General features: G+C 51.6%; 4 protein-coding genes and 3 long non-coding RNA genes across 10 annotated transcripts; 2 read left to right on the forward strand and 5 right to left on the reverse strand.

The window, feature by feature from the left end:
* Positions 1 to 988: 988 nt before the first annotated feature.
* TMEM120B (transmembrane protein 120B) lies at positions 989 to 42,804 on the forward strand. 2 transcript variants are annotated; one of them, XM_020882612.2, is made up of 12 exons: positions 990 to 1,186; positions 19,734 to 19,852; positions 21,826 to 21,942; positions 25,424 to 25,483; positions 26,072 to 26,167; positions 29,197 to 29,286; positions 37,633 to 37,698; positions 38,206 to 38,267; positions 39,313 to 39,405; positions 40,195 to 40,259; positions 40,601 to 40,669; positions 41,187 to 42,804. In XM_020882612.2, exons 1-12 carry the CDS (start codon positions 1,118 to 1,120, stop codon positions 41,298 to 41,300), a joined length of 1,020 nt encoding a protein of 339 aa, XP_020738271.1. In that variant the 5' UTR covers positions 990 to 1,117; the 3' UTR covers positions 41,301 to 42,804. The 2 variants fall into 2 exon arrangements, with proteins under 2 accessions (XP_070331345.1, XP_020738271.1); XM_070475244.1 differs by lacking the exon at positions 29,197 to 29,286 and having other exon boundaries at positions 989 to 1,186.
* On the reverse strand, positions 4,231 to 10,763 carry LOC139037713 (uncharacterized). The gene is made up of 2 exons (XR_011490551.1): positions 10,518 to 10,763; positions 4,231 to 6,185 (listed from the first exon to the last, which is right to left on the reverse strand). It is a non-coding gene; the product is annotated as an uncharacterized lncRNA (long non-coding RNA).
* A 541-nt stretch (positions 42,805 to 43,345) lies between the features above and the next one.
* On the reverse strand, positions 43,346 to 56,893 carry RHOF (ras homolog family member F, filopodia associated). The gene is made up of 5 exons (XM_020882616.2): positions 56,583 to 56,893; positions 56,188 to 56,275; positions 45,806 to 45,915; positions 45,583 to 45,717; positions 43,346 to 44,311 (listed from the first exon to the last, which is right to left on the reverse strand). The coding sequence occupies exons 1-5, from the start codon at positions 56,706 to 56,708 to the stop codon at positions 44,147 to 44,149; spliced, it is 624 nt and encodes a 207-aa protein (XP_020738275.2). The 5' UTR covers positions 56,709 to 56,893; the 3' UTR covers positions 43,346 to 44,146.
* Positions 47,336 to 55,953, reverse strand: LOC139037784 (uncharacterized). Its single transcript, XR_011490684.1, has 2 exons — positions 50,882 to 55,953; positions 47,336 to 50,482 (listed from the first exon to the last, which is right to left on the reverse strand). It is a non-coding gene; the product is annotated as an uncharacterized lncRNA (long non-coding RNA).
* Positions 56,894 to 58,210: 1,317 nt separating the features above from the next.
* On the reverse strand, positions 58,211 to 65,943 carry LOC139037783 (uncharacterized). 2 transcript variants are annotated; one of them, XR_011490683.1, is made up of 4 exons: positions 65,078 to 65,943; positions 64,934 to 64,970; positions 63,020 to 63,119; positions 58,211 to 59,353 (listed from the first exon to the last, which is right to left on the reverse strand). It is a non-coding gene; the product is annotated as an uncharacterized lncRNA (long non-coding RNA). The 2 variants fall into 2 exon arrangements; XR_011490682.1 differs by having other exon boundaries at positions 58,211 to 63,119.
* A 1,433-nt stretch (positions 65,944 to 67,376) lies between these two features.
* Positions 67,377 to 90,724, forward strand: SETD1B (SET domain containing 1B, histone lysine methyltransferase). 2 transcript variants are annotated; one of them, XM_070475237.1, is made up of 17 exons: positions 67,377 to 67,620; positions 68,115 to 68,302; positions 68,550 to 68,648; positions 69,316 to 69,586; positions 71,610 to 71,722; positions 72,692 to 73,930; positions 77,624 to 78,451; positions 78,913 to 79,174; positions 79,251 to 79,579; positions 79,666 to 79,771; positions 80,445 to 80,930; positions 82,174 to 83,436; positions 84,302 to 84,468; positions 85,968 to 86,099; positions 86,186 to 86,305; positions 86,390 to 86,527; positions 88,122 to 90,724. In XM_070475237.1, exons 2-17 carry the CDS (start codon positions 68,129 to 68,131, stop codon positions 88,293 to 88,295), a joined length of 5,901 nt encoding a protein of 1,966 aa, XP_070331338.1. In that variant the 5' UTR covers positions 67,377 to 67,620; positions 68,115 to 68,128; the 3' UTR covers positions 88,296 to 90,724. The 2 variants fall into 2 exon arrangements, with proteins under 2 accessions (XP_070331338.1, XP_020738215.2); XM_020882556.2 differs by lacking the exon at positions 67,377 to 67,620 and adding an exon at positions 67,753 to 68,002.
* Positions 90,725 to 93,838: 3,114 nt separating this feature from the next.
* Positions 93,839 to 105,811, reverse strand: HPD (4-hydroxyphenylpyruvate dioxygenase). Its single transcript, XM_020882517.2, has 14 exons — positions 105,735 to 105,811; positions 105,379 to 105,405; positions 104,782 to 104,844; positions 104,341 to 104,445; positions 103,551 to 103,593; positions 103,276 to 103,358; positions 101,823 to 101,912; positions 100,349 to 100,452; positions 99,645 to 99,722; positions 98,270 to 98,432; positions 98,068 to 98,139; positions 96,545 to 96,667; positions 94,583 to 94,699; positions 93,839 to 94,507 (listed from the first exon to the last, which is right to left on the reverse strand). The coding sequence occupies exons 1-14, from the start codon at positions 105,735 to 105,737 to the stop codon at positions 94,397 to 94,399; spliced, it is 1,182 nt and encodes a 393-aa protein (XP_020738176.1). The 5' UTR covers positions 105,738 to 105,811; the 3' UTR covers positions 93,839 to 94,396.
* Between the last annotated feature and the right edge of the window lie 5,600 nt (positions 105,812 to 111,411).

A 111,411-nucleotide genomic window follows, 5' to 3' on the forward strand; every position in this document is an offset into this window, starting at 1 on the left:
GGAAGGAGAACCATGTAACAACAGAACGCAGAGGCTGGAAGGGGTGAAGCTGCAAGCCAAGGAATGCTGAGGTTGGTGACCACCACCATAAGCTATGAAGAAGCAAGATTCCAAGGAGTGTGAATTTGTTGTCTCCTTGATTTCTCACGTCTAGCCTCCAGAACCATGAGATAACACATTTCTGTTGTTTAAGTCACCCAGTTTGTGGTATTTAACCCAGTGTGTAGTTAGGGCAGCCCTAGGGAACCAATACAGGTGTCATTTGAGCTAAGAAGAGAATGATGAGAAAAAGAAAACCAAGTGAAGAGCTACAGGGAAGAATATTTCATGCAAAAGCAGGAACTAAAAAACAGCGGCTGAAGAGGGGTGAGATAGGAGATATGTCTGGAAAGCTAGGCAGGGATAGAGCTTGTAGGACCAGGCGGGAGAGGGGATTCAATTAGCGATGAGGTGGCTGAGTCATTTGAATGACAGAAACAGCTGTCAGGCAAGTCACTCAGAGCCTTAGAGGGCAGGATCTAGGATGTATTAGTTGCAATAAATAATGACAATATGAGATGACAGGGCCCTCTCTGCGCTTCCCCGCCCCGACCGGCGACCTTGCTGGATGGTCAATGTCAGTTTTAGCATTTCAGGCCGTGGCTGGCTTCGGCTCCGTTAAGGCAACGCTCCCTCCCAGCAAACTCCTTCTTCCCTCCGACCCCAGACACCCCAAATACACACAATCTAGGTAAAATAAGCTCTACAAACGCGGTTTGCGGACAACTTCCCCATCCCAGCTAGGCATGAGAGATTCCGTAAGGGCCGAAGCATTTCTAAAGAGACACAGAGAGACCCAGCCAAGTCCCGCAAAGGTACAACAATTCCCCCCGCGGGCGCCTGGCGCGCGGGGGCGGGACCGGGGAGGCGCGTGCGCATGCGCAGGGGGCTGCCTCCCGGCGAGGGGGTGGGGCGGGCGCCGGGGCCGGGGCTGTGACGTCAGGTGCGCGCGTGGCTCGGGCTGCGCAGGAACAGCTGGTGCCTGGGAAGGCGGCCGGCCGGCGGACACGCGTGGGGTGCGGGCGGCTTGCCGCGCCACGCTGCGGGAGCAGCCGCCGCCGCCTCGCACCACTGCACCATGTCCGGCCAGCTGGAGCGTTGCGAGCGCGAGTGGCACGAGCTGGAGGGAGAATTTCAGGAACTGCAGGTAGGACCGGGCCACCTGGTCCCGAAACTCGAATGCCTGAAGTGCCGGGTATTCCCTTTCCTGCTTCCCCCAGCCCCGGCCGCGGGAACCATCAAGGCCCAGAGGTTGCCCCGGGCCAGGCCCTGCGGCGGAGGCGGGGCGGGGCGGATTGCCGGTGGTCTGCGTGGGCCAGCCCCCTCCCATCTTCCAGGACTTCAGTTTTTCATGCACTTGGGGCGCCGGGTGGAAGCCCCCCCATCCCCCTCGCCCTCTCACCGGCTCTTTGCCGCGCGCGCTTCCTTCGCTGCAGAAAGTTGATCTGTGACCTCTGAGGGGAAGTTCCAGGCATGTCCATGTGGGGGAGGCCGGAGGGACCAGGTATGTTCTGGGACTCAAAAGAGAAAGCCCAGCCCCTACCTCCTCAGAGGTCTCCCCTAACCCCACCGCCGCCCACCGGGTTTTGGCGGCTCCACTCCCCCTTTGCTGTGACGGGTCAGCCCTCTCCTCTGACGCTCCATTTTGGGAGATGTGCTTGGGAGCCATTCACCTTGAACCCGCAGGCTTTGCTTAGGGGTTAGAGACCCCTGACCTCAGCCTTTGGGGCTCCTGTATCCCGCCTCTGACGTTGCTGCAGGCCGAGTTTGGCGTCGTGGATGACATCTGTCACTTCTGACATCTGGGTTGCCTCCCAGTGATAGAGGCTGCTCCCAGCCCTCACCCTTGGCCCAGAGCCTTATGCTGGGTGGGGTGAGGTCGGGTGTAAGAGAGGCCCCTTGAAAGAACAGCATTGGCATTGCTGCTGCAGGGTCCCTGGCAGGAGGAGTTGTTCCTAATAGGAGGTTCACAGAGGCCTCAGCTGCCTATCCTGATGACTAGAGAGGTCTCTGGAAATCTTGGGGTTGGCTAAAAGAGATGCCTGGATCTTTTTATGGGAGATGGGGCTTTTCCCTCCCAGGCTACCGGATTGTGTTTGTTTTCCCCCAGAGTTGGGCTCTGTTTGCCTGAAATGACATGGAACACCCCCAGCCCACTTCTGCCTAATCTCAGCTGGGAGCAGTGACATTTTGCTTGTCCATGGAGCTCTTGTCTGCAGTTTGGTTAGCTTCTTACTGTGTCCAGAGTAGGGGAGGGAGGGGAGATGCGGAAGGGTGTCTGTGATGGGTCTTTCCAGAGCCATCTAGAGGGAAGATGGGTCATAGGCCCGGAAGAATAGAGAAGGGGTGCTGGGGAGACCAGGCAGGGAGAGGGGTGCTGTTTTAGGTGTGAGCAGAGAGTAAGGTACCAGAACTGGTTCCCAGGGGACCCTTCTGGCTCTCCTGCCATGGAGAAGAGTCAGCTACTTCTTTTTTTTTTTCCTCAGTATTTATCTTTATTTTGGCTGTGCCAAGTCTTAATTGCAGCACTCAGGATCTTCAGTCTTCGTTGCAGTATGTGGGGGATCTTTAGTTGTGGCTCGTGGGACCTAGTTCCCCGATCAGGGACTGAACCCAGGCCCCCTGCGTTGGGAGCGAGGAGTCTTAACCATTGGACCACCAGGGAAGTCCCCACTCAGCTGCTTCTCACCACTTTGTCCTGCTGGGCTCTCGGTTATGTCCAACTGTGGAGCCATGGAGGGTGTTAGGGTCGGGCGTGAGAGAAGAGTTTTGCTGTGTGGAGCTTTTGTTGTTCATAATTCCTTTCCTCGACCCTGCTTTCAGCTAGAAGGAAGAGTCTTAACTCTTCAGAGCTATACAATTAATGCAATTAACAGCAATTAGATAGCTAGTCTTGGCAGGCAGAGGTTGCAAAGGAGACGTTTGATTTGTTGTTATGTTCTCACTTGGTGTCTCTGGGGCTCAAGTGTGTGGGGGACAGAGAGGAATTGGAAATGAATCCTGGATTGTGTCCCCTGGTACACAGCAAGGGTTGTAGAAGAACTGACTGGGGGTAGAAACCGTGATGTCCCGCGCTCAGGTCTTCAGCATTGGGGCAAGTGGAATGGACTAGGTTCGACTTCTTATCCCTCCCCTCACCCCCCATAATACACGTGAGAACTCCAAACTCCTGAGATGAACATCTCTGGAAATAGGCATGTAATAAGTAGAGTGTACATTGTCGTTGTGTGTGTGTTATGTGAACTTTCAAATATAAGACATTTGTCGGGGAGCAAGGAGGTCACAACAGGTATACAGGGTGGGGGGTCGGTGCTGACTGGAACTAAAAAGGTTAATGATAGGAAGGGTCTTTTTCTCCCATCAGAAAATCCCAGTCTATCTTACTTCACCTATATCTGCTTCAGAATCTGGGATTTGTGGGTTTTATGTTCGTATCTCTCTGATTGTCTTTCTTGGGATGATGTATAATATCTCTGTGTTTTACCTCTCCTTCCCTTTTGCCAGTGGAAGGAGGAAAGAGGAAATCTAATTTCAGACCCAATAGGATTTGAAAGATTTCTGGAATCCCCCACCAATCCCTAAAATGTCAAAATATCTGGGACTTTCTAGGGGAAAGGATCTTTGTTCTTTTGTCTGTGATTTACATCTGCCAGGGCCTCCCTGGACTCAGGGGCAAGGCTGAGTTGCTATGAGGACTTTGGTTTTGGCTAGTTGGGGTTTCGGGTGTGCTGGCTCATTGAGCATTAGTCTGAGACTGGCGCATGTTTGGCCCTGTGGCCTGTGGTGTGACCACAGAAGGTCACTTACAGACATGGTGGCAGGTGATTTAATGAGCCTTTCTTGTCTTAGCTCTTTGGAAACCTGACCTCATCCCTCTGCACCCAGGAAGGGGGTAACCCGAAAAGGCCTTTCCCTTACCCTGACCTCTCGGAAATACAGGGGCCTGGTAGGACATTACAGAGATTTTTGGGTTTTATTACCAATGAAAAGGGCATTCCTTTGGCTGCTGTGTATAGAATAGACATGAGGGGGACAGGCTGGAAGCAGGAAGATCAGTATTATTTAATTAAAACCATCTGAAATAGAGCCTGTTATACCCATCTTACAGAGTGAAAAATACACCCCGAAATATAAGTACTAGAGTCAGGTTTCAAATCCAGGCAGGTGAACATCAACGTTTATACTCTTCAAAAAATTTTTTTATTTATTTAGGCCATGCCTTGTGTCACACAGGATTGTAGTTCCCACACTAGGTATTGAACTGGTGCCCCCTGCATTGGGAGTGTGGCGTCTTAACCACTGGACTGCTGGGGAAGTCCCCAGAGTCTGTACTTTTAACCACTGCCCAAGGCAGGTCTGTGCCCTGGGTACTTTTGGTTCTCTCCCATCTTGCCTTACTTTCTAGGCCTCTTTTCCCCTAGAAGTGGGTTGTGTGGAAAGAACTCTGGACAAGGGAGTCAGAATTCTTGGGTTCAGGACTGAATTCTGCTGCTGTCTAGCATCTGACCTTTAGCAAGCTGCTTCTCTGAACTTGAGTTTCTTTATCTACCAAACAAAGGCTGACAGTAATAGCAGCAACAATAAGAACTAACTGTATGATACATGGATTATTCCATTTAATCTAAACAACAACCTGGCTTTATAGACGAGACTGAGGCTGAGAGATGTTATGTAACTTGAAATTCGTGGAGCCAGAATTTGACCCCAGGCCCGCTGTTTCCATCAGGTATTTTTGGGGTTGAGCTCCAAAAGTATCCTGAGACCCTTGACTTTAGAAGGAAACTTTTGGACTTTTGGGGACTAATTTTGTTTCTATGGTGCTTTAACATGAAGCATTAGTAAGGATTCTTAGTTGTAAGTGGCAGAAATCCAATTCAACCAGCTTTAAGCCAAAAAAATCAAAATAGTTTATTGGCTTATGGATTGGGAAGTCCAGTGGCAAATGGCTTCAGGCAGGGCTGGATCCAGGTTCTCCAATGATGTTTACGTGTGCATGTGTGTCTGTGTCCTCTCTGTCAGCTTCGTTCTCAACAGTCTCTCCCATGTTGTGGCAAAGATGAGCTTTGACAGCCCCAGGCTGACATCTACCAGCTGAGCAAACCTCAGAAACGAACATCTTTTCTCTGTAATTCTAGCTGGAGTTCCAGGGCTGACTCTCATTGGCCCTACCTGGGTCATGTGATTATCCCATAACCAGATCCTGAGTCACTGATTGGCTGGCTGGGTCTTGGTTAACATGTCTCCCCTGTTGCCCAGGACTGGGATGACTGCTGCTCAAACCACATGAAATAACAGTGGGAGAGGGGTGGTCCCATGAAGGAAAATCAAAGTACTGGTAGTAAAAAAAAAACAAAAACAGAGAAGGATGCCAGACAGCTATCTTTTTAGGAGTAATATTCTGGAAACAGTCTGTATCTGTGTTTCACCAACTGTGTTAAGTCACCTCCAAGGAGCTGCAGCAAGCTCACAGGGGCACTATGGGATAATTTAAATTTTCAAGAGAAAGACAATGACATCTGTCACGCACCACTTAAACTGCTAATGGAGTAGTTCACAGCTACACATTAGATTATGCTACATTCTTTTTGATGATGTCATATCTTTGTGAAGTTGGGTTTTTGGTGCTGATTAAAATCAAGTACTATGTGAAAATCAATTTAGAACAAGAAATGAGGGTGACAGTGTCCAATCTATTCCTCAGGTTTGAGAATTTGTGCAGAGCCTGACAGGCATCAGTTGAGTTCAGTTCAGTCGCTCAGTTGTGTCTGATTCTGACAGGCATACACATCCATAAATAATTTTGGTTACTTCAAAATGAAACAAAAATACCCTTGTCAATTTCTGCATATTCTCTTTTCTCCAAGAGGCTACTGAGTTGTTAGGACATAGATACTTTTCAATTATTTGGCTTCCTTAGTGGCTCAGAGGGTAAAGATTCTGCCTGCAATGTGGGAGACCCAGGTTCGATCCCTAGGTCAGGAAGATCCCCTGGAGAAGGAAATGGCAACCCACTCCAGTATTCTTGCCTGGAGAATCCCCATGGGCAGAGGAGCCTGGCAGGCTACAGTCCGTGGGGTCACAAAGAGTTGGACATGACCGAATGACTTCACTTTCACTTCTTCTTCCAATTATTTGGCCTAAGGACCCTGTGAAAGAGACAATAAGGGTGTGGTAAACCAACAAAGTTAGGGAACCTTTGTTTTATATCCTCATTGTGTTGGTGGTTACACAACTGTATATATTTGCCAAAATTCATTAAATTGTACACCTGAAAATTGGTGAATTGGTATGTAAATTATGCCTATAAAGCTGATTTAAAAATACCAGCACATGGCCTGGTACGTATATCTCATGCCCTAACTCTTTCACAATTGAGGAAACTAAGATGTGGCAGATTCTACCCGTGAAATCAGTCTGAGTCTCAAGCCTAATCTCTTAATTTTTATGTCACTTGCCTCCCAAATGCCTGACATGCTTGCCTATACCTACACTTTCTGTTCCTATAACAGACATTACTAATTGATCCTGGCACATGACTCAGAATCTTTCCCAGTATAGAACTGATACAGTTTAGGTGAAGTCAACTTGTCATCTTTGTAGTGTTTCCACTGGCAGTGAGTCTTAGTTCAGTATACTCAGCATTCAGAAATCTTTGTTTGAAGAAGTTCCTTAGAAATAGAGCTATATAAATGCAATCTCTTGAAAACTTAGCACCAGCCCCAACTATCAGCCACCACATTTTTGTGGTGGCCATGACTCTGTGGCAATCTACTGGGTTGTCCACCAGCTTGCAGTGCTCCTAGGCCAGAGCCGTCTGAAAATGGCACATGATTCCATTCTGGCAATTTTTTTTTTTTTTTTTGGCCATGCCATATGGGAGCTTAGTTCCCCGATCAAGTATTAAACCCATTCCCACTGTAGTGACAGTACAGAGTCTTAACCACTGGACCACCAGGGAAGTCTCATTGCCATCAATTCTTGTAATAAATATTGACTCAGGTTTTGTGACTCAGTCAAGTTATGTTAAGAGGGCATTTCCAGATGTGTCACAACCGTGCTGGGACCTGGAATCATTAACCTCATCTTCCCACTGGGGCAGAGTTTGTGGCCTCAGCGGACAGGAGAGGTGGCAGATCTCCAAATCCTTCAATGGAAACTCAACTGTTTTTGTCTCCTGTACATGGCATAAAAGGAATGGCAATCAGATATGTGGAAAAGGAGCTATGGGCATCCCAGCTAACAGGGCCAATGTTAGTGTGTGTCTGTCTCTGATCTATCGTATATTTTTATAAGTAATACGTAGCCACATAGTTAAAAAATAGGAAATAGGAAATGTGTATAAGCATTCTGTAACAGCTAAAATCTGGAAACCTAACTGTCCATCAAGATGGATAATTCCACTGAACATCCGTAGAGTGTGGTATGAAGATCAGAATGAAGAAACTAGAACCATATGTATCAACATGGGTAAATGTTTTAAAGAGAAAAGCAATATTGAGTGAAAGGTTGCTAAGTGGGTATATATAGTATGACATGTATAATAAAGTTTAAAGCATTCAAAACAACACTTATGTTCTGCTTACTGATACATGTCTATACGGTACAAATTCAGACTTTTGCACGGGGGTGATATGGGTCAGATTGAGTAGAAGGGAGATTTGGGCAGGGCCCGATCAAGAAGCAAATGACTCTTCCTGATGGGTCTCTCTGAAAAGGGTTTAAGGACGAGGCTATTTACAGAGGTGTGGCAGTTTAAAGGGGTTTCCCTGGTGGCTCAGATAGCAAAGAATCTGCCTGCAGCGCGACAGACCCAGGTTCAATGCCTGAGTCAGAAAGATCCCCTAGAAAAGGGAATGGCTTCCCACTCCAGTATTCTTGCCTGGAGAATTCCATGGACAGAGGAGCCTGGTGGGCTACAGTCCATGTGGTTGCCAAGAGTTGGACACAACAAGGCCCCTGGAGTTGGGACCATCCTAATACTTAAGGGACAGAGGGAAGGGGCAGTCACCGGAGCTTGTTGCAGGGTAAGGAGAGCTGCAGGACTGGAGCTGTAGCATCAAAAGCCTAGTAAAGTGAGGAGGAGGCAGGGGAACCAATACTCCAGTCTGCCTCTCCTCCCGCCCCCAGTCTTCTGTCCTGGCATCCCATTGGCTAAGTAGGAGGCAGGGCAAGGGAGCCCAGGAGATGCAGTCCGTAGGGGTCAACCTCTCAGGGCACAGAGGAAGACAGGATTGATCTGGGGTGGGCTTGGGGGTGGAAATAACCAGCCTAGGGGTTCCTCTCGTTGGGGGCAGAGGATGGGAATGCTATGTAGGAAGAATATGTAGGGGCTTTCAACAATTTGTGCACTATTAGTTCTTAAACTGAGGGTGAGAAATGTGGGTATTAATGTTGTTTATTTTCTATTAATTAAAGGATTTTCTGTCTTTTTCAATATGCCTGAAATATTTCATAATCAAATGAGCAGGAGACCAAAAAGCTACCTAACAGTACCAAAAGGCTTATTCATAAAAATAGGCTCAATGGGACTTCCCTGAAGTCCAGTGATTAAGACTCAGCGCTTCCACTGCAGGGGGCATGGGTCCAACATCTGGTTGGGGAACTAAGATTCCACATACTGAGAGGTGTAGCTTAAATAAAACCCCCCAAAAAGACTCAGTCATTTATGTGATTATAACCATGCAAATTTCATTTACTGAAGAACTGAGCAGTATACAATGCTTGTACTTTCTCTTGGGGATTTTTATTACATTTATATAGTCAGCATTTGATTGTTTCCTGGCAGTGTTTGCCTTGTAACTATCCTTCCCCATCCCCCACCCCAAAGCTCTATCTTTAGGTATTTTATCAAGTGAGTCTCTCTTTCCTTTGCTGGGTCTTGAGCTAGACAGCTGGGGGTTGGGACTTGCTCTGAGCAGCAGAACAGAGTCCTTTCTTTCCCAGCTGCCTGTCTGCTCGGGTGCCCCCAGCACTCCGGGTTATTTTTGGAGGTAGCAACTTGCAGTGGGAGTCAGTCATGTGCTCTGTAAGCTGGTACTCCCTGCATTGTGTGCAGACACCTGACTCCCAGCTTTTGGTGAGTGTGCTCCTTTGCTTCAGTCCACTGCTGCCAAGTTTATTTTATTTACTTTAAATTATATTTCTTATTTATTTATTTGTTTGTCTGCGCTGAGTCTTACTTGCAGCATGCACCGTCTTTCAGTTGTAGCATATGGTATCTAATTCCCCGACCAGGGATTGAACCCTGGGCCCCTTGCATTGGGAGTGCAGAGTCTTAGCCACTAGACCACCAGGAAAGTCCCACTGCTGCCAAGTTTAGAAATAAAAATAGTGGTTTGGTATTTTGGCGTTTTCTTTGAAAGTTGGCAAACATACATGTACCATATGACCCAGCAGTTTCATTCCTAGGTATCTAACCAAGAGAAGTTGAAATATATATCTACTACCAAGACTTGTGCACGAATATGCATGGCAGCCTTATTCGTAATAGCCAAAGACTGGAAATAACCTAAATATCCAACAACTGGTAGATGAATAAACAAAATGCGGTATAAATGCTGAGGTGCAATAAAAAAGTGGATACATGCTGCAACAGAAATACATCTCAAAAACACTATTCTATGTGAAAGAAGCAGACACAAAACTGCATCTTATATGATTCCATTGATATGAAATACCCAGAAAAGACAAATCTATAGTGTCAGAAGGTGGGTTAGTTGCCAGGAGTGGGGAGGAAGGAAGAGTGGGGAGTAAGTGTGGACAAACACTAGAGACCTTATTGGGTGATGGAAAATTCTGAAACTGGACGTGGTAATAGTTGCACAACTTGATAAATGTATGAAAATCACTTAATTGTACACTTAAAATGAGAATTTTTTTGACATGTAAGTTATACCCCAATAAAGTTGTTAAAAAATAATGGTTTAGGTTCTTGCTTTGGTAGAAAAACACTCAGTTTGGTTGTTCAGAGACCTGCATTTTAAAGTGCCTGTTTAGTTACTGGCTTGATGAAGGATTTATCCGTCAAGCTCTTACGTTTTTGGCACCTTTACGATGACAGTGTCCAGGGCAAGAGCTTGGTAATGAGTCCAAGATTTATGGCTTCTCTTCTTACCTGGTGTGGTTAACTTTTCCCAGAAGGGAGGCTCTGTTCTTTGGCATATTAATCTAGATTCCGACCCCTGCTTCGTTTTTAAATTAGCTAATTAATTTTGACTGTACTGGGTCTTAGTTGTGGCATGTGGGATATTGTCTTCCTTTCTGCACGTGGGATCTGTAGTTGTGCCATGCAAACTCTTAATTGCAGCAAATGGGGTCTAGTTCCCTGCCTGGGGATCGAACCTGGACCCCCTGCATTGGAAGTGCAAAGTCTTAGTTAGTGGACCACCAGGGAAGTCCCTGACACTGGCCTCTTAAATGGAGACATTCAACCCAAATTGACAAAGCCAAACAGAGTAAAGTGGCATTTGTTCACTTACATTAATTAGGACCTCAAAGGTGTACCACCTTCAGATATAAGCTGATCCAGGAGCTTAAATGAAACCATCAGGGCTCAGTTTACCCCTCCATCCTGTTTTCCTCACAGTTGGGTTCATTTCCAGGCAGCTACTGGCAGCCCCATTAGCTCTGGGCTCATATCCTGCTACCTTCAAAATGAGTGGCAAAAAAGTTTCTTTTTTTCCCCCTTTTTTTCAACAGTTCTGATAAAAAGTCCCACAACTGAGTGTGACTGGTTTTGAATGCTTGTCCCTGAATCAACCAGCTGGGTCAAGAGGGTGATGTTTTGATTGGCCAGGCCTGGGTCATTTGCCCTGGAACCTGGGGCAAGGTCCACTCTGTTCCTAGCCAGATCTCACTGTCAGGGAGGGAGGATCTCCAAAGAAATTACAGGGAATTAACCAGAAAGGGAATAGCTGCTGAGCTGGCAAAAACAACAGAAGGCTTCCATCTGGCGACTAGTTGCGTTTAAGACCATAGGGGGCTGGTTGGTTGAAAGGCAGGATTGGCTTGCCTCTGTGTGGCTCACTCCTGGATAAAGCATCTCAAAGCACAGGCCCAGTTGAGGGTTTTCTGGAGATAGCCTCAGGAGTGGAGGGCAGGGTCTCTGAGGGAAGACAGGAATTGTGTTCCTCACCCCCCCACCCCCGCCCTCTCCCAGAAACACCGCAAAGAGTCCCAAGAGACAGCTGTTGTGAAATGGTTCAGCCTCTCTGTAAAATGATATGGCAGTTCTTTAAAAAAAAAATTAAGCCATGTGATTAATTACCATATGATCCAGAAATTCTGCTTCTGAACACACACACACACACACACACACACACACATCCCAAAGAATTAAAAGCAGGGACTCGAACAAATATTTGTACATCCATGTTCATAGAATATTATTCACAATATCCAAAAGGTGGAAGCAACCCAGGTATGCATCGACAGATGGGTGGATAAACTGTGGTATACACTTACCATGGGATATTGTTTAGCCTTAAAGAGGAAGGAGCTTCAGATACGTTCTGCAGTGTGGATGGACCTTGAAGACATTATGCTGTGTTTAAATGTCAGGCACAAAAATATAAATACTGTATGAGTCAACTTATATGAGGTACTTAGAGGAGTCAAATTCATAGAAGTAGAAAGCAGAGTGGAGAGGACTTCCCTGGTGGCACAGTGGGTGAGAAGCCACTTGCCAATACAGGAGACACGGGTTTGATCTCGGTTCTGGAAAGATCCCACAGGCCTCAGAGCAACTAAGCCCTCGAGTTGTAACTCCTGAGCCCACGAGCTGCAACTACTGAAGCCCACTTGCCTAGAACCCGTGCTCCATAACAAGAGAGGCCATCGCAATGAGAAGCCTGAGCACTGCAACGAAGAGTGGCCCCTGCTTGCCACAGTTAGAGAAAGCCTGGAAAGAGTGAAGACCCAGCATAGCCAAAAATAGAGAAAGAAGAAAATAGAGTGGTGGTAGTCAGGGGCTGAGGGGAACAGGAAGCTGAGTTACTGGGTGACAGGTTCAGAGTTTTAGTTGAGATGTTGAAAAAGTTCTGGAGATGGATGGCAAATAATGTGAACATATTTGATGTCACGGAGTTGTACACATAAAATGGTTAAGGTGGTAAGTTTTATGTGTATTTTGTTGCAATTAGAAAAATGTTAATGATTAACATGGTAAGTTTTGTATATATTTCACCACAGTTGAAGAAAGACTGAGAGACAACTGTCTGGAAAAAGGACAGGATCCAAGAAATGATAATCTTCGCCGCTGCTTGTGTGACTGGCACAGGATGAAATCAGCAGAGGCGGGGCGTGGGTGAGGAGTGCCCTGGGAACAGAGAGTGTGTCTCTATAAGGGCCTGTTTCCACTTCATGTTGTCCTCGAGGCTGACAAATGCTGAGCCTGGAGCTGAGGACAGGGTGGACAGGAGGTGTGGTCTCCAGTATCAGATCTCCCCTAGGAAGTGGCTCTAGCCAATGGCAGAGAGAAAGAGTGTTAGGAGTCAGGAATGACCGTATGTGCCTGGGGACACAATTAGGAGAAGGGCCATGGACTTCAGTCTAATGTTTTAAGAGTGGGCAGAAAATACCACCAGTGGAGCATTATTGTTGTTTAGTTGCTAAGTTGTGTCTGACTCTTTGCAACCCCATGGACTGCAGTACACCAGGCTTCCCTGTCCTTCACTATCTCCCAGAGTTTGCTCAAACTCATTTTCATTGAGTCAGTGATGCCATCCAACCATGTTATCCTCTGTTGCCCCCTTCTCCTCCTGCCTTCAATCTTTCCTAGCATCAGGGTCTTTTCCAATGAGACAGCTCTTCACATCAGGTGGCCAAAGTATTGGAGCTTCAACATTGGGTGAAGTATGGAGCATTGCATGTGTGTGTGCTAAGTAGCTTCAGCCATGTCTGACTCTGTGCAACCCTATGGACTGTAGCCTGCCAGGCTCCTTTGTCCATGGGATTCTCCAGGCAAGAATCCTGGAGTGGGTTGCCATTTCCTTCTTCAGGGGATCTTCCCGACCCAGGGATCGAAGCCGCATCTCTTAGGTCTACCTGCATTGGCAGGCGGGTTCTTTTACCAGTACACCACCTGGGAAGCCCATGCAGGCATTAGGAAGCGCCTTTAAGAAAGTCAGTGGGGGTAGCACTGAGTGTTGGTGAAGTGTGGGCAGCTGTCGTATGCTGTGGGTGGGAGCATAAATTGGCACAGCCACTCTGTGGGCAGTTTGCCAAGATAGGTTAAAAGTAAAAACAAGCCTGTACCCTATGACCCAGCAATTCCGCTTCTCTTCCCCAGAGACACTTGTGTGTGTGCCCAAGGAGACTGTGCAAGGATATTAATCATTGTTGCATTGTTGGTTATTGTCAGAGACTGGAAACAACCTAAGTATCCAGTGATAGGAAAATGGCTGAATAAGCTGTTATATGTTCATAGCATGAAGTACTGAACAGGACTGAAAATGAAGCACATCTATATATTCTTCCTTTTTTCTTCTTCTTTTTAATTAATTAATTTGGCTCTGCCAGTCCTAGTTGTGGCATGCAGGATCTTTGATCTTTGTTGTGGCCTGTGAAGTCTTAGTTGTGGCATGTGGGATCTAGTTCCCTGGACCCCGGATCAAACCTGGGCCCCCTGTGTTGAGGGTGTGGAGTCTTAGCCACTGGACCACCAGGGAAGTCCCTATCTATGTATTCTTGTGTGGGTAGATCTATAAGACATATTATTGAGTGAGAAAAGAAGCTTGTGAAATCATATCTATATTCTGATACTGTTAGTATATTTTAAAAAATCAAAAGTGTGTGCTTTAGGGTAAAAGCTATGCTGCTGTAGCAAGAGACCCCCTAATAAAATGGTTTAAATGAGAGAGCTTCTTCCTTTCTCACATAGTAGTTCAGACGGGTGCTGAGTGTTCCAGTTATCCATTGGCATAAAGCAACAGTAATTGCATTTTGCTCAAGGATTCTGGGAGTCAGGAATTTAGGCAGGGCATGGTGGGGATGGCTTGACTGTGTTCCACGAGGTCAGAGGCCTTAGCTGGAAAGATGCAAATGGTTGGGGCTGGAATTATCTGGAGGTTTCTTGACCCTCATATCTGCCTGAACTGAATGACAAGAAGATTTATCTTAGTTGTGGCTGTTGATCAGACTGCCGTCATGTGGCTTCTCTGTGTGGTTAGGGTTTCCACGCAGCATGGTGGCCTCAGTCATGGAACTTTTTGTTCCAGAAGCTAGTGTTCCAGCAAATAAGGTGCAAACCCTTTGGCCCTCTGTGAGTTTTTCTCAGAAATGGTATAGTGTCAGTTCTGCCATTTTTAAAAAATTGAGATAAAGTTGACATATTATATGTGTTAGGTATATAATATAGTGATTCGCAATTTTAAAGGTTATATTTTATTTATGATAAAATGTTGGCTATATTCCCTGTGCTGTACAGTATATCCTTATAGCTTGTTTATTTTATGCAGAGTAGTTTGTATCTCAATCCCCCTACCCCTGTATTGCCCCCTCCCCTTTTTCTTCCCCCTCTGGTAACCACTAGTTTGTTTTTTGTGAGCCTTTCTTTTGTGTTATATTCACTAGTTTTTTGTATTTTTTTGTATTCCACATACAAGTGATATCATATAGCATTTCTCTTTCTCTGTCTGACATATTACTAAGCATAATGCGCTCCAAGTCCATCAATGGCAAAAATGTTATTCTTTTTTTATGGCTGCATAGAATTCCTCTGTGTGTGTGTGTGTGTGTGTGTGTGTGTGTGTGTGTGTACCACATCTTTATCCATTCATCTGCTGATGGACATTTAGGTTACTTTCGTATCTTGGCTATTATAAATAATGCTGCTATGAACATTGAGGTGCATGTATCTTTTTGAGTTAGTGTTTTCATTTCCTTCAGATACAAACCCAGGAGTGGAAGTGCTGGATCATATGGTAGGTCTATTTTTAGTTTTTTGAGGAACCTCCATACTGTTTCCACAGTGGCTGCACCAATTTACATTCCCACCAACAGTGTGCAGAAAAGGTTCCCTTTCCTCCACATCCTTGCCAGCATTTGTTATTTGAGGTCTTTTCAATGATAGCCATTCTGACAGGTGTGAGGTGATATCTCCCTGTGGTTTTGATTCGCATTTCCTTGATGATTAGTGATGTTGAGCATCTTTTCATGTGCCTGTTGGCCATCTGTATGGCTTCTTTAGAAAAATGTCTATTCAGATCTTCTGTCCATTTTTTAATTGGACTGTTTGTTTTGGGGGGGGTACTTCTGACATATTTTATTGGTCAGACCAGCCACAAGCCTACTTGCATTTAAGGAGACTGAAAAGAGATACCACTCCTCTATGTGAGGAGTGCTAAAGGACTGGTGGTCATGTTTTAACAGGTTGGTTTGGCTGAACAGGGCACTGTGGGCTTTGTCATTTGTACCATGTAGCTTCCACTTCCAGTTTCTAGGTAACTGGATCCATTGTTGCCATATGCCAGCCAGGGAAAGAAAGAGTGGAGGGCAAACCGTTACTTAGAAAAATGTGGTTGCCTTGACATGTGAAAACTGAATAGCTAGAAATAGCAGGTGTAGTGGTTAAAAAAAAAATGTAGTTCAGAGCTTACATCACTTCTGCTTGCAACCCATTGGCTAACACTTGGTTGTATTCCTACACTTAGCTGCAAAAGAGGCTGGGAAGTGTCTGTAGCTGGACAGCCATGTGCTGGCTATGTCTTGATGGGGTCCTGTTATTAAAAGGAAGCCAAGGAGGACTTCTCTGGGGGTCCAGTGGTTGACTCTCTGCTCCCAATGTAGGGGATACAGGTTTGATTCCTGAGTGGGGAACTAAGATCCTACATGCCTCATGTGCCACATGGTGTGGGGCTAAAAAACAGAAAACTGAGATGTAATAAATACTCAAAACTCATTATTTAAAAAAAGGAAACAAAGGGGAATAAGTATTAGGGACAATTAGTTTTTGCAACAGTGAACGTTTTTCTCATATATGTTAAGTGTGTGTGTATATATATATATATATATATATATATATATATATATAGGTCTATGTGGAACAAAGAAATACATAGATACATAGAATACAGTCTAGAAGAAACTGGTAACAGTGGTTACCCCTGGAGAAGGGGGAGAAGACAGGATAGGGGTTTATTCAAAGTCAACTCTAGCTGTAGCTGTAGTGTTTTAATGTTTAACAAGGATAATGTCCTTATGTTTACTTGTAAAATTAAATATTAATTCAAACTGAAGAGGGCCTGGTGAGCATCTGTCTGTTGATGTTGCAGTCTGGATCTTATCTCACTGTACGGGGGCCTGACACCAAAGAGTGCCAGGAGGTGGTGTGGTGTTTTACCTTCCATTGCTGGAGACTCCAAATCCAAAGGCTTCACTTTCTCAAAGGCTGTGTAGTTGGGGGTCTCTTTGCGCCCATCCTCTATGTCCGGTTCTGGAGAGTTGCCTTTCTTACCCACAGACACTGGTTGAACATTGAGGACTGTTTTGGCGCCGAAGCCTCTTTCTGTACAGACTATTCATTCATTACAGGTAGGAAGCTGGTCACTGTGCAGTGGAGAATGGTGGCAGATGGCCACCATTTCTCCCAAGCAATCAGAGTTAACATTACAGACTCCACGTCCCTTCTCATGGGAGACGCTGAGGACCCAATGTCACTTGAGTGGCATGTCTGTTCCAGATGCATATTCAGAATTCAATCATGAGGAAATATCAGACAAACCAAAGCAGAGGGACATTCTCCAAAACAACTGGATTGAACACTTTAGAAATGCTGATATTCCCAAGATAGAAGTTGAGGAGCTGGTCTAGATTAAAGGAGACCAAAGAGATATGAACAACAATACAACGCATAAGATGGAATTGGGCCCAGGGTCTAGGGAGAAATTGCCATCCAGAGATAGTTCGCAGGACTTCCCTGGTGGGCCAGTGGTTAAGAATCCGCCTGCCAATGCAGGGGATACAGGTTTGATCCCTGGTATGGGAAGGTCCCATACGCCAAGGAGCATCTAAGCCCGCATGCCATAACTACTGAGCCCGTGCTCTAGAACCCAGGCTCCACAACAAGAGAAGCCACCGCAATGAGAAACACGAGCATTGCAACTAGAGAGTAGCTCCTGCTTGTAGCAACTAGGGAAAGCCTTCATGCAGCAACCAAGACCCCGCACAGCCATAAATAAATAATAATAAAAATTTAAAAAAGAGAGTTCACATCCAAACTTGAATTTGGATGGTATTTGAGGTCACAGTACTGTATTGTATCAAAGTAACATTTTCTATATTTGATAGTATAAGAGAATGTCATGTCCTTAGGAAATATGCATTGATGTATTTAGGAGTAAAGAAGCCTATTGTCTACAAGTAACTCCCAAATGATTTAGAACAGAAATAGACTCTTGACAAAAAGGCCAAGTAGTGAGGATTCTGGGCTTTGCGGGCCATGTGGTCTCTGTCACAACTGCTCTTGCTCCGTTGTTGTGGTGCCACAGATGATACATAAATGAATGGGCATGGCTGTGCTCCAGTGAAATGGATATTTATTCATGGATTCCAGAGTTTCAATTTCATATATGTTTTACATGTCACAAAATATTCTTCTTTTGATCTTTTGCAACGAGACAAAAATCATTTCTAGCTTACTGCCTGTACAAAATCAGGTGGCCAGATTTGGCTGGTGGGTTTACTGATGCCTGATACAGATAAAGAACACACACAGTACACATAAACACATGCACACACACACACACACACACGAGAAGAAAGCAAATATGTCATAATGCTAATAGTTAGTGAATCTGGGCAAAAGGTGTAGGGGAGTTCTTTGCACTCTTACAATTCTTTCAGAAGTGTGAGATTATTTAAAAATTAAAAGCTAAATTTTAAAAAATGAGGCACAGTTTTCCTCTCTGGGGGCTCAGGAAGGAGAGAATGAGGAAACTGTAAATCTGGGGACTGAGCCCTCTAAACTGGGGGCCAAAGGAGATATGCTCAGAGCATTCTTCCATGTTACTCCTAAGTGTTATCTATTCACTTCATTGCCTTCATTTTTTTCTTACTTTTGGGCTTAACTTTCATATCTAGGAACCTGCTTGGCAGACATGAGAGTTTAGGCTATGGGCATCACTGCCCATCCCTTTTTCCTCTCTCTCTGCTAAAACAGTTCTCTACCACCCAAGCAAACAGCCACTTTAAATATGGCCATTGGATTATTGTTTTTAATTTTATGGTCCCTGCACCCTCATATTGTTTTCTCCAGATTGTTGGTGTTTGTCTTAGATTATCAGGACTCTGGAGGAAACTAGTTGTTTCCCTGCAAAGGGCAGTACCCAGAGGGAGGTGTGCTGTGGCAGTAATGTTGAGAAGATACTGTGTTCCATTTTCCCTGCCTTGGGGAGCTCTGTCTTGTATTTCCTTTGGTCTTGTGGTCCTGAATGGTTATTTCCAAGAGTAAGATACTGAGTGTATTGGAGTGGCTGTGCCTGGGATAAGGAGGGTTGACTTAAAGGGAGGAGGTATGTCTTTTCTTAATTGTCTTAGCAAGAGCTGTCTTCATTGCCAAGATCAGAAACCCGACCCAAACTGGACTAACCAGAAAGGAATTTATTAATTCCTATAACTAAGAGTGTTAGCATTGCATTCAGACTTGGTTAGATTCAAGTGCCGAAATGATGTTATAAGAATGCTGTCTCTTACCGTGTCCCAATTCTGTTTTCCTGTTTGGCTTCATTCTTCTTTTAAAAAAATTGTTTATTTATTTGGCTTCCTCAGGTCTTAGTTATGGCACATGGGATCTTCGATCTTCGTTGTGACATGGGGATCTTTAGTTGCGGCAGTTGCAGCATGTGGGATCTAGTTTCCTGACCAGGGATCGAACCCCAGCCCCCTGCATTGGGAGCATGGAGTCTTAGCCACTGGACCCCCGGGGAAGTTCCTGGCTTCATTCTTAGGCAGAGTCTCCACACTCAACAGCCCCAGGTTGAGTACCTTCTACCTTCTACCAGATTAACAAACCCAGGAGAAAGAGGGCATCTCTAAATTAATACTTGTAGGTGAAGTCCCAGAGCTGACTCCCATTGACTCAGTTTGAGCCATGCATCCCTGTATGAACCAATCAGTTGCTGGGGGGATTGGAGAAATACTGATTGGCCAGGCCTGGGTCACATGACCTCCCTTGACATGGGCACTGTTAGCTCTGCTCAAACCACCTGGACCAAGAATTGACAAGAGGTGGCTGGCCCCTCAAAGGCATGTTTGGTTTCTGTTCCCATCAGGAAAGACAGAACCTGCACAGAAAAAAAACAGCAGTTCCTTATTACACTAGTGCTGCCTTCCCCAAATCCAGTCCCAGTTTTATGTTAGATCTTTGATAGGTGTACTTGTATCATCTTAACTGTCAAACTGGATTCTATAGTCACAAAGAGCTGACTCATTGGAAAAGACCTTGATGCTGGGAAAGACTGAAGGCAAAAGGAGAAGGGGGCAGCAGAAGATGACACGGTAGCATCACTGAATGAATTTGAGCAAACTCTGGGATATAATGAAGGACAGGGAGGCCTGGCGTGCTGTAGTTCATGGGGTCAAAAAAAGTCAAGTCAGACATGGGACTTAGCGACTGAACAATACCATACTCCAACATAAGCAGACTGAAAAATAACCCCTTTATATTCTCCTGCACACTCTGCTTTTCTTTCCCTCAGGAAACTCACAGGATCTACAAGCAGAAGTTGGAGGAACTGAATGCACTCCAGACTTCGTGTAGCAGCTCCATCAACAAGCAGAAGACCCGACTGAAGGACCTGAAACTCACACTCCAGAGGTAGGCGGGCTGCAACTCAGAGGCCCCCCTGGCTTTTAGGGACAGAATCTGAACTCAAAACCAGCTTGAGCCGAGAATGGAAATTTTAATGGAAAAAAACCAGAAGTGACTTCAAGCATCATTGGATCCAGGGGGGGTCAAAGGGTGTTTTTAGGAATTTGGTTTTTTTCCTCTCAATTCTGCCTTCCTCTAGATTGGCTTCACTCTGTGGCTGAGAGGGTCATTGAGATAGCCACCAGCAGTGCCAGGCTGTTATCCTCTTAGCCTTTCTTCCTATTGGCTTGGCCACCCCAGCAGAATGAGAACTTGTCTTTCAGCACAAGTGCTGGGTGTGAGTCTCATCGGCTGGAACTGATCATGTGACCATCTGTGAACCAATCATCGAGACTCAGTTTATATAAGACTTGGGGGCTTCCCTGGTGACTCAAATGGTAAAGAATCTTCCTGCGGTTCAGGAGACCTGGGTTAGGAAAATCTCTTGGAGAAGGAAATGGCAACCCACTCCAGTATTCTTGTCCGGAGAATTCCATGGACAGAAGAGCCTGGCAGACTACAATCCATGGGGTTGCAAAGAGTTGGACACGACTGAGTGACTAACACTTATATAAGACTTGGTCCTATGCTCAGTTTATGGACCTGGGGGATGGGACAGCTCTACTTGAACTACTTGGGAGGGGGAAGAGGATGAGGCATAGTTCCCACAGGAAAGTTGTTATGAGAAGTCCTGTTGGGCAGGTAAATAGCAAGTATCCTTCTCTCCAGGCAAAGGGAGTTCACCCCACCAGGTCTCTGGTGTAGGGGGTGAGAGGTGTGGCATGCCTGGTGGGGATATACTTGAGCTTACAACCTAGTTCATTTCCTAAGGCCAGGATCACCTGTTCACTTCCTAGTCCCATGTCTTTATGGTTTGGAAAGTGCTGTCATTCCCTGCAAGTGAAGGAGTCCAGTGGATGCTGTGACCCCCTAGGGATACAGGAAAACAGGCTCTGAGTGCCTTGTCCCTGGTCGCTTAGCTGGGCCTCCATTCCAGTTTATGATTCCTGAGCGATTCTTCCCTTCCCCCATGGAAAATTTGGGGAATGGTTACTGATTATACTCCTAACCTTGACTGACGATTCTGGACATGGAGGTCCATTAGTCATGGTGAAGAGTGTGGATGGTTCCACATAATGACATCACCACTCTTGGAAAAACATATCTCACTGATAGGACTCCAGTCTTTTATCTGTCTAGGGTTTTTCGTTCCTGGCACTGTTGATGCTTCTTTGTTCCTGGGGGCTGTCCTATGCATTGTAGGATGTTGGGCAGTATCCCTGGCCTCTAATCACTAGATGCCAGTAGAACTCTCCACTCCTGTCTTGACAACCCAGAATGTTCCCAGGCAGTGTCTTCATGGTTTGGGAAGAACTCCCATCCCAAGTTTCCCCAGTTGAGAACCATTGGGTTGGAAGGTTGACCCATGAGTTAGGTTAGTTGACCCATGAGTTGTGACTATGACTTGTTTTTCTAGTTTTGAGATTAAATCTGACCAAAGAAAAACAGTCAGACCTTGGTTGGTCGACTGCTGATACTTCAAAGCCTTCTTCCTGCCTGCACTCTTCATAACCCTCAGGTTATTCGTATAGAATAGCGTGGAGAGTGATATTGCAGGCCGACATCCCTGGAGCTCATACTATGTGTCAGGTATTCTAAATGCTTTACACTGCATATACTCACTGTATCGTCACAATGATATCATTTACAAGGTAGGTCTGATGTTATCCCTGTTTTTGAGGTGTGGAAAATAAAGCAGAGAGGTTAAAGGATGTTTCCCAAGGCTTGCAGGGAGCCAGCATCAAACCCAGAGAGTACATCTGGAGAGCTGAGGTTGCCAGAAGCATTGAGATGGAAAGATGGGGGGCAGTGCCTAGAGCTTCTGGATTCTTCATCCAGTCTGTGTAACGCTTATCTCATGCCCACACCTCTGACCTCAGGTACAAACGCCATGCCAGTCGGGAGGAAGCGGAGCTCGTTCAGCAGATGGGTGCCAACATCAAGGAGCGGCAGAACGTCTTCTTTGACATGGAGGCCTACTTGCCCAAGAAGAATGGGTAGGAGCTGGGGACCTGCCCTCACACCCCCAACACTGTGTGCAGATGCCCAGGCCTGGAGCACCTGGTCTGCGTGCCTCTGACCTCCCTGCTGGGGCTTGAGGAGGAAACAAGGGCAGGAAAGGGAAGAAAGCTTCCTTACATGACCCTCCATGAACCCAGGAGGGCACCTCAGCCCCTCCGTGTGGCAGCGACATTCCTGGAAGGGCTTTTTCAAGGAACCAGACCAAAGATCTGGTTCCCAGCCTCTGCCATCTGCCCGATGTCACCTGGGATCAGGAGGAAATGTGTTCTCTCTCAAGAGAACAAACATCTGTTGAGGGCCCACTGTATGCCTGGCATTGTGCAGGGGGGCTGTCTTGACTTCAGTCATTTCACCGTCTACAACCTGGTGAGTGAGATCCAGGAATCCCTGTTCTAAAGGTTCAGAGAAGTGGCATTAGGAAGTATCTTGCCCTGAGGGCTCAGACTGGCTTAGGGTGAACCAGGATGTGAACACTGGACATTCTGACTCTAGAGCTTGTGTTCTTTCCATCTTCCTCCTTCAGAGAAGTCCCAACTCCTTCCTCAAGTGACATCTCTACCACCTCGTTGTAGAGAGATCCTTGCAGCGTTGTATTGTGACTTGACATGGGTGGCTAAATGCACGTCCCAGGAAGCACCCTGACTTTCTTCCCAGTTTGACCCAGCTTTGAGTCAGAGCCTTACACCAGAGGCCTTCCTCTTGTCTTCTCCTTTTTGGCTGTGTTTGGTTAAAAACTCCATGCTTTGGGTGGTGATAACTTTCTACAGAATGAAACAGCGTGACCTTCTTTTATTTTATTTTATTTTTTTCCATTTATTTTTATTAGTTGGAGGCTAATTACAACATTGCAGTGGTTTTTGTCATACATTGAAATGAATTAGCCATGGATTTACATGTATTCCCCATCCCGGTCTCCCCTCCCACCTCCCTCTCCACCCCATCCCTCTGGGTCTTCCCAGTGCACCAGGCCCAAGCACTTGTCTCATGCATCCAACCTGGGCTGGTGATCTGTTTCACCCTAGATATACATGTTTCAATGCTGTTCTCTTGAAACACTCCACCCTCGCCTTCTCCCACAGAGTCCACAAGTCTGTTCTATACATCTGAGTCTCTTTTTCTTTTTTTGCATATAGGGTTATTGTTACCATCTTTCTAAATTCCATATATATGTGTTAGTATACTGTAATGTGACCTTCTTTTAAAGTCAGATTCACTCTCCCAGCTCCAGTCTTCCTAGTCCTCTGTCCAGTTTACATTAGTTAGGAATCCTTGGAATACAAATGACAGAAAACCCAACTCAAAGTTGCTTAATTAATAATAGGGCAGTTATTGACACATGTAACTAAAAAGTCCAGGTGTAGCTCTAGGTAGGACTGGATGCTGTTAAACTGTGTCCCTATTTATTTATTTATTTATTTTTACTCTGTTTTGCAGTGTGTGAATTTTATTCTCAGGCAGGCTTCCTCCACAAGCTGGCCCCAGCAGGTCTGGGTTTGCATCCTACCTGCTTAGCAAATCCAGTACAGAAAGCCTCTTTGTTCTGTAGGAGTTCTGGGAAAAGTCCTCTTATTGATTCTCATTGGCCTAGATTGTATTCCATGATCATGATTGACCCAATCAGGAGGTTGCACTGCTTTGATTGGGGGAACCTGGGTCATGGCCTAGGGGGAAAAGTGATTCCCTGAAGGGAAATTATATTGCCCTTCCAGGAGGTAAGGAATATGTGCTAAGTGAGAAAAATAGATGGTTTTTTGACACCTCTGCTCTAGATACACAAGATTGGAAGTCCCCCTAGATTTTACCCATAGCTGGAAGAAGGCTTTTCTGCTACTTTTTCTCCTCTCAAACTTCTATGCATCCTTCAAAGCCCAGTTCACATGTTACTACCTCAGTGAAGTCTTTCTAAACCCCTCTCTCCCTCTGTGGAATTAACTTGTCTTTCCCTGAGACCTCCTAACCCTTTATTATCACCTTTATTAATTAGCATGTTAGGGGCTTCCCAGGTGGTTCAGTGGTAAAGAATCCTGCCAGTGTGGGAGCAGCAGGAGACACTGGTTTGGAAGGATCCCCTGGAGAAGGGAATGGCTGCCCACTCCAGTATTCTTGCCTGGGAAATCCCATGGGCAGAGAAGCCTTGGGGGGCCACAGTCCATGGGGTTGCAAAGAGTTGGACGTGACTGAGCATGCATGCACATAGCATGTTGGAGTACAAGCTGTTGTAACAGAAGCATCATGGCACAGTATCTTAAACATGCGAAGCTTTTGTCTCTCACACATAACAGTCCAGAGGTGAGTGGGCCAAGAATGTTGGGCTCCTGAGGTCACCTAGGAACTTGGTCCTTGCAGCTTACTTACTACTCACCACTGCTTTAGGAGTTGTTCTCATCTGCATAGCCAAAGCTGGGTCACACCATTGCAGTCTCAGCAAGCAGGAAAGAGTCAGGCTGTGGAGGGCAAGCAGATCCCTTTTTACAAAAATGTTTGCCATTTCCTAGTGAAGCCACACATACATACCATAGAACCCAGAAATTCCACTCCTGGGTGTATATACACTCAGTGGAAATGAGTGCTGAATGTACACAGCACGGAAGCCAGACATAAAAGGCCACGTATCACATGAGCCTGTTTACACAAAATGTCAAGAATAGACAAATCCATAGAAACAGAAAGTAGATTAGTGATTGCCAGGGGCTGAGGGAGTGACTGCTAGTGGGTAAGGACTTCTTCTTGGGTTGTTGAAATTTCATGTTCTGGGATTAGGTGACACTGATGTTTGTACACTGTTGTTAAGTATACTTGAAACCATTAAATTGTATAATTTGTTTTTAATGTAAACATTTTTTATAAGCTCACCTTATTATTTTATTTATTTTTTAGATTGAGGTATACATAGCAATTTTATATTTCTGTATATTACAAAATAATCACCACTAAGCTGTATACTTTATTTTTTATTTTATTTTTAAAAAATATTTAGTGGCAGAGGAGGCTGGGAAACATGGTCTGTAAGCCAGCTAAAATGGGGAGAAATGGGTTAATCGTGACGGTCCTGACAGTTGCCATGTTCTCTAGTTAATCGTTTTCATTCTCATATGATGTGAGAACTTTACCGTTGAGCTTAGCACCTCATTTTATAACATCCGGTGCTCAGTGCCATGCTTGTTGTGCATGCATGGTCAGTCATGTCTGACTCTGTGACCCCATGGACTGTAGCCCACCAGGCTCCTCTGTCCATGGGATTTCCCAGGCCAGAATACTGGAGTGGGTTGCCATTTCCTCTTCCAGGGGATCTTCCTGCCCCAGGGATTGAGCCCCCGTTTCCTGTATTGGCAGTGGGTCCTTTACCACTGGGCCACCTGGCAAGTGCTTGCCCTGCTTATTAATTTTGAATATTTTTGGTTGGGGACCACTCCTGGGGTTGTTAAAATGGTGACCCTCATAGGTTTTTCCTTTCAGGCTCTACTTGAATCTGGTTCTTGGCAATGTGAACGTGACCCTTCTCAGCAACCAGGCCAAGTGAGTATCCCAGACACCCCTCCACCTGACTTTAAGGAATCCGGGCATTTTGCTCTTTCAGCTTAAGAGAGATGGGACCAAGCTAGTGTTTTTGCATTAAAAAAAAAAAGTCATAGCTGGGACTCTGGCTTTGGTCTTTCCGACGGTCTCTTCCTTAGACCACATGGGGGAGGTTTCCTTCCTTCCTTTCACAGAGTCAGTATGTGGTATGGACTGGACCGCCAATTTCCCATGAGAAATGGCCGCTTGTCGTATTCCACGCCTTATCACACACATTCCTCCTGGGGCATAGGCAGTCCTGGCTAACCCAGATCTATCCCATTTCCAGGGAAAATGGAGCTGTGGCTTTTCCACTTCTGTAGGTGGTTGAGGAGGAGACCCTGTCGCAGCTCCCTGCCCATCACAGGCTCGAAACCTTAAACCCAGGAGTCCAGGGACAAAAGAAGCTTTGCACACTGGCCCTCTTTCCCTATTGATCATCACCATTAATTCGAAATCTCTCCCTTTGTTTGATCTAGCAGGTCAGGGATCTGGTGGGGTGATGGGTTATAGTGATGTGACCTTTCCTGGGGGTGTCTGTCACTGCAGATTTGCCTACAAGGATGAGTATGAGAAGTTCAAGCTCTACCTGACCATCATCCTGCTCCTGGGTGCTGTGGCGTGTCGATTTTTCCTTCACTACAGGTGATGGGGTGTGGTGGTGTGTGTGCAGGGGTGAGGGAGGAGGGCCATGAGAGAACGATCCAGGATTTCTCTTGCATCTCCAGCATTTGGTGTGATGAGGTATAGGGTAGAGAAGGACCATTTCTTATGGGAAATAGAGTTCTGTCTGCCTTACAGCCATCCAACAAATATCTACTAAATGGTTGCTAGAAAGGCCTTATAACGTAGTAGCTAAGAAGGAGCCCAGTGTGGTCCATCCATGCAGTGGAATATTATTTGGCCACAAAAAGGACTGAAGTACTGACACATTCTATAACATGGATGAACCCTGAAAACATGGTGCTGAGTGAAAGAGCCCAGAGGCAAAAGGTTACTTACTGTATGATCCCACTCATATGAAATGTCCAGAAAAGGCAAAGACTATAGAGACAGAAAACAGATTAGTGGTTGCCAGGGGGCGGTGGGGAGGCAAATAGGGAGTGACTGCTAAGGGCCACAGGTGTGGGTGTGTTTTTTTTTTTTGAGTGGTGAGAATGTTCTGGAATTAGTGATGATGGATGCACAACTTGGTGAATATCCTGAAAACACACTGACTTGTATCCTTGAAAAAGGTGAATTCTATGGTATGTGGATTGTATCTCAGTTACAGAAGTAAAGGTGGTAGGGGGTAGGATGGGGAGCAAAAAAGAGGAAAGAAGGAAGGAAAGAAAAAGAGATAGACCACAGACTTCCTGGGTCCGAATCCTGTCTTCGAGACCTCCTGGCTGTCGGATGGGCAGGTTGCCTCTGGGTGCTTCAGTCTCCCCCGCTGTAAAATGCGGGTGGCACCAGGCCCTGCCTCACTGGGGTGTTGTGACAGCTGAGCGCAATAACACCGCACGTGGCTGTGCCCAGCGCTTGGCACCCAGTGGCACAGTTGAGAGTGTCAGCTGCTCCATTTGAGTGGGACAAGGGAGGTGAGCCGAAGCCACGGTCCCCCAGGGGGTTTTCTTTCCCCCTGCTCTGGCCCTGGGTTTCCTGCCCTGAGGGGAGGTGGCCAAGTGTGGCTTGGGCATTTGGCCCACGTGTCAAGGGTTTATTTCCTGGCAGGCGCTTGGCTGGGAGTCCAGTTGCTGGGCTGCCCACTTGAGTGTCCAAACAAAGGTTCTTTCAGGCCCTGAGCCCGTGCCTGCCTGCTGCCTTGGGCCTGGGCCGCTTCCCTGGAGGGCAGAGGCTGCTCATGTCAGTCATGCCCACTCACGTGCCCCCGGAAAGGGGGCAGAAGTTCTTGACGTGCAACCAGATTTCCTGGTGTTGGAACCTCTGGGGCCCTCAGAAGACAAATCTGTGGTGTGCAGTTGAGTGCTCAGGCTCACTGAGGGCCTGGCATCACCGTGTCTCCCATCCCTTTCTGTATTCATTTCCTGGGGCTGTCGTAACAAGGCACCACAAGCTGGGTGGCTAAGAACAATAGAAGTGTATTTTCTCATAGTTGTGGAGGCCAGAAATCTGAAATCAAGGTTGGAATCATGGTTGGCAGGACCACGCTCACTCTAAAGACTAGAGGAGGAGCCTTCCTTGCCTCTCCCAGCTGCTGGTAGTGGCTGGCCATTCTTGGCATTCCCTTGGCTTAAGGCTGTTTCGCTCTAGTCTGTCATTATATGGCCATCTGCCCTGTGGCCCTGTATCTCTCTCCTGGCCTTCTTATAGGGACACAGCCGTGGGTTTAGGGTCCACCGTAACCCATTATCTCCTCATCTTCACTAATTATATTTACAAAGACCCTGTTTCCAAATCAAGTCATATTCTGAGGTTCTGGGTGGATTTGAATTTGAGCTGGGGGGAACACTGTTTAGCTGACTACACCTTCAATGGCTTAAAAAAGGGCAAGGGTGGGGAGCTGGATAGTCAGCACATCTCTGAACCTAATTTCCTCATCTGTAAAATGGGAAGTTGTTGTTTAGTCGCTAAGTCGTCTGACCCTTTGAGACCCCATGCACTGCAGCATGCCAGGCTTCCTTGTTCTTCCCTATCTCCTGGAGCTTGCTCAAAGTCATGTCCATTGCGTCAGTGATGCCATCCAACCATCTCATCCTCTGATGCCCCCTTCTCCTCTTGCCCTCAATCTTTCCCAGCATCAGGGTGTTTTCCAGTGAGTCAGCTCTTCACATCAGATGGCCAGAATATTGGAGCTTCAGCATCTGTCCTTCCAATTCAGGGTTGGTTTCCTTTAGGGTTGACTGGTTTGATCTCCTTACTCTCCAAGGGACTCTCAAGAGTCTTCACCAGCACCAAAATTCAAAAGCATCACTTCTTCAGCTCTCAGCCTTCTTTATGGTCCAACTCTCACATCCGAACATGACTACTAGAAAAACCATGGCTTTGACTAGATTGACCTTTGTTGGCAAAGTTACGTCTCTGCTTTTTAATAACTCTCTAGGTTTGTCATAGCTTTTCTTCCAAGGAGCATGTGTCTTTGAATTTCGGAAATGGAAAGTAATACTGTCTTTGTTTGGGTTCCCCCAGAAGAAATCCCCCAAGACAAGCATTTGACCAGTAATTTATTCAGGAGGTGATCCCAGGAAACACTGGTTGGGGAATGGAAGTGAGACAAGTAGGTTATCCTGCGGGCACCTGGAGTTCAGTGCTGCTGGGGAGTAGGGAACAGCAATGGACGGGCTTCAGTTATTCCCCCTCAGGGGGTGAGGGAATGGGCAGTATTTATCCTCCAACTGCTGTCAGTTAAGGGAGGCTTGACTCTCACAGAGTATTGCAACCTGTAGCATTTACGCTATAATTGTCTACAAAATAAAAAATGGAACAATGTAAGTGAGCATAATAGATACAATTATCCATTTCTACAGCCAAATTTAGTTATTACCAACACTCAGGAAAGCACATTTCCATATATTGAACTTTCAAGGCCCTACTCAAATGTCTTTCCTTCTATGGGGACTTGTCCTGGTTTGCTGTTCAGTTGTGCATGTGCCGGGGGTGGGGTGGGGTGGGGGGACAGCTGTCCCTGGTTTCTCATGTCTGTACCCCTCCCTTGGGCTGTTTCTCTATGCCAGGGTGACAGATGAAGTCTTTAACTTCCTGCTCGTATGGTATTACTGCACCCTGACAATTCGGGAGAGCATTCTTATCAGCAACGGCTCGAGGTAACGGGGGGGGGGGGGCCCAGCTTTGTGGGGTGGTGCAGGGGAGCCAGAGGGAAATCTGTCATGGAGGTGAGAGCTCTCAGCCTCACCTTGCACCCCCTTCCTCCTTGTGGGGTGGCGTATTCATGACTGTTGAGAACCAGGGAGGAGGAAAACGGTGTCTGCTGCTGCAACTTCACTTGCAATGGTCAGTCTCTTGCTTACAAGAAACCCTAACTCAAATAAATGAGTTTAACACAACAAGAAATTTATTTTCGCATATTAAGGAATGGGTCCATTAGCGCTGAGTTCAGGTAAGGCTTAATCCAGGCATTCAGACAGTGTCATCAGGACCCAGTTTCTTTCTATCTCTCAACCATACCTTCTACTGTGTTCTTTTAGTCTCAGGTTTCAGGGAGGAGCATCAGCAGCTCCAGGCTCACATCTTCGTTTCTAGCATTCCCAGCAAAATAAGGCATGTTCCTCTCTCCCAGGAGTCTCACTGGGTCCTGTTGGCACTCACTGATTATCTCTGAACTGATCGCTGTGGCCAGAGACTGTACTGCTCTGAGCCTTGTGTCCACCCCCAGGGCTGTCAACCAACACCTCAAAGCTGAGTGTCAGGAGAGGAAAGTTAGGTTACTGTCACCAGAAGGTTGAATGGATTCTGGTGAGAAAAGTGGAAAGTCCCTGAAAGAGAGATTAGAGTATCAGGACTGAGTTAAGACCCACGACTTGCCACTTGTAGGACCCATTTCCCATAGGTCTGATGCCTTTTGAGGGTGTCCATTTGAACCCCTGCATACCATTCTTGTCCCTGTTTTTCCTGGAACAAAAAGTAACAACCTCTTGAACCCTCCCCACTTCCTTCTTCCTGGGGGCTGGTAAGGGATGGCCAGGAGCTGTGTATTTAAGATTGGGGTGTTTGCCAAACCCCCAAATAATTTGCTACCTTCTCACTTCTCTGCCAGTGGTCTCTCATGGCATATCCCTGCCCCGCTGGGCCTTACCCTGAACATAGAGCTGAGAGGTAAGGACCAGGGGAATCAGCTATTCTTAGGTATGCAGTCCTGTTTTAGCATGCAGCCCTTTAGAAAAGATCAGTGTTTCTCAAACTGCACTCAGCCTTTACCGTGTCCAGCATCACCTGGATGATAGTTTTTTCACAATTTAAATCCACCTCTTTTTGTTTTTCTTTTTTCTTTTTAATTAAATAAATGTGAATTTATTTTAGTACATGTGCTGCCGAAGTGAGAACTAAATGTGAATTTATTTTAAAAGGAAACTTTTATTTCACCACCTTACGTGGAAAACCAGCATCAATTGCAGGAAAGAGGAAATAGTGTAAAAATAGAATTTCATTTTCATTGTCTAATTTATTGAAGTCAATGATTCCTGCTTCCTGAAGGCTCTGAGCCTGAGGCCTGCTATCTCTTTAAAGTGTGTGTACATGTGTAAAAAGGGAGATGAGCAGATCTCTATGTATGTATATATGTGTTAATTGCTCAGTTGTGTCCGACTCTTTGTGACCCCATGGACTACAGCCCACCAGGCTCCTCTGTCATGGCATTCTCCAGGCAAGAATACTGGAGTGGGTTGCCATTCCCTTCTCCAGGAAATCTTCCCAATCCAGGGATTGAACCTGGGTCTCCTGCATTGCAGGCAGATTCTTTACCATCTGAACCACCTGGGAAGCCCAAGAGCAGGGGATTTTGTATATTAAAGATGTCCTGGTATTTAACCAAGATTATCTCCTGACTTAATCAGGAGAATGGAAAGAACAGGACTGATGACTTCTCACCACGTGATTCAGTATCATCTAGCATTACACTCAGATAGCATCTAAAACTTGGTGGTACATGCCCCATGCTTTGGGAAACACTGAAGTAGAAAATCCTACCAAATCAATAACATTTGTAGTTTTCCTTAATTTTAGTGATTGTATCTTCCTGCTTTTGGGCATGGTTGGAGGGGACCCAGGGTAGTACATAGTGGGGAAATGGGCCCAGGGCAATGGGCCAAGCTTTCTTGTTACTAATTCTCTTTGTGCTCCCCTGGGCTTGGTATTGGGAGTTTCTTCCTCCTGATAGACTCATATTAAGAGTGTTCGGGGGCATGCTACATCTCTAACAGTCACTAACACTTTAATAAGAGTTACTCTTGTCCCTTTTTTCTTATATGACAAACTGTGGGTGAGGGGTTCCCCGAGAGAAGGGAACAGGTCTGAGTCGAGGTCCCTGTAAGTGTGGAGCACACCCAGAAAACAGGGAGGAGGACTAAAGGAGGAAAGTAGGGTTCCAGAGCCACCTCACTTGCCTGACACCTTAGTGGGACCTTCTCTGGGGCCTCGCTAGGGCTTGTGCTCTGATGGGACAACAGGAAGGGCTGTCACTGAGCTGGTAATGCAAAGCTTTGTGTGTGGTCCAATCTGTCCCCGACCTGCCACTTATTACATGTTTATTTTATGTATTTTACATTTTATTTTATTTTGCTATGCCACACAGCATGCAGGATCTTAGTTCCTTGACCGGGGATCAAACCTGTGCCCCCTGCAGTGGAAGTGCGGAGTCCTAACCACTGGACCACCAGGAAGTCCACATTACACTTTTATTGAGCAACTTTTAAGTACCAGACACTGAGCTAGGGACTCCAAGATAGCTCCCACGTGGAGCCTTTTGGGAGCACTCATAGTGGTTCTTTAAAAGACCATTCTTGGCAAGGATGCTTCAGGAAGGTCAAGTTGCTTCAGGAATCACACTCCCCCAGGCCTGCATCCCCAGTCTGGCCTTCAGCACAGATTTGGATGTGTTGGTAGTGGGGACCGTGGGAAGAGTGGGGTGGGCCCATACGGATGTCTTATTTTCTGGAATGACTACAGGAGTTGTGGTCAACTTGTGGGAGAGGGAGGCATGGCAGGTGGACCAAAGCTGGGTGATTAAAACTTGTGACTTGTCCTCGACATCTGTTGAATAGTTAGCCTCCAACCTCCTCCCGCTCCTTCTCAGAGCTGATTTTTCTCCTGGGGGTGGGCCCGGGAGATGCCTGTGAGGTTTCCCTTCACACTTGGCCCTTATTAGGGAATAGCTAAGAAACCAGTTCAAGAAAGCAGAGTGAAGAAGGAGGCAGGGGTCCAGTTTGGGATGAAGGCTGCCTTTCTCTCAAGTGTCCCACGGCCAGCTCTGGAGCTCACAGTGGGTACCCAGTGAATGCCCCAGGGTCTGTGTAGAAATGAACTGAACCCAAGCTCTGTAGTGAAGGAAGTTCACTGGGGTCATCTTGGTGTTGAAGAGACAGCTGAACCTGAGCCAAATAGACTTCCTGGAGGTTTGCTGCCCAGTTTTGGTCTGATTGAACCTGTTTTATCCTGTTTCCAGTTGCATCCAAGACCTGAATTAGGGTTGTGTTGGGGGGAAGCAGGCTTAGGTGGGTGTGTAGGGGGAACGCCCGCATCGTGGGATGGAGCTACCTGTGGTTTATGTCTGATGTTTCCCATGTGAGATGTAGCTCCTTAGCTCAGTTAGAGCCATAAGTAAGTCAACTTCCCTTCCAGATTTTGGAAATGATGGAAAACCACCTGATAGGAATAAACATGAAGAGGTATTTACTGGAACATATAAATAGTTCAGGGAGGTCCAGAGTGCTCAAACAATGTTAATTTAACAGCCCTCCTCCTTCTCCCTTTTCCTTTCCTGCTACCTTCTGCACTAGCTCCCAGCAGCCCAGGCCAGCACCCTATAGGGATCAGCAATCCCAGAGTAAAGAGCATCTTTCCTCTACTAGTCCAGGAGCAGTCTTGAGTCAGACTCCTAATTGGCCAGGCTCAGGTCACATGCTCATCCCTGAACCAATCACCGTGGCTGCAGTGATTTAGCATCTCCATTGGCTGACTCTGGGTCATGTGCCCAGTTATCTCAGCTCCACCACCCAGACTGACTGTGGGGGTGAGGTAGTTCCTCCAAGGAAAGACAAAGGGGAGAACCAGAACGGGAGTGGTTAACAGACAAAACAGCAGATGTCCTCTGCAGTGGTTCCGGGATAGAATGAATAATGAATCAGAAATCACGTTGGCTTTTCTGGAACGCCAGCCCACCAGTGCCCAGAACGAATTGGTTTTTGTAAGGGCCTTTCCTAGGATACAGAGGGGTAGGGGTGGCAGAGGAGAGAGGGAGCCTTGGTATAGAAGCCATTCCCGGAGCTGCCCAGATGACCTGAAGCTCAAAGCCAGAGAGAGCCAGGTGTTGACTAGTGACTGGTGCCTGGATCTTACGCTAAGGTGTCCTATAGGGAGCGCTCCAGGCACAATCCCCAGATAGCAGAACATGCTGTTCGTACTACATTCGGGCTATGCAATGTGCCGGCCTTCCTGGCGTACCTACTGTCTGCTCACTTAAAAGGCCACAAGCTCCTGCAGGCTCCGTTTCTGGGGGAAAACGGACCTTAGAGATAGACTGCTAAAGGGTGAAGGTCTCTTTCTGGAGCGGTACAAATGTCCTAAAACTGACTGTGGTCATGTTTGCAAACTCTGTGAGTACACTGACTTGTATACTTTAAATGGGTGAATTGTATGGTGTCTGACTGACATCACAATAAAACTATTATATAAACACACACATGCACACTCATACCTGTGGAGCACCAGTCCAGAGCCCTGGGGTGTGCAGACAGACAATGGGGCTGGCGAATGCACGCTGGGAAAGAGGACATTTTTAGCCTCTCCCAGTGCCGCTGAGCTGTGTTTATTGGTGGCGTCTGTCAGTGCTGGGCTGTGGGCACAGTGAACTGTGAAATTGGAAGCTTCTGCTCAGCCAGGCTTGCTGCCGGGAGCCTGTGTCTGGCTCCGGCCCCTCCTGGACAGGGAGCGGGTATTTCTCTAGGGACCATTGGTAGGTAGGACAGAGGACAGGGGGCTTGCCAGGCCTCCAGGGCTTACAGAGACTTGTTGGTTGCTCTTCAAGATGAAGGTCTAAGGATAGGGCCAGTTATCTTCTGGGTCAGAAACCAAGGTTCCTCAGAGACCCTGACAGGCAGGGCAGGGACATGGGGAAGGGAGATTGGGAACCAGCAAGTGGACAGATGTCCCATCCTGTCCTGTGAACTCACGTGGCACCTGCATCAGTCTCCTGTCTAGTCTGTCTTGGTGGCATCTATACTAGCTGCACTTCCTGGACATCACTTTTTCCATTTCAGCATTTATTGAGTACCTACTGTTTACCAGGTGCTGTTAGTGCTAGGAATAAAAAGCCTCCTAAAACCTTGTTTCTCCTCGTAGCCACTCAAGCATCCACAGGCTGTTGCCCAAACACCTAATTTATGATCAGGCATTTTTTTGTGGCTGTATCGTGCGGCACGTGGGATCTTAGTTCCTGACCAGGGATTAAACCCACAGTCCCTGCATTGGAAGTGTAGAGTCTTAACCCCTAGGCTGCCAGGGAAGTCTCTTTCATTAATTTTCTTCTTTCTTTTCCTTTTCTCCTTCCCTTCCTTCCTTCCCTCCCAGAACTATTGAAGGGCTTCCCAGATGGCTCAGTGGTAAAGAATCTGCCTGCCAGTGCAGGACACACAAGAGATGAGAATTCAATCCCTGGGTTGGGAAGACCCCCTGGAGAAGGAAATGGCAACCCACTCCAGTACTCTTGCCTGGGAAATCCCATGGACAGAGGAGCCTGGTGGGCTACAGTGCATGGGGTCGCAGAGTCAGACAGGACCAAGTGACTCAGTGCACACACACACACATTGAAGGGCTACAAAGAGAAGAGTAAGATGCTGTCCCTGCTCTTACAGTGTTTATGTCCAGGGGAAGGTTTTGAGACAAATCCACTTATTAGGACAGTGCAAACAAAAATCTCAATGACACACCAGTTTTCACATGAGATTGGGAGAAATTTTAAAATTAGGTATTCCGTATTGGTGAGGGTTTGGGGAACTCGATAGTCTCTACTGCCGATGGGAGTGTAAATTGGGAATCGCTGTTTTGGAAGGTAATTTGAGAAATAACTACACACGTGCCCTCTGAGCCAGCCGTCCTGCATACTTACTTCCTGGTAGCCGCCATGGAGAAACGGCGTCATGACACAGGGGACTTCCACAGGATGTTTTGGCAACATGAAGGATGACAGGGACAGTTCAGGAATGGCTGAGTAGACTACGGCAGAGCAGACACATCCTGAAATGTCATGTCACGTTTAAGAAGTCAGTGGCAGGTCTGTAGATACAGGCCTGGAGTCAAGACAAAGAAGCAAGTCGTAGGATGATTTTAGTTAATTTTTAGTAAAAATTTTATTTTTTAAATTTAATAAAAGGGACTTCTTGGAACTTCCCTGACCAAGATGCCATACTCCCAATGCAGGGGGCCCAGGTTTGGTCCTGGTCAGGGAACTAGAATCCCACATGCCACAGCTAAGGTCTGATGCAGTGGAATAAATAAATTTTAAAAGAGGGGACTTCCTTGTGGTCCAGTGGTTAAGACTCTGAGCATGCAGTGTAGGGGAACAGGGATTTGATCCCTGGTCGGGGAACTAAGGTCCCACGTGCTGCATGGCTCGGCCTAAAACAATTTAAAGAAAGAAAGAAAAGTATCTAATCCATCAGCTCATCCCCCGAACCAGCAGATCCTCAGGTGCCTCCATTTGGAGCCCATCTCCCCACTTGGCCCCGACTCCAGTTGTCTCCCGAGAGAGAGAGTTCTGGAAAGATGAAGATTAACTGCTTCTCCCGCATGGCTGCTTCCCATGTCGCAGTCCCTGGTGTCCCAGGGTGCATCTGGGAAAGCAGATTGCTGCCTCCTCGTGTTCTAATCACTGAACTCCTGGAGAAGGGCTAGGGAGGCCGGCAGAGTCCTCAGACACACTCTGGGACCTGCCTGTGACACGGGAGAGAGGGTGACAGCCAGGCTCCCTGCCCCTCTCTGGAGTGATAGCGCTGAGCCAGGGGAGCGCTGGGTTCTTCTTATTTATTTGGCTGCCCTGGGTCTTAGTTGCAGCACGTGCGATCTTCAGTCTTCATTTTGCCATGGGGCATCTTTAGTTGCAGCAGGCAAACTCTCAGCTGCGCCACGTGGGATCTAGTTCCCAGACCAGGGATCCAACAGGAGCCCCTGGCTTTGGGAGTGAGGAATGGGCCATGGGACCACCAGGGAAGTCCCAGAGCTGGATACTGACCACGGGGTCCCGGCAGCTTGTGGACTGGATGAGTGCTGTAGACAGAGGAGCAGATGAGCTTGGCGCCCCCAGAGAGCAGCTGTGTCTGGGATGGAGCGAGGCACTTCGTGTACAGTCTGTGGTTCCTCTGTGTAGGTTAACGTAGATAGCTACAGCTCTGTGTAAACATGTGCGAGGGTTCTGTGTTTATTCAGCATGCTTGTAAGCCAGGTGTCATGATACAGATGAACAGACAGTATCTCTGCTCTTTTGAGTGGGGACGGGGGTTCAGAAACAAATGAGGAAAGAATGATAATTTTAGATAGTGATAAGCACCGTGAAGAAAATAAAGCAGGGTAACGTGATCCAGAGCGGGGCTGTCTAGCTGTTTCAGATAAGGGGGTCAGGGAAGGCCTCTTGGAGGAGGTGACCATTGGCCCGAAAACTTGAATTTGGACCAGAAGCCAGGCTGGCCAAGATCTTGGAGCCGAGAGAACGGCAAGTTTGAAGCCCCCATTAGTCTGCTCAGGCTGCCATAACAAAATACCACAGACTAGGGGACCTAAACCACAGAAATGCATTGTCTTACAGTCTGGAGGCTATAAGTTCAAGATCAGGGTGCTGGCAGCTTTCCGCTGAGCCTGCGCCTTGGCTTGCAGACCACGCCTGCCTCCTCCCAGGGCCTTTTCTCTGTGTGCATGCACTCCGCTCCAGTCTCTTCCTCTGCTCCTAAGGACACCAAGCCTATCATATTAGGGCTCCACCCTTATGACATAATTTAACCTTCATTATCCCTTTAAAAGTCCTCTTTCCAAATATAGTCACATTTTAAGGTACTGGGGTTAGAGGTCTTCAACATAGGAATCTGAGGGGAACACCATTCAGCCACAGGCCCCGAGGCAGCCATGGGCTTCGCAGGTTCAAGGAAAAGGCTACCTGGAGCTTCTGAGGGTGGGGGTGAGGAGGGGCGGAGAGGCGGGCCTTGGAGCACTGGGGATGCTAGGGAGGTGTTCTGAGGGTACTGACTGGGGAGCTGCTGGGGGCCCGAGTGCCTCTCTGGGTCTCTGTGTGACTGTGTATCTCATAGGACAGAGGGCAAAAGTCCTGGCTTGGGTTAATTTCTTGCTCCAAGAAGCTGTCTCTGGGTTGCAGACCACCCCTCTCCCCTGACACAGGCTGGGAAGCTTGCTTTCTCTCCCCACCTGAGCTCTTTTCCTTCTCTTCTCTCAAGAATTAAAGGCTGGTGGGTGTCTCACCACTACGTGTCCACGTTCCTGTCTGGAGTGATGCTGACCTGGTGAGTGTCTCCTGCTTGAGCCCCAGGACTTCTGCTCACTCTCCGCAGGGAGCCAGTGGATGGGGACTGGCAGTGGGCCCAAGATGCAGGGGATTTGGGGGCTGACGTTTGGTCTGAGAAGTAAAAGTGTGAGCTTACAAAGGGGCTGCAGGGCCACCCCAAGCCAGCTGGGGACTTTTCCAAGGGCTGCTAACTGCGGTGACAGGGAGCAAGTGTGGACAGAACAAGCACAGGGACAAGACTGTGACTGATGGAGGGAGGAGGAATCGGTGGGCATTTGGTCTTCAAGATGCCTACCCCAGCTCCCTTGGTTCTAGAATGGATTAAAGCAATGATGGAAATTACCTGGTCCAGCCCCAGGGACATGATGATAAAGAAAGTAGAAATTTGGTTTAAAATCTTTTTTTTTTCTCTCTGTCTCTTTTGGTTGGAACAGAGATGGGATCGGGATGAACAAATGATTTCACATTGGGGCCTCACCTTTGCTTTCCCCCCACTTCTCTGCAGGCCTAACGGACTAATTTATCAGAAGTTTCGCAATCAGTTTTTAGCGTTCTCCATTTTTCAGAGTGAGTGTCTCTTGTTCGGATTCTGGGGAGGGGCATGGTGTGGCTTTCACCAGTGGAGACGGTTGTGTGAAGAGTGTGTCTTGTGTGAAACGGAGATGAGACTTGGGGAGGTCCCTGGTCAGGCAGGGAAGGGTCCCAGAAAACCAAAAGAAGCTGTCTGCCATCTCTCCCCACCACTCCATCAGCCCCATGCTGCTCTCCAGCCCCCAGCCCCTGGAGAGGAATGTTCAACCCCTGGAACTCCAATCACTACCTTTTTCTCCCCCAGTTCAGAATCTGACCAGCTGTGCCCTTCAGGAACTGGGTGGTGTTGGGAGCATCAACTCTGTTTCCCTTAAAATGGACATTTATGTTCTTTTTCTTGTTTTATTTAAGAATCGCTCCGGATTTGTACACAATGAGGGGTTACCTCTGAGGAACAGAAATTGGATGGTTAAAGACAGGGAGAGAGTTTTACTTTTCATCAAGTACCTGTTTGTTCCCCTTGAATTTTATGCTGAATACATCTTACCTATTCAAAAAAATACAACTTAATTTTAAAATAAAACCCTGCTTACAAACATAAGCCAAGAAGGAAAATTATGTATAATTCCATCCTTAAAGTGTTAATAGATATATGTCCTTCCAGATATTTTCATTCATAAACACACATACACACCTATAATGCTGTATTACATATAATCTACAAACATAGGATTCTTCTACATAGCTTTTTTTATAACCTAGTTTCTATTCTTTTAACAGTTATGATGGGTATTTTTCCATGTCGACACACAGAATTCTGCCTTCTCGTTTTTTAGGTTCAGACGTGTGTGTGTGGTGTGGCATGGCGTGGCATGGTCTGCCTTTTCATTTTTAGGTTCAGACGTGGGTGTGTGGGTGTGGTATGGTGTGGTGTGGTGTGCTACGGTGCAGTGTGTGTTGGGGGGTGAGGAGGTTGTACCCAGGCGCCCCTGGTCTCTGGGCAGTGGAGACCTGCCAGCCTGCAGTGGAGGTGTTGCTGGGTCCCCAAGTCCCTGAGCTGGGCGCTGTGCTCCCCCTGCAGGCTGTGTCCAGTTCCTGCAATATTATTACCAGAGAGGCTGCCTCTACCGACTGCGGGCCCTGGGGGAGAGGAATCACCTGGACCTCACTGTGGGTGAGTGGCCTGGCCTGGTCGGCGGGGTGATAAGCACTGACCGTCTCTGTTCCCCCAGACTCTGCCCCGCATTTGTCACAGGGACCAGGTGCCGGTAAGAAGCTGACAGGACCTGCCACATGCAAAGCCAGGACTTGCTGGCCTCATCCCAGTTGCTTTTTGTAATTCATTATGGATTCCTTTGCAGTTGACAAACCCAAGGCCAGCTGTGTGCCAGGCCCTGGAGGCTGAGCGCCTGTAGCTTTTCCTTTTTAAAGTCTATTTTTTTTTGTCTGTTTTATGACATACATAATGTTAGTCTAGTCTAGGGTTTTTACACTTGTGCAATTTATGGGTTCTTAACTTTAACTCATTGGGGTGGGTGCTCCATCAGGAAAACTCAGAGACCCTTCCTTTAAACTTTCAGGGGAACGTGTTGTTAATAAAAATCTTCTGTCTTTTGAAGTGGTCATTTCCATCGAATTATTCTGCACAGTAGGCCCTATTTTGTCAAGACTCGATTGAAATGAAGCATGCCAAAGCCAGTTATGAAATGCAAAATCCTCTGCAAATTTTGAAAAGCCTAGTGCTGGCATGTCAGTGTCCTGTAAGAGTGGTCAGCCCACTTGGGTCACACGGACATGAGGCGTGAGGGCCACCAGGCCTGGTGGCAGTTATTCCGCGTGTTCCCTGGATTATTTTCCAAGTGAGCACTCACCCACCTGGAAGAGGTGAACCTGCCTGATCGCAGTGACTGGCAGGGCCGGGCCACCTCACCTAGGCCCTCCGCTCCCTCCTTCCTCTCCACAGAAGGATTTCAGTCCTGGATGTGGCGAGGCCTCACCTTCCTTCTGCCCTTCCTGTTCTGTGGCCATGTGAGTCCCCCTGGAGTTTGTGGGTACCCCCTTCCAGGAATAGAAGGTCCTAAGTCCTCTCCCCCTCTTACCAACCATCCATGAGCTGGGGCCCTTGGGGTCCTGTGGCTGGGACAGCCCCTGGGTCCAGGAAGGCCAAAGGCAGGAGCTGGAATTGGCCCTGGGCACCCGCATGCCCCACACCAGGCTGGGTGCCCCAGTTTCGTTTGGAGGGGGTTGTCAGTATCTCAAGAGCAGTTAACAGCAGAAGCTGAGGGGGCTTGCCCCTGCCCCCCGGGCTTTCCCACCTGGGTCTCAAGGGGACTTGGGTGAGCTGAGCAGAGCCTGCTTCCCCTCTCCAGTTCTGGCAGCTCTACAATGCCGTCACATTGTTTGAGCTCTCCAGCCACGAGGAATGCAGAGAATGGCAGGTATGGTGCTCACACGTGTGTGTTGTGTGTGTGTGTCCTGGGGAAGGTTGGAGCCGCTTGGGGAGAATTCCTTCCCCGGGCCCCTCCTGCTCTGTGGGGACCTGCAGTAGACAGCTCACTGCTCTGGGCGCCTAGGAGACTAGGGCAGGAAATCTGGGTGTCCCTGGGAGCTCCTCAGAGGTCTGAGAAACACCAAGGAGGTTTGCGCTGGGGGTCGGGCGGCAAGGAGGGAGTCCCCTAGGACACTGCCTGACCCAGAGGACTTACACCTCTCACCCAGCTGGCTCAGATCCCTGCATTCTGCTGGCAAACCTCGCAGTTCTCAGGGAGCTTGTGCTTAGGGCTTCTGAGGTCCCAGGGGGCACTGGCGTGTGTGTGGGGTTGCAGGGGGCAGCTGTCATTTCAACAAGGAGAGCTGACCTGAGCGTGTGCTGGCCTCTGCCTTCTCTCCCTTCTGTTCTCTGCCTGCCTCCCCAACCCCGGGGCGCCACCTCCTATGCACCCCCCCCCCCCCCAGGTGTTCGTGTTGGCGCTGACGTTCCTCGTCCTTTTCCTCGGCAACTTCCTGACCACACTCAAAGTCGTGCACACCAAACTCCAGCAGAACAGAAGCAAGGCCAAGAAGCCGTGAGCCGCGGGGCTGGCGCTCCTCGAGACCCCGGACTTTGAGACTGCAGGGGATCCCAGGTGGCGTCCTTGCTGCCCATCTTCTCCCCAACAGCACCAGTGACCACTGGCAGCGGTGACCTCAGGGGCCAGTGCATCGCTGGGAGCAGGGCCGAGGCCCGGTCCCCAGCTGGACAAGAGGAATGTGACCCCAGCCTGTCGGCGCAGTATTAGCCGGCCCCATCCTCCCTATTTATGACATATTTAATATCGCCTGCCCCCTTCCCTAGAATCTGCTGCCCTCCTTCCCCCGCTGCTCTCTCGAGACTGGGTTAGACTTCCTGGGAGGGGGCGGGGGGAACTAAGCCTCAGGGACCCCCTCTGTTCCCCATCCTGTCACTGAGCCCCTCAGGTTTGGGCTTCAGACGTGCCTCGCTGGGGTTGGAGCCTCCCACCCTGGGCGCCGCTTCTGCTGTGGGCTCCGGCGCGCTCCGGGGTGTTTCAGCTCTCAGAGAACCACTGTCGGGTCTGTGCCTCCTGCTATTGTGCTTCCCAAGTCGCTGGCCACCAGGGCTTGGCCTGAGGCAGGGGAGTTCCCCGAGGGTCACCACCAGAGGGCACCCCTGCACTGTTTGGTTGGTTTGAGGGCGTGTTTCCCTCCCACCGCCCCCACCCCGGACAAAGTTTGGGTCCACTCTTGTGGGGGAGTTGCTTCCTGACCCCCACTCCTCAGCCCACCTTCCCAGATTCATGCAGTGAGTAACTCAGGGAGTGGGGACAAGATTCAGCTTTGGCTGGGACTTCAGCCAGCATGGAGGTCACCCGTGCTCCGGGCTTCCCCCCTTCACCTCAGAGGTTCTGGAATGTAGGGGGGGAGGAGAGGCGAGTCTGAGCAGGCTCACTTTGTGGAGGTCACCCTCTGAAGGTCGTGGCAGGCCTGCTGGTCACCTCACATTAGGTTCGCTATCTGTGAAGAAGACAAAAGGTTTGGTTGCATTTTCTGCGTCTTCTCCTCGTATGGGCTTCAGGCGCCCTTAACAACTTACCTAGAAATCTGTTGGCCAGAGTTCACAGATGGTGTCTGTAGTCATGCTCTGGCCCTCGAAGGAGTTTAAATTTTCAAAATACAGTATTTCCCCTCCCTCCAGTAAGATTCCACATGAAAAATCCAGATTTCTACTTTCCCTAGAGAGATGGAAAGATCTAGAAACATTCCCACAGAGCAGCATTTGGCTGGGCTGAGCTGCCTTGCCTAGGGTGGGGGCTTGCTTTCTAGTTTGCCCCACTACTTCCTTTCATCCCTACCCTACTTCACTCATTTGGGTCTCCCATCTGGCCCTTTAGGAACTTGGGTTTGCCCCAGCCTAGGAGTTGGCAAACTTTTTTCTGTAAAGAGCCAGATGGCAAATATTTTAGGCTTTGAGGGCCAGATGGTCTGTGTCACACGAGTCTGCTGTTGGAGGGCAAAGGCAGCCAATGCATAAATGAATGGGCGTGGCTGTGTTTCAATAAAAGTTTATTTACAAAAATAGGCAGTGGCCAGATTTGGTCCATAGACTAGTTTGTGGACCTCCTCTGTCCTAGACCATCCTTTCTTTGTCCACGAAGCTCTGGACTGAATGCTCTGTTGACTCCCCCTAGGCATGGCAGGGCCTTGGGAAACCTAGGTCGGGTAGGGTAAGTTTTGTCTCAGGCCCAGTGGAGGCCAGAGCACTAGGCAAGGGAGGGGGCAGAGGCAGAAGATACCAAGGAGGGCAGGAACCACCTGACGCCATGATCTCATAGTAGGTAAAGCTGATTCCCCAGCTTATTCAGGAACCACCAGCTCACAATCTCTGGGGCATCAGAATCACTTGGGACCCCAGACCTTTCAGGAGGTTCAGTGAAGGTGTGCTGGGGGTTAATCTCCCAGGAGGCCAGGATGGCCTTGGTGTGTGGTCTCCACACCTCAGCAGCAGGGGGGGCTGTTTGGGACAGAGGGCAGCCTGGTGACAAGCCAGTGCCATCCTTCTGCAGGTAAAGAAATCTGTAGAGAGACCTGACTTGCCCAAGATCACTCAAGAGCCGCTGTTACTTTTCATCTCGGGTTTCTGGCAAGTCGTGGCCAGGGTAGGGTCACAGACGCTGAGCAGGGATCAAATAGATGGTCCAGGGAATTCTTCTTGTATTTAGAGAGAGGTTCTCTGCCCCCCTGTGCATCCAACTCTGGAAAGATGGTGGCCAAGCTGAAGGCTAAGACTGAAGTCCTCTGTATGAAGTGGAGGAGGGAGGGCCCCCATGTCCAGGGCTGAGGCCTGTGTTCTTCTGATAGGCCCCAGGCCCACTGTGGTGCCCGAGTTCCTGGGCGGAGGAAGCGAGAAGCTAGAGGATGCGACCGTGCCTATCTCGGGGGCCCAGGGAGGCGGGTGACTTGGGAAAGCAGGCTTGGGAGCCCTGTGGAAGGCTGCCAAGTCCACATTTATCCACGTACCAGATGTTGTTTCTTGTTTCAGGCATGGGCTTGGAGGACCTGTTGGGTGTACAGAGGGGGGACACAGCTGGGGCTGGTTGTGACGAGGGCACTCCTGAGTGCCGGGGATAAGTGCTGGTTTCAGGGTACAGAGGGACCGAGTCCAGCACCCCCCACCCTCACCACCACTGTGACCACACAGGCTGGAGCGGAGCTTGTGGTCAGAGCTCCAGCTGGGAAAGGAGAGTTCCAGAATGTTCCAAGAGCCTGGCCACAGGCTCCAGACACTAGGTCCTGGAGGCGCCCGACGCCAAGTGTCCTTCGAGAGCTGGGGCAGGGGCAGGGTCTGGGCAGCAGCGGGGGCCTGGGGGCCTGGGGCCTGTCAGTTCTGTCGTGAGGGCCGCATGCCCTGCCGGGAGCTGTCAGAGCAGCAGGCAGAGCCGGTGTTGTTTCTGCCGCTGTGCTTTCTTCAGAGCGCTGAGGGCAACCTTAGCGGCCTCCCGGAAGACGTCCTCCACATTCTCCCGAAATTTGGCAGAACATTCCAGGTAGAGGGCGGCTTGGATCTGCTCGCAGGCGCTCTGGCCCTGGTGGGGGGAGGGTCAGAGATTAGACCGCGGGCCTGGGATGCCTCTTGTTGAGACCCCACTCGCGAATTTGTGGGCTTCCTGGGGCCAGGGCCCTCTCCAGGTTGTGCAGGTGGGTCATAAGGGCTGGTTTGGTGTGGCCCACGGGCTGTGGCTGCTGGGAACTCCATCCTGGCCTCCACCTCACGCTCTCCCCGAACTGAGGTGGAGACAGGGGCTGACTTCAGCCAGGAACTGGGGTGGTCTGTTGTGTCTGCCAGTCTGGTGAGAAGTGTTGAAGGCCTCAAGACATAAGGGCTTCCCACATGCCTCTCTCCCCGCTCGTCTCAGAAGCACAGTTTAGGCAACTGAGCTGGCTGTTAGAGTAGAAAGAAAAATACTTCTAACAAATTTATTAATGCCTATTCCTTTTGATTAAACTTTATTCATTTTCCTTTGTGTTCCTTTTATTCTGCCGCACCTCACCCAGAAGGCTGCAGGGTTTGGTCAGGTTCCTGAAAGGAGCCCTGCTTTCCAACACATGCCTGCCCGTCCAGGCCTCTGGGGCGATGGGACAGGATGGTGGTCAAAGGCTCAGGCTCTGGGGCCAGAGTGACTAGGGTGGGATCTTGGCTCCAATTCAGGTTAGCTGTGTGACCCTGGGCAAGCTACCTAACCTGTCTGAGTCTCAATCTTTACTCTGTAAAAAAGGTTGGGGGTGGGGGGCAGTAACAGTGCCTGCCTCAAGGTAATAAGGATTAAATAAGTAATGTGCTCAGATAAGTGGTCTATCAATATTAATATCTAAAAATTATTATTCTTAGGGAATTTCCTGGTGGTCCAGTGGTTAGAACTCAGTGCTTTCACTGCCGTGGCCCCAGGTCCAATTCCTGGTTGGGGAACTAAGATCCTGTAAGCTCTGGGATGGCAGATACACATGTGTGCATGTTCAGTCACTTCAGTCATGTCCGACTCTGCGAACCCATGGACTGCCAGGCTCCTCTGTCTATGGGATTCTCCAGGCAAGAATCCTGGAGTGGGTTGCCATTTCCTCCTCCAGGGGATCTTCCCTACCCACGGATTGAACCTGAATCTATTATGTCTCCTGCACTGGCAGGCAGGTTCTTTAGCACCAGTTGGGTATATGATTCTTAGAATCCTGCTGTCTTCAGCTCCCAAGAGGTCACTAAGGCACACCAGATGCAGAGGCCAAAAGCCTGGGAGGCTTTTCGCGATGGCTGTGGATGCGGACCCAGGATCCTTGGGGTGGGGTGGGGAGAGCCCCTGGTCACCTGTGTGTAGGTGATGGGCTCCAGCTGGGCTGCCCGGAGCTTGCGCAGCTGCTCCTTGTCCTTCCTCAGGTCTGTCTTGCAGCCGATGAGCACCATGGGGGTCCCACGACAGAAATGTGTGACCTCGGGGAACCACTGTGGAAGGGAGGGCGGGCATCAGGGCTAGAGCCCCATCTATGGCCCCACTTCCGGAGGCAGGTGGGGCTGGGAGACAGGGCCTCACCTTGATGAGAACATTGTCGTAGCTAGTGGGGTTCATGACATCATAGCAGATGAGCACAAGGTGGGTATTCTGGTAGGACAGGGGCCGCAGCCGGTCGTAATCTTCCTGCCCTGAAACCAGACAGCAGGTGGGGGTCAGGGAGGTACCCCTTACTTCTCCACCCGAGTCCCCTGCCTGGGCTCAGATGGGTTAGAGGTTGGAGGTCTCCTGGGCAATTGACTCTGTGTCTCTGGGCCTTGATTTCTTCAACTGTAAAACAGAGGAGACAGCCCACAGTCCTGGACCGTAGGGAAGATTACAAGAGAGAAAAGCGGTGGGGCTTCCCTGGTGGGTTCAGTGGTAAAGAATCCACCTGCTGATGCAGGAGACACAGGTTTGATACCTGATCTGGGGAGATCCCACATGCCTCAGAGCAACTGAACCCGTACACCGTGCACCGCAACTATTGAGCCTGTGCTCTAGAGCTTGGGCGCTGCAACTACTGAAGCCCACATGGCCTAGACCTGTGCTCCCCAACAACAGAAGCCACCACAGTGAGAAGCCCACGTGCTGGAACAAAGAGTTGCCCCTGCTAGAAAAAAAAAGCCCATGCAGCAACAAAAACACAACACAGTCAAAAATAAAAGCTGTGCGGTGCTCTTGGGGCGCTCAGAGATGGGCCTGGCTGAAGGGTCAGTGCTGGGAAGCGGCTAGCACTCATGTCGGTGATGATCACCACCCCTTGCTTCCGTCTTCATCCCCGATGCTCAGGTTTAAGGCTCAGACTCTGAAGAAACCGAACCTTTCCCCTCCCAAGGTTGTAGACCAGTGGGGTTGGGTGGGCCCGGGACACTGCAGTTAACCGTGGAGGGTGCCCCTGCTGCCGCAGGCTGAGAGGGGCATGGCCTCTGGTTACACTCCTCATGCCATTCTGGCCCATGCTAATAGGAGGGTGGGGGGACTGCTGGGGATGACAGGCCTGCCTGGGCCCACCCAGCCCTTGTTGTCAACCCTGCACCACATGAGTCACCAGGGGAACTGATGGCTTCTGCTATATCAGCCCCCTCCCAGCACCAACTGAATCAGGACCCAAGCCTGGGCTTGGGCAACAGTGGGCTTGGTTTTTTTCAAAAAAAAGACATAGTAATTTTTTGTTGACAGTTTCAAGCTTACAGAAAAATTGAAAAAGAGTGCAAAGAACTCCCTTGCTCCCTTATTCACTGGGGCCTCATGTTTTGTCCACTTGCTTTATCTGTATATAAACACTTTAAACCACGTGAGAAGTAATTGCAGACCTTTGGCTGGCTGCTGCTTCTCCCCACCCCCGCCCCAAACTCCGGAGATTTCCCGTGCGGTTTTTCTAAGAACAAGGACGTCTTCTCACTTACCTCAGTACAAATATGAAACTCAGAAACCAACACTGAGACTGTATTCTTCTAATCCAATCTACTAGCTGTGTTCGGATCTCACCAATAACGTCCTGCAGAATTTTTTTCTCTGTTTCAGAAGCAGGCCTGGGATTACAGACTGCATGTGGTCCCCATGGCTCAGTAATTTTTAAAAAAATTTTATTTATTTTTAATTGAAGGATAATGGCTTTACAGAACTGTGTTGGTTTCTGCCAGACATCAACATGAACCAGCCATAGGTGTACATATGTCCCCTCCCTCTTGAACATTCCTCCCTGGCTCAGGAATTTTTAAAAACTCCCAGAGTGAGAAGTGAGAGTCTTTCAGGCCCATGGGTGACCCCCGGCCACCTCTGCAGAAAGACTCAGGCAGTGACTTCCTTCCAGAGAACATAGAACACCGAGCCCAGGAATCTCCATCCTGCCTTCTAGCCTGTGGGTACCAGGGTGACACCAGCCTGCCCTCTGACCCCTGTCTGCCCAAGGCCTCTCAGGACAAGCGGCCTCTCTGGAGAGCACAGACAGGCCATGTCCTGCTGGTGACGGCACAGCTGCCATCTTTCCCACCGGCTCCCCGTCAACCCAGGGTCCCCTGACAGTGTGCAGTGGCCAGGAGCCAAGCTCTAACGATGCTGGTCCAGGAGGACTGTCTAAGCAGTCATTCAGCCCACGTACCCTCAGCACAGGAGAAGGGGTTAGGGACAGTCTGTGCCTACATACTTGGGTCCTCCTGCCCTCATCGCCAGAAAGCAGAAGTCCTTTTAAGATGGTGGAAAACGGGCCAACATGCTACTCTAGCCAATCTCCTCCCTTTTCCACACACGTCCCCAAACTATCCCCTCTCCTGACCTCTGTGAACATCTTTCTAGACCTGCACTGTCCGATAGGGTAGCTACTAGCCCCACCTGGCTACTTTAGTTAATTAACATTAAAAATTCAGATTCTCCGAATGTAGCATTGGCTACATTTCAAGTGATTAACTCGTCCAAGCCACCAGCAGTCTCCCGTGTCACCGCCTCTCGTGCCTCCTCCGCTCCTGCTACTCAACCCATTCTCCACCTGGCAGCTGAATGGATGGGGGTGGTGTGGTGTGTGTGTCTGTCTGTGTGTGTGCTCACGCACTGAGTTGCTCAGTTGTGTCCGACTCTTTTCGATCTCATGGACTGTAGCCTGCCAGATTCCTCTGTCCACGGAATTTTCCAGGCAAGAATACTGGAGTGGGTTGCCATTTCCTATTCTAGGGGATCTTCTCAACCCAGGGATCGAACCCAAGTCTCTTGCCACCTTCTGCATTGGCAAATGCATTCTTTACCACTGCGCCACCTGGGAAGCCCCTGAATGAGTAGTAAAAGTAAAATCGTGCCCCTCCCCTCATCTGAAACACCCTCAATGGCTCCCTATTGCTCTTTGTGGAAAATCCAAGACTCTCCTGGTTATTTTTTTTTTTTTTTTAGTGAAAGTGAAGTCGCTCGGTCGTGTCCGACTCTTTGCAATACCGCGGACTGTAGCCCACCAGTCTCCTCCGTCCATGGCATTCTCCAGGCAAGTATACTGGAGTGGGTTGCCATTTCCTTCTCCAGGGGACCTTCCCGACCCAGGGATCGAACCCAGGTCTCCTGCATTGCAGGCAGACGCTTTAACCTCTGAGCTACCAGGGAAGCCCTCTCCTGGTTATTGACACGACTTCCGCGCCTACCAACCTTGGCTTCACCCACCTCCCTCCTGTGCCCCTGCCCCCAACTCAGTACGGTCCAGTCTTGCTGTTTCTCAAACTCATCAAGCTCTCATATCACACCTGGAATGCTTTTTCCTCATTTCCCCATCATTTGCTTCCAAACATTTTAAACATTCAGACTCACCATCCAGTTATTTCCTTTATCAAGATAATCGCCTTCTCTGTACCTCTACTTACTGATAATGCCACGTTACGCATTACAGGTTTTTTTTTGTTTTTTTTTTTTTTTTTGGAAACAACCCATGGCTGTGGGATCTCAGTTCCCAGACCAGAAATTGAATCTGGGCCACGGCAGTTAAAAGCCCAGAATCCTAACCACTCAGCCACCGAGGATGTCCCCTCACACACTTCTTACAGGGCCTCTGCCTCTAAATGATTAAGAGATCTTTACAACATGGACTTCCCTGGTGGTCCAGTGGTTAAGAATCTGCCTGCCAATGCAGGGGACACAGGTTCAACCCCTGGTCCAGGAAGATTCCACGTCCCTCGGGGCTACTAAGCCCGTGTGCCACACCTACTGAGCCAGAGCGCCTAGAACCTGTGCTCCACAACGAGTCACAAGAAGCCTTGGCACCCCCACTAGAAAGTAGCCCCTGCTCGCCACAACCAGAGAAAGTCTGTGCCAGCGATGAAGACCCAGCGCAGCCAGAAAATTAAATTTAAAAATTAAAAAAAAATTAAAGAAAAAGAAATCTTTACAACAAACACCTGATGTGCTAGTCAGGGAACACCTGAATCCTCCTATTTACATATAAAGAAACATGAGCCATGAAGTGACCCCCCACCCCCACCCCCGAGGTCACCGAATCAGAGCCAGGCCTGAATCCAGGTTCATTCAGTTCCAAGGCCAGCATTCCTTCTGCTGATCCACAGCAGTGCTCTCTTCTGCTCGGTAGTACGCACAAACCGGTTCCAGGCCTAACATACACTCAGATTCCCGTTTAGAAACACGGCAGGAGAAGACAGGCAGTTGTGAGGTGGGACTACTGCGTGTTGATGTCTGTGCCGACGTCTTCCCCACCTTGCCCAGCTGACTCCTCAGAGAGGCCTTCCCTCACCAGAGTCCGTCCCCGCCCTGTCTGGCCACAGTCTGTATCACACGTTTATTCGTTTCCTACCTGTCCCCCAGGAGACTGTGAGCACCTGGAGAGCAGGGACCACATCTGTCCTTAAACATCGTTCCTGGCACTGGGTAGGTACCCAGTCACTACTGGAAGTTGTCCAACTCTTGTCAGGTGCGGCAGGGACCAGGGAGGTGAGAAGGTGCCACTGGGCTGAGCAAACTGGGGCCTGAGCTGACTGCAGCAGGCTATAGGGGGCCGAAGTCAAGCTGGTAGAAAGAGGAAGTCAGACCAAGCCTGCTCCTGGCAGGGGCCTCTCCCTTGCTGTTCCCTCTTCTAGAATGCTCTTCCCAGGTAACAGGATGGCTCACTCCCTCCTTTCCTTCAGGCTTCTGCAGAGATGTCACTTCTTCCTAGAGAACTTTCCAGACTGCTTTGAAATAAGAGCGTCCTTGCCATCTGTCCCATGACCAACTATGGCTTTAATTTTCTTCCTAGAAAGGACATCACTACCCGACATCATGATTTTTTTTGAGGAGGGAGGTGTTCCCCATGAACACATAAGACCCTGAGATGGGGGCCATCTCTGTACATGTCACTGTTACATCAGTGGGTACACACATAAGCTCAGTAAACATTTGGAGGAATGAAAGAACAAACAAATGAGTGGGTGAATAAAGTGTAATGATAATTTCTATGGCTTTCAGGCTTGCAAGGGCATTTCATGTCCATCACCTGTGTTAAAAATTTTTTTGGCTGCTCGGCTTGCAGGATCTTAGTGCCCCGACCAGGGATCAAACTACAAACTAGTGCCCCCCCACCCCCCGCCGCCCCCCACCCTGCTTCAGTGGAAGGATGTATTCTTAATCACTGGACCTTCAGGGAAGTCCCACCTGTGTTAATTTAAGCAGTCACCCCAGGAGGGAAGCTGGGTGGGGCAAATTCTTCCTGTTAGGAGCCCACGTGGCTGGGGTGATTTCAAGGTCATAGACAGGTTTCCCGTTAGCTGAAGCACCAACTCAGTCCCCAGTTCCAAGGTCAGCTGCCAGCCCAGCCACTCTAAAAACTCCAATCCTCCCAGGAAGCCTTTCAATTGGGAATTCATCTCTGGACCTCAGTTTTCTCATCTGTGAAATGGACATGTGAGGAGTAGGTGGGCCTGTGATAATAATAGTGAAAATGGCTAGTGTCAACAGTATTTATCAGCAGTGCTCACTCATCACATGACAGGCCCCATTCAAAGCCTTTTGTATGCATAGACTCATCAATCTTCACTAAGATTCCTTACTACTGGCAATTGTTTTTTTTTTTTTTTTTTTCTTTTTTTTTTTTTGGTCTCATCACATGGCTTTGTGGGATCTTGGTCCCCTAACCAGGAATCGAACTCAGGCCATTGGCAAGTGAAAGCTCAGAGTCCTAATCAATGGACCGACAGGGAATTCCCACTACTGGCTATTGTTACCCTCAATTTACAAATGCAGAAACAAGCAGAGAGAGGTGAAGTGACTTGCCCAACATCACACAGCCAAAAGGAAGGTTAGTAAAGGATAGAGGACCATAGGGAGGGCTACTGGGGTGCTTTTCTCTCAGGGCACCCCAGAGGATAGGAAGCTTTCCTTATTCTACAAGCCCCAGCCCCGACCAGGTGAGAAAAAGGCTGCCAACAAGGGAGGAACTCTGGGAGAGGACGGGTAGCCAGCCCAGATCTCAGCACCTCCTCTGGGTTGCCTTCTTGGCTTGACCATGTCTGGCTCAGCTTCCCCAGGGGTCAGTATGCAGGGACTAGGCCGGCAGAGGATGGACTTGCAGGTGCTGCCAACCTTGTTTCTTTGGGAGTGGAGTATCCTGGACACCACTCCTGTATGAGTCAGGAGAACCAAGATCCACTCTGACTCATGTTCCATTATCTTGGCACCTCCCCTGCCTGGGCCTCAGTTTCCTTATCTGGAAAAGGGGGTGATAACCCTGTCCTTGATCTTGGAAGTAAAGGACTTGTAGGCTGAGCAATGCTGGCCAAAGGTGTGGTTACTATTGAAATAGAAACTCACAAGGGACAGGGACCTGGGTAAAGGATTCTAACCCCAGATCTTTGGACCCACAAACTCTAGGGGGCCTCCCAGCCACAGGCGATACAATGACCCTTCCCATTTACCCACAGTGATTCCCAGGCTTAAAGGGGCAAGTCATCTGTTCAGAAGAGATGAACAGGGTTCCACTCTGGCCTCTGCAGATGGGCTTTCGAGGTTAAAAAAAGCCCCCGAAGGCCTTCCCTGGTGGTCCAGTAGCTAAGACTATGTGCTCCCAATGCAGGGGCCCTGGGTTTGATCCCTGGTCAGGGAACTGGATCCCACATACCACAACCAAGAGTTCTCATGCTACAACTAAGCCCCAACACAGCCATATAAATTTGAGAAACAAACAAATAAAAGGCCCCGAGTTATGTGCAACAAGATGCATTTGCTTCTGGCGAGGGAAGGTTTTCTGGGCCACAGTGCCCCTTGAAGCTGCCCGTCTTCCTGAAGCTGGTGTGCTGTGGGGCAGAGGAAGTGAGGCGAGACTCTCGCTTCACGCAAGGGTATTTCCTTTGTGGGAAGCTCTGCCATGGCAGGCATCGTGTCGGAGGCATGGTCTCTAAGGGCTGGTGCTGGATTGGGGAGAGGGTGTCCTTGGAGCCACAGCAGTCCCCAAATCTGCCAGAGGACACCCACCGGGCACACAGTTCCCAGCTCTGGCTGGGGTGTTGGTCAGGGTAGGGGTGCAGGCAGTGTGAGAAGGGGAAGCTGCCAGAAGAGGAACCCACTTCTGTACTAGTGCTGCTGGGGCCTCCCCAACCTGTGTTTCCTCCCCCAGAGAAAGGAGCGGCTGGTGCTTGGGTGGCCCGGGGCCTGGAACTCAGCCCACGCTGCTCTGACGGACCTGCAGGGTCAGCTCCCCCGCCTCTGGGGCTCCTGACTCCGAGACACCCCAGTGCTCTTAGCAACTTGCTTTGCCCCTCACTTGTCCTACCGTTCCTGCCTCAGGTTGGGAAGTGGCCCGCAGCTCCCCACTTCCCAGGGCAACTCCACCCTGCCCCACCCCTGGGCCCCACACCCCAAAGCCCAGATAACTCTGTCTCTGGTTGGTGTCTTAACATCCCACCTCACCCCACACCTCCCCTCTCTCTGCCCAGGAAACTTCAGACTTCACCGCAGTTTCCGGCCTCTGAGGCGGCAGATGAGCCGCTAGAGCGATGGGTGCTCACAACTCCCGCCCCCAACTTCACCTTTGAGCACTGGGAGCTCCGTCCCCCTCACTACCCCTCCATCTGCTACAGCGGTGTCTGTAACTGCTTCCGCCAGATGGAGGCAAGCAGCCAGACTGTCCTCCCACACAGACCCCAGTGGGCAGGGTCCCGGGTATAGAGAAATTTTGCTTCCCAGGGGCCATCCCATCCCACAGCTCTGGGTACCACTGGTTGGTTGGAAAGATGCTTTCTCCTGTCCTCCACCCCTCACCTTGGGTCTGGCCCGTCTGGTTCTAGAACCTTCTACAGCAACCTTTACTGGACTCATCTCCACCTTGGCCACTCCTTTCACCCTTGCAGTCTCTATCTTCCTCTAGTTGGTCACCTGGCCATCTTTTCTGCCACTTTCTCCTGATATCTGTCGACCCCAAAGGCAGAGACCAACCTCACCATCTTTATCACAAAGGACCTTCTCCAGAGATCTCTATGTACTCAGGATTCTTCTTCATTCATTCATTCCACAAGCCTTGCTCTGGGACAAGTGTTGTGCTGGGCACTGGCATGTGGAAGAGGAATGACCCAGCCTTTCCTTCACGTTCCTCTAGATAGTGGGGCTTTCCAAGACACAGCAGGACACTCTTGAGGGAGCAGCCACATCTCTCCCCATTAGAGTATCTCTCCTGGGCTGTCCCACTGATTGTAAGGCCAGCCTACTTCCCCAGAACACTAATGAGAGGTTCAAACCCCAGCTCTGCTTTTCTGCCACCTGGAACAGTCCTGCTGGGAAAGCATGGGTGGGGGCTGGCACAGAGCTCTGCAGGCCATGGGTTCAAAAGAACAGGCTTAGGCTCGGGCCTGGGCCTGAATGGCAGGAGGTTAAAAAACTCCCAATAACACTCAGTGAGCTCTTTGGAAGAGGCAGGCCCTGTGCTAAGCACTGTACATCACATGATTTTGACATTATCCTCACAACTATTTTAGCCCTGTTTACAGAGGAGGAAGGGGCTTCCCAGGTGGTGCAGTGGTAAAGAATTCACCTGCCAACGCAGAAGACGCAAAGACATATGTTCGATCCCTGTGTTAAGAAGATACCCTGGAGAAGGGTATGGCAACCCACTCCAGTAGTCTTGCCTGGGAAATCCCATGGACAGAGGAGCCTGGCGGGCTACAGATCATGTGGTCACCAAGAGTCAGACACGACTGAGCACACACACACACACAGGAGGAAACTGAGGCCCAAGTGTCCCCAGGGACATACAGCCATGAGAGCTGGCATCAAAGCCCAGGTCGGACTCCAGAGCATGTGGCAGGAAGTTGTGGGCAGGTCATCATTGCCCTGGGTGGTCACTGCTTCTGATGATTGAGAAAGCGCTCTCCCCACCCCTCTGGCACGAGCTCTTAGTGAAAACCCTGCCTTATACCAAGCAGAAGCTTGCCAGAACCTCTTCATGACAATGTATTCTGATAAGTCTTTTGAGCATCTTCCTCTGGGTTAAGCGAGAAAGATCAGAAGTGGTCCCTCACTGGGTCTGCTGGGGCAGGCTGCGGTGAACAGTGAGCCCCAAGGATCTGAGTGGAGGCGGCCTGAGAGGGGAGGAACGAGAAGCCGGTTGAATCCTTGCTCTGACCCTCCCTGCCCCATTAGCCCTCCACCCAGAGGGGAGTTAATGAACCTCCCCCTACCTGGGTCTTGGGCAGGAAAAGTGTGAAACTGAAAGTGCCCCAGACACACCACTGCTCTTGGGGCCACGCCTTTGGGAATTCCTCAGAGGCCTTTGGCTTTTCCAGTTCACGGGGCTGGCCCTGTCCTGGAGGCGGCCCTGCACGGTCCTCAGCCCTTTCCGGAGCCTTTCCAGGGTGGAATGACAGATGCTACTGGTGGCCTTATGAAGAGGTGCACAGTGGGGTGGGAGCTAGGGATGCGGGTGGGGGATTTTGGTCTCATCCAAGGGCAGTTGGAAGACTTCACTTTATACATAAAAGGCTTGGCTGACAGGGCACCTGATGACATGGTTCCACACAAGTCATTAAACGCAGAGTCACAGAGGCTGGGTGAGGCCCCAACTGGGGATCCTAACCTTTGCTCCCCGGTGTTGATTCAGCCCAGAAGGGAGTTGGGGCACGAGGTAAGCTCCTCAAGGGTACCACCAGCAGCAGTGTTACTGGAATCTTTCCATTGGCTGTACTCCTCCTACCATCCCCCAACAATAGAAACGCTGAAGACTGCGATGGGATCAGCATAAATACACTTGCCTTGGGAGGCTGCAGGTGGCAGAAAGAACCTTATTTTGGATCTACATCCCCTAGAGCTCTGTTCCTTCTTCAGTGCCAGGAAGAAACAGAAGTGTAGCCACAGAATCTGAGAACCACAGGCTCAGAATGACAGACCACAGAATTCCAGAGCCAGGCCACACAGTCCATGGAATCCCAGAAACACAGGACTCAATTTATAGTTACAGGGCCCTAGAGTCTCAGGATTGTCAGCCACAGATTCCTGGAGTTCACAGGCTCTGATCTGAAGCCCAGAGAATTCTACATAATAGGACCCAGAAATGCAGCCTACGAAACCTTAGCAGCAGGGGACTCAGATCAGCAGCCCACGGAATCTTAACAGACCACAGCATGTAACACACATCCTGGAACCACGGTAAACAGAAGCAAAACCCACGGTTTTCTAGAACCACAGGAGAGGAACGAAGCTGTGAGCCCTCAGAACATCAGCACTAGGAGGGCGGCCCAGAAGCTCACCTTTTCCAAACACCCTCCTTTTACAGATGGGGCGACTCTGTCGAGCTTCCAGCACCACCCAACCAGGCAGTGGTTAACGGGCTCCCAGCCAGCGCCTCTCCAGGAGTGACTGGATGTCGAGGTCCAGAGAGGCAGGAGGGCGGGCGGGGATGGCCGGGCGGGGGGATTCCCCTCAGGGGGAAACCCTGCAGGCGGACCCTAGGACCCTCGCCGCGCAGACGCACTCACCGGCGGTGTCATAGAGATTCAGGGTCACCTCCTTGCTGCCCACGGTCACACTGGCTGTGTACTTCTCGAACACGGATGGGGCGTAGTGCTGTAGGAGAAGGGGTCGTGTCGGTTCTTAAGGGGTGCAGCGGGTGCCCAGGTTCCAGCTGGACCCCCACCCCTACCTTCCATCTTCACCCCATCTGGCTCAGCCCCACACCCCACTCTGCTGGACTCCGGAATTCCCGAGGGGACGCCCCGGGGTGACGGCCGCCTCTTCGTGATCAGGATGCCAGGGACCCGGGGTCCGGGCTCGGGGCGCAGGCTGAGGTCCGTCCGTCGCCCCTAGTGGTCCCAAGTCCTTCCCCCCATCCCGCCCCCAGCCTACCTGCCTTCAGCCCCCCGGCGAGCCTCACCTCGGGGAAAGAGCCCTGGCTGTACACCATGAGCAGCGAAGTCTTGCCGCAGCCGCCGTCGCCCACGATCACAATCTTCAGCTCCTTCCGGCCTGAGCCCGGGGCCGGGGCCCCAGCAGCGTCCATAGCCCCTCGCCGGCAGCACTGGCAGCCAGCCGCTCACCGGGTAGAGCGCTGGGGTTGAGCGATCGGAGGCGGGGTGGGAACCGGCCCAGGGGCGGGGCTGAGAAGTCCCGCCCTCGGACTCAGCACCTCCTCCGCCAGGCAGCCAACCGGGCTGACCTGTCTCATTCCCAGGGAAACTGAGGCAACTGAGAAATGGAGAGCTCGGCTGCAATGGCAGCTCCCATCTCCTCCCCTGCGCGCCCCCATCGGCAAAATCCGATCGTTTCCGCCCCTTCCCATCCGGCATCCTTGATTGGCAAGCTGTCTTCGGGCAGGGACCCTCTGATTGGCCGATTGGGCCTCCCCCATCGGATCACAGCCTTTTGATTGGCAGGATGTCCCCCAACACGCCGGTTCGAAGAGCCTTGGTCTCAAGCGCCAAGAAAAGCTCCCCCACTTGCGCCTCACCCCAATTATGTGGCCTTGGGGAAGTTCACTCTGACTGCAATTTCCCCCAGAAGATAGCATCGGTGGTGCCCAATAAGATCTTAGTATGAGGGTCAAGTCTGCCCACCTGATCAGGCCGTCTGGGAGTCTGTGTGTGGGCTGGGGAATATCAGTTCCGTTTACTATCACCCCACCTCCCAAAGGTGGTGGTCTGGCGCCCTCTGCCGGGCGATGGCATCGGCGCCGCGACTCTGGGAACAGGTGAGCCGAGCCAGAATAATGCCCCTTCGAGGGTTGGTCCCAAACCACGCGGCTGGGAGCCTCTTTCTAGCAAGGCCCAGAGGCGTGAGCAGAGCCAGACTCCGTCGAGGAGGGGACAGGGAAGGCCAGGGTAGTTGCAGTTGCGATCACCTGGACCCCCTTCCGTCCACTTGAGACTGATACCCCCACCTCCACCAAGACAATTTGTATTCTCCAGACAGCAGAAATACCCATCCTTCTCAAGCTGTCTCCCTAACCCTCCTACCTACCCCATGACCAAAACGGGTATTTGCTGAGCATTTACTCTGGATGAGTACCATCAGGAAGGCTGGAGGAAACCACCCCGCCCCATCCCTCCCTGCACCTTGGGCTGTGCTTTGCACAAATTAGGCCAGTATCCGGAGTTGCAGAGGGATCCCCAGGAGCAGGCGTGTACCAGGCAGGCACCAGGGCATGGCTAGGTGAGAAAGCAGGGTCTTTCCCAGCTAGGATGGGACCTCTGATAGTTTCCTCAGAGAAGAGCTGGCAGGACTCGGGATCTTCTTGCCCCCACCCCGAAAATTCCCCATTTTTCAAGCACTCAGCAAGGATCAGGTAAACTTTATTTCTAGAGGAAGTTGCCAGCCTGGCAGTTCCATAAATGCCGGGTCAACGTTTTCGGCGGCTGCAAGGCACAATCTGACCACCAGATGGCAGCAGAGACTGCCCCTGGAAGCTTTCAAAGAGCACAGACCTGGGAAGAGAGATGCCCAGATGCAGACTGTTAAGTGGAGAGCCCTCAAGAACCCCTAGACAAATTTACAGCAATTCATTCATTTTTTTTTGCAGCACAAGTTTATTGAGAGGCAACTGTGTTCCTGCTTTTGAGGAACTCAATCTTGGGGGAAGCAGTCTAAAAGAGTCTGCAAGATGTGAACTATTTAGACACCAGAGTCCCTGTGGGATTCAGAGGTTGAGAGCTGGGTAGCACATGAACTAAGCTTGGCAATGCTGGCAGGAAGGGTCAATGGAAGTAGGATGGGCACCCAGCTTGAGTAAATGCATGGTGGCTGGAAAACCCCATCAAGTTTGGCAATGGCTGGGGCGTGAGGAGAGAGGTGAGACATGGCTGTCAAGGAAACCAAGGCTTAGACCATGGAGGCCTAGCTGCAGGCTTAAGACAGGCTCTGAACAGAAAACCCAAGCCAAAGCTCTCTCCAGTGACTAAGGAGGAGCTGTGATTGGCTGGTGAGGCCACAGCTGGGGCCATCTCTGCACTGGGGCAGCCTGGCCCTGGCAGGAGAGGAGGGGAAGAGCATCACTCAGGGAGTGGAAGGATGGAAGAAGGTTTTGGGAGAAAGGGGAGGACCACTTACCTTTGAGCCAACCGCAGGCTTGACCTTGTATCAGGGATCCTGAAGCTCAGGGAGTGACTGGGAGAGTAAGACTACCTCATCTGGGAGGGTCATTGGGAGAATTCACTTAGAAGGGTCACCCACTCTGAGCACACTGTGGTAACTGCTCCAGCCTGGAGGGGGAGGCCACTTCTTTCCTCAAAGTCCTCAGACCTCAGTTTCTACCTTTTCTACGAAATGAATTTCAACTTACAACAATGACATAACACAGAGCCAAGAGGAGGAAAAGTGGGTCTTCCCAGCCTGGCCTGGGCCCAGGCAGGACAGCGGACACTGGCCCCAGCCTGCCCACCCACCCTGCCTGGCCAAGAGGCTGGCGGAGCCCCAACCCCACCCAGCAGGGAGAGTGTTTGATTTGGACCTGGCTCCAGTGGTGGTGCAGGGGCTGGCTTTGTAGCTAAAAATACCCAGGGGCCAGGCCAGCTGCTCAGAGCTTCCCCAGAGGCGCTGGGCCAGGGCAGGCCAGCTGAGGCACTGGAAACGCCCACAGGCCCGCAGAGCCCTACTCCCTTACCTGTAAGACCATGTGAGGACCCAGGCCATTCTTCACTTCACCAGGAATTCCTGGAGAGATATGGGAGGAGAGGAAAAAAATTCTTTAACCTGGTTCTTGCCACAGAACTGTTGGGACACAGAAGCCTAGGGGAGTTGGCAGGTGACATTTGTGGGGGTGAAGTGACTTGTGTTCACACTTAGGCCTAGGGGCTCTCCCAGTGTTAAGTCATTCAGTCATGTCCAACTCTTTGTAATCCTATGGACTGTAGCCTGCTAGGCTCCTTTATCCATGGGATTCTCCAGGCAAGCATACTGGAGTGGGTAGCCATTCTCTTCTCCAGATCTTCCCAACTCAAGGACTGAAGCCAGGTCTCCTGCATTGCAGGCAGATTCGTTACTGTCTGAGCCACCTGGGAAGCCCAGGGTGTCTAGTGAGGCCAACTGACCCCAGGAGAGAAGCAGGACCAGATACACTTGTCTTGTGAGGTCAAGGTCTGGCCAGGGAAGTGAACAGCAATGCTATGGCGTCCACTTCCTAGTGCCTCGGGAACACTGTCGGAGGTCACTGCACACCTGAGGGGTCATCCACTCCTCGTGGGACAGAAGTTAATGGAGCCATCCTCTGAGGTCCCAGAGATGGGAGGTGGCCCAGGGTGGCCTGGGGGATCAAAGCTGTCTCTTCCTGTGCCAGGGCTCTCCTCCAGGCTCAACATTTGGTAACAGGGTTGAGGGAGTGACTGCCAGAGTAAAAAAGCGGCTTTCATAACGTCAAACTCAGAAAACAGCTCAAGAGATTATCCGCCAACTTCCTCCTCCTGGTACACAAGGGGAGACCACGAGTCCTGGAGGGGTGGGATCTTGTCGAGGTCACTGGGCAGAAGGAGACAGACAGCACTGGACCCAGGCGGCCTCTGAGATGGCCGGGTGCCCTCCACAGTCCAGGCAGACGCTCAGTCTCCACCCAGAGGGTCCGAAAGGTCGCACTCCACGCGGCGCCTGTTGGCTGATGGGCCGGAAGGGGCGGGGCCCTGGCGTCCAGTAGTAAGGCAGGTCCGGCCACCTCCCGGCCGCCCTTCCGCTGGCGTGGCCCTCTCCAGGCAGGCTCCACCGGCTGGGCGCCAGGAACGCCCCGCCCCGAGCTCGCTGGGTGACCGGTGGGCGGGGCCGCCATCTGAGGACTGAGGAACCACCATCTGCGGACTGATAGGCTGCCCCGCCCCTCCCTTCACCTAGGAGGTGATACCAGCATGGGGACAGAAATTCAAGAGGGAGAGAAAAAGAAGCCAGAAGGGGGTATGATCCTTCCTGGTCTCCCGGACACCCCTCCCTTTCCAAGAATCACAGCCCGACCCCAGGGGAGCGCCTCATTGTTCCCTAATTGGTCCGAGGGCGGGAGTGGAGGAACTGGAACTGACAGTAGCCCTTCAGGCTGCTGCTGAAAGGGAAGAATTTCAATTATTTAACCATCCAGTGCCCACGGGAGGTAGGTAAAGACCCCGGCTCCGCGGAGCCCCAAACACTCGATCAGAAAGGATGGAGGACAACTTCAGATGGCAGAAAGGTCACCTGAGGATCGAAGGGAGTCGAATGAACACATCAATGGCAGAGCAGAATCTAAGCCTAGGACTGGGACAAGTGTGGAACGCGGGAAGAGGCTCTTAGTATAGGATATTAATAATCTGAGCCTCACCAGCTTTTACAAAGTACTCACTCTGGGTAGGGGAAAGGGAGTCTAGTGCCGAGTGTAGTCAGCTGCACCCCCTTCACCGGAGCAAAGGACAGGATGGACCAAATCCAGCTTATCTGGGATAAGACCCTCATCCGGTCAAGACTCGGCAGCCAGAAGGAACTACAAGTACCATGCTGGCTACTTTCAACCAGACAGCTTTGCCGGCTCCCGGGCAGTGATGCCAGCAGACAGCTGGCACGGGCAGGAGACCAAAATAACCCAGACAGCTGGGGCGAGGGGGTGCCATGGACACAGGCACTGGGCTGGAAGTCAAGACACCTGGAACCTCATTCTGACTGCCCGTGGTGGCCTCCTGACCTTGAGTGAGTCACTTCTACTCTCCCAGTTGGGGGGGGGAACCCCTAAATCAGGAACCATTATAGAACAGCCTGTGGACTTGAGGAAGGGCCACCACCCCAACTCACACACTGGAGGAAAAACAGTGCTGGCTCCCAGCCGGCAGAAAGTCAGTCTTCCCCTTTGCCCAGAGGCTTGGCCACGTGCTATGGGGTGCGCTGGTGGGGGAGGAGCTTACAGATGGCCCAGCCCCCACCCCCCCAGCCACCTAGGAATGAAGGCCAACTAACGTGAAGCCAGAACGTGAGGCCGGCACCCCTTAATCGCACTTACTCTGCCCTCCACCCTTTACAGCAGGCTTCATTATCATCACTTTACACAGGAGACTCGCCCAAGGTCACCAGCACCCTGGAGAGTCAGGCCCACAGCTGTCGGACCTAGAGAATCCCTTGATGAAGCACCAACACTGCCCCAACAAAAGCTCTGGGTCAAGCCCTAAGGCTCCCCCAATCCTCAATTCAGCCCCCATACTGAGGGATGGGATAAAAGTGAAAAGCGCCGATCAGACTGGGAAGCCTGAACCCAAGAGGGGAGGCTGTGCCATCAGCAGGGACCCAAATGGTTCATCAAAGTAATCACAAACTAGAGCTCACGTGGGGGAGGGGTCAGAGATCAAGGGCCACACTATCTCCAGCTGTGGAGCGGCCTGGAGCTCAAGAGGACAGGAGACCCCTCACGATCAGCTTGTGTTAGGAAAATGGGAGTTGCCATTACTAGGAAGCCCATGATGCTGCACCAAGAAATGAGGCTGGGGCTTCAAGTGCACAAGTTCAGGTCCTTTCAACATCCCAAGGTGTTACCGGGCACAAAGGTTCTCAGAATGTCTCCACCTGGCAGCCATGAGGATCACCTGAGAATTTACTAGAAATGCGAGTTCTCAGGCCCCACCGACTGAATCAGAAACTCAAGGATGGGGTCTCGGAGTATTTTAATGAGCCACCTGTGTGATCGGATGCACACTTTGACAATCACTGACCCAGTTGTGCGGATGGGGAAACTGGGGCTGAGAGACTGCGCAGCTTATGCAAGGTCACAGCAGGTAAAACGGCTAGCCAGGTTTCAAATTTGGGTTTGTCCAAATCTAGAAACAGGGCTTTGAGGGGGAGGGGGCTGGGTGAGATGGAATCGTGGGAATTTCCTGGAAGGAGACAGTCAACAAACTTCTTTCTTAAAGAAAACTGGCCCAAATCTCAGGTCCTTCTGTTCTTCACCTCCCTAGCAGCCAGACATTAGAAAGGAAGAGGCCAGCTTCATACAATCACCCCACACACCCCCAGTGCGGGCCGGAAGGGAGGGCCAGCGCTGGGTCCGGTTTCCTGGCAGCCGACTGTGCCTTTCAGAAGAGGCATCCAGGGCCCTCCCCCACCACAAAATACACGACTGGGAAATACTCGCAAGTGCAGCCTCTCCTATGCTGCTAAATACGGCAGAGAATTGCACGCCCCAAACTCCTGACAACAAAAGCTGACAGGCGGGGATGGATGGACCAAGCAGGCCCAGCAGGCAGCCGATTTCACACAGTCCCACACATCTGTGTGGGGGAGGGGCCGCAGAACCAGACTAGCGGGTTTGGGGTGCCCGCCCTCCCTGGCCGCCAGGCCAAAGCCCCCCAAATCGCCCTCGCAGGCTGGGAAAGGGCTCACACCTACCTTAAAGCGAGGACTGGCAGAGTCAGACTAGACCTGCTTCTACTGTCCAAAGGAGGGCGGTCCACTATGGGGGTACCGGGCCCCTTCTCCGGTCACGAGCCTAAAGGGAAAAATGGGAGGGTTTTTTTAGGGCGTCGATGGCCACAAACCGGGCAGGATCTCCTTGAGGGAAGAAGAGCCTTACAAATGCCGAACCCCCTTCCCAGCTGCCAAGGCTGCCCTCACTCTAAAATGGATAGGAGTGGGGGGTGGGGGGTGGGGGTGGCGGATGAGTCACGAAGGTTCAGCCCGAGCGCCAAGCAGCGGGAGGAGACTCATCTGCATTTCCAAAGGCCCGCCCAGTCTGCATCCCCTCCCCCAGGAATGGTCGGAGGTGCGAGGGTTTACCCCACAGCCCTCCGCCTCGGGGGATCCCGGGGAAGGCCCGCTCGGCTTTCCCAGGCCCCAACCCCCCACCCTACCCTCCCGAGTGCCGGTGGCCAGCACTGTCTTCATGGCCACCTCGGGACGTCTGTGGCCTGCGTGAGGGCCTCACGCTCAAAGCAGGGGAAAAAAGGGGCCCACCCGCCCCTCGGGCTCGGCTATCAAAAAGGGCGGTTACAAAAAAAAAGGGGGGGCGGCTAGGGGGCCAAACGTGGGCGCCGAGGCTCGAGTGGGCAGCAGGGAGGGCCTGGGGTCAGAGCAGGGCCGCGGGGGGGAAACTCCGCAGCCTCTAAAGCAGCCCTTCGGGGTCAGGAGGCGGCCTCGAGCGGCCCCGTGGCCCTTTGCTACTGGCTCCCGGACGGGAGGAAAGAAGAAAGGCCCCGCCCGGGAGCGAGGCCTCGTGCCCGCGGGGGCTCCTGAGTAGGGCGCGGGGTCCAAGGAGGCTGCGGAGCCCTCTGTCTTCGTCTAAGCTTCCCCAGCCCGGGGGCATACCCCTAGGCAGCGGCCTGGAACGCGGGCGGCGGCCTCCCCTCCCCTTCCCCCCGCTCCGGCCCCGCCGCCTCCTTCCCTCCTCCCGCCTGGCGCGCGGCGGCCGCCACCGCCCGAGCCGCGGGCGGCGCGCGCGAAATGGCGCCCGTCTGGCCGCCTCGCCCCGCGGATGCGAGCGCAGGAGCCGCGGCACGCGACGCCCCCCAAGGCCCGCGGCCCCCGAAACGGCCTCGGAGACCAGTCCCCGACTCGGGGCGCTGTGCCCAGCGGACTCTCGGGGCTCGGCCCGGCCGACGGACCGCCGCCTACTCCGGGCTCCCAACGACAACCGGGGAAGGAGGGAGGAAGGAAGAGAGCGGCCGCCATTAGCCACCCCGCAGCCCGGCCCTGGCTCCGGCCCCAGCCTCGGCCCCAGCCCAGCCGGCGGCTCTGCTCTGAACCTGAAAATAAAACTCGTGTTTGCGAGGGAGGAGCGAGCGCGGACGGGAGCACGGGCAGCGCTCGGGCTGCAAAGCGGGAGAGATGCTGCGTCATGGTGCCAACATGGACGCCGGCCTTTTGTCCTTTTTTGCTTAGGAAGCGCAGGCGCGCCCAGGAGCCCCGAAAAGCCGGCTTCAGAGGGCGAGACCCCCACCATCAAAAGGAAAAGAGGCCTCAGGCCCGGAAGGAGAGGCTTCCTCAGCTTTTGTGACCCCCTTCCCCAAAGCACTTAAGTTTCTTCTCCCTATCAAGGCTCAAACCTAGAAAAGCGAGGGGGAACTAGCGCAGGCGGCTCCACAGATGCCCCAAGTCGCTGGGGAGACCTTCCTCTTGCCTCCTGGGCAAAAGGGGCAAAGGGTCTGAAGAGCCTTTCTCGTGCCCCCACCCTCCCCGATCCGGCTGCCAAACATGAAGCTCCAGAAACCTCCTTCTCCCTTCACCTCCTAAACATTTGCAGCGCTTGGCCTTCTCGAAAAAACATTTCCTCGAAGGGGCAAAAGACACTTTTTTTTTTTTACTTACCCACTCAGCCCGGTGCCAAGGAGTCTGGAAGATCAAGCTGGGCGGAGGGTTTGGAGGTGTTATTGTGGGGGAAAAAAAAATATTTTAGGGAGATTGTTTAGTTGGAAATATTTGGGGTAATGGTGGTGTCTTTTTTGTTGTTACCTTTTAAAAGTTACACTCTCATGGCATTTTCTGCTCCTTCCACTTCTGCAAACTTTCCAGGGTTGGGTTGGCAAAAGGCGGCTTCGCTGAGGACTGTTTACTGCTCTGGATATAGCAATGGTGTGACCGTCATTAAGAGACAAAAGGCGAAAATACACAGTCAAATCAAACAAAAGGCAAAAGACGCACCGGCCATCCCAACCACCATAGAAACTACCCCCGAGTTAACGATGGTGTTTGGCTCCAACCAGCTAGGACTTGTTTTCCAGTTTTAATCTAGTTTCCTGTGACGGCTTTAGTCTCTTTACACAAAGAGGTCTTCCTTTCCCTCACCGCCCCCCCTTCCCCAACAAAGACGAGAAAAACAGTCTGTTTTTCTTCTAATAGATAGATTTTCAAAGAAAGTGTACCTGTTACGGGGAAGAAAGCTGACTAGCATTTATTGCTGTAAACATTTTCAAAAGCTTAACTCTAAAACCTAGCTTTATAAAAGCAAAATCGTCTAAAAGCATTTTAACTGGCTTATGCTAGACAAGAGCGACAAAGACATACATGCAGATGAAGGTTCAGAAAATTAAGGACATCTCAGCAACATTAACATGAAAACTGCACTGCGTAAGGACAGAATGGATTGGGTACTTACAATGTAAAAGGTTTTTAAAAACTTAAGAGTAACGACTGCTTACAATTTTTTGTTGCTGCCATTTCGCTAATCCTAAAACTATACATTTAAAACATTACCTTGTTAAAGAGAGCAGAAGGAGTTAATAAGATGGCCAGTTTTAAGTGTTTAATAGAGGAAACTATATATATAAAAATTTATTGTTCAGTTAAGAGAATACAGATTAAGACAGCTCCAAGCCCCCCCCCACCCACCCAAGAAAAAAAAGAGGAAAAAAAATTAAATATGTCATTTACTTAGGTTTTTTGGAATTCAAAATTGTTAAACTGCTGACATTAATGGTGTGCTATGACCTAGTTATACAAGACAAAGATGGATTCCAAGTCATAAGGAAAAATCCAGATCTTTTTAAAGTCTTCTTCATTCTTCCAATTTTGAGTCCTTTAGCTTGTTGACAAATGTTAAACACAACACTGAGGCGTCCTGAACGGGATGTGGAGTCAAAGGAAAAACATTCCCCATTTGCAACAAAGGAAAAACCCACTTGGCCATTTAATTCCATTGCAGAAAAATGGCTCCCCTCATCTGTTGGCCTCTCCTTGGTGTCTGATGAAGGATGTTTTGAGATCAGCGTCTAATAACTCAAGCCCTATAGAAGCCGCGCGCTGATTGGCTGCCGCGCCCGGCCGCCCTGCTCCAGCCAATTACCTACCCACGGCCAAATTACAAACCCCGAAAAGAGCCCCAATATGAAATACACTACCACGAAGCCCCAGCGAGGCGGCTCCCTCTCCTCGGCCGCCAGACAGGAGAGGCAGAGGGGGCTGCAAACGCGTCCTCGCGAAGCCCGAGAGCCTCGGAGTTGAACTCACAAAATGGAAGCCGCGCGCTGATTGGCCGCCGCCACTCCCGGACCTTTAATAAAGAAAGGGGAAGGAAAGATAAATGCAAAAAAGGGGGACTTGCTCCTCTGCCGGTGGCTGGAGGAAAGGGTGGGGGGTGCGGAGGGAGAAGCATGTGTTCACGACAATTACAAGGGCACTCCTCTCCAAAAATAAAAACAGAAAGAAGCTTCTATCACTCAGGTCCAGGCCTGGGCTGCTTCCTCCCAGGAATGTAAATGCTAATTTGGTTAAAATCCTGGTTTCCCCTCCCCAGCTCAGCTCCGGGGGGAGGGGGTCGCGGGGCAGAAGAGGAAGCCGTAGCCGAGATACCTCGATTGCAACTTGTCTTGGGGCCGCCTTGCCGCCCCTCACGGCTCCAGCCGTCTAAACACACAATCATACACCCCAAAACCCAGCCCTTTCCCTTGGGCCCCCACGCGCCCACCTCCGGTCTTGGCAGTTTGAAAACAGTTTTTGAGGCCCGAGGCGCAAGCCGCGGCTCGGAGGGTAGCACCAGCAGCGGGAAGTAGAGCCCGGGGAGACCCCCCCCTCCCCCGCCGCCAAGCCCCCCACCTAAGTCCCAGCAGAATAAATAAATTAAAAGGCCTTCCCCCGGGGAGGGGGGAGGCAGTGTGGGAGCGCGCGAGTGAGGGGTGGGGGGCCGCTGGGGCCCGGGGCTTTGGCGGCGCAGCTGCCGCCGCCGGGAGAGTGCCTGGGGAAGCGGCGAGGAAGGAGAGGGGAGGAGGAAGAGGAGGAGGAGGAGGAAGAGGAGGAGGGTGAGCGCTCGGGTCGGGCTCCTTAGCGGTGTATTGTGGGATGTGCGGCTACTGGGAGCCGAGCCTCCGCCGCCAGCCGCCTCCCGGGCAGCAGCAGCAGCAGCAGCAGCGGCGGCGGCGGCAGCAGCTCCGGGCCCGGCAGCCGCGGCGGCGGCGGCGCTCCCCCCTCCCGGCCCCCCGTCCGGCCGCCCCGGCCTCGGCTCCCGCGGGGGACACCATGTACTGGCTGGCGGCGCAGGGAGGCCGGCGCCCGGCGGGGATGTAAGCGCGGCTCGGGGAGGGAGAGGCCGCGGCCGGCTGCCGGGCGTCCCGAGCCCCCAGCCCCGGCCCCTGCTCCGGCCGACCGAACGAGCGGGCGGGCGGCGCCAGGCCTGCCGCGCGAGCCCCGCGCCCGAGCCGGGCCGAGCGAGCGAGCGAGCTAGCGCCACGCCGGGCGACCGGGCGGCCGGGCGGGCACCATGGGCCGGAGCCCGCGTCCTCCGGGTGCCCCGGGCCCCGCAAGTCCGCACCAGGGGCCCCCGGGAGCCCCTCGCAGCCGCTCCGAGATGGTGGCCAAGCGGGCGGGCGCCTAATTCTCCGGAAGGGTTATTCTCTCGCTCCATTCTTATTTTTGGGGGGAGCCAGCTCCTTTTGGGGCCCGCTGGTAAGGTGGGAGGGGGTGGGGGACTGGACGATTTGATTCTTTAGCGTGTGTGTAGAAGCGGCCGCCGCCGCCGCAGCCGCGGCGGAGACGACAACAACTTGCTCGTTTTCAGGTTGGGTTAACGGCATGGAGAACAGTCACCCCCCCCACCACCACCACCAGCAGCCCCCGCCGCAGCCCGGCCCTTCGGGCGAGAGGAGGAACCACCATTGGAGAAGTTACAAGTTGATGATTGACCCAGCTTTGAAAAAGGGGCATCATAAACTGTACCGCTACGATGGGCAGCATTTCAGCCTTGCGGTGAGTAGCCGGCGCGCCTCCCTGTCGGCCCCCCCGCCCCCACCCCGAGCCTTGCCGAAGAGGGTGGGGGCTGAGTGGTCCGAGTGGCCCGGGGACCCCCCCCCCCTTCCTGACCACCCGGCCAACTGTCAGCCAGGTCCCCAGTCCTGGAGTTTGACAAGTGCCTGGAGAAGGGGGGGGGGTTCCTGTCCCTGACCCTGGGGAGTGGGACCAGCCCACCCACTCCGCCCCCCTTTCCTCTCCACAGATGTCCAGCAATCGCCCGGTGGAAATCGTGGAAGATCCCCGGGTGGTCGGCATCTGGACTAAAAACAAGGAGCTGGAGCTGTCGGTCCCCAAATTCAAGGTAGGACCCTCCCCCGTATCCCGCGCCCCTTCTCTCCACGCCCCCCCCCCCCCCCCCCGAGTTCGAAAATAACGCCAGTTCTAGCCCAGCCAGATTCTGAATTCCCGCCGTCCGAGGGCTGGGGAAGTTTTGGCGGGGAGGGGGAGGTTGCAGAGAGAGGGGTTGTCCCCTCTCGGCTACTGTAAACAGAATAACACTCGGTGGAACTGTAATCAAGGAGCTGATACAGTGTCCTGCCCGCCCAGCTGAGGGCTCCGAGTCCCCACCTGGCTCCTGCCAGCCCAGGAGCTCGGCCCTGGGACCCGCCCCCATTCCCAGCTTTGTGGCTTTAGGGGGACAGCTTTCTAGCCGGAGGGGTCTTCCCTGCCCTGGCAGCAGGGAGAAGAGGCCAAAGTTGGGGGGGGCTGGTGGGGAAAGAGAAACTGTTTCTTTTTCCCCTTTCCTTTAGAACCCAGAGAACTTCCACGTTCCAAACGATTTAATCCTCCGCTTCCCGGGCCCGCCCGCGTGCATTTTTTTCCCTAAAAAAAAAAAAAAAAAAAAAAAATTTTTTTTTAAAAAATATTTTATCCTTCATTGTTTTCAAAGAGCGGGCGAGTGGGAAATGTTTCGTTTTCCCTTCGGTTTCAATGTTCTCCAAACTCCCTTCCCCCTCGTACCCTGCCAGATCGATGAGTTCTATGTGGGTCCGGTGCCTCCGAAGCAGGTGACATTTGCCAAGCTGAATGATAACATCCGTGAAAACTTCCTGAGGGACATGTGCAAGAAGTATGGGGAGGTGGAGGAGGTGGAGATTTTGTACAACCCCAAGACCAAGAAGCACTTGGGCATTGCCAAAGTGGTCTTTGCCACGGTCAGGGGAGCCAAGGAGGCCGTTCAGCACTTGCATAGCACTTCGGTCATGGGTAATATCATCCACGTGGAGCTGGACACCAAAGGTGAGTGGAGGCCCGTTCAGGACAGCTACCGCCGAGGAGCCCCAAGACCTGTCAGTGTGACCCCCTTCTCTCCCAGGGCCCGTCTTGCAGTGTTGGGGAGCCCCTCAGTTTTCCTTGGGTACCCCCCTACAACCTTATTTTTCTTTTGCCCCCCTCTTGAGGGTAGAGTCACGTGGAGCTAAATGTGTTGTCTGTTGCTAGGAGACGGAACTGTAATTTACCAAATGTGCCGGTCCTTGGCCACTGCACCCCTAGGGACCACCTGGAGGTTTCCCCACTGCTGACACCCCCGTGGGCCCCTCTCGGAGCCCTGGTGGCCTGGGTTTAGACAGTCCCCAGTGTTGCTGTGTTAGGAGAGGAGACAGGGTTTGTTTATTAGGGTGAGGGGGGGCGCTGAGGAAGAGCCACGGAGCCGCCTTCAAATTTGCAGAGTAGGTCTCTCCACCAAAAAAGTCCTCCTAAGGGGCTGGGGAGTGCCCCTCCCCCTCCTGCCGCCCCCTCCCCCTGGAAGTGGGAACCAATCTGGGCCCGGAGTGTGGTTTCATTGATAATGTTCCCGATAGAGCTGGGCGGGCTGCTCTGGGTGTTCAAGGGTTGACACTGTGTCTTCCCTCCTCTCTCTTAAAGAGACAGTATCACCTCCCAGGCAGCGGAATCCCGCTCTGCGCTCGCTCTGAGCCTCTGAGCTGCTGGGAGAGCTGGGCTGGGAAAGCCATACCTCCCATTCTCAGGGTCCTGGGAGGCTTCTCCTCCGTGCTGGCTGGGGGGCTCCGGACCTCCAGGGCATCCCCTAAAGTGGCCTGTGGCCACTTGGAGTTCCTGTAGAATATAGAAGAAAGTGCCAGGTGCTCTAAGGTCCAACCAGAGGTGACTGGGCAGACACTGTTGGGGTCTTTCCCACTGCCCGACTCCCCCCCCCTTGGGGGGGTCCCGGGGAACCCTGCCCGGGAAGGTTTAGGTGGGTAACTTCCAGGGGTTCTGTGAGCATGGAATTTAAGGGGCAACTGGGGCATACCAAACCTAAGACCTGAAAAATCTAAATCTTTTTTACCTTAAATACTGAAAACATGTCAACTGAGTCTCTAAGTCTTTGCTGGGGCCTGTGGAAGGAGGCTGCTCCTGGTTGGGCACAGTTACCCTACAAACTCTTGCCAAACCTGTCCCAGGTCTGAGTCTCCTCAGGGCACAGGCCACAGCCCCCTTCACCTCCCCTCCTTTTGTCTCTGTCGAGGGAGACCCCTTGGGCGGTGGTAGGCTTATCTTAAGGAGCAGTCAGCCCTCACCAAAATTGCAAAAAAAAAAAAAAAGGCCCTTAGAGACTGCCACTAAGTTTGTATTTCAAGAAAGAGACCGGTAAAGAGTAGCTCAAGGAATGTGTCTCCTTTGCATATGTAAGCAGCTGCCTCAGAGGGCTCTATAAATATCGATAATCTGGCCCCCTGTTCTGTCGAGGCCTCTCTCAACTGGAGGGGGGCTGGGGATGGGGAGGAGCTAGGGTGGAGGTTTATCCTACTGGGGACTGGGGACTGGGAGGAGGCCTGTGGAGTTCACAGTAAGTCAGTCCTAGAGTGCTTTTACAAACTCTGTCAGTCACCTGAGAGGGTTCACAACAAACTGTCACTTTTGTGTCACTGGGTCTCCTTTTCACTTGCTACTGGACCCTGGCTGTTGGATGGGAAGGCAGAAGGATGGGAATTACCTGACTGTGGCAATGGCTGGCATGGCCCAGGTGACAGGAAGGGGCTTTGTGGTGGGGTGGCATGTCTGTATTTGGGGGAGTCCCAGTGTCATGAGACATAAACTCTTGAATCTCAGGATGAGAGAATCATAGTTTAGCCGCTTCATTGAACAGACTGTGCCTCCCGAATGAGGTACAGAGAGAGAAGCGGGAACTTGGTCAGGGTCACTCAGCTTCCCGAGGTGTGGGGTCCCAGGTACAAAGGGACCCACAAGGATGCCCACCTGTGGGGGTTGCCCCATCCTGGAGCCTCACTGAGGCCTCCCTCCCTTGCCTTTTCCACAGGGGAAACCCGTATGCGGTTCTACGAGCTGTTGGTCACGGGCCGATACACACCCCAAACCCTGCCAGTGGGTGAGCTGGACGCTGTCTCTCCAATCGTGAATGAGACCCTGCAGGTGGGTGTGTGACTGTCAGGCCTTCCCCCACCTCCCCACCCCATCACCAGGTCCCCAGTGTGCCCCCCACCCCACTTCACCAGCTCCAGCATGGGACACCAGGACCCAGGAGGGAAAGGAGCCTGGCTGTGCTGACCACAGCTTCCAGTGGGATGCAGGGGAGGGTCCTAAAAGCCCTGTCTCCTGAAGTGCCCCTCTGGCTTGGCCCCCCACCCTCTTCCTGAACTCACTGGGATTCCCACAGATCAGAGTCCATGTGCTTTCCACGCTGATCCTGAAACATTGCTGTGTTCAGGATCCTGTTGTCTGGCGTCCCATGGACCCCTCCGTTCCACCCACCCCCACCCCCACCAACAAAAGCCTGGTTCAGGTCTCTCCTTCCAGAGCAAGAATGACTCCTCCCTCCTTCCCCAACCACTGCCCTGCAGAACACTCGCCTGGACCACCCTCTCGCAAGTGGAACGCTCTCAGGAATAGCTTTTCCCAAGTGAAGAGTCTTTGCTTACTCGCTGATCAGCTGGGTTGTCTATCAGGCACTTTACTATGCTATACTATTTAAAGCCTAAAATATCGAGAGGCTGGGGGAACAAGGTGGCCACCCCCTCACTTCCAAAAGCATAATTGGACTCAGCTACCTGTGCCTGGAAGGTCTTTGATTTCTGACGGCCTGAGGCAGGAAGGAAATCCCAGTGCAAACCAAGATGTCAGGGTCTTATCTTTACCCTGCTTCAGGGATTAGGAAAAACCCTAAAGGTTCTCTGAGGATAATTGGCTACCCCAAGATTAGAGAAGGTGAGGCCCATCCAGATATTCTTCTTTAATCTCCCCTCCCCTCTCCGTTCACCATGCTGAGTGACCAGTTTGGCTCCGAGCTCCCAGGCAGACGGAGTGAGAGGGGAAAACCGTCCCATTCTAGTGCATGTTTTTCCCCCTAGCAATCTCAGACCTTTCTCCCTCCTCTCTTTCCAGCTGTCAGATGCCCTGAAGCGCCTCAAAGACGGTGGCCTGTCTGCAGGCTGTGGCTCCGGCTCATCCTCTGTCACTCCCAATAGTGGTGGGACACCCTTCTCCCAGGACACAGCTTATTCCAGCTGCCGCTTGGACACACCCAACTCCTACGGCCAGGGCACGCCGCTCACGCCACGCCTGGGCACCCCCTTTTCGCAGGACTCGAGCTACTCCAGCCGCCAGCCCACGCCCTCCTACCTCTTCAGCCAGGACCCCACAACGACCTTCAAGGCTCGGCGCCATGAGAGCAAGTTCACAGATGCCTACAACCGCCGCCACGAGCACCATTATGTCCACAACTCGTCTGCAGTCACTGCGGTGGCGGGGGCCGCAGCCGCCTTCCGGGGCTCAGTGGACCACCCATTCGGGGCGGTTGGCGGCAGTGGGGGCAGCAGCGGGCCCCCATTCAAGGCCCAACCACAGGATTCAGCCACGTTTGCCCACACTCCACCGCCCACCCAAGCAACCCCTGCGCCCGGAGTTGCCTTCAAGTCGGCTTTCTCTCCATATCAGACTCCTGTGCCCCCTTTCCCCCCGCCCCCCGAGGAGCCCACCACCACAGCCCCCTTTGGGGCCCGTGACAGCGGTGAGTTCCGAAGAGCACCTGCGCCTCCACCCCTCCCACCCGCCGAGCCCCTGACAAAGGAGAAGCCTGGCACACCACCGGGACCCCCGCCCCCTGAGGCCAACAGCATAGAGCTAGGTGGTCGGCCAACCTTCGGCTGGAGTCCCGAGCCCTGTGACAGCCCTGGCACGCCTACGCTGGAGTCGTCGCCTGCAGGGCCGGAGAAGCCCCATGACAGCCTGGACTCACGGATCGAGATGCTGCTGAAGGAGCAGCGCACCAAGCTGCCCTTCCTTCGGGAGCAGGACTCAGACACAGAGCTGCAGATGGAGGGCAGCCCCATCTCCTCCTCCTCCTCCCAGCTTTCCCCACTGGCCCCATTTGGCACTAACTCGCAGCCAGGCTTTCGAGGCCCTACACCACCCTCCTCGCGCCCCTCCAGCACTGGCCTGGAGGATATCAGCCCCACGCCACTGCCTGACTCAGATGAGGATGGTGAGCTTGATCTGGGCCTGGGGCCTCGGCCCCCACCTGAGCCAGGTCCGCCAGACCCTACCGGTCTTCTGGGTCAGACAAGTGAGGCGGCCTTGGACCTGGCTGGAGACAGGACCCCAACCTCAGAGAAGATGGATGAGGTACCACATTATGTCTGTCTGTCTCTGTCTGGGCTTGGTTTTGGTCTGTCTTGTGGCACCCTCTTTCCTCCCTGAGGGTAACTACGACACAGAAGCAACAGGGCTAGCACAGCCAAAACAACAGGTCAAAAATAAAAAGAATGTGCAGAAAGCATCAGGGGTCATGACTGAGCAGCTGGTTTGGCTCTGAGCTCCCTAGCAGCTTTGGCGAAAAGGGAAACTTGACCTAGATCTGTTGCTTTCCATGTTAGGTTATGGAAGTTGGGACTTTCCTGGGGGATAAAGTCTGAGTTGAGCTTCTTTGGTTGAAGTCTGCTGTGATCCCAGAGAGTGTGGACAAGTGATGGTTTTGGGTCCTCTCCTCTGTTGGGTGGCTAGGGCCTGGTCAAGACTAGTCCTGACAGTCAGTTTTGGGGAAAGGGAGCAGCCAGAGTGTTCTGCTGAGCTGCGTCAAGTGGGAGCTCTGGAGCTCTGTCTCCCAGTACCTGGTGCCCTCTGAAGAGAGGAACCATGTGGGGCAAGGAGGGCATTGAAATTTTCCTTCTCCCCTGGCTTCAAGAGTTTCAAGAGGAGAGCCACAGCCAGAAGCAGGCAAAGCTGACCACCGCGCCCCCCCCCCCCACCCCCACCCCGACCCTCTGCCTACCCACAGATCTTCATCTGGAGTCTCTGTCCAAGCTCCATCCTCAGGGGTAGCGTGAGGGATGCTGCCTGCCACATTCTCTTGCGGGGAGATTAAGTCATCTTTCTTGGCTCTGTTCCTCCCCCTTCCTGGTCCAGGCATCTGCCCTGGCCCTCCTGGAGACCTGTTTTGGAACTTGTGAGCCTGAAAGGCATGAGCAGCCAGGAGCATAGAAGGAGCTCTGTGCCCCTGTGGGTGGTGGGGAGGAGGGTCCCTCCCTCCTTCCCAGGTCCTTTGATTAGGCCGATTTGGCTGCCTCAGGGAGGAACAGAGAGGAACTTGGCTTGCCTGGGAGGGGACTGCAGGTGGCCGGGGCTCCTGGGGGCCTCTGGGCCGATCTGGCAAGTGGTTTCTGGCGCTAAGGGGTTCAGACAGGGAGAGTTGACAGGTGTGCAGAGGTGGGGGTGCTGCTGGCTCTGCCATCCTCCTTTCTTCCCTAGGATAGGGGATGTTTGTTTACCATGCTCGCTTGCTGATCCAGGGCTAGGAAGCCCAGAGTAGCTGGAGGGAACGGGCTCTCCCACCGGGTCACTGGAGGAAAGGGGAGACTGAGGCCCAGAGAGCTGTGGTCCGGGAAGCCCGGGGACATTAGTCCAGGGAAGCCCGGGAGTACGGACTACCTCCAAGGTGGCCCTCGGGAGCCCCCTGCCGGCAGTCTGGAGAACGGCTCCCGGGCCCCTCCGGACCAAACCTAAAGGATTCCCAGCCTAGGCTGACCAGGCGGGAGAGCAGCGCGAGGGGGCACTCCCTATCTTCACAGAAGCTGGTGGTTAGAAATTCCGGTTCCAGGCCTTAAGCCTTGAGCCTCGAGTCCCACCTCTGTCACTTACTGGTTATGTGACCTTAGGGAAGTCACTTTCCCTCTCTGAGTCTCAGTTTCATCATCTGTGAAATGGTGGTATAGTGAGAGTATCTGCCTCATGCCGTCTCGGCTTAAGTGAGGTGCTGCACGAGAAATTCCAGGAACTGCTCGAACTGATGACCAACGCTCAGCAGCTAGTTCCCGCCGGTTCTTGCCCCCCCCCCCCCCCCCCACGTGGGAGAGGCGGAGGGAGGGGCAGGGCCTCGAGCTGGAGCGCGGACCCAGGTCTCCTTGTGATTGGCTGGCAGCGGCCGGGGTTAACCCTCTGCGTGCTGCGCCTGCCTTGCTGGGCGCTGTCCAGGACTGATCTGGCGCTGTCCCTGAATATCAGGCTGCGAGCCTGCCAGTGCCTCCCTCTCAGCACGTATGTGGGACCCTGAGAGGCAGCGAGAGTGTGTGTGTCTGTACAGGGGACAGAGTAACAGCCCGAGCTTCCTTCTGCTGCCGGGGATTGAGTTTTCCTCTTCTCCCCGCCCCTCCATATCCCTTTGAACCCTCCCTGGCCTGTAGGTCTGACCTTTGACTTTCTAGCCTGCACGGACCCCTCACCTCCTCAACTTTCAAATGCACTCCCTGTCTCTGGCAACTGACAAAGGCCCTGTCTCCCCAGATGGCACCTGAGCCACCTTTTCGTCTCTGGTCCTGACACAGGAGCCTGGGGGCAGTCCATTCCTCCTCTCCCAACCCCTGTTCTGCCTTCTTGCTCCACCTCTACCCTGTGGACACCACGCCCTGCTCCAGTTCCAGGCCTGTGCACCCAGCTCCCCAAAGTCCCAGGTCTGAATGTAAAGAGGACCTTGCTATTTCACAGCCAAGTCACACTTGACTCCCCCATTGGCCTGGTGCCACTGCCCTGGATTCCCACGGCAGCCCCAACCCCTCACTCAGCAGGCACCCTGGGCTCCAATCTCAGCTCTGTTTCTGACCGCCTCTTGGGCCAGTGATTTACATGTGTCTCTCTGAGGGTGTTTTCTCACCTGTCAAGAGACAAATAACAAATAAAGCCCTTCCTCATGAGGTTATGGTGCAGATAAGAAACATGAGACATTGTGTGCTCACAACACTCAACCCCACCACAGCCTGTACAAAAACTATGTGAAAGGAATAATTAGGGGAAACATACAGACTTATCTCCTTTTCATGCACCCTGACTCCTGCTAAAGCTTCTCCCTCCCTTGCTTCTGTCACCTCTGCCAGGCCCTCTCTGCCACAGTGAAGACTGCAGGCCAGCTGGAAATAAAGGCTGGTGAGCCACTTCCTGGTTGGAATCCAGGCTCTGTCTCAGTGGCTGTGTAGCCTTGGGCAAGTTACTTAAGCTCTCAGTGTTCCAATTTTCTCATCAATAAAACTGGTGATAAACACCTACGTTGCAGGTTTTCTGAGGGTTAGCTGAATGAGCATACATAAAGTGCTTAGAAAGGTGCCTGCCAATAGGAAGGGCTGTGTGCTGTGATAAGTTGCTTCAGTCATGTCTGACGTTTTGCAGCCCCGTGGACTGTAGCCCTCTAGACTACTCTGTCCATGGATTCTCCCAGCAAGAATATTGGAGCAGGTTGCCATTTCCTCCTCCAGCAGGGAAGGGCTATAGTATCGAAGTGTTATTAACTTTTAGTATTATCTTCTCTGAATACAAATTGAAACAATCTTTCAAATTGAAACAGAATCTTTTTCCTCTTCATGCCTCACTGCCCCCTTCTCTGCTTTCTTTTTCTCCACAAAGGACTATGTATTTCACATTCATCCTAGTCAACCTTTGCCTTATCCCTCTAGAAGTTCAGTTCCAAGAGAACAAGTTTGTCTGACTTGTTCACCATCGTGTCCTCAGCACTTGGACAATACCTGGTATACAGCAGGTGCTGAGCAAATGTTTGTTGAATGAATGAATGAATGAAGCTTCATGATAACCCCATGAGGCAAGTACTATGATGCCCAACATGCAGATGGGGAGACTGAGGCTTAAAGGGGTTAAATGACTTGCTCAAGGCCACACGGCTGGAACAGGAAGGGACCAGGATCAGGACTGTGGAAGCCACGTTGCTCACTAGTCTTGCAGAAGGCTGCTTCTCTGACCTTCTGATGTTGGGAAGGGGAATCGGGGAGCCTGGCTTCTCGGCTCCCCCTCACTTCTCTCCCCTTGCTCTCCCTGCAGGGGCAACAGTCCTCAGGGGAGGACATGGAGATCTCAGATGACGAGATGCCCTCGGCCCCCATCACCAGCGCTGACTGCCCCAAGCCCATGGTGGTGACCCCAGGGGCCGGGGCCGTGGCAGCTCCCTCTGTGCTGGCCCCAACCTTGCCACTGCCCCCGCCCCCTGGCTTCCCACCACTGCCCCCGCCCCCACCCCCACCTCCACCCCAGCCCGGCTTCCCCATGCCCCCACCTCTGCCGCCACCACCACCCCCGCCACCCCCGGCCCATCCAGCTGTGACGGTGCCCCCACCACCCCTGCCAGCCCCACCGCCTGGTGTCCCACCCCCACCCATTCTGCCGCCACTGCCGCCCTTCCCACCAGGGCTGTTTCCTGTGATGCAGGTGGACATGAGCCACGTGCTGGGGGGCCAGTGGGGCAGCATGCCCATGTCCTTCCAGATGCAAACGCAGATGCTGAGCCGTCTGATGACGGGCCAGGGCGCTTGCCCCTACCCCCCCTTCATGGCTGCTGCAGCCGCAGCTGCCTCCGCTGGACTGCAGTTTGTCAACCTGCCGCCCTACCGGGGCCCCTTCTCCCTTGGTAGCACTGGCCCAGGCCGCGGGCAGCCCTGGCCACCCCTGCCCAAGTTTGACCCATCAGTGCCACCACCAGGCTATGTGCCCCGCCAGGAGGACCCACACAAGGCCACTGTGGACGGCGTCCTGCTGGTGGTGCTCAAAGAGCTCAAGGCCATCATGAAGCGGGACCTGAACCGCAAGATGGTGGAGGTGGTGGCCTTCAGGGCTTTCGATGAGTGGTGGGACAAGAAGGAACGGATGGCTAAGGTGAGTGGGCAGCATGTCCCCTTGGTGGGGGGCAGGCAGGCCAGAGGCAGAGACCTGGCCGGGCAGCCTCTGTCATCCCCAGGCACCTTAGCAGAAACACTACCACCCAGACCCCCAAACAGAATAGTGTGTGTTATTTTGTGAAACCGGTGTGTCAATGACACAAGTGTGTACTTACTATGTGTTTCTCTTGGATTCCAATCTCCAAAACTCCAGAGCCCCTGCCATGTGTGGGCGGCCATAGTAACAGCTTCTCAGATGAGGAAGCTGAGGGTCAGGGAAGCAGAGTATGGCGCTGGGGGCGTCCTGAGTAGTGACATGAAATGCAGTAGGTTCCAGAAAAGGAAGTGCCCAGTTTGGGCATGGCTGTCACTGTAGAAAGGATGGCAGGCTACTCGGGGGACAGGGTTGGTGGCTGTACTCTAACCACACTGACCTCCCCCTCCTCTCTTGCACCCCAGGCCTCACTGACCCCAGTGAAGTCGGGTGAGCACAAAGATGAGGATAGGCCGAAGCCCAAGGACCGCATCGCCTCCTGCCTGCTGGAGTCCTGGGGCAAGGGCGAGGGCCTGAGCTACGAGGGACTGGGCCTGGGCATCGGGCTGCGTGGGGCCATCCGCCTGCCCTCCTTCAAGGTCAAGAGGAAGGAACCTCCGGACACGGCCTCATCTGGTGACCAGAAGCGGTTGCGACCCTCCACCTCTGTGGATGAGGAGGATGAAGGTGGGGCCTTGCAGGGATCGGGGACCTCCTTGCCTGTGCGCCCCCACCCAGCCCTGACCGCCCTCCCTCCCCGCAGAGTCTGAGCGCGAGCGGGACCGGGACATGGCCGATGCCCCCTGTGAGCTCGCCAAGCGGGACCCCAAGGGCGTGGGTGTGCGGCGGCGGCCAGCCCGGCCCCTGGAGCTGGACAGCGGTGGGGAGGAGGACGAGAAGGAGTCACTGTCGGTGTCATCATCCTCATCAGCATCCTCGTCCTCGGGCTCCTCGACCACCTCACCCTCGTCCTCAGCCTCCGACAAGGAGGAGCGAGAAAGCACAGAGGAGGAGGGGGAGGGGGAGGAAGAGGGGGAGGAGGGCCCCAGGAGCCAGATCTCCTCCTCCTCAACCTCATCCATGTCAGATAAGGTATTGTTCGGGCTTGGGGAGGCCTGGGGAGCTGGGCCAGGCGAGGGAGCCCTTCGGCTCACCTGTCCAGCATCCTTCTCCCCTAGGATGATGATGATGAAGACAGCGACGACCGGGATGAGTCTGAGAATGATGACGAGGACACGGCCCTGTCAGAGGCGAGTGAGAAGGAAGAAGGGGACTCAGATGGAGGTGAGTGTGGCTTCTGACCCTGCCCAGGGTCCCTCTGCAGAAAGCAGAGCCTGCACAACAGTTAGCAGTACTGAAGGGGTAGGATCTCGTGACTATGAAGTGTGATGTCATTAAAACACAAACACAGCCTGCCGTATAATTCCTTTTTTATGAAATGTCCAGGATAGATCAGTCCACAGAGGTAGAGAATGAGATGGTTGGATGGCATCACCGACTCAATGGACATGAGTTTGAGCAGACTCCAGGAGATGGCAAAGGACAGGGAAGCCTGGTGTGCTGCAGTCCATGGGCTGAGCAACTGAACAGCGGTAGAGACAGAGAGCAGACTAGTGGTTGCCGGGGTCAGGTGATGAGGATAGAAGGGTGATAGCTGAAGGAAGCAGGCTGCTTCTTGAGCTTGTGAAAATCTTTTGGGACAAAATAGAAATGTCAGTTGTCCACATTGTGAAGGTGCTAAATACCACCGTGTCATCTACCCTAAGATGGTTAGCTTTATGTCATGTGGATTTCACCTCCGTTTAAAAAAACATGATGGTGAGTTAATACATACACACCCCTCCACCTACCCGAGGGCCACGTTCACCCCAGTGCCTCCTGTTTTGAGCCCTTTGGTGACGCCTCTGGCTGAGGCATAGCAGATAACAACAGGGCCCCTGATGTGTCCCCCGTGCAGAGGAGACGGTGAGCATCGCCACCTCTAAGCCTGGAGCTGAGTCCTCCAGTGAGAGTTCTGAGTCATCTGACTTCGCATCAAGCTCCGAGTCCTCTTCATCATCATCATCGGAAGATGAAGAAGAGCTGGCAGCTGGGGAGGAGGAAGAGGAGGAGGAGGAGGAAGAGGAGGCAGCTGCAGACGAGAGCACGGCTCCCGCTGCTCCTGACGAGGACTTTGAGAATGAAGTGGTCACAGGAGCACCCACAACGGAGTCACGGGGCCCAGAAGAGGAGGTGGACATTGAGGCTGAGGATGAGGCCCCTAAGGAGCGGACCCCAATGCTGGAAGAGCCCCCCTTGCCTGTGAGTGTCGGGGAGCTGACTGGCTGCAAGGAGCCCCCCGAGGAACCAGGCCTGAACCAGGAAGGGGCCAGGTTGCTGTCTCCAGAACCCCCTGCAGGAGAGATGGAGGCCCGGCCCCTGCCATCCCCAGAGCCCACCCCAGGTAACACTTGAAGCCCATGGGAAGGCGGTAGGAATAGAAACAAGATGTCTTTAACCATCAGAATGAACGAGGGCTCCCTTGTGCCATCACTTAAACTTACCAAATAATTTGCTTATCTGTAAAATGGGATCAATGGATGGTGCTTCCCCCATGAGGTCATATGGGAGGATGGAGTGAGGTGACTTGCCAGGAGAAGCTGGGCACCTGTTAGACCCCAAAGGGAGGTCTGCTCCTGTCACCATTCCTCACTGTATTTCCCTGGGGTCTAGTCCTTGGACTGCTAATCCCATGAGATTCTTCCAAAAGAGGAGGTGTGGATGTGTATGGTCTTTTAGTGATAGGCAGGCAGAGAAGGCCTCTGGGGCCCTGGGCACCTCTCACCAGAAGGGTGCTGGGTGGGTTAAAAAGGGCTGTGGGCACTGCCCCCTCCACCATCTTGGTGGAGCTGCACAAAGCACGTGAAAGGCTCTGGCAGTGCTGTCCAAGAGAACTTTGTACAGTGATCAGCATGTTCTCTGTGTCCTGTCCAGCCCCAAAGCCACTAGACACAGCGTCGCCTAGAGCTTGAGAAAGGGGGAGAGTGTCGCTGTGGGACAGAATTTGTAATGTTGATTAATTTTAGTTAATATAAACTACTTTAGCCACATATGGTTAGTATGTACCTCTAATAGTCCTTAAGGAGAGCAACCTGTTTGTTTTTTATTTGGCTCTAGAACCACGGGTCTTTGCAAATTGTTAAATGTATTTATAAAGCCCCTATTTTTGTCTCCTTTATGGTTTTAGAAACTGATAAAACAACAGTGGACCAAAACGGGCAAAAATATCTGCCCTCCTGGAGCTTACACTCAGGGCAGGTTGATAGATAACAGCCGATAAGTTAGAAAATATATTAGGTGACAGTAGAGAGAAGTGCTAGGAGAAAACCTTAAAGGCTCTGACAAGTCATGCAGAAGAGGGACTTGTTTAATTTTATTCAGTAGCAGAGCTCATTTTCTTGGTCCACGGGATGTTCCTTGCTCACCGGAACACCATTCTAAAGACAGTGTCAAGGGCGCCAGCCATGTCTCCTGCATTTTTTATTTACTCCCACCAACATTTCTCAAACCCTGCTGTGTATCTGGGAATCCACAGGGTACGAGTGCATACCTAAAGGGTGCCCAAGGCACAGCAGGGTGCATGAGGAGGGCTCCAAGGGCCATTTGAGTCAATAACTAAGGTCTGCTTTCTGCCCACCGCTCTGCAGAGGACAACCTGGAGGCGGAGCCTGAGCCCCCAGCGCTGCTCTCTTTACCGCTGCAGCCACCATTGCCGCCACCTCGACCGCCCCGGCCACCCAGCCCACCACCAGAGCCCGAGACCCCAGACCTCCCCCTCCCACCCGTCCCTCTGGAGCCTACCCCCCATGAGGACCAGCCTCCACGTACTCCGAGCCTCTGTGGCAGCCTGGGCAAGTCCCAGAGTGCAGAGGCGGTGCCGGCTACGCCGAGCGGGGAGCCTTTGCCGACGGTGGGCAGCGGCAGCCTGGCCCTGAGCTCCCCGCAGCTGCCCGGCAGCCCCTTCTCCTACCCATCCCCATCCCCCAGCTTGAGCAGCGGGGGCCTCCCAAGGACACCTGGCCGGGACTTTAGCTTCACGCCCACCTTCCCCGAGCCTGGGGGGCCCCTACTTCTGCCCGTCTGCCCCCTCCCAGCTGGCCGGCGTGACGATCGGTCTGGCCCCTTGGCCTCCCCGGTGCTCCTGGAAACAGGCCTGCCGCTTCCTCTGCCCTTGCCCTTGCCCCTGCCCCTGGCGTTGCCCGTACCCGTCCTGCGGGCTCAGTCGCGGGCCCCCACCCAGCTGCCACCTCTGCTGCCTGCCCCTCTGGCCCCCTGCCCACCCCCCATCAAGAGGAAGCCGGGCCGGCCCCGGCGATCCCCGCCAGCTGTGCTCACCTTGGATGGGCCTTTGGTCCGACCGCCAGGAGGGGCCACCCTGGGCAGGGACCTACTGCTTCTGCCAGGCCAGCCACAGACCCCTGTCTTCCCCAGCACCCATGATCCCCGGACCGTGACCCTGGACTTCCGGAACGCGGGGATCCCAGCCCCCCCACCACCCTTGCCCCCCCAGCCCCCTCCACCCCCACCTCCACCACCTGTTGAGCCCACCAAACTGCCCTTTAAGGAGCTAGAGAACCAGTGGCCCTCTGAGGCCATCCCTCCAGGTCCCCGTGGGCGTGATGAGATCTCCGACGAGTTTATGAACCTGGCCAAGGTGCGGGGGTCCTGGCGCCGGCCACCAAAGAAGCGCCACGAGGACCTGGTGGTCTCAGCTTCGCCCGAGCTCTCGCCACCGCAGCCTCTCTTCCGGCCCCGCTCAGAGTTTGAGGAGATGACCATCCTCTATGACATCTGGAATGGTGGCATTGACGAGGAGGACATCCGCTTCCTGTGTGTTACCTACGAGCGGCTGCTGCAGCAGGACAATGGCATGGACTGGCTCAACGACACGCTCTGGGTCTACCATCCCTATATCCTGCCAGGTGGGGCGGGGGCCACACCGCCCAGGACACGGGTCTGCCCCTACCTCTCTAGGCGGCATCTCCTAGGCGGGTGTGTATCATTACCATTTGTGGATGGTGTCTGTGTGCTGGCACCACACCAGGCTCTGTATGGAGTCATCTCTGCCTTGTGTGCCGGAATTAAGAGGTCTCGGGGCCAAACGTAACAATGTGATTGTACAACATAACAGAAGCGGGGGCTGACAGAGGGCTCACTCTTCCTGGCTTCCCCTCATCAGCTAATTTAATCTTCCCAACAGCCTAGGGAGGTGGGGGCTATTATTATTCCCATTTTATATATGAAGAAACTGGAATTCAGAGAGGTTAAGTTACCTTCCCAAAGTCACACAGCTATAAAATAACTGAGTGGAGATTTGAACCCAGTCTAATCTGGCTCCAGAATCTGAGCCGTGAGCTAATCTGAGCATGTGCGCTAATCGCAATGCCCCTATAGTCAGTTGCTAGCACATCCCAATGAAGTTGGTGCTATCTTTATCCCTGCTGTACCAAACTAGTATACTGAACATTTACTCTGTGTCAGGAACTCTGCTAAGCATCTGTAATCATTCCAGGGGGCATTGTAATTATCTCAATTTGCATATGGGGAAACTGAGGCAGAAGGTGGATAAGAAACACTCAGGACCATGCAGCTAGGTACCTGAAAGAGTTCTGACCACAGTGGTGTTGGGCAGTGGGCAGCTTCAAGGAGGTGTCCTAGGTGTGGGTTGTGGAGCTGGGTGTCATCAGCGTCTTGGAGATGGGTCTGAGGGTGAGACCAGGCCTGGTAGGATGGGGCTCTCCAAGAATGTCCATGTGGCCCTTGACCCACACCCACCCACCAGCCTCTCTTCAGCTAAGAAGAAGAAACGGGACGATGGCATCCGGGAGCACGTGACGGGCTGTGCCCGCAGCGAGGGCTTCTATACCATTGACAAGAAGGACAAGCTCAGATACCTCAACAGCAGTCGTGCCAGCACCGATGAGCCCCCCACAGACACCCAGGTAGGGCCATCAGGTGCCCGCCCACCCAGGAGCCTCCCAGGCTGGGCAGTGGGTGTGGGCCCTCCCAGAAGGGGCTCCAGGCAGCTAGAGCAGTTGTGGAAGCAGAGGGGCTGGCTCACGGTGCCACTCCCCTGGGTGCTCAGGTGTGAGAGGTGAGGTGAGGTGAGCGGCGGGCAGGGGAGAGACTGAAGGGTCTTCATCAGGGATGCAAACAGTGTTGAGTTGCATCTTCAGAAATTACCTTCATCTTTTTTTTTTTTTTTAATCTTTTTTTAAATTTAGCAAATAAATTGGGTAGGTTGGGCATGGGGGGCTGTGTGGGGAAAAGTGGATTCCTTTGAAAGACTTAGCAGGATCATTAGAACATTAGAAAGTCTAATGGATGGGACTGGGGGCTGACTGGAGGCAGAATGGCATGACGCTGCTGGGTCCGGCCTGGGTCACTGGGTAACTGGATGCCAAGCACAGAGGTGAGAGGGAAAGTGGGACCATCATGTTGGGACAGCTTCAGTTCTGGGGTTTGTGGAACATCCAGGTAGTGAGGTCTGGTAGACAGTTAGATGTATGGGTATAGTATAGAACCTGGGAGGGGGACTTCCAGTCTGAGGATTTAAATTTAGGCATCGTCAGGATGGAAGCGTTAACCAGAGCTCATAGCAGGGATGAGCTGACCCAGGGAGAGCGCCTGGAGGGGAATGAAACTTCAAGTATTCATGGCGGGGACAGGACCAAGAAAGCCAAGAGAGGGAGGGGATGCAAGGGTGTTGGGAGGAGTTGTGATTTCAAATGAAGCCACGGGTCATTAGGGTAGGTAAATACTCACCATCTTTACTTTAAAAAAAAAAGTGTTCATTTATTTATTATGTTTGGCTGTGCTGGGTCCTTGTTGCTATGAAGGCTTTTCTGTAGTTGTGGTGAGCAGGGTGAGCTCTCTAGCTGTATGCTCAGGCTTCTCATTGCGGTGGCGTCTTGTTGCAGAGCACAGGCTCTAGGGTGTGTGGGCTTCAGTAGTTGTGGCACATGAGCTCAGTAGTTGCGGGTCCTGGGCTCAGGCTCGGGAGCTGTGGCACAAGGGCTTAGTTGCTCAATAGCATGTGTGGTTGGACTGTGTCCCCTGCATTAGCAGGCGAACTCTTTACCACTGAGCCACCGGGGAAGTCCCTGATCGCCATCGTCTGTTCAAGAAGCGGACATGCTTCAAATCTCTAATTGAGAAGAGGAAAGATGACCGGAGTGAAGCGGATGCTGTTTTGTTACATTTAAGATTAGAGGAACTTGAGCATGTTCAGATTCTGACAGGAAGGACCCAGGTGGAGGAGAGGTCATGATTAGGACAGGACAGGCATAGGTGCGCCCAGAGCAAGGAAGCTGGGGCCACAGAGCTTAGGGTAGGCTCGCCAAGGACAGCGTGGGGACACAGGTACCGTGGTCTGTGAGGCCAGGTCCCCCAGGCGGCCGGGCTCCTCTTTGATCTGTCACCTGCCGCCGCACACTCACAGGGCATGAGCATTCCCGCGCAGCCGCACGCCTCCACACGGGCAGGCTCGGAGAGGCGATCCGAGCAGCGGCGCCTGTTGTCCTCCTTCACTGGCAGTTGTGACAGCGACCTGCTCAAGTTCAACCAGCTCAAGGTGAGGCCGGACCCCACCTGGGGCGGCTGGGGTAGCCTTGGGACCGGAGGCCATGACTCTTACCCCTATCTCCGTCCCTCCCCTAGTTCCGGAAGAAAAAGCTCAAATTTTGCAAGAGTCACATTCACGACTGGGGCCTGTTCGCCATGGAGCCCATCGCGGCCGACGAGATGGTCATCGAGTACGTGGGCCAGAACATCCGCCAGGTAAGCACTGCAGGGCAGGACAGGTGTGGGGGCGGGGCCGCGGCTAGCCCCGCCCCACCCAGACTGAGTCCTCTTCCTGGCCAGGTGATCGCGGACATGCGGGAGAAACGTTATGAGGACGAGGGTATCGGTAGCAGCTACATGTTCCGGGTGGACCACGACACCATCATCGACGCCACCAAGTGCGGCAACTTCGCACGTTTCATCAACCACAGCTGCAATGTGAGTGCGCGGCTCAGGGCCACGCCCCTGGGGGCGAGCGGGGAGGACCTGGAAGCCGCTGGCACAGGAACCAGCGTGGCCTCCTTCCCAAACATGGGGCCCATGACTGGGGCCTTGGGAGGGGGAGGTGGTGTAAGAGGCCTTTTCTGAGGAGCCCTTCTCTGATCTTCAGTTTTCCCATCTGTCAAATGGCCCCAGTGAGACCAGAGATGTTCCTGACACGGTCCATACAGTTGATAATTGCAGAGTTCCTTCTCCCTGCTGAGTTTTTCTGATGCCTCTGGGGTTAGTGCTGGCTAGTCGAAGTTTCTACGGTGAAGGAAGTTCTCTGCATCTTTGCTGTCCACTCCTGTACACATGTGGTACTGAGCACTAGAAATGTGGCCAGTGTGTCTGAGAAACTGAGTCTTAAATTAACTTAAAGAGACACAGGGCTAGTAACAGCTGACATGGCATGAATCTGGGGTTTTGGGGTGGACATGGATATCAAGGTTGGTCCTCTCATGGAGACGAGCACAGGGAGCTTCAGATGGGAGGTCAGGTACTGCTGACTTTGGGTTTAAGCCTTGGCATTGCCACTTAGTGAGTGACCATAGACAGGTTGCTTAATGTCTTGCTACTTCAGTTTCCCAAGCTATAAAACCGGAATGATAATCATCCCTTCTCTTAGGTTGTTGGGAGGACCAAGAGGGTTGCTGAGCACAGGCCTGTGCAGACACAGTGGGTGCTCAGTACACGCCAGCTCACAGCATGGTGACTTGGTCATTCCCTGGGGCCGGTGGGGACTTCTCTGAGAGTCTCCTGTGAAAGCCTGAGGGATGAGAGGGAATTACCCAGGTGCAGGAGTGAGTGAAGAGAAGCCTGGGGCAGGGAGGGAGGGAGAAGAGGCAGAGAATGGGAGGTTGGCAGGGTGACTGGTGGCTGAGTAACTCAGCCTTGTAGGTAGAGCTGAGAACTTTCTCTAAAAGCTGAGGCAGGCTACTGACCGGGGGTGACAGGATTTGCTGTCCCTTTGGAAAGACTTCCTGGCAGTTGGGGCAGGAGTGGAGTTATTCAGAGCAGAGACAGGCAGTGGGGACTCACTGGAGTCCAGGCCCATGGTGGCAGAAGTGAGAGGCCCTGTAGATGGAACCCGCTGAGTGTGGTAGGTCGGATCCAGCGCTGCTGGAGGGGAGGCGAGGCAGGGGAGAAATGCTTGGGAAATGTGTGCCAATAAAACTTTATTTGCAAGAGCAGGCAGCTGGGGGCCAGAGTTTGTTGATCCCTTCTCTAGAGCTCTGAAGTAGGGCCTGGGCTGGAAATATAAATTTGGGGTCACCTACGGTATAAAAGATAATTGAATATTTCCCTAGGAAATAATTCATTATTATTACAATCATCATTCTCATTTAACATCAGAAGCTAGGGGTCCTTCTCTGCCTGACGGGGGAGCCGAGGCCGAGAGCAGGTGACCAGTGGGCATTGGGGTTGTGGGGCCAGGGCGTCAGGCCTTGAGCACAGGGTTCGGTTGAGTTTCGGGGAATGCAGTCCGCTAGGGCCCGCTTGAGGGCCCAGGTAGGTCAGCTCACCTCTCCCACTTCTGTCCCGCCCACAGCCCAACTGCTATGCCAAGGTGATCACAGTGGAGTCGCAGAAAAAGATCGTCATCTATTCCAAGCAGCACATCAACGTCAATGAAGAGATCACCTATGACTACAAGTTCCCCATTGAGGACGTCAAGATCCCCTGCCTCTGTGGCTCTGAGAACTGCCGGGGGACCCTCAACTAGGCCGGCACCCGGGGTTGTCAGCCACCCCGGCTCCCAAGCGTGGACCCTGGCTCTCTGGGGCCGGGTCCCACCTCCCACCCCCATTTCAGGTGCTGTCCCTCTGCCCAGTGGCCGTGCCAGGGCCTGGCGCCCCCAACACTACCCCCAGGTCCCATCGCAGCTCCGGCCCCTCAGTGGGAAAGGGCTTCTTTGTCTCAGCCCGTGTCTCCTTCATTTTTTTTTTTTAAATGCTCCTTTTGGGACTTTGGTTTAACTCCGGTGTAAATGTCTTCCCCCACCTTTTCCCCGTCATCCGCCTCTTTCCTTCTGTGTTTTCTCGTCCTGTCCTGCCCCGTCAGCCTCTTCCCATGAATGCTGCTATGTTGTTCTGTCTTCTCCTTTTCTTTTCTTCCTCTTCACAAGAAAAGACATTTTAACCGTTGAAATGTGAAAGCAGAATCAGAGAGTGGGGTCCCCCGGCGGGGGCTGCAGAGCCTCAGTTTGATGTGCGTCGGCCCAGGCCCACGTTCTGGAACCCTCCAGGCCCGGGCGCTAGGCCAGGTGCTGCAGAGGAGGGGGTCAGGCCAGGCGGCTTTGACCTCAGAACACTACGGAAGGCCCCCTCTCTGCTGGCGGACTCAGTGAGAAGACCCCCCCTCTTTCCCATCCCCTCCTCAGTCTGTTCCTTCCCCATCAGTCTGGGGGTGCCCCCCCCAACGCCCTCCAGCAGACCGTGGTGGAGCCAAGCTGGCCCCAGGAAGGAGTTTCCCCTCCGGGGCTCTCCGTGCGGCCCCACACCCGCCATCCCCCAAATCTTGGGTTCAATGTTTACTTTCTCATTCGAATGCCAGCAACGAGGGAGCCTCCAGGAGGTCCCAGTGTGGGCAGGGGGTGCTGGAAGGGGGTGTTTACTCTCTCCGGCCCTCACCTTCACCCAGGGAGAGAGATACACCTCCCAGGGAAGGCGGGTCCCCCAGTCCCGCCACTACGGGTGTCTGACCGAATGCGTGTGGCATTTTTTTTTAATTTGCTTATAAGCTTCACCTGCTCACCCCCAGCCCATAGAGCCTGACTCACCCTGCCAGCAAGCCCTCACCCCAGGAAGTCAAGAGCATATTTATTTTCGGAGTGAGAAGATGCATTTCTCCCAGAGAAAGGAAAATCTTGGAAAAGATTTAAAAACTCACAACTAAGTCTGACAGGTTTTTTTTTTAACCCTTTACATCATCCTCTTCCAAGTTCCTTTCCATGAATTTTTTTTTTTCTTGTGCGTGTATAAAATCAAAACGAAGGGAAAAAAAATAGGTTTTTGAAGTTCAGAACCGACTTCTGTACATAGGCTGCCATAAAGGACTTTTTCTCGGGAACATTGTTTCTTGTAGAAACACGTGGGAAGACTTTTTTGCTTATTTCTTTGTACTTCCAAAAAAAACCACACACACACACACAAAGCAAGTCCCCCGCACCCCAGAAAGCAAAGCAGGCGTGTAAATAATTTATGGAAAGTGACTGCTGTGACCAAGAGTCATCCTCAGCAAGACGGGAGCGCTCCCGCTGGGGCTGCGCCACCCTGCGGATGCAGGCCCGGAGCCTCTGGTATCTCAGCTTGTGTCAAGCTTGTTATCATGTAAATTCTGTACAAAGAATTGTTATTTTTTTCTCTCTCTTTTTTTTGGTCGTTGGTGGTTTTGTTGCGTTTTTCTTTTTCTTTTTTTTCTAATTTCTTCACCCCAATGCCTCTCTGTTTGAGACTGTGCCCACTGGTTTCAAGGTCAATGAAATCGGTGGCATGAAGACACAGAGGGGGACCTGGGTACAGCGGCAACCTTCTCTTCCTTTTGCGGTTTTCTGCCTCATTGTGCAACTGAGGAAATATTTATTTTTCACATGAGGAAATGTGTAGTTTGTAGAGATGGCTGATTTAAGTTACTTCTGCAGTCCCCAAGGGGCTGGCTTCAGTCTATCCCTTCCTCCCATAAAAGAAGTGGAGGTAGGGGGTGTGAGGAAACCAGGGTCCGGGGTCCTGCCTCACCCCTCACCCTGGCCTCACCTTGCCCAACCAGCCTTCCCTAAGGGCAAGTAAGGGCCTGGGCCCTCCCTGTCCGCAGGAACCCCTGTCCCATCCCTGAAATGGCTTGTGATAGCCAGAAATGTGTCAAGTCATTTTTCTTTCAATGCCTTCATTCTTACTGAACAAACTTGCTTTTCAAGAGTTGGGGGTTTCTGCTTTTTCTTTTTCTTGTCCCTCCCTCCCTCCTTTCTCCAGCCAAGAAGAGAATCCATAAGTTTTAGGGATGTTTGTGCATATAGACTCTCATCGTATGTAACTTGTTTTGAAGAGAAGTGTTTCCGTTGTGGGTGTGTCTTGCTGTAAATATTTGTTCATATTTTTGTGAATTCAATACTATGTACCATTGTATTATAGTAACTTTTATAAAGCAAACCATAAATATACTGACTTTTCTTACAGATACGCCGTCTCTCTTGCTCTCCTCTCTACCTCTCCTCCTCATTTCTTTCTGTAGGGGGCATACCATGCTTTAAAGGAATGGGTGCTTACTGGGCTGGGGGTTGGAGTTTGATCCCTGGCCCGGGGAACCAAAGTCTTCATGTTACAACTAAGAGTCCATGTGCCAAAACTAACACCCAGCATGAAAGTCGCTTGGTCATGTCCAACTCTTTGTGACCCCGTGGTCCATGGAATTCTCCAGGCCAGAATACTGGAGTGGGTAGCCTTTCCCTTCTCCAGGGGATCTTCCCAAGCATATACCCCCAAAACAACTTCCTTAAAAAAAGAATAAATGTTATGATAAAGAAAAAATAGCTATGAGGAGGGGGTTTCAGGGGGAAGGAGATGAAATTTTCTTTCTTTTTTTTTGAGATGAAATTTTAAATAGGATCGTCAGGGAAGCCCACTTACCTGACATGTGAACAAAGCAGAAAGGAGATCAGGGAGTCAGCTCTGTGGAGATCTGGGGGAAAGGTGTTTGAGGCAGAAGGAACAGTGAGTGCAACGGTCCTGTGGCAGGAGCCTGCCTGGTATATTTGAGGACCAGCAAGGAGGCTTGTATAGCAGCAGCTGAGTGACAGGAAGGGTGAGGCAAGGAAATGAGGTCTGAAGGTACCTCATGGGGGAGGCAGATGCTGTAAGACCTTGCAGGGCAGCGCAGGAACACGCCAGGGTGTCCAGTTCAAGGCTCAACAAAAGACACTTCCAGATCTCAGTTTCCTTCATGATCCCTCTCCAACCTGCTGCTGTGTTTTCCACCTTGATCAATGTCACTTCTATTCCATGCCTCCACCCACCCACCACTGCTGCCGCTGGTTACCTAAGCTCAAAGGCTGGAAATCCTAGACTTTTTTTCCCTTGGCTCCCAAGGCTGATGGTTCTTCTTCTACCCTATTCTTCAGATTCATCCACCCCTCCCTCTTGCCCCTTAGTCCCACAGGCAGAGTCCTCTCCACTTCATCTGCTGTGGGGGCCAAAAATGGAGTCTCAACTCCATACATCTGCATGCACAGGGCACGTGGGGCTGTGCTAGAGAGGAAGGAAGCGCCAGGTAGACTCGGGCGAGAGCCCCGCACCCAGACCCCTCTCTAAAAATTACAAGAGCAGGCACATAGCACTGGTGCTGTGCCAGCCACAGTTTGAAACATCTTCGACATTAAACTCACAGTAGTGCAAGGGCTAGGAGGTAAGTATTGTCCTCATTTAACAAGTGAGGGAAACTGAGGCACTGAGGGATCAAGTAGCTTGCCCAAGTTCATGTAGCTAGCAAGCACCTGATATAGGTGTGAACCCAGGTAGTCAGGCTCCCCTAGTCTATGCTCAGTTCCTGTGGGTCTGCTCTGCCAACACCCCATCTAAAGAGGCAACAACTGCTTTGCACCAGCTGATTGTTGCTGCATAAGAAGGCAAGTTCAGAACGGCCTGACTGGATTTCACTGATGAAACAGTGAATAAGAATCCACCTACCCACCTGAAACTATCACATTATTTGTTAATTGGTCTTATTCCAATACAAAATAAAAAGTTTTAAAAACTTCAACTTAATTGGATTTTTTCAAATGGATAAATACAACTGTATTAAAAAATCTGCCTGCCAATGCAGGGCACATGGGTTCCATCCCTGGTTCAAGAAGATTCTACCCGCCTCAGAGCAATTAAGCTCATGCACTGCATTACTGAATCCAAGTGCTGCAACTACTGAACACCTATAGCCTGCGCTCCGCAACAAGAGAAGCCACCAAAATGAGCCCACCCACTGCAACGAAGAGTAGTCCCTGCTTGCTGCAACTAGAGAAAACCCTCACAAAGTAACAAAGACCCAGTACAGTCAAAAAAAAAAAAAAGAAAAAAAAAACTGCCTGGTTGTTCCAAGTAGAACCAGAATCCTAGAATTTGTATGTAAAATATCCCGAACTTCTGAAATGTTGACTTGAATTTGTTGAAACCAGGCAGATGAAATAAAATACATCTGTGAGCCAGCTTTGGCCCATGAGCCACCAGTTGGCAACCTCCTGTGTCACAGAATTTTCCTTCTTTGCATAAACCATGGGAAAACAGGGGGAGGTATTTTTAACCAGCAGCACGGGCCTGGCACCTGCCATTGTTCCTCAGGTTTCTCACTGCTGTTCTTTTCATTTCTGAATTCATAATCCTAGAAGCCCGATTTTCTATAACTTGACCCCCCCCAAAAATGTCATCCCAACTCCTTCATTATTACCAACTCCAATTTTTTTTCTTACACTGGGCTTATAATTTTGATCTGACTCCTCCTCAGGGAGGGCTGTCAAGCATCAGAAGCAGAAGAGATCCTATTTGCCCCCATCTCCTCTTCTCTGGTTTTGAAGAAAAATTTCCTTCCAAGTGTTTTAGGACCAGTAGCTCCTTTCCCAACTGTATCATTACTTTGCAAGGGCTATTCATTCATACTTGAGTATGAACCAGGCTCTTTCCAAATGGAACCCACACCAGGAGCAGGGCTCCGGGGAATCGGATTGGGGGCACTAGGGTCTGAGTGTGTGCTCAGTTGCTGTGTTGTGTCTGACTCTTTGAGATCCCATGGACTGTAGCCCACCAGGCTTCTCTGTCCATGGGATTTTCCTGGCAAGAATACTGGAGTGGGTTGCCATTTCCTCTTCTAGGGGATCCTCCTGACCCAGGGATCAGACCCTCCTCTCTTGCATCAGCAGGTGGATTCTTTGTCACTGAGGATAGAGGGCAGAAGCTGAAGGGCTCAGACCCCTTCTACCAGCTCTCACATCAGGAACCAAGTCCAGTGGTTAAGCAAGTATGATGCCCCCAAGTCTTTTGGCTAACACCTCTCTGTCCAGAAGTTTGGGCTCAGGGCAGCAAATTTGAGGACAGTTCATCCTTACAGATCATAACGCCATCGGACAGGATGCTGCCAAGCTATGTCGAACCTTAGGGCCTTTACCCTTGCTGTACCTTTCTCCTAGGATGCTCTTTCCCCAGATTTTCCCATGGCTGCTTCCCAAATATCACCTCCCAGAGAGCCCTTCCCTCGATCGAAATTGGCGCTCCCTCCGACCCTTACCTCTACACAAGTTCATCACTTGCTTTATTTTCTTAATAGCACTTACCACAAAAAGATATTGTCTGTGTTTTCCTTTAGAGTGTAAGCCCTCTTCACCCATTGGTTCCATAACTCCCCTCCGACCTACTTGGTCCTACTTAGCACACGGTTGCACCAGGAGCCTCCTAAGCTTCCCCAGCCTCCTTCCCAACTCGCAAAGCAGACGCCTCCTACAGCGCTGCCGCCTTGAGCTCCCCCTGGCGGCCAAAGGACGTCAGTGCTCCAGCCCGACACAAACGCGTGGACACTGCCTTGGACTCTGCTTTTCTTTATACCCGAGGGCAGGAGAGGTAGAGGCCCAAACGAGGGGGCGTGATAAGTAGTGGGCGGAGCCTTGAGTGTGTGTGGGAGGGGGTCCCGGAGTCGGGTGGTGGGCGGGGCCTAAAGGGCGTGGTCGGTAAGGAGGGCTCACTTCAGCTCCAGTGGAGTGGGCGAGTCACAGGGTGAGGGGGCGTGGTCCACCGTGCGCCCCGCCCCCGAAGGTGGGTGGGGCCTCGGTGGCTCTTGCGGGACCTGCTGTGCCTACATGCTGGACACAACCCCGTTGGGCTCCGTGTCGGTGAGGTTGCCTCGCAGGTCCTGCTCCTCCTCGAAGGCCTTGAACAGTGAGTTGAAGTTACCGGCTCCAAAACCCTGGGGCGGGATAAAAGAGATGAGCTGCGGAGCCCAGAGAGCCACGCGCCGATGACAGGCCGTCCTTAGTGGTACCTGGTGATTGTGGCGCTGAATAACTTCCAGGAAGAGCGTGGGCCGGTCCTGCATGGGTTTGGTGAAAATCTGCAGGAGGTAGCCTTTCTCGTCGTAGTCCACCAGGATCTTCAGCTCCTAGGTAGGGGGCAGGGGACTAGGTAAGCGGCAGGCTGGCTCGCCCCCCTAGCCTGAAATGGTGGGATCCTTAGAAAGGCCGTGGGGGTTCCTGCACCCCCAAAGCCAAGAAAAGACCATTTTCTGCAGCAATTCCAGACACTTCCGAATAGATTCCCCCAATTGTCCTCTTAGCACCTCCCCACTTCAGACCGTGTGTCAGCCACCTAAGGCTGGTGTGGACCACCCAAGTACCACCCACACAGCTCTTCGGTACTTCTGCTTTTGTCTCCTTACAATCCATCTTCCACACAGACAGAGAGATCTTTTAGAAATCAGATCATCTCATTCCCCTGTTTCCATTCTCCAGTGGAAACTAGAACTCTCCTCTGTGGCTGCTGGGAATGTAAAATGGTACAGCTGCTGTGGAAAACAGTCTGAGAGTTCTTCCGAAAGTTAATAGTCGAGTTACCATATGACCCAGCAGTTTCACTCCTGGGTATCTACCCAAGAGAATTAAAACTCGTCCACACAAAAACTCATACCCAAAGGATCATAGCAACATTATTCCTAGGAGCTAAAAAGTAGAAACAAATATCTGTCAATGAATGAATGGATAAGCAAAATGTGGTCTCTTCATCCAATGGAATATTATTCAGTTTTATAAAAAGGAACACAGTACTGACACAGGTGTCCTGGATGAACCTTGAAAACTTTATGCTGAGTGAAAGAAGTCAGTCACTAAAGATTACATATTATATGATTCTATTTATATACTTGTTTAGAAAAAAGCAACTCCATAGAGACAGAAATCAGTGATTGCCTAGGGCTAGGGGTGAGGAGAGAAGGTAGACAGAGAGATTGGGAGGTGGTGGCTAAGAAGTCTGAGGTCTCTTTTGAAAGTGATGAAAATGTTCCAAAATTGATTTTGATGATTGCTGCATAATATAGTGAATAGCCAAAAACCACTGAATTGTGTTTTTTTTTTTAAATGACATGTTCTGTGACTTGTATATCAATAAAGTTGTTAAAAATAAAGCCAAGAAAACCTCCAAAAAAAAAAACCAAAACAAAACAAAACAAAAACCAAACCCAAACCTCCAGTGGTTTCTGACCACAGAAGAGAAAAAATCCAGACTCCTAAATAGCCTACCAGAGGAATTGGCTCCTGCCTTCCCCTGTGACCTGGGTCACTCCTTAAACATTTCCCTTCATCCGCTCTGGCCCTCTTTCCGTTCTCAGATACTCAGAGCTTGCTGCTGCCTCAGGGCCTTTGCACTTGCTATTTCCTCTGCCAGACTGCTCTTTCTTTAGAGCTTCATGCAGCCAATTGCCTCTCATCATCTAGATCAGGGTTCCTGAACCTCTGGGATCTATGCCTGATGATCTGAGATGGAGCTGATGTAATGATAATAGAAAAAAAGTGCATAATAAATATGATGTGGTTGAATCATTCCCAAATCATCTCCCCCCATCCCTGGTCTGTGGAAAGATTGTCTTCCATGAAACTAGTCTCTGGTGCCAAAAAGGTTGGGGGCCATTGAATTAGATTTCACTGAAATGTCACCTCCTCAGAGAGGCTTTCCCTGTCTGCCTCCTATGTAGTAGCCCCAGGTCACTCTCTGTCATAGCCAGTTTAAGCACCAAGTCTCTCTCTCTCTAATGGTGTTTGTATTACTTACTTATTTGTTTGTCATCTGTCTCCTCACTAGAATGCAAGTTCATGATGGCAGGGCCCTGGTTTGCTCTCCTCCCTCTCCCCCACATCGCAGAGCCTGATGCCAGGTTTAGATGACGTTTGTGAGGTAAGATGGAACTCAGGGCTTGTTCTCCTTGGCTGACCCAGGATTGGGCTCTAAGCCTCACCTCCAGGATATCAATATTCTCCTTCACCCGGATCTTGGCCGACTTGAGCTTCTCCCGCAGTTGTTTGTAGTATGTAGATGGAACGGCCAAAAACTCCACGCCTCTCTCTCTCAAGTGGCGAATCTGTCTCAGCGCAGGGTCAAGGTCAGTCCTCCCTCCATGCTCAACACCCCCAGCCAGGTAGAAGTGCTGAGCCAGGGTCCCTTTCCCAGCCCCATCAACAGCTACAATGCAATGTGACCTTATCCCCTTCCACCTCTGGGCTTTGTGGGTCTCATGAGAAGAACTACAATCACTAACACTTATGGAACCTCGTGATGTGCCTGTCTTGGCTTCCCCGGTGGCTCAGTGACAAGAAATCCGCCTGCAATGCAGGAGACCTGGGTTCGATCTCTGGGTTGGGAAGATCCCCTATAGGAGGGCACAGCAACCCACTCCAGTATTCTTGCCTGGAGAATCCCATGGACAGAGGAGCCTGGTGGGCTAAAGCCCATGGATCACGAAGAGTCGGACATAACTAAAGGGACAGCACACACACATGCATGTGCCTGTCTCAAGCACTTTCTATGTACTGTCTCCTTACGTTGATGCAGTGATCTTCTGAGACATTTGGATGATTATTCTCCCCATTTCATAGCTGGGAAAACTGAGGCCTTGACAGATTAAGTATCTATTCTCAACATAGTAGCCAGGGGAGTTTATTAAAATACTAGTCAAATTATGTCACTCTTCTACTTACCCCACCCTGGTGTCTCAGAGTCAAATTCAAAGTTCTCACCATCTGCCGACTCCTACCTTCTGACCTCATTCCTGACCCCTCTCTCCTTTGTTCATTCTGTTCTAGCTGTTCCTTTGTTCTTTTTAATCTTTATGTTACACCAAATGGCATGTGGGATCTTAGTTCCCCAACTGGGAATCGAACCCATGCCCCCTGTGTTGGCAGCACAGAATCTTAACCTCTGTATCACCAGGAAGTTCCCTCAATAAGCATCTATTGAGCAAATGAAGAAATGAATGAAATGAAGTTGCTATGGTCATGCAGTGAATTCTTGGTCGCACTGGGACTGAATGGTACAGTCCAGGCTCTTGTCCACTTGGTCACCCAACCTCCTCAGAGGTTGGAGCCATAGACTCAGGACACTTAATTTGACTGAAAGGACCTACTGGGTCCGGTCCTATGACTTAATATCCTCATTTTCAAGTTGAGACAACTGAAGCCCAGAGAGGAAGTTGAATCCCTGGAGACACACAGCAGGTCACAGGTAGAACTGGGTCTAGATCCGGGCTTCCTGTTACTCTGGCACTTGCTTCTTCTGTAGCAGAGAGGCTGAACTCTCTGGGGGTGGCAGTGTGCCTGCACATGAATGGCAGGAGCCAGCAAGGGAACCCTGTCAGCTGTCTGGGCCGGTGAAGGGGACCCAGGACTGCCACTTGCCACCCCAACCCCTGGCCCCTGACTCAGTTTGCAGTTTGGCTCTGGAGCTGAATGGGAGGTGAATTAGGACCAGGGATAGGCTTCTCACCGCTGTGATGATGTCTTTAGTCTTGAGAGCAATGTGCTGGACCCCGGGGCCCCCATTATAGTCCACATATTCCTGCAGGAGGGAAGCAAGGAAACCACTGTCAGTGGCTCCAGCTGAGAGCCTCAGCTGAGAGAGCCCTCACACTTCTTCCCTGCTTCCCTCTTTCCCTGCCACGGTCCCCGGGGCGGGAGACGGAACCCACCTGGATCTGGGACTTCTTCTTGCCCGGTGCTGGCTCATTAATGGGCATCTTGATGGATTCCTCATAATTGGCCACCACGATGGACCTCAGAGAGCTGTACTCCGTGTGCACCTGCGTGTCATCCACGGACCAGAAACGGTGGAACTGCAAGTTCTTCAGGTACCTGCGGGGTTGCCGGAAGGGCCCGCTGGCTCTGAGTGCCAGCCTAGGACTGGCCCTCTGCCCTTATTCCACCTTCCAGAATTTGCTGCCTGAGCAGGCATCAAAAAGGGAACTGCCTTGCACATCACACACATCATAGATTTTAGGACAGTGTTCCTCTGGGTGGAAGTAAAGCATCTGGTAACAAGATCTGTAAACATGATGACACACCAACAGATGGAGGACCTTTTTTTTTTTTTAAAGCATCATTTATTTATTAAAAAATAATTTTTATTTTTTAAAAGAAATGATTTTTATTTTTAGAAAATGATTTTTAAAAATAATTTTTAATAGGTTACTTTGTGCACGTGTGGGATCTTAGTTCTCTGCACATGTGTGTGTGCTCAGTCACTTCAGTTGTGTCTGACTCTTTGTGACCCTATGGACTGTAGCCCACCAGGCTCCTCTGTCCATGGGATTTCCCAGGCAAGAATACTGGAGTGAGTTGCCATGCCCTCCTTCAGGGGATCTTCCTGACCCAGGGATCAAACCCTTGTCTCCTGTAGCTCCTGCCTTACAGGTGGATTCTTCACTGCTGAGTCACTGGGAAAGCCCCTTAGTTTCCCATTTGTCAAACCTGTGCCCACTTGTGCAGTGAAAGTGTGGAATCTTAAGCACTGAATCACCAGGGAAGCCCCTGGAGGTGCTTTTGAGAAGGGGTACTTGCTTCTAATGTGCACCCATGAGCTCTTTGGGTAGTTGTGGCCTTCCTCTACTGACTTATTGGAAAAGATGCTGATGCTGGGAAAGATTGAAGGCAGGTGGAGAAGAGGGCAAGAAAGGATGAGATGTTTGGATGGCACCACCGATTCATTGGACATGAAATTGTGCAAGCTTCAGGAGATGGTGAGGGACGGAGAAGCCTGATGTGCTGCAGGCCACAGGGTTGTGAAGAGTTGGACACGACTTGGTGACTGAGCAACAACAACAAAACCTTCCTTCAAGCCTCCCTGAACTGTGACACCCCCTGTGCTGATTCTCCAAGGTTTCCTGGAGGGAGGGTTGGTGGGTCAGTTTGGGCCTTAAATCATCAGATCTCCATGGTGACAATTCTACAGAGAACAGATGAACCAGTGACCTCAGGCTAACCTCCCCCACCTTGTGCTGTATTTCCTGATAAGACTGGGGAGTGGGTCTGTCACAAGTGTGGGAAGGGCTTGGGCCAGGAACACACCATTCAGAGGCAGACACCATCTCTTGATCAGGCTGGTTTCCCACAATGTGATCGATTATCTCAAGACTGCAGTTGGGCCTGGAGAGGGAAATGGTTAGTGGGTGAGGAGAAAGCTACTCCCTGAATCTCCTTCTCCCTACCCCTCAATAACAATAACTGCTCATTATTCTATAGCACTTACTATAGACACTTTATTTGCATCCACTCACATACTATTACTAGCCCCGTTTTACAGATAAAGAAACCGAGGCTTAGAAAAATAACTTGCTGGGACTCCCTGGTGGTCCAGTGGTTAAGAATTCACCTGCCAATGCGGGGGATGCAGGTTTGATCCCTGTTGGAGACTATGATCCCACATGCAGCCGGGCAGCTAAGCCTGTGTGCTACAACTACTGAGCCTGCGTGCTCTGGAGCCTGCGAGCCACAACTAGAGAAGCCCATGAGCTGCAGTGAAGACCCAGCACAGCCAAACAAGAAAGAAAGAAAAGTAACTTGCCCAGGTTAAATAGCTGGGAAGTAACAGCTGAAATCTGAACTAAGGCAGTCGGGTTCCAGAGCCCGTGCTCTTCGCCTCTATGCTGCCTCTTTAAGGCAATCCTGGGGGACCCTCAGGGGTTCCCCCAGCAGGTCCCAAGATGCTCTGCCCCCCCGCATGGACGATAGGGCCTTGCTTTCCACCCTCCCCAGTTCCAAGGGGCACTCACAGCTTGGAAAGTTGGGGGTCCATGAATGCTGGTGCCTCGAATCCAGGCAGGAACCGGCCAGTATAGTTCATCTTCTCCACCAGGGTGTGTGTTGTGTCGCCATACTGCGGATGGCAAACAGCCTGAGGTCCCATCCCTGCTGAACCCAGGCCACATTGCATGGAGCCCACACAGCCCTGGGTTCTAGCCCACACCTGGCCCTAACTCCAAGTGTGATCTTGGGCAAGTCACTTCCCCGTTCCCAAATGAACTGCAATCTGACATTTGGGAATTTGACAGTCTCCCCACAGGACCAGAAGCTCTGTAGGGGGTGGGATGATGTCTTGCTCATGATACTGTCCTGGCTCATCCTAGGTGCTCAATACAAATATGTTGTCTGCGTGAAGAATGAGGAGGGCATTTGTTTTAATTATATGGAAGGATCCTTTCAATCACTCTAACAATCTTTGCATGTGTGTGTGCTGCGTCAATTTAGTTGTGTCCGACTCTTCAGGACCCTTTGGACTATAGCCTCCCAGGCTCTTCTGTCCATGGGATTCTCCAGGCAAGAATACTGGAGTGGGTTGCTATACCCTCCTTCAGGGGATCTTCCCCACCCAGGGATCGAACCTGCGTCTCTTACATCTCCTGCATTGGCAGGCAGGTTCTTTACCACTAGCACCACCTGGGAAGACCCTAACAATCCTTAAGTTATAGCAAATCTTGAGGAGGGGGACTTCCCTGATGGTCCAGTGATTAAGACTTCATCTTCCAATGCAGGGGGTGTGGGTTGGATCCCTGGTTGGGGAGCTAAGATTCCTTATACCTTGCAGCCAAAAGCCAAAATATAAAACAGAAGCGATATTGTAACAAATTCGATAAAGACTTTAAAAACATTCCACATCAAAAAAAAAAAATTAAAAAACAGAAATCATGAGGAGGAAGAACCTATGATGGTCTCAGGTGCTAAACAGACTTTGTTGGGTATCTGCCAGTGCTGCTGTTCTAAGTGCTATGTATGAATCATCTCATTTGATCCTTAAAATGACCGGAGGGAGGGATCACAGCTGAAGGAACAGGCCCAGAACTGTTAAGTAGTGTGTGGCAGGTCACACAGGTGGTCCTTGCTTATTTAAATGGACTCACAGAGAGGTGAAGTGATTTGGCCAAAGTCACACATCTTGAGTGGGGAGGGGCTTCCATCCCATCTCCTTCCCCAGACCCACCCATCTCCTTCCTTCGGAGCCCCTGCCTGCTGCTTGCGGTCCCATGCTGTCACCCCTACTGGGGAGGAAGGGAAGCCCAGAGATGGGTGACTAGGAGCCCTCCTCAGCCTCTGCACACCAGCCAAGAATACAGGCGATCAGGGTTGAGGGAGAATTTTTGTGCTTTGAGGCATAAGGGTGGGATGGTATGATGGAGTCAGGGGCCGGGAAAGGCGGGTCCTGGCATCTCTGTGGGTGTAGGCAAGGTGGAGGCTCCAGAGCTGACTCACCGTCTGTAGCACAGCAAACTTCACCTTCCCAAGCTTATCTTGCTCTAGCCAGGGCTCCCGCACGATCTTGGCGCCTCGTTCCCGGGCTTTCTGCAGGGGAGATGGGGTGGGGAGGCGGTCAGTGCTGGAGCCTCAGGGAGCCCTTTGGCTGCCCCTGCTGGATCCCCTTTGTGTGGTCCTGCCACAGCCTCTTCTTTCAGTGTTTCCAGCCCCAGGCAGAAACTCCAACCAACTTTAGCTGTTGCCCTTGACACTCATGCCTCATGCCCATTTGGCAGATTGGAAAACAGGCCTGGGGCTGCGGGGGACAAACCAGGTGAGGGTGGGGTCTGTCCTGCCTGTCCTGTGCTCACTCACTCTGTGGCCCTGCCCCCGCTCTAGCCCTCAGTTTCTTTATTAGTGAAAAAGGGTAGTGGGATGAGTTGAATACCACCTGGCATTTATTTATTTATTTTAAAAACACTTATTTATTTGGCTGCATCGGGTCTTAGTTGCCACTTAGTTGCCATGGGGTCTTCTTTGTAATAGGCGGGCTCTGGAGCGTATAGGTTGCCCCATAACATGTGGGATCTGAGTTCCCAGACCAGGGATTGAACCCACATCTGCTGCATTGGAAGGCAGATCCTTAACCCCTGGACCACCAGGAAAGTCTTCATGCTGGCATTTATTGAGCACATACTATGTGTCAGACCCTCTACCAGTTGCCTTACATGCATGATTTGTGTGTTTATTTAGCAAGACCTCATTACTGTATGTCTATGCTTATCACATGTCAGGCATTGTTGTAAGTATTAACCTCTTAAATTCTCATAGCAGCATTACATGAAAGGCACTATTATTGTCTCTTTTATGAATGGAGTCATTCACTGAAAGATGAGGACACTGAAACACAAAGAAAGTAAGTCATTCACCTAAAGTCACACAGCAATTGAGATTCAGACGCAGTAGTCTGCCTCTGGAATCTACACTTTAAACCTCTAAACTGCCTCTTTTTAAAAAAGAATTGGTTTATTTGACTGCACTGGGTCTTACTTGTGGCATGTGGGAGCTAGTTCCTTGACCAGGGATCGAACCCAGGCCCCCTGCATTGGGAAGCTCAGAATCTTAGCCACTGGACCACCAGGGAAGTCCCTAAATTGCCTCTTGAATACAGTGCTTGGTACAGAATCATGCTCATGAAATGATAATTATGATCTCGTTCCCTCTTTGTAACAACTCAGTGAGATGTGTGGTTATTCCCATTTTACAGATGCAGAAACTGAGGCCTGGAAAGAGACTGCTTGGCTACTAAGGGGACGATGTCACTGGAACTCAGGTATGTGTCAGCCAGCATCTGGGCACATCACTCCAGCGTGGCAGTGCCCTCCAGCCCTGACCGACGGGAGGTCCCTGTGGCAGAGGGCAGGCTGAGGCTCCCTGCTTTGTCTCCACACCAGCCCAGGTGAGGTCTCACCTGCACAATGTAGTCACAATCCTCCACCTCGAACGCAACGTCCTTCACTCCATCGCCATGTTTCACCAGGTGATCGCCCATCTCTGTGGTCGGCAGGGGAGGCAGGTGATGCTGGAGTCACTGCCCCTCCCCCATACTCTCAGCCTTCTGGGTTCCATCTCCTTCTGGGCCCAGGCCCCCTCCCTCAACCCTAACCCACCCCTGTGTCCCTGACCCCCGCCCACAATACCATGTCTCCACTCCTTGGCATCTTGAACCCTCCAAGGCCCCCTCACCTTTGTTCCAGGGGTTGAGGGCAGAGGAGAAGACGAACACAATCTAAGATGGAGAGGAGAAGGGGGATGTGGCTGGTGGGTCAGGTGAACTTGTGGAGGTGTGCCCCCAGCCCCTCTCCTGCCCACCAGCAAGATACCCCTGCTGGGGCATTAGGACCACCTCCTCCCTGCCAGGCAGGACTCTTTTTTTTTTTTTTTTTGGCTATGGCATGTGGCATATGGGATCTTAGTTCCCTGACCAGGGTTCCAACCCATGCCCTCTGCAGTGGAAACACCGAATCTTAACCACTGGACTGCCAGGGAATTCCCAAGGACTCTTGATCCTGGGTTCCTGCCCCTTCTCTGCCTTAGTTTCCCCTCTGGTCCTGAGGAATGGGGGCTTCCCCATGCCAGAGCCGCCTGGGGTCCCGGGATGAGCTGGTGGTCAGGTCTGCCTGTGGGGAGAGCTCCAGGGACCTATGGACCAGGGCATGGCTCGGAGTTCCAGCTCTGATGCTGGAGGCCTTTGCCCACTTTTCCCGAACATCCATGAGACAAGCATTGGGCCAGGCTGAGAAGGAGATCAAACCAAAAAGGTCCCTGTTGCACATCGTGCAAAGGTGCCCATGGGGGCTGACGTCAGCACAGGCTCCGCTAACCACACCAGGCAGCCTGGAAGAGCACCCAGCCGAGGGAGGAAGTACCTCGTGGTCTGCTGCACCCAGAGGTGCCGGAGCGACCAGGGAGCTCCGAGACCAGCGTGGGGAGAGACGGGCCTCCTGGAGGAGGGGGGTCCGGAGTGGAGACTCACCTGCCCTTGCTTGACCACATGGCTCACCACTTCCCGGGAACCGGTCTCCAGGCCCTTGTAGGCTAGGGGCTCAAAGCCCAGCTTACTGCAGTAATACGACGCAGCCTGAATCACAGAGTTGCAGGCAGGCCTGTGAGGGGTGAGGTGCTGGCCCCTACCTCCCCAGCGTGTCTGCCCCGTTGCCCCAGGTACTGTTCCTCCTGGGAAAAAAGCCTGGCTCCCTGGCCCATGCTGATCTCCCTGAAGTTCCCCGCTGGGGTCCACAGCCCGGATTGTGTAACTAGGATCCAAAGAGTTGCTGTCTTTCCCAGGACTCTCCTAACACTGGCCAGGATCCTCCCTCCCAGGGGCCAATCACATACTCGGCTGGAGGCCTGCCCTGTCCTGGAGGCCCCTTCACCTGCCCTCTGCCCAATCCCAGCACCTCACCCCGGCGTCTACCTGCTTGGCATTGCCAACCCAGAAGGTCACAGAGTGAAAGTGGAGGAATCGGCCCCTTTCAGGCTGCAGGAGGAGAGAACAGGCGAGGCTGAGTCCCTAGAAGTGGGTCTAGAAAAGTGTCCGTGGAGAGGGGTCCCCTAGCCCCCTCCCTTGTGCCACCCTCAATCCCAGAAGTGAGGACAAGTCACCTCACCCCACCCCTCTGCCCTGCAGCCTTGCCAAGCCTCGAAAGAGGGTTCTCATGTAGAAAGTGAGTTCCTGTGGGCTTGGGATTGGTGAGCCCCACCCACTGAGGAGGCCTGCCCAGGTTTCACAAGGTGAACAGTCTTATGCTACAGCAACAAGGATTTAAGTTAGACCTTAGAAAGAACTTCCAGACACGATTAAGGGATTGGCAGGAATTTAAAAAGAGGTAAAAGTTTTTCTTAGGAAGGCAAGGTTGAGTTGAGTTCAGTTGCGATGAGGTCAGGGGAGTGCAGAGATGAACCTGAGCCTGTATCCAGAATGTCACGTACCCACTGAAGCTATTCCTTTTCTGCTCGTTGCTGACATCCCAGGCTCCCAGGGCCCTGACCCCACATTTCCCCTCCTGCTTACCTTCTCTCCTTTGTCACTGTAAGTTGTCTAGGGAGAAAGAAAAGAACAGTAAGACAGACACTTGGACACAATGTGCTTATGGAAATCTCACCACAGATCCCTACCATCAGGTAAGGCTGCCATGGCCCTAGGTAAGCTCTTTTTTTTTTTTTTAAGCTTAGGCTTTTTTTTTTTTCTTTCTTGAGTCATGTATTTTTAATCAAAGGATAATTACAATCTTGTGTTGGTTTGTGCCATACCTCGCCATGGATCAGCCATAGGTGTACGTATGTCCCCTCCTTCTGGAGCCTCCCTCCCACATCTCGCCTCCCACCCCATCCCACCCCTCTAGGTTGTCACGCCAGGCAGGCTCTTACCATGACTGATCGTGGTCACACTTCCTGCTGAGAAGACTGGGACTAGAGACCAGCCGGGTTCTGGACAGAAATATTTAACATGTAGCTGGCTCCGCCCCTGGCCTCCTGGCCTACCTGGGGGTGGGAGCTGATCCTGGAGGCTCCTAGGCCTGGAGACCTCTAATCCAGCCACAGCCTCATTGGACAGGGTGATGCTGCAAGGCCTGGAAAGGGGGAGTGACACACCCAAGGCCACTAGCCAGTGGGGCACAGAGCCAGGCCCAGATGCCAAAGGCATCTTTGCCCTCCAGAATTCAAAGCCCAGAAGCCAAGGCCAGCTTGCATGCAGAGGTGACTCCAGAATTCATAATTAAGGGGAATTCGAGGGGCATTAGGGACTGGTCCTGAAGCCCTGTTTGTGTAGCAAGTGTGCATTTTATATTTAGGTAAAAAGTTTGTATTCCATAGTGGTTAGAGGCATGGGTATGGAGGTTTGAATCCTGGAGCCACTGTTAGTATATACTATGTGACCGGGGAACGTTACCAAACTCCTCTAAGCCTCATTCTCTCCATCTGTAAGATGAGAGCAGTGGTAGTGTGGCAGGGCATTAAATGAGATAAACATAACACACAGTAAGATCTCTGTTAATGTTGGTTATAATTCGTTATGTTTCTTTGGGGTTGGAGGAACTGATGGATAATAAGGGGAGCTTGATGTTGCCCCAGCCTGGTTTTTTTTACAAAAAGTATTATTTATTTATGTTTATTTATTTATTGGCTGCACTAGGTTTTCATTGCTGCATGGGCTTTTCCCTAGTTGTGGCGAGCAGGGGTGACTCTTGGTTGTGGTGCTTGGCTTCTCTCTCCTTTTTTTTAAACTGTGTTCCCTGCACTGGATCAACAGGGAAGTCCCAGCCTGGGTATTGGGAAAAAGGTTGTGGCCCTACCCCTGGCCTGGAGTGGGTGGGATGTGGGAGCTAACGCCCTGGGAGGAGGAAGGCCCAGGTTCTTCCCCAGAACCCCCCATACCTGAATCTTCAAGGCTCAGTTCCCTGGAACATGGTGTGGTGACTGCTGGCCAGCTGTGGCATTTACCTGAGGGCTCCGGGACAGCTCCCCCACCCTCCTCTAACTCCACCCCAGTCCCCAGAAACCCCATTGCTGAGCTGTCTTCCTAGGGAACTGACTTTATCAACTATCCTCATTGCCTGAAAAAAAAATCCTTCTAGTCCCTGATGCTGGCAGTCTCAGCCTGTGACTATACCCCTCACCCACTGTCTTGCATTTTGGCTCCCCAAATGTCCTGCATTAGACTTTGCTGTTGTCTTTTGAAAGTAATGTTTATTTTGCCCCAGTGACAAATCATTCATAGTTTTTTCCAATTTATTTAAACTAAAAAAAGTTTCACTAATTTCTCCCACTCCCTGCCCCATCCCCCACCCCCACCTCTGACAATCACAGGTCAGGTCTCTGTCTGTGAACCTGGTGTACGGTGTGTTTTGCTTTGTTTGTTTGTTTGTTTTTTTAACACATTATTGACCAGAGGTGTATTAATACATCCTTTATTATCTGAACCTTATTGACCGGAGACCTAGCAGTATCACTTACATATCAAATCACCAGTCACAGGTGTTAGTTTCTGCAAAAATTCCACTATCGATAATGAGTTAAGATACTGCATGTAAGAGAGATCATAGGAAGACTACCCTGTTGGTCCAGTGGTTAAGATTCCATGCTTTCAATGTAAGGGGTGCAGGTTCAATCCCTAGTTGGGGAACTAAGATCCATATGCTAAAAAAAAAAAAAAAAAAAAAAAAAAAATTTCAAGAGAAGGGAGGATAAGTACATTAGCCAGGTAAAGAAAACTTGGGTGTGAAATCCAGAACATTCACACCCAAGTTTTCTTTACCTTTTCACATTCATTATGAATTATGAATGTTATGAGTATTCCATTGGCTTTAACACTAATCCTAATTATAACACCGGATGTAGCCCTACCTCTGCCCTACGGCTGTCTTTGTCCTAAAGTTAACAAATACCCTAAGCCAAGATCAATAACCCTTAAACAAAAATCACCGGCAACTCCTACGTGGTAGAGTGGTTAGGACTGTGTGCTTTCACTGCTGAGGATCCAGTCCCTGCTTAGAGAACTGACACATTGCAAGCCTCATGGTACGGCCAAAAAAAAAAAAAGAGAGGGAGAGAGAAAAAGCGATCGTACAGTATTTGTCTTTCTCTGACTTATTTCATTTGGAATAATGCTCTTGCAACCCATGCCTGTTGTTGCAAACGGCAAAATTTTTATTCCTTCTTATGGCTCATTGTTTTAAAAATATTTTGAAGATTTATTTATTTTGGGGGGCTGTGGTGGGTCTCCATTGCTGCGCGTGGGCTTTCTCTAGTTGCGGTCGCAGAAGCTGCTCTCTAGTTGTAGTGTGTGGACTTCTCCTTGAGGAGGCTTCCCTTGCTCTGGAGCACAGGCCTCGGGCACTCAGGCTTCAGCAGCTGCGGCTTCTGGGCTCTGGAGCACGGGCTCAGGAGTTGCGGCGCACGGGCTTAGCTGTGTCCCAGCACGTGGGATCTTCTCAGACCAGGGATCGAACCAGTGCCCCTTGCATTGCAAGGCAGATTCCTAACCACTGGACCACCAGGGAAGCCCTATAATTTTTTTTTTTAGCTAGTGAGTTGTGAGTTCTTCCTGTATGTTAGATATTAGCCCCTTATCAAATATGTGATTTGCAAATATTTCCTCCCACTCAGTAGGTTTCCTTTTCATTTTGTCGATGGTTTCCTTTGCTGTGCAGAAGCTTTTTAATTTGATGTGGTCCTATTTGTTTATTTTTGCTTCTGTTTTTTGGTGTTAGATGCCTTACAATTTTTTGTTTGTTTCTTCTTCTATTTTTTTGGCTTGCAGGATCTTAGTTCCCCGACCAGGGATTGAACCCAGGCCCTAGTAATGAAAGCACTAAGTCCTAACCACTGGACCACCAGGGAATCCCCTGCCTTTTTCTTTTCTTTTTTTAAAAAAATACCAAAAACCAGATAATCCTGGTAGGTTATGACCTTGAGGATCATTCAGTCCAACATTCAATCCAACGTTTCCATTTCTCAGATAAGAAAAACTGACCAAACAGCAAGGTGCCTGACATTACTCCCCTCATTCTTTCCTGCCCCCCTCCTCCCTCCCTGCCTCTCTTGTCTTTCCCTCCCCACCAAAAAGCAAAGAAAGGCTTGTACCAGAGAGGAGCACCCCTTCCCACCTTCCTCAGCAAAACCTGCTAGGTCCCCTGGTCCACTCTCAAATTTTCACCTCCTCCAGGAAGCCCTCTCTGAACTCCCCAGCTCCAAGTCAGAGGCTCAGCTGCTTAGCTGCCATAGTCAGGCTTAGTCAGCAAACACCCGGGAGGTGGGACCTGGGACAATCAGAGAACTTTCTTAAGCCAATCAGGATAGAACTGGAATGTGAACCAGATTGTTCTAACTCCAGAGCCTACACTTTTATTTTTGGCTGCACCACTGCATGGCATGTGCTTCCCCAACCAGGAATCTAACTGGAGAACCCTTGTAGTGGGAGCGCAGAATCTTAACCTCTGGAACACCAGGGAAGTCCCCAGAGATTTTGATCCCCCCCACCAGACAGATGGGAAGACTGAGGCTCGGAGAAGGAACAGATGCCCCAGGGTTGTGGAGCTGTAAGAACAGAGATCCCAGCTCTGGCCTATTTGCTTCTATTTGCCTCCCACCAGTCCAGACGTCTTTTCCCTTTTCTCTGTTTCCTGGGCAAATACGAAGGTAGGCAAGGTGGCCCCACCTCCTTATTCTGCCCCTACTGGGCCAGTCTGCCTCTGGGTCCGCCTTGGTCCCCTGAGTCTAGGTTTCCATCTGAAAACAGGAGTGGATGGAGCCCAGAGTGGCACTCACAGGCCAGAAGTTTCCACGTGGGAGAATGTCTCAGTGCACCCTCCCATCCCAGGTGCAGAGGAACACTGTGTCCCCTTGCTTGCGCCGGCCAACTCAAATCCCCACTCCTGGAGCCTGATCTGCCCTGTGCCCTCGGGACAAAGTTAATGTTTGCCGAATCAAGGAAACATGTCAGCAGCAGCCTAGGGTGCCAAAGGTAAGTGACCGGCTCTGGGGACCAGGGCTGGCATCTCTGTCTCTCCTACCCCCTGGACTTTGCTTCCATAAACACCGTGAGGTCTCAGTCACCCCTACATGCCTCTCCCATCTGTGGGAGAGGTGGGGGAGGGGAACCTGCAGGACCCAGTCTTTGGAGCCCCCCTGGCCCCCTTCCAGGGGCTTCGTCTCAGGCTGGGCCCAGGTGGAGAAGGTTAGCGGTGGGTGGGTACAGCTGCCTTGCTCTTTGTTCCTGAGTGGCCAGTTCATGCCCATCATGTGCTAGGAGCTAGGTTCCATATGGCTTGCTCAAGGAGCCCACAACGCAAATGTCCTCATGTGAATCACCCTCCACTGTGCCCTCGTGTGTAGATGAGAGGGAACCCAGCAGGCTTGAGGCTGATTTTCTTTCTTTCATTTTGTAAAAAATAACTTTAAAAATTTATTTTTGGCTCTGCTGGTTCTTCACTGCCATGCAGGCTTTACTCTAGTTTTGGCGAGCCAGGGGCCTACTTTCTAGTTGTGGTGCCTGGGCTTCTCACTGCGGCGGCTTCCCTTGCTGCAGAGCACTGGCTCTAGGGTCCTTGGGCTTCAGTAGTTGTGGGACGTGGGCTCTAGAGTACAGCCTCAGCAGTTGTGGTGCAAGGGCTTCAGACGCTCCACAGCCTGTGGGATCCTCCCGGCCTAAGGATCGAACCTGTCTCCTGCACTGGCAGGCAGATTCTTTACCACTGAGCCATGACGGAAGCCCCTGATATGATATATTTTTTTCTTTAAACACAGTTGAGTCAGCCATTATCCTGAAGATTTGATAATCATCTATTTAGAATCTTGGCTTTTTTTTTTTTCTTTTTTGGCTGCACCACGAGGCCTGTGGAATCTTAGTTCCCCAACAGGAATTGAACCTGAGCCCTTTGCATTGGAAGTGCAGAATCCTAACCACTAGATGGCCAGGGAAGTCCCTTAAGGCTTCTGTTTGTAGGAAGGCCTGCTTGCAAAGTTGAGCCTTGGTTGACATTGAGGAACGTGTATTTCAGGAAGGTTCCCACCATCCCCAGAAATGGTAAGAGTCACTCACTGGGCCTAAACTGTGCAAACAATATGGCTTATGCCAAACACCTGCTTCACTCCTGGGAGCCTGGGATTTTAGTACCCACTGTGCAGTGGGTGCCTTTGAGACCAGCCTCCAATAGAAACACTGGAGTTTTAGGCTCAGGCACGCTTCCCTGGTAGACAGTTCATCTCTTGCTGGAGGAAGTAAGGGCATCCAGTGATCTCCACTGGGAGAAGACCCTTAGTAGCTGGCCCCTGGTTTCCTCTGGACCTCACCCATACTCCTTCTCCCTGGACTGAGTTTGCATCTTTTGTAATATGCCTTTTTTATTTTTAAAAAATATTTATTTATTTGGTTGCAGCAGGTCTTAGTTGAGGCACACAGAATCTCCCATCTTCATTGTGACATGTAGGATCTTTAGTTGCAGCATCTAAACATTCAGTTGTGGCCTGTGGGATCTAGTTCCCTGACCAGGGATGGAACCCGGGCCCCCTGCATTGGAGTGTGGAGTCCTAGCCACTGGACCAC

This window comes from Odocoileus virginianus, chromosome 12 (genome assembly GCF_023699985.2).
Source record: "Odocoileus virginianus isolate 20LAN1187 ecotype Illinois chromosome 12, Ovbor_1.2, whole genome shotgun sequence".
Lineage (NCBI taxonomy): Eukaryota > Metazoa > Chordata > Mammalia > Artiodactyla > Cervidae > Odocoileus > Odocoileus virginianus.

What these genes read in the sequence shown, in the direction of transcription:
- RHOF (XM_020882616.2), bottom strand. Translation starts at nt 56,708, where the DNA reads ATGGACGCTGCTGGGGCCCCGGCCCCGGGCTCAGGCCGGAAGGAGCTG. An exon ending in ACGACAATGTTCTCATCAAG is followed by an intron (nt 45,718 to 45,805) that starts GTGAGGCCCTGT and finishes TCCCTTCCACAG; the next exon opens with TGGTTCCCCGAGGTCACACA. An exon ending in AGCCCATCACCTACACACAG is followed by an intron (nt 44,312 to 45,582) that starts GTGACCAGGGGC and finishes TCCCCCCACCAG; the next exon opens with GGCCAGAGCGCCTGCGAGCA.
- SETD1B (XM_070475237.1), top strand. Translation starts at nt 68,129, where the DNA reads ATGGAGAACAGTCACCCCCCCCACCACCACCACCAGCAGCCCCCGCCG. An exon ending in TCGTGAATGAGACCCTGCAG is followed by an intron (nt 71,723 to 72,691) that starts GTGGGTGTGTGA and finishes CTCTCTTTCCAG; the next exon opens with CTGTCAGATGCCCTGAAGCG. An exon ending in CCTCATCCATGTCAGATAAG is followed by an intron (nt 79,580 to 79,665) that starts GTATTGTTCGGG and finishes CTTCTCCCCTAG; the next exon opens with GATGATGATGATGAAGACAG.
- HPD (XM_020882517.2), bottom strand. An exon ending in GGGTTGGCAATGCCAAGCAG is followed by an intron (nt 104,446 to 104,781) that starts GTAGACGCCGGG and finishes TCTGTGATTCAG; the next exon opens with GCTGCGTCGTATTACTGCAG. An exon ending in CCTCAACCCCTGGAACAAAG is followed by an intron (nt 103,359 to 103,550) that starts GTGAGGGGGCCT and finishes TGCCGACCACAG; the next exon opens with AGATGGGCGATCACCTGGTG.
- TMEM120B (XM_020882612.2), top strand. Translation starts at nt 1,118, where the DNA reads ATGTCCGGCCAGCTGGAGCGTTGCGAGCGCGAGTGGCACGAGCTGGAG. An exon ending in TCACCTGGACCTCACTGTGG is followed by an intron (nt 39,406 to 40,194) that starts GTGAGTGGCCTG and finishes TCCTCTCCACAG; the next exon opens with AAGGATTTCAGTCCTGGATG. An exon ending in AGGAATGCAGAGAATGGCAG is followed by an intron (nt 40,670 to 41,186) that starts GTATGGTGCTCA and finishes CCCCCCCCCCAG; the next exon opens with GTGTTCGTGTTGGCGCTGAC.